Consider the following 144,179-nt stretch of genomic DNA (forward strand, 5'->3'; position numbering starts at 1 on the left):
TTAATCATACCAAATTTATTTCTAATTTTAGAATTTCCATGTCTCCCTTTCCTGAAGTTGGCTTGTTTGGTTTGTAATTGTAGAAACAGTTTTTTATTCTCAGAAAACTAAAAATTGAACACTATACCAAACAAAAAAAACTTTTCTTGATTCAATTTTTTGAAAACTATATTTTGAAAACTCAGTTATAAGATACTGCTTAGTTTGTAACTTTTAGAACAATTTTTTATTTTTAAAAAAATGAAAATAAAAAAACTGTAAAAAAAACTCTGCTTGATTCAGTTTTCTGAAAATTAGTTATAAAACTCATTTTTGGTTGATTATGAGTTTGTGTGATAATTATTTGGAAGTCAGTGGATGAGATCGTTGTCAGAATACACCTTGGAAATTAGTCAATTTTTGATCGATTCAGTATTCATAAAATGCATTAGTTTCCAAGTCTTTAAGAGGTTTAGCGAATATTATTGAAACAAACACAAGAAAAGTTAGAAATAGATCTACTAAAAATACTTGAACAAAAGTCAAAGAAAATTGATTGGTTTCAATATTTGGTGCTTCCTTTTTCTTTTCTTTGGTAGATTGGTTTTGCCTAATAGTTCTAATAATCATCTGTGATTATGTATTAGAATGAGAAGTGTTAAATAATCCAACCATCACCAACAACAGTGCTCTTAGAAATATAAAACTAATTTAATCATCCCAAATTTGTCTGTGTTTGGAATTTTCAAGTCTCTCTTTACTGAAGTTAAATTGCTACTTTCAGTGGTCACCTCTGCATCACACATTACACGACCAATATGAATTAATGGTGGGTGCACTGGAAGCAACCCTAAGGAACTTCCAAGATGAATTAATCCAAAGTTTAGTACTTAGCATTTTAGAAGAACGATTTTTACTTTTGGCAGCAAAAATTACACTCGAGAGGCTTCCTGAAGTTGAATGAGAAGTACCGAAGGAACACTTGAGAAAGATAGAGGGCAAGAATATCCACCATTATGATGTGGAAATGTTTCACTCTTTTTTTATCTCAAGCATGGTTTAGGACTTGGGTTGATTTTTAAAAAAGTGAACAATTCAGGATATTTTGTTTCACGTTTACAATTTTTCTGTCAAAGTTCAAATGGCTCTGTTAGTTCCAGGAAAACCATTTTCCGCTATAGAAGGATCACATTTTTTTGTAAGTTACCTCCCTAAAGAAGCAAGTTTAGAGTAGTGTTGAAGCATCTACAATTGGTTTCCTTTCCCCTCCAAATGGTATCATATAATCTTCACTGTTCATAAACACTTTTGCCAAGGTTCGGAAGGAAATGGTTAATAACTTTAGTTTAGCGAGAAAAGAAACATGTGTTTCATATAGTTTTGATTTTGGCATATGATGAAAGGCTTCAAAAGAAAGAGTTTTCAGAGTAAGACAACTTCCTTGGGATTCATTCAGCCCCAAGATATAAGTAGGACTAAATTATATGGATTGAAGCACCGATTATAGAAATCTAAATTCTACTGGGAAGAAAGTGAAGCAAATTCCAATTCCAATTCCAATTCTAATTTCTTAAAAAGTATGTCAGTTTCTCAAACTCTTGCAACTTAAGTTGTTTCCATACATGAAAATGAACGGATCTCAAAGACTAAGAAAAGTACAATGCAGTGGAGAAAACATAAGCCAATGACATTAACTGAGGATTTAAAACCAAACAACAATTATGCAATGGAAAGACAAAAGCCACCTCTAACTATTCCTTCAGGCTATGATGCATAAATGAAGAGCATATGTACTTTAACTGAATGCTGGAGTCCTAAAATATCCTCTTCCATTGTCTTCAGGACTTGGAACTCCTTAATAATGAGATGCTCCTGGCCTGAGAGGAAGCAGTGGTGCATGCTCTTGGCTGGAGGATGACTCGGTGAAGAGAATTGTATGCTCCTGGCTGTCAACCAACATTTGGAGAGATCGTGGGATTGGAGGCAGATTAACATCCAAAATCCCTTCAAGGATCTGAACTACCAGACCCATTGATGGCCTACGATTTTCATCATCTTGAATGCACCAACAAGCCACTCTACATATTCTTGATACCTCTTCTGCATCAGCATTTCCCTCCAACCTGGGGTCCAATAGCCTAAAAACAGCACCTTCGGCGATCACACTAGCAGCCCAAGCCGGGAAGAATTTGATCTTCCCGTCTTGAGATTGCTCAGAATTTCTCCTTCCCGATACAAATTCAAATAGCATCATACCATAGCTATAAACATCAGCTTTGGCTGTTATGGCTAAATCTGACATCCACTCTGGTGCAAGGTAGCCTCTTGTCCCTTTCATGGTTGTCAGAACCGTGCTGAATTCTCGCCCTAAAAGATTTGCCAGTCCAAAATCTGCCACTTTTGGACAGAAATCAGCATCTAAAAAAATGTTCTCTGGTTTTACGTCACAGTGGATGATGCAGTCCCAGCATTTCTCATGGAGATGATCTAACCCTCTGGCTGTCCCAAGTGCAATCTGGTACCTTGTTTTCCAGTCCAAAACCTTATAATTTGAATCCTTTTCATGGAAAAGATGGGAATCCAAGGAGCCATTCGGCATGTAATCATACACCAACAATCTCTTATCACCTTCAGAGCAGAACCCTCGAAGGCGAACTAGATTAACATGTCGGATAGCCCCGATTGTGCAGACTTCTGTTCGGAATTGCTTTTCTCCTTGGCTGGTACTTTCAAGCTTCTTCACTGCTATGACAGTAGAATCAGGCAATGTCCCTTTGGATAAAGAGCCAAAACCTCCTCCTCCAAGGTTCTCTGAGAAATTTTTTGTTGCAATCTGCAAATTTTTGTACCCAAATGCCACCAATGAACCCTCAACTATTTTTGCTGTTCCAACTGATCTCCTTTTCCGCCTCACAACCACGACAAAAACAATGCCTAAGACGATTAGTGCTGCCACTGAACCGACAACAGAACCAATAATAACTCCCTTGTTATTTTTCGGATTCGGAACCTCAGATGCAGCAAGTCTTACATAGAGAGTTCTTCCAGTGACATCATCAGCAGAGAGTTGTTGCAGATCTAAGAGTTCTCCAATCCAAATTGAGCACGCATTGCTTTCATAAGCATAAGCAGTGCAAGAGCAGTTATTCAAGCAGGCTGATTTACATTCTGCATCACTCCCAACAGGCACAGATTGAGGATTTTGAGGCAATCCCATGTGTGGATTTTCCCAGAATCTATCTACTTCCCCATTTGCAGCACTGGTATTCCCACACTGCAGTACAGTTCTTCTCTCACACCCGCTAGAATAATCACTCAAATTCCAATCATTCATGGACTTAATACTGAAACCATGCAAACAATTACAGAAGGATTGACTAATCTGATTGCAGGCACCAAATGCCCCACAATAAGCATTAACTTCACATTGTTGTCTTGGTTGAGACCAAAACAAATTCCATGACTTTGTAGTTTCCAACCAAGTGAGTTGTTTAATTTGCCCCGAAATATCCACAATAGTTCTAGAAATAATTGATGGATTATAAAGGGAATACGTAAAATAACTCTCGTTTTCATTGCTTTCATAACTAAAATTATAGATATAATTCAACCTCATTTCTGGTACTAAACTGAAAATATGACCATTCCAAGCCCCACTAGTCCAGTATTGGACAGACCTATTCCAACGAATAAGATACTGCCTACCATTTGGATCTGGCTCAAGAGAGAATAGCCCCGCTTTAGGATTCTCTGAATTCTTCCATGAAGTAAGAAGTTGATTTTTTTTAGTTAGTTTGTTAAATCCAATCTTACTACCTGGCAACCATGTATGGGCTGGATGATCAAAACTTTGCCAACTTGGTTGGGTTACATTAGGCCCATCCCCAAAAACAAGATTACCATCATCACGAAGAATTGCTACTAAAGAAGTTGAATTGGTAGAGCTTATGTTTGTGGACCAAATTGGGGTTTGGTACTCATTGACAAGCACTAAATTACCATCTAAAATTTTCAATTCCGATGAGTAAATGTCAGAGACTGGTGTATCTCTGTTTGCTACCCAAACTATAGTTTGTTCAGACATTTTATTGTACCACATGCCTATGTAGAAATTGGAAGAGTTACCTGCTTTGAAGAAACCCAGTTTAAAAGTTTCACCAGATGAGACGATTGTTCGGTCCCCAGAGAGAGATTGGTTTGCAGAGATGGTGTCAGCCCCAAAGAGGATATGGGTGTTGAGAGAGAAGCACAGGAGGAGCACAGAAAGTATGAAGCTTGGATTGCTTCTGGTACCCATAGCTGCACAGATATTCGAAGAGTAAAGATTAATGTGAGATAGATAGGGAAGAGAACTGGTCAGATCATTTGAGTGATACTTCAGTCGAAGACAAGTCTTTTGTAGAAAAGTCTTCTGCCTAAAATATACGGAGTATCATTTTCCACGAAGAAAACATGAGTCAAAGGCCAACAAAAGTCATGATCCAAGAAGTTGACGGTTACTTTTGCTTTCTGGACTGTTTTGCGCTTTAACCATTCTGAAACCTGAGGTATCCTATATCCAATTGTACTGGCCCGATATCGGAAATCAACATGGTTCGATTGGCTATGAAGAAAAATCTGAATTTCTTCTCTCCCTTCTTATTCTCGTTTAATTACGCCTACATATATATCTTCTTTTGTAGTAAATAAATACGGAGTACTACGTATAAGTTGATATAACTTGAGTTAAAAAAACAAAATCCTGAAATATATTTTATTTCCCAACAAACACTTCCCTATATTTCTTTACAGCGAATGAGAAAAGACCCATGTTAGCTGGGTTAACAGCCGTACGTTAAGGAATATTTTCCTTTCATGACAAGAGGGGGAGTCAGACAAGGATGGCACAATGTAAAAAATAAAAAATAAAATTCAAAGAAAATAAAAATTATAGATTCTTCAAATTGATAGATAAAAAAAAAAAAATACTATAAAATAATATCTCAATCAATAAGTAATATAAAATAAATGAATAGGAAGGAAAAATGAGAAAATTTTGAAAGAAAAACAATTAACGTTTGATTCAAAAACTGAAATTCAACCCCATTTTTAAAAAGAATTAAATTAAAGAGTAAAAGAGGCAAAAAAAAAAAAAATGAAAAAATTAAAGAAATAATTCTGGAGAGGTAGAAACAATTGGTATTTTAATAGAGTTAAATGGAACCTCAGTCAATTCTTAATAGAGCTCTCTCCAACCCCCAAGAGTTTGTGGAAGATTCTAAGCACGACAGCCTCGTGAAAGTTTCTTTTATCTGCTAATTCTCATTCTCTGCATCTTTGGACGACTTTAATTCAAGACGAATTCAGAATTGCCAAATGAATGGGCTAATATTTTTTAAAGTAGACTAATACTAGTAATATTATTTTTTATTTTTTATTTTTTTGATTGAGCTAAAATTTAATATAGTAATAAAATTTAAAAATAAATAAAATTTGGGCTAGGCTCCCTTAAATCTGCCAGTGCTCCAATGGCAGGAAGATTAAAGTTAAATTTGTCTTTTAATGGTTCTACTTTAGACGTAGGGGTAGTGTTATTCTTAGAGATTTATTCGTTAGGAAGGCACGTACGAGCGGCTACTCTTTTCCTGGGAGAGTCAATTGTGTTGAAGTTGCAAAAGCTATAGCTATGGTGTTGAGAGAAGCTCTTCTTTTGCTCACTCATTGGGGCTATTGCGATGTGGATGTGGATGTGGATGTGGAAGGTTATGAATCTCAGTCCTGGCATGGAAATGCAACAATTATCCTTTCCTTTTGAGGATGTTTCAAATGTGTTGGACAATCACAAAGGCCTCTCTCTTCGTTGGGCTCCTAGATCTTCTAACAAAGTTGCTCACAGCCTTTTAGTGGGCCGCAGGTCAAAGAACTATGAGTATTAGTGAAATGTTTGGCCCTCTTGGTTACTTAAATTCATAGAGTGTGGTTTTTGCATTATTTCTTAGGGCATTCCGTGTGCAGTTGTGGATTCTCTATTCAAATCTTTTTACCAATTGTGTCCCATTATGTGCAGTCCACTATCTTGGCTATCCATTTATTATTTTTACTTATTTATTTCACAAGGAGAGAGAATAAATTAAAGACAACAATTTAGCATTCTCCACTTCATTAATCGTATTCAGGGATGGATCTAGAAATTTATATGGAGGGCAAATTTATATAGAGGTATTTTTTCATAATTTTAGTGGAAACAATTTCAAATTTTTATGGGTATAAATATATAAAAAAAAAATACAAATTTAGGAATGTAAAACGCAATAACAAAAAAATTTAGTGGCAGCGGATGTCCCACTAAGCCCACAGTACATCCGTGTCTGATTGTATTGTACGTAGAGATTGTGATATAGAATAACCTAACCCACTGACAAGACACTCCTCTCCATATACACTTCAGCTGCAATGCTCTCCACTTTACATTCAAATTGGTTATTGAAACTTGTTCTCCAAATGACCTTAGTTTCTCTGTTTTAGTAACATGAAAATAGACCCTATTTTTTTGCCTTTTTAAATATCGGTCTCTTTCAATAATCTCCCTCGTTTATTGGGGAGTTTTTTTGAGAAAAAAATTCATAATGGGAATTTAATGCAAATCGATATAAAGTCAGTTTTTTTATTTTATATATGCAATTGGCCGTTTTTACTATTCAAGTTAAAGTTGTTTAAGATTAACCAGATTAGGAGAAAGCAGAGTAGTTGTGCTTTCATTGCAGGGGTTATGACTTATAAAAGAGACAGTGCCAATATCATTTAAGAAGGACCACGTTCTAGTTGGAGTATGAATTCTATTACTTATTATAGGATATTAATCTTCAAATATGCATGTATTCACCCAAAATGTATTACAGGATACTTTTTTTTTTTTTCTTTTCAAATATGCATGTATTCACCCAAAATGTATTTAATTTACTTGATGAATATGATTTATTTATTTGAAAGTATATTTCATACATTGGTAGAGTTATAATTTGCAAACGTTCAACTAAACAGTCTTAAAGGTAAACAAATTAAATTTTTTATTTTTTATTGGCAAAATGGGTCACCTTTATATAAAAAAGAAAATAGGAAGTGTACAGAGACTCTCTCAGAGAGTAAACAAAACCCAATGGCCTGAAGGTCACAAACATGAAACAACCAACCAAAGGCCCAAAGAGAACCAAACAAAGCCCAAAGAGGCTAAACCAAAAACATTCATGAAAAGGCAAAGACAAAGTGACGAAACCAAAGCCACAAAAGAGACAATGAAGGTCTCGAGACAGAAACCAGAAGAAGAGGCATCACAGTACTGTAACACATTTCATCTATGACTATGAGATACGATAGTTCATTTTTGGTTGATTCTGAGTTTGTGTAATTGTTATTTGGAAGTCTGTGAAATCCATCGTTGTAAAAGAATACACCTTGAAAATTACTCATCATTTGATTGATTCAGTATCGATTATATATGCATTAGTTTCCAAGTCTTTGAGAACTTTCCTGAAACAAATCAAAAAAAAGTTAGAAATTAAAAAGAATTACCTGTTTGGGAGCAGGTATGTTCCATGTGGCAGCCGTAGCAGAACCTCACACCACCGACCTCCAGCAGAACACTCGATCTGATGATGACGATGACTAACAGGTGCTGCTGCCATTCACGTAATGGACTGAGGGGTTTTTTAGGCATAAAGCGAATTAAACAAGAGCACGTGACAGGCACATGCTCACTGGGAAGTTCCAACGTCAATTTATGCAAACACTTTCTTGCTTTTAATTGGCAGCAAAAATTACACTCGAGAGGCTTCATATGGTAGATTAAATTCAACGGATTAAAGTGAGGATTATAGAAATCTAAAATGGCCGATCCCAATTCCAACTTACAAAAAAAATGTATGTCAGTTTCTCAAACTCTTGGAACTTAATTTGCTTCCATACACGAAAATGAACAAATATTAAAGACAAGAAAGTATAAGCCAATGACATTAACTGAAGATTCAAAACCAAGGTTTCAAACAGATATACAAACAACATGTAACTGGAAATACAAAAGCCACCACTAACTATTGCTTTAGGCTATGATGCGTGCATGAAGAAAATATATACTTTACTGAATGCTGACATCGCAAAAATATCCTCTTCTATCATCTTCAGGACTTGGAACTCCTTGGTGATGTGATGCTCTTGGCCTGAGAGGAAGCAGTGGAGGGATTGCTTTGTGCCTGTGAACTCTGGCTTGAGGATGACTCAGTGAAGAAAACTATATGCTCCTGGTTGTCAGCATACAATTGGAGAGACCGCGGGATTGGAGGCAGGTTCACTTCCGAAACCCCTTCAAGGATCTGAACTACCTGACCCATTGATGGCCTATAATTTTCATCATCTTGAATGCACCAACAAGCCACTCTACATATTCTCGTTACCTCTTCTGCATCACCATCTCCCTCCAACCTGGGGTCTAATAGGCTAAGAACATCACCTTCAACTATCACACTAGCAGCCCAAGTCGGGAAGAATTTGACCTTCCCATCTTGAGATTGCTCAGAATTTCTCCTCCCTGATACAACTTCAAAAAGCATCATACCATAGCTATAAACATCAGCTTTGGCCGTTATGGCTACACCTGATATCCACTCTGGTGCAAGGTAGCCTCTTGTCCCTCTCATCGTTGTCAGAACCCTGCTGAATTCTCGCCCTAAAAGCTTTGCCAGACCAAAATCTGCCACTTTTGGACATAAATCAGCATCTAAAAGAATGTTCTCTGGTTTTATATCACAGTGTATGATGCAGTCCCTGCACTTTTCATGGAGATAAACTAACCCTCTAGCTGTCCCAAGTGCAATCTGGTACCTGGTTTTCCAGTCCAAAACCTTGGAATCCTTTTCATGGAAAAGATGGGAATCCAAAGAGCCATTGGGCATGTAATCATACACCAACAACCTCTTATCACCTTCAGAGCAGAACCCACGAAGGCGAACAAGATTAACGTGTTGGATAGCCCCAATTGTGCTAACTTCTGTTCGGAATTGCTTTTCTCCTTGACTGACACTTGCGAGCTTCTTCACTGCTATAACAGTAGAATCAGGCAATGTCCCTTTGGATACAAAGCCAAAACCTCCTCCTCCCAGTTTCTCCGAGAAATTTTTTGTTGCAATCTGCAGATCTTTGTACCCAAATGCCACCAATGAACCCTCAACTGCGTTTGTAGTTCCGACTGATCTCCTTTGCCTCCTCAGAATGACAACAGCAACAAGGACTAAGCCAATTAGTGCAGCCACTGAACCCACAACAGAACCAATAATAACTCCCTTGTTATTTTTCTGATTCGGAACCTCAGATGCAGCAAGTCTTACATAGAGAGTTCTTCCAGTGACATCATCAGCAGAGAGTTGTTGCAGATCTAAGAGTTCTCCAATCCAAATTGAGCACGCATTGCTTTCATAAGCATAAGCAGTGCAAGAGCAGTTATTCAAGCAGGCTGATTTACATTCTGCATCACTCCCAACAGGCACAGATTGAGGATTTTGAGGCAATCCCATGTGTGGATTTTCCCGGAATCTATCTACTTCCCTATTTGCAGCACTGGTATTCCCACACTGCAGTACAGTTCTTCTCTCGCACCCGCTAGAATAATCACTCAAATTCCAATCATTCATGGACTTAATATTGAAACCATACAAACAATTACAGAAGGGTTGACTAATCTGATTGCAGGCACCAAATGCCCCACAATAAGCATTAACTTCACATTGTTCTCTTGGTTGAGACCAAAACAAATTCCATTGCTTTGAAGTTTCCAACCAAGTGACTTGTTTAATTTGCCCCGAAATATCCATAATAAATCTAGAAATAATTGAAGGACTATAAAGGGAATACGTAAAATAACTCTCATTTTCATTGGTAACATAACTAAAGTTATAGATATAATTCAACCTCATTTCTGGTACTAAACTGAAAATATGACCATTCCAAGCCCCACTAGTCCAGTATTGGACAGACCTATTCCACCGAATAAGATACTGACTACCATTTGGGTCTAGCTCAAGAGAGAATAATCCCGCTGTAGGATTCTCTGAATTCTTCCATGAGGTAAGAAGTTGATTTTTATTAGTGAGTTTGTTAAATCCAATCTTACTACCTGGCAACCATGTATGGGCTGGATGATCAAAACTTTGCCAACTTGGTTGGGTTACATTAGGCCCATCCCCAAAAACAAAATTACCATCATCACGAAGAATTGCTACTAAAGAAGTTGAATTGGTAGAGCTTATGTTTGTGGACCAAATTGGGGTTTGGTACTCATTGACAAGCACTAAATTACCATCTAAAATTTTCAATTCCGATGAGTAAATGTCAGAGACTGGTGTATCTCTGTTTGCTACCCAAACTATAGTTTGTTCAGACACTTTATTGTACCACATGCCTATGTAGAAATTGGAAGAGTTACCTGCTTTGAAGAAACCCAGTTTAAAAGTTTCACCAGATGAGACGATTGTTCGGTCCCCAGAGAGAGATTGGTTTGCAGAGATGGTGTCAGCCCCAAACAGGATATGGGTGTTGAGAGAGAAGCACAGGAGGAGCACAGAAAGTATGAAGCTTGGATTGCTTCTGGTACCCATAGCTGAACAGAGTTCGTGCAGACAAGGAAGATATTCGGAGGGTATAGACTTGGAGAGATAAGAGGATTGCTCATTTATTTGAAGAAAATGCAGGTCTTAAAGGGAAACAAACGTCGTGTAGAAAGAAGTTGAGGGCTACTTTTCTCCTCTGGACTGTTTTGCCCTTTAACCATTCTGAAACATGAGGTAATCGATGATGAATATGCTATTTACCCAAAATTTGATCACATACACGAACATATACAAGTTTAGATGATTAAAAAGAGAGAGACAAACATCATCCACATTCATAATAATGTCAAAAAATAATTATAATAAAAATAATAATGTCATAGGTTTCATAGCTGCAAAGACACGTAGCATTTAGTGTGTTTGAATTTATCATATATTGTCCCTTTGTGTTTTTTTGGGTATTGCTTCCTATTGATTCACTTCATTCCTACAAAAACACTCTTCTCGTCATTTCTTATTAGTCACAATTGCTAACTTATTCTTATTAATGTCACTTGTTCATAAATAAGTTATTTCCCTTCATACCAAAATAAATATTTTTTTTTTTTTTTGAGAACCGTAACTTGTGGGGAAGTTCAATTTTTAACTCACGAGTAGTCGAAAAATTACCTCCATAATTGTTTACTCAAATATTTTGTTTATATAAGTACATATTTACTTCATCCATAATGATATATATAGATAAAAAAACACCTTACTTTAATCCCTCTCCTTGGCTCAGATACAAAATCAATATGTTATAGAGGTATCTTCTGAAAAGATTCTTTATGAGCAACTCACCTCTTATTGATATGCCACTTTTTAAATTGACTGTATTTCTCTTTATTTTATTATTCTACGTAATAACAAATGGACTTTGTAATATTCATAAAATGAAATTACTAATAACAATTAAATATATTTGCATTTTCAAAAAATAAAATAAAAAACAAAAACAATTTCAATTCTTCTGTTCATTTATTATTATTATTAAATGATAGACGTTGGGATTTGAATCTTGACATCCATAACAATCCAAATTGACTTTAGTTATATAAATGTTTTAAAAATATATATAGGACTTATTTGATTTGTAATTGTAAAAATAATTTTTAAAAATTTAGAGAAAAAAATTGTTTTAGAAAATAATTTTTTGAAAACAGACTTTTTTATAATTAATTTTTCATTAAACTGAACCAAGCAAAGTTTTTTTTATATAATTTTTTATTTTCAATTTTTTGAAAATAAAAAACTATTCTTTGAATTAAAAATCAGACAGTCGCGTAATTTTAATATTCACCCGGAAAAAAAATAAAGAAAGATAGAAAGAATTTTTTTTTTTTTTTAAAAAAAAAGTACTCTGGGCATTTTGGACACTTTAGGGATTGGAGATACAGCTGGTCAGCTAACCAACCACGTGCGCTATAGGAGAAGAAAAGTCAAAAGAAAGACTTGAATGTGGTTGTCACCGGATTACGTCAATCCTAGAATGTGATTGGCTGAAATTAATTCAACGGCCGTGAAAAGTTTATCTAGTTAAGTCTTTTATTCTGTATATAACCGGGTTGTGACGTGTTATGTTTGACAGCCTGGGAGGTAACGGGTCATTATACATTTGAACAAGTCCACCCAGTTACCCATTTCATAAAAATAAATGGAAGCCAACCCAACGGTGGGTCCAATGACTCTTATCTTCCCCACTGGAGTCCACATCATAATGAAGTATGAGTGAGTGAGTGACTAAAGTATCAGTCAAGAAATATCATGAGTTTTTTCTTTTATGAAAAATAATATATTTATACTATGATTCGTTGTATTATTTAATTTTTGGATTCGTAAATATTTTTTAAGAATGATATTATTAAATATTTTATGAACTGATCGATTCGATTAGTTTATACCAATATTAGTCCGAATTTGTTATACAATTTTTATTTTTATTTGTCCTAAAATAATTGTCTTGTTTGACAAGTCAATCTATTATTTTTAATAATATTATCAATTTAACCTTCTTTCATTAAATTTATAAAAAAAAAAGTAAATTATTACATCATTATAAATTCACTAGAATAAATTTGATAATTCATTCCCTACTAATATAATCTTAAAAATCTAATTTTTTAAAAAAAGATACTTATTTTGTGACGGATTGAATATATAAACATAATTAAAATTTTAAGAAATTCCGAATCTACAATTAATGATATTGGGGTTCAGAAAACAAAACAAAACAAAACAAAATTGTCTAAAAATCCAAATTTCACCAATTCACTAATTTCAAAATAATTTGTGAGCCCACCGTGTTAGATATCACACACAAATCAATCTAATTTCACAAGTGGGGTTTGCGAGTTATAAGTTGACATGCCAAAACAAACAAGACCGCCAATTTATTGTCAAGTCTAAGTCTCAATCAACCAAGCGAATAGGTCTCACATTAAAGTCTAGTCTTGTGTGTGTAAGATAGAAAGTTCTACCTTGGACCACGTTATTCCAATCGTATGAAAACCGGTCGTTGCATCGTCCTCTTCATTTATGACTTCAGCATGGAATTTTATTTCTAAAACCAGTTGTATTGTGTAATATAGGAAATGTAATATCATATTGTTTATGATTCAAAAGTATTTCATAATCTGTTAAGCTCATATAATAATAAATAAATAAATAAAATTTCACAAAAAAATACATATATATAACTTTGTAAGATATATGGACAAATATAAACGAAAAGAAACAGAAAGTTAATCAAATATCTACTATTGAAATTGTGCTCAAAAGTCATTTAGAGAACAAAACTCTGTCTAGAATTAAATCCGAACTAAAATTCTCAACAAATCATTTTTTTTTTTTAAATTGACAGCGTACTAATGTGAAAGAAACATATCCTACATCTCTCTTCTTTTTGGTAAATAATTTCTACATCTTGTTACAAAGTTTTATTTTAACAATTTTATAATTGTAAAAGCCCTTTTGTACACAGCATTTCATTGCAAACTATTAAAATAAGTAACTTTTAAGATTGAACCTCTGGTAAGAAAAACTCCTGGTGAGAAACCAATAATAGTATTAAATGTGAAGTAGGTGATGAAAGCAACAATTGTATAGCAATCCTATAAAATTAAAGCCGCAATAATGCAAGTACAAAATATCATATGCAAATAAATTTTGGTTACAAAGGGTTTTTATAAAGGAAATTATTCAAAAGAAAGAAGAATAAATGGAAAACTTTCAAAGAAAGAGAGAAACTCCCAAGCTAGGATTTAAAGTGTATAAGAAGAAGAAGAGTTGTCGCTGGAGTTTAGATTCCGGTGTAAATTGAGAAACATGTAAGCGCTTGAGGCTTTTTTTTTAAAAAAAAAAACAGGGCCCATATTTTAAAAACTCAATTTTTCTTACTTATTTTGGGGGGTCATTTGTTAAAATTCATCTATACAAAGATCTACAGTATTATATATAATATTTAAAAAAATTTATGAGAAAGTAAAATTCTTAAATGATTACAACCCGATACTGAATTTATCAGCAGTATAATAGTTGACTCAATCATTTTACTATAACTAAAGCGTCATGAGACACGGCATGATTTTCTCTGTCGATAATTCTTTATAATCTTTTTTATTTTAATTGTTATTTTGGTACACGCAAATCATGACATTGACTTAATTTTTTTTTTTTTTTTTTTTGATAATTAAAATTGTATAAAAACGCTCAAAAGGGGAGTGAAACTCAAGTGAAATACACAAGACCACAAAAGCCTCTACGCCTTCAAAGAGACCGAAAAAATCTGGTGTTCACCAATTTTTTTTTGCCGTATTCCTACTTTAACTTGCCATTATAAATTTATTTTCACTTTATATAGCTTGCAGTACCATATACTATCTAGTATGAGTGAAAAGGGACCGTCCCAAGGGATTTTTGCAAGATACTATGGAATCAAAATTGGACTCCTCTAAAGATCTATGATCTTTTCCTAAAACCCAACAAAAAGAAGTGGAAAGAATAGAAAATTTAAGCATAGAAATCGACATCTCCTTCCCATCAAAATATCTCATATTCCTTTTAAGCCAAATACACCACCATACATAAAGAGACGTAGCCCTCCAAGCATCCTGAATGTGAGCCCCCACAAAGCAACCTCTCCGCGCCTCAATAAACTCTTTAACGGATCCAGACATAACCAAAGAAAACCATACAAGCCGATCATCAAATCCTGAGTTAAGATTTTTTATAATATTATCCATTTAACCTTCTTTCATTAAATTTATAAAAAGAAAATTATTACATCATTATAAATTCACTAAAATAAATTTGATAATTTATTCACCACTAATATAATCTTAAAAAACTAAATTTTTAAAAAGAGATACTTATTTTGTGACGAAAAAAATATATAAACATAATCAAAATTTTAAGAAATCTCCGATCTACAATTAATGATATTGGGGTTCAGAAAACCAAAAAACAAAATTTGTCTAAAAATCCAAATTTGACCAATTCGCTAATTTCAAAACGTTAATCCCATAACCCCCATAGAAATTAATTGCCCCTACTCCTAAGAGAATCAAAAAATTTGTGGGCCCACCGTGTCACATATCACGCCCAAATCAATCTAATTTCACAAGTGGGGTATAAAGTTGGGGTTTGCTAATTAGGTTCACAAGCCAAAACAAACTAGACCGCCAATTTATTGTCAGAAACGTATCAATCAAGTGAACAGGTCTCACATTAAAGTCTCGTATTGTGTGTGTAAGTTTGAAGGTTCCACCTAGGACCACGTTATTCCATCGTATGAAAACCGGCGAATGTCCGCCTCACATCGACGGTCGTTGCCTCGAACATCTTCATTTATGACTTCAGCATCGAATTTTATTTCTAAAACCAGTTGTATTGTGTAATATACGTTCCTTTATATAAAATGTAAATATCATACTGAGTATTGTTTATGATTTAAAAGTATTTCATAATCCGTTAAGCGCTCATATAAACATACCTAATTTCTTCGTAGATATATATATATATAAATAAATAAAATTTCACAAAAGAAAAAATAAATAATTTTGTCAGATATATGGACAAATATAAACGAAAAGAAACAGAAAATTAATCAAATATCTACTATTGAAATTGTGCTCAAATGTCTTTTAGAGAACAAAAATGGTCAAGAATTAAATCCGAACTAAAATTCTCGACAATTCATTTTTTAAAATTGACAACGTACTGATGTGAAAGAAACATATCCTACATCTCTTTTTTTTGGGTAAATAATTCTACATCTTGTTACAAAGTTTTATTTTAACAATTTTTATAACCGTAAACGCCCTTTTGGACACATCATTTCATTGCAAACTATTAAAATAACTTTTAAGATTGAACCTCTGGTAAGAAAAACTCCTGGTGAGAAACCAATAATGGTATTAAATGTGAAGGAGGTGGTGAAAGCAACAATTGTATAGCAATGCCATAAAATTAAAGCCGCAATAATGCAAGTACAAAATATCATATGCAAATAATTTTGGTTTCAAAGGGTTTTTATAAAAGATATTATTGAAAAGAAAGAAGAATAAATGGAAAACATTCAAAGAAAGAGAGAAATTCACAAGCTATGATTTAAAGTGGAAAAGAAGAAGAGTTGTCGCTAGAGTTTAGATTCCGACGTAAATTGAGAAACATGCAAGTGCTAACTAAAATGATTTTGAGTTTTTTTCTTCCCATATTTAAAAAACTCAATTTTTCTTATTTATTTTGGGGGGTCATTTGTTAAAATTCATCTATCTACAGTATTATATATAATTTTTTTAAATATACTCTTTCTGTTTCAAAATAGCTGGGTGCTTTGAAAACCGTACAAAGATTTACAGTATTATATATATAATTTTTAAAAATATACTCTTTTTATCCTCAAAGTACTGCAATTCTTTAAGTACCCAATTATTTTAGGACGAAGGGAATATATGAGAGAATAAAATTCTTAAATGATTATAACCCAATACTAAATTTATCAGCAGTACAATAGTTTGACTTAGTCATTTTACTATAACTAAAGCATCACGAGACACGGGCATGCTTTTCGCCATCGATAATTCTTTATAATTTTTGTTTTGATACATGCAAATCATGACATTGACCTAATCTATTCAACTAGCGTGTTTAATCAAAGTATAGAAAGACTACCAAGAAATATACGCCAAACAAATTTGAAACGAATGATTTAGACAGTTCTAGACTTCAAATATTTAAAAATAACCACTAAAAACTAAACTACCTTAAGGAAGTTTCGAAAAAATCTATGGGATAGTAAAATTCTTTATCATTAAAACCCAGTACTGAATTTATCAGTAGTATAATTGTTCGACTCGGTTATTTTACTAGAACTAAAGAGTCATGAGACGCAGCATGATTTTCTCCAATGCAATCACTTGATGGATTTAAGATCTCATCTAACGTGTTGCCCTACTGATAGGTAGATCCCATTAATTGAGCATGCATGAGTTTGGGCAAGGAATTAAAGATGTCATCACAAGGGCAAACCTAATAGTCAATGATAAAGTCTAAAATTACCTCGGTGCTTTGAAGAAGTCTCGTCTAAACTTTGGTCTTTTGCATATCCCGCGTGGTTCTGTCTTGACTTGCTTATATCCTGTAAAGAAAAGTACAACATAAATGAAAAATGATTGCAAAATAGAATACGTAATGAAGAAGTCTTACATGTCCCCTTCTATACGTAGGAACAAAAAGCTGAGTGAAACGGTTAGCTTAAAGTTAATTGACATGCTTACATTTATTATACAGTTTTAATTTTAAAAATACGTAGGCATCCCAAACTAAAGTGGAATAAATAATTGAGTAAGAGTTGCTTTCTCCTACGGATTCAACTACTATAAAATCCCCTCAAAAGAAGTCAGAAATTTTGGCTGGTTACTCGGCTCAAGTTCAAGGCCAGGAAGTCCAGAATACTAAATTGGAATTCGAAAAAGTTAGGCCCACAGAATCCAGAAGTTCCAAAATTTTGGATGACTTTGAAATTGAGGCTACACAGAGAGGGTGACCAATATATTTTTGAAAAATATATATTTCATGTGACTAATAAACCTTATATTAATATATCATGAGATAATTAACAATATATTAAAAAATTATTAATTAAATATACAACTCTATATTTAATTAAATATGCAAAATAAGCAATAAAATAATAATAATAAATAAAGAATCTGGACCCAGGTTAGTATTGAATACTATGTCCTTAAGACAGATTCGCCCCGCTATGGTGCTAACGGACTCAGTGGCGTCTATCTCCCAGGATATAACGGTCAAAATCCACCAGTAGCAGCACTACAAACTCGTAGATACGGCGAACCTCCTCCGTGTCATACTCTCTCTGACAAAAAAATGCATCTATACTATATAAATACTGAATTGGGTGTAATCCGAACCAAATGATTCGAACCAATCTTAATATGGCTCGATGAAATTGGATTAGGGTCTAAGTGGTTCGAACCACTTAACCTATGGTTTGAACCCATTTGGGTTGAGTTCAAGTCTAGAGAGGGAGATAGAAAAATATGAAATGAACGATTTGCAAATGATCCAAAGGGGGGTATTTATAGGCAACAAGGTGCCTTTTCGGATTGGGCGTGTCTTTTCATCTTTGGACACAACCATTTATATATGTCTTTTCATCATTGGACACATCCCTCTAATTGGTCACAATGGTTCACATGGTGTCTGTTCACCAATAGACACATCTACTCCAATAGGTTGCAATGGTTCACATAAATAGTTATGTCTGTTGGTTTTGAGTTGCAACCCTTTAGAAACAGATGCAACTCTTTAAAAAACAGATGCAACCCTTTAGAAATAGATGCAACCCTTTGGAAAAAAAACTAACTTTTAATTTAAATTCAAAAACTAACCACCAATTTAAATAAGCCCAGCCCAAAATTAAAGGCCTAATCCAAGATTCCATTTAGTAAAAAGAATAATTGGTTTTACAATTAGGCCCAAATCCAAGCCCAAGCCCAAATTTGGTTTATTTAAATTTCAATTAGTTTCAACATTTTTTTCCATGTGGGACAAACAGTTCCCACATTTTGCATACCCATTTAGGCTTATCAAAATACCACACTTTGGAGCTAATTTCTCATTTACCCGGAAACGGATTTGAGAAAGTAAATATACCACGTTCATCTTCTTGCAGAGAGAAACGCGGTCGTTTATAGATCCGTAAAAAATTATTAGCGAAATCTATTCCAAATCTCATCCAAAGTTTATGTTTTTAATGCCCCCGTTTCCAACAATCCCCTACATGAATGGAAATTTGCGTAAAATGCAAAAGATGATTATGCAGACACTAGAGAGAGTATAGTCAGAAAGTTACTGCATCAGGATAGGTAGCTTTTGGCTTTGAACCTTCCCTAGTGTATTGCTATCGGATTTACTAGCTAACCAGTGAACGCGATGTCTTAAACTGTTCAGCCGTTTGTGTAAACCAAGACAATAACAAACATACAGTATCTTTCCTCACAAAATTCGTTCTCATTGTTGTGTTCATTTTGGCCTTGAACAAGTCCTGGTATTCAATGAGTGCTCCAGAAAGCTTAGTCTTTATAGTTCTCATAAAAGCGGCCCCACTTCACACTCATATAGGTGACTTCTTATTAAGAGTATCCTACCATACCCTACTTGAATTTTCAAGGTATAAGAGTCATTAAAAGCGTAGCTTATCCTAATCCTCGCTGTAGGTAGCACTATCTCATCATAGAAATGGGCAGAAGATTTATATCTTTCCAGTGCTTCTCGTGAATCACTCAGAATTTCTGTTGTCCCTTTGAACCTAAATCTTGGATCTCCAGTCAGCTAGGTTATGTTTCCATTAAGGTGACTCGTTAGCTTTCGGCTTGAAATCCCATTCCTCTCGAAGATCTGTACAATTGCTCTCTAGTACAACCCTTAATTTTATATGTGGCCACATGGTTGTATATAGAAATATTATATTCTGCAGAGATTTCCCCAATTGAGAACAAATGTATACTTTGTGCCCTAAAATTGCTTATTATTGGCACAGGTGTAGACTTATTTTGAAATGTCCTATAAGTTAAGTCTTTTAACTTTTCTATTTGATTTATTCAAAGTTTTTAAGTTTGATTCTTTAAAAGAACACACAACTACACCTTTAATATTAAAGACATATCCACTCTTGGATTTGAAATCTTTAAAATCCCATATCCAAATTACATCACTGTTACATCTCCAATTTAGTTAGATACCTCGATCTATGTAATATTGGATTTAGAATGTATCTCAACTACCCAATTTATTGTTTTTCAGTGATCCGATCCTGAATTGAAAATGTGCAATTAAACACAGTTATTAAGATGTCTTGCAAACTCAACCAATTATATACTTTGATAAGTATTTATATTTGAGATTTACATCCACAAAAATTAGCTAGGCTTTTGTTATCATAACTAGTATTATCTCAATCTCACTCTATTGAGAATATACTATGTTATCAGATGTTAAATCTTTCATATCAAATATACTAATTAGTATATCATTAATTTTTTTAAGGCATACAATGACTTATACATCAGATTTATGTTATTGTCTTCGTACCAACTTTAATCCACTCAAGAACTTATAAGCTTGCACACTTTACTCTTCAACTAGAACAAATAACTCACCTCTTCAGCAGTAAAAAGAACTCTTTTAGTTGTTCCATAATATTTTCCTCGTAGGAAACAACATGCACTATTGTTATAATACTATAAATGATTTTTGGTTCTATCCAAAATCTCTTAAGATTAAGAACCCTACATTTATAAGTATTTCTTATCTGGTAAGGTAACTCATAGCAAATTTCATTTATGGACAATATCCCCCCATAACTTTGGAATAATCCTGAAATTTTATATATGGTACATTTCTTATGAATATTCAACTCTTAAAATACCATATATTAAATATTTCACATCATTTACCTTTTCAAGGTTCTATATTTGCTTCTTAATAAATATGTATAACAGTCTCTAGTGCATATGTATTCACTTTATCTCTAGCTTGCTCTTATAATATGTCACTGACGTTACTGTGAATTGATGCTAGAGATATTAATTACAATGGGCTTTAATTAATATTTGCTTCTACATCTCTTGTATTTATGAATTGAGTTATTCATGTTTAAGTTCATGTTAAATCAGTCATATTAACATGTCATAACCTTTCATGTGTCACACATCACATAACTCAACCATTTAAGCAAATAATTATCTTATTATTTAAGCTTTGGATACAATCACCACAGAGTATGCACTCACTTCTCAGCTATCAGTATCATTACTAGTTAAAAGTGAGTTCTTAGCTATCATTACTAGCTTAGATTAAGTACATTTTTCTCATATCTTACTACTAGGTTATGATGAGTACCCACTTTTCAGCTATTACTGCTAGCTTGAAGTTAAGTTTGTTTAGTTATCAATTCTAGTAGTTCATAACTTTAGTACACACTTATCTAAGTAGTCTACCTTACTAGTTGAGTAATTTATTTTTAAGAATATTCTTCAAAAACTACTACTTTACAAATAGTATTATTCCCTCCTACATGAGCAGATATGATGTATAGCTCAAATAGCTTATGGCTAAAATGGCTACTTATCACCCTCATGTTTTGTACTATCAAGTTGAGAGCTAAAACCAACTAACAGTGTTTCATCTTCCTCTTAGGTTCTGTACACCTCATTAATCATTTTAGCTTATAGCTAAGTTAACTAGTTTGCAACTCAGTAACATTTTAACTTTTAGCTAAATTGTACATTAGAGTTAACTAGCTTGATTTAGCTTGTCTCGGTGTACTTGCTTAGTGTATTCATAATATTTTCCATTAAGCTCTTTCGAGTTATTGGAAAATCTTCTCTTATTTAGCCCATTTAAAGCTATACGTGTCTTAAACATTAGTATAGATCTTTTTCCTTTGACTATTAGGAGAATTGACATAATTGGATTAGTCAATTTTTGTTTGTTGTATTACATATACAAACCCGTCATGAATTCATACAAATTCAATAATATCACATATTAAATAAATTATGTTATAAATTTGACTTACAATGCACATTAAGTAATTTAACTACATAATTCAATATTACAGTATCAAATAAAAGTAAACATTTATAAAAATAATATTGAACTTGCATAATAATATAGTTTCATATTATATCACATGATTAATTATATCACATAATTAATTTAAGAAAAAAGATTTGTGGCTCATTCTCCAATAAACATGTTAGAAAACTAGGACCAAAAGATTTAGACATTCTAACCCTCTTGCTACGTCTAAGCTCATCCTTATTTTCATTGTATGCACAAGAAAATGATATGCAATACTGTTATGAGCATAACCTATCAAATGTTTTATGTAACGATTCACTCCTCCACTTGATATGATATTATCCGTTTTGGGTTCGAGCCCTCATGATTTTATTCTTACGTTTTATCCCAGAAAGCCTCATACCAATTGGAGATAATACTACCACATAAAAGCACTTCACATTTTTCTTCCCTAAGTGATATGGGACTGTACACCTGTAGTTCGCCCAGTGTAATAGCCTGTCGGTGCCTCTTGCACTCGCCCACGGCACACCCACCCACAAGGTTGTCACATTTTAGGTCATATTTTAACTTCTTAGGAGTAGGAACTGCAACCTTAGCTAGACACCCCCACACTTCTAAAAATTTATAGGAAGGTTTTCGACCTTTCCATAATTCATATGGTGTCACATTAGTTTAAGGTATTTTATTGAGAACATAATTTGTGGAAAGCAAAACTTCCCCCACAAATGCTGAGTTAAACCAGAATTTATTAATATAGCATTCATCATGATATTATGTTCTGAACAAATATTAGCACAAGTGTTTTGGTTTTTTTGCTAAGTTGATTCTCAACCTCATTTTTGTAATGTTTAAAACATTTATAAGGTTTTATATTTGCTTCATAGTAAATATATATAACAGTATCTTGTGCAATCATTGAAAAAACTAACGAAATACCCTTTTCTACCTCTAACTGATACAAATTTAAGATAATATAATATACTACATCATATTATAAAATTAAAATAATTCAACCAATATTGAATTATATAAATAATTCAATATTCTACTTATATAATATGCTTCAATTTCATATAATATTGAACACAACAATATTTAGCATATTATCATATAATAATGTATATAACATTATTTTATTATATCTTAATTATTAGTACAATCTCTACTTGTTTATATCTTAAATAGAAGCATATAATAAAATCTACGCAAGGAATGGATTTGTTTTAAGATTGTTGGAAAATATATACTTCATGTGACATTTAAGATATAACAAACCTTATATTAATACGTCATGAGATAATTAACAATATGTTAAGAAATCATTAATTAAATATGCAACTCTATATTTAATTAAATATGCAAAATAAAGCAATAAAATAACAATAATAAATAAAGAACCTGGACTGAGGCTAGTATTGAATACAATGTCCTTAAGACAGATTCGCCCCGCTATGGTACTAATGGACTCAATGGCGTCTATCTCCCAAGATACAACGGTCTACATCCACCAGTAACAGCAATACAAACTCGTGGATACGGTGAACCTCCTCCATGTAATACTCTCTCTGACTAAAAAATACATCTATACTATATAAATGTTGAATTGGGTGTAAATCGAACCAAATGATTCGGACCAATCTTAATATGGCTCAATGAAATTAAATTAGGGTCTAAGTGATTCGGACCACTTAACCTGTGGTTTGAACCCATTTGGGTTGGGTTCAAGTCTAGAGAAGAAGATAAAAAAATATGAAATGAACGATTTGCAAATGATCCAAATGGGAGTATTTATAGACAACAATGTGCTTTTTCGGATTGGATGTGTCTTTTCATCATTGGACACAATCATTTATATGTGTCTTTTTATCATTGGACACATCCCTCTAATTGGTTGCAATGGTTCACATAGTGTCTGTTCACTAATAAACACATCCACTCCAATAGGTTGTAATGGTTCACATAAATAGTTATATCTGTTGGTTTTGAATTGCAACTCTTTAGAAATAAATGCAACCCTTTGGAAAAAAACTGACTTTTAATTTAAATTCAAAAATCAACCATCAATTTAAATAAGCCCAGCCCAAAATTAAAGGCCCAATCCAAGATTCCATTTAGTAAAAAAAATAATTAGATTTTCCAATTAAGCCCAAGCCCAAGCCCAAATTTAACTTACTTAAATTTCAATTGATTTCAACATTTTTTTTCATGTGGGACAAACACTTCTCACATTTTACATACCCATTTAAGCTTATCAAAACACCACACTTTAGAACTAATTTCTCATTCACCCGGAAATGAATTTGAGAAAGTAAATATACCACGTTCATCTCCTTACGGAGAGAAACGCACTTGTTTATAGATCCGTAAAAAATTATTAGCGAAATCTATTCCAAATCTCATCCAAAGTTTATATTTTTAATGCCCCCGTTTCCAACATATACTTGAGCATTCCAGAACAGTCACACCAACCGACTAGTACTAAAAAAAGGAAAAACACTGGTTGTAAAGTAATCATAATAAAAGAATTACTATTAGGTCAATCCTTGCAGGCATTTTCATTCACACTTTGAGACCTCAGGGTCCTCGAGCACGAAAGCAGCTCCAGAAATTTCTTCTATTGAAGAACTTCAAAGTTCAATCCATCAGAACTCCAAAAGTGGCCATAACTATGGTTTTTAGCTTCATTATTACTAAAATCTGCATTATCGTGTACAGTTGCACAAGACAAAAGAGGCTTTAGGTTCAAGACTAGCTTAATTTCACCAACATTTTCAGCACAATCAGTGAAATCTTATAGAATACATTGCATCAAGCGGTGCATTAGCATCAAGCAAGGCATTCTTTAGACCAGGTTAATATCATTATAAAGCTCACATCTTAATAAATAAATCAATCATACTACAGAGATAAATGTAACAAGAACCAAAATAAGTAAAGCGAGACCATAGTTTTACATACATTACCTTCAATTCTTCAACCACCGAGCTTCTTGGCACATTGGGTTATTGCCAATATCTTCCATTTCATCCAAGCAGGATCCAAATTCATCAGATTGATCACCAAAAAAACCCAACAAAAAGAAAACAAACATCATGTAAATAACAATAGAGTCCAGTCATTGTAAAATTTAAATTGGGGAAAAATATAGGACCAGCATGTAATACACAAAGCTATAACTATAACAAGATTGTTGTGTCGTGTAATAGCAGTGGAATACTAAGCCCCAAACATTTTCACAACTGAAGAGAAAGGCATTTCAAACAAGATACAAACCTCAAAGTCACCAACTAATTCTCAGTGCGAAGTATCAACCCTTGCAAAGAGCATACTTCATCTTGAAACAGGACTGTCCGTGGGGCAATTGAGCCTTAGTAGTGTGTTGGGGGGAGAAAAACAAATAATTCTTTGCACATTCAGTTTCAAGGGAGTTTTATAGATTTTATAGATATTACACGTATTCTAGATCCGAGAATCATATAGAACATCACTCGTACATTTGAAGCAATACCAACATGTAACCGATTAATCAATGTGGTCAATTTCCGCAATCTTTGCACCACGTCGTACTCGTCTCAATAAACTCACCCTCCTCACACGAACACCTAAATGATCAACTTGTGTTTTCTTTCTTTTCCTTTCTTCCTTGGCAGAATTAATGCTTCCAACAGAAAATTTCATTTCCACAGCTTCAACTCTTTCACCACTCTCCTTCCCAATCTTATCATTCACTATCCATGATGGTTGCTTTGCATCAGAAAGGTGGCCCAGATAATAAAGAGGGTCAACATATGAAGGCGACGAAGAGACAATGCCTTTCATGTTGGTTGGTTGGACAAGTTTAACGAACTCCTGTATCTCAGCAAAGCATGCATGATCAGAATATGGAACTGAATATATGTATTCATGATATCTTTCCACAGTTCTCAAGTTTCTATCTGGCTTATTTATATCCTTGCAGGTCCCAACATTTGTGTTGAATTTGCTTCCGTTAATGCGAGAAATTGGAGGAGAAGAACCAAAGAGATTGTCATTTCCTTTGAGGAATTTTCCCGTGAATAGAAGACCAGATGGCATAATTCCTATGGTTGCACGCATTGTATTTAGTCCCTCTAGTGTGTCAATGCTAAAACTGTAACGAGGAACAGCCCGCACTCTTGTTAGCGAAGTTTTGGTCGTAAAGATGTCGCGGAACCCAAGCAGATGCATGATTTGCAAACGTTCTGGCCACACCCAAATCTGTAAATAATAAAATGAAACAATATTATGAATTATTGGTTTGATAGAGCATAAAAAGTATAAAGAATAAATTATTTACTCTTTTATCATGCCCAACATCTTGGTATAGGCAAAATATGAATCATCGGAATATCCTCTCTAAATGATTAAATCTAAGACTCAAAGTGGTATAGCAAAAAGATATTAGGGTACTAGTAAATATAATTTATTTTCTCAAATAATTTGCTTTATTGTCTCCAAATGTTCAAACAAACATATATGCATCAAAATTGGTGTCAACACTTCTGGTCTCTGCATTTAATTACATTAATAATATGACATGGAGGGTGCCTTTTTGCTGCATATGCAGTGTGAAGTTAAATTTAAGAGATAACTGTAACTCAAGTTCTTCTGAAAAGGTGTGAATGGACCTTTGTTTTTAGCACATGTGAAATGTAGAGTAAAAGATCTTCCTTGCCCAAAGTGTCTATCCCAATAATGACATCATGTTCAGGATGGGAGGCAATAATATCGACAACCTGTTATTATCCATCAAAAAAGAAGCCATTAAGTCATTAAGACTCAGAATTCTTGATATATTACAGAATATGTAATCTTGAAATATAGTTTGATAATGGGGAAAACCCAAGATCCAGATTATCTCTTCTAGGAATGAGTTTGTTGAACTTCAAGGCATGAGAAACCAGCTTAAATTTTTTAACCAATGTGGCATATTCGACAAAGATGTAATCTGACATGCTAATCATTTAACTAAAAAAATTCTCATCAACACAACATTCAAAATATAGAGATCTCAAGTGACGTCATGCCCATCTTTTAGATACATTTAACATTTTTTACCATGGTTTGATGGAATCTTGACAAGAAGTTTAACTCAATAAATTCCATCCCTCCCACCTATATACGTAACAATAAACTAATTGATATTCAAGAGAATCCAAACTAGTTACCCACTTCAAGTCCATATTGCCTCCACTCCCTACTTTAGCCTTCTCCTTTCCTAGAAATACTCCTCCATAGTTTCAAAGCTTTCCATTTGAAGTATACCCAAAAATTACCATGGCTTGCTTACACAACTAATCCATGGCTTTCTCCTTTCAGCTTTTGTTGAAATCGTTGCCTCTTTTCTTTCCTCTTGAAGAAAACTATTATATTCCTCGCCAAAATTGCTCAACTAATTCCCATTTTTGTGCTTACCAAAAAGCCTAAATTTTCAAATACTCCTAAATGGCCCTCAACATTGTCCTCTGCTTTCCATATATGCTTTTCGACCTCTATCCATCTAGCCCTCAAATGTATCATCATATGTGCTTTGCATTCAATAATGAAGTACAATATTTTTTTAATTGACCACTGATGAACAAAACAGTAACTTCAAAGTCCAACCTCACAAGTCCTTGTCCAGTTCACTATTACCCTTTCCTTTTCCCAAACTATAAAAGAACTTAACATTAGGAATTTCGCCACATTATCTTCCCTGACTTTACTAATCACAAAAGGTTATAATATAATTTGAATAAAAAGTGCTATATTTTGTGTAAGCTTCAGTGCTGCTAACATCAACAATATGTTATACTAAGCTGGTTAAGCGGCATTGATCCAAATACTGATAAAATTTTAGTTACTTGAAACAGGTAAGACACTGCAGTAATCCCAATGAACGACATAAAACTAAGGGAATCTATACAACTTTCTGCAAGAAAAGGAAACACGCACCTGCTGAGCAGCAACTTCTCGAGAAGGAAAAGAGTATGACGGATTACAATAAGTATTATCCAAGTAAACGATGTCTACTTTATCATTCCCAATAGCATTACCAAGCATGGCCCTAGCAATATGTGCCCTCTTACTTCTTGTTTCCCAACGAAAATCCCCAGTGTAAAGCATGCAGCCAAACTCACCACGAAACAAAAACATAACTGCGCCTGTCGGATGAAAAAAATATGAGCACCCAAACAAGTAAATTGTTAAAGCATTATGACGCAACATTACTTGTTGATAGATAAGTTCTATCCATGGTTAGATTGACAAAGTAAAGCAGCCATTTTTTTTTTTTTTTTTTTATAAGTAAAAATGTAAAAATGTATTAAAAAGTAAAGCAGCCACATTACAACTGAAAAATGATAATGTTTAGAAATAAGCAACAAACGCTGCATTTAAGTCATTGTTTTAATTACAATGCCCCTAGTGGACTTGGTTTTAACTGCGGAAAAGAACAAATTCTAGTACAGCTTCTATAAAGCAATACTTCGAACAAAAGGGAATGGGAGTCTAGCTACATATATCTAGTTAGCACCTAGATTAAATATGTGAGACCCATCATAAATCCATATTAGAGAAGCAGTGTGTGAGAATGTAGTAATAGATTTGCTAATGATGTAAGTTGCTACTACTGAGTTAACGAGATGGACAACCAAATCAACAGAGAAGGCACTTCAGAAATCTCCAGTATGACCACTATTTTTAACTTCTGTGGCATGTTATAGTCGAATTTCAATTTGTATTTACTAAGACGTTAGAAACAAATTGCTCAAGATGTTTCATACATGAACAAATGGACTAGTATTTTAATAAACAAAATTTCAGTTGCCTATATATGTCTCTCTCTTTTTATATATGTTTTGAAATTCAGTTGATAGCTTTCATAAGTTTTAGTATCTCTATAAAAAAATTGACATTGGCATATAAACTAGTAAATTGTACTTTGGGATCTGGAAAACATGACCTGATTTTGAATAAGCTAATTATAACTATAGTGTTATGCATACTGATAGGGAAAAATATAAACATACCCTACCCTCGATAAGATTGATTAGGATAATGAAATCAAATCTGACGTGATTCAACAAGTAAGAATAATCCTACTATAACTGGAGGAGGTCAAAAGGATTAAATCATATCCCCGACAAATCTGGCAATAAATCTCCTATGATTTCGTACAAGCGGAAGATAAGATCGACCATCGACATCGGCAAAACGATTTTGATTCCAATCGACAGCCATAAATAGGGCACCAAGCCATTAAGGAAGGGACGACGAAAAAACTATCAGCAGGCACCACACCGGTGCTGTCAAGGTTTATTGATATTCACCTCTTTACCTTGCAGGTAAACGGTGTCGTATCGGACCGTGCGGATTTCACCCTCAACAATTGGCGCCGTCTGTGGGAACGACGATTCCCTTGAATCAATTAATTACTCGTTGGGTATATACGTTTGCAGTCCGGTATGGTTACCGAAGGAACACCGTCGCAGGGATCTGGTCAAAGGGTAGAGTCGGGTGAAAACCTGGACGTCCCAAACGACCAGGCATGGCTTGCAGCGTTGGAACTGCAGGTTCAAACTCTGAGTCAGGGTATGAACCAGTTGATCCAGCAAAATGCAACACTCTTGCAACACCTTGTTCCACCGGTTCAACAAAACTTTCTAGGACAAGATCTCTCAAGTCCAAACGAAGGTAATGGGAATCTTGAATAAAAGGATAATCGTCCCCCCCAAAATGAGACTGAAGTGGAACAAAGCCAGGTGGGAACCCGACATAGAGAGGTGGTTCACCCATCTCTCCCACGGAGTTCCCGACCTCCTGAAAGCATAGCCTTCTGTCTTAAGGAAAAGACAAAGAAAGTTACCCATCTCGACTTGCAGATCAAGGATCTCAAGGGGAAAATGGAAGATGTAATGCAGGCTATGAAAGGGAAAGGTCCTGCCGTCGTAGATGACCTGGTACAAAGGACCAACCTGTAAAGTTTTTGACTTTATCTATATATATAATTAGTATAATGACTTTTTCAATTGTGGGGCCCACCTGTGATATAAGGGTCATTACAGACCCATTTAGTTTCCAATTTGCTTTCTCTCTCGGACAGCTTAAGTCTCTCTCTCTCGCTGCTTCTGTCTTTTTCTTTTCTTTTTTCTTTTTCAACTTCAATCCTTGATTTCTCTCTCAATTCTTGGCGGATTTAGGTGCCGTTTGAGGCAAAACGACGAGCACGACGAGCTCTACGTGCTAGTACCAGAAATTCTAGCTTTTGGTCCTCTTTGGGAGCTCGAATTTAAGAACCCATTTCTAGGGATTTTGCTCATTTTGAGGTAGGGACACCTTAATCCACTACCTTCTTGTTCCATTGTGAGTTATAATCATTTGTTGTGCCAAGCATGCTTAATTAGAAGTTAATTGTATCAATGATTATTTTAAATGAATGCTGTCTAGAGAAATTCATGTGTATGAATGTGAGTTGTTTTATGTGTAAAGCATGCTTAAATGTATTTTGTTGTATCTTAATGTGTTAATAATTACTTGGGAGATGTTGAACATGTTAAATGTTTAATTTTATGGAGTAGAATTTTAAATGCCATGGCATTGAATGTATGGAACATATATACATGCACATACCATTGGGTTTGCATGAAATGGGAGAAATTGTTCTTGAAATAAATATGGGGAATTTCAGGGAAGTGTTTTTAATGAAATGGTTTTATGCGAAACCCAGTCGCCGCGGGATTACCAACGGGCCGGAGGTTAATATAGCCTAGAGGGGACTAGGGAGTCGCCCTAGCGTGGTTGAGCTAGCTGGGCCCTATAATGACGCTGCGGGGTTACCAAGGGTCAGGGACACTAGCCAATCCTCCTCTCGTGTCGCGGCGGGGCTACCAAAGGGCGGGTTGTATTAACAGTTTGGAAACGATGTTTTGGATTATGAAAATGGGGAGCGACACTAGCATGCATTGCATCTCATACCATTGCATTGGATATACTTGAGATTGAATCGTTATGCTGTATTATTTCCCGACATTGTATGATCACCATTTCCCATTGGCCTATGCTTCGTTTGGATTCACGAGGACACAAGATGTGTGTCTTAAGTGTCATCTGCTGAGCTTTATGCTCACCCTACTATTTATATTATTTTTTTTCAGGTCTTGGAAATGAACTGGTGGACGACAATCCACATCAAGCTTGAAAGTTGTTAGAAGGTTGTTTGCTATTTTGTATTTTGACCGTTCTATGTATATTCGTAGTTATGGAAATGTAACTAAGTTAGTATTCATGGCTTTGTAACTTAAGAACGAACTTATCTTTTGTTTGATGTAAATGAAACTAGTGGAATTATGGTATATGTTTCCATGCAATTGTATCATGTAACGTTGTAAGACAGGGACTTTAAATATTAATCATGTATTTTGGGACTGTAATTATGATAATTTAGATTAATTGGTATGTGGATGTTCCACCATGAGAGGAACTATGTTGAGGTATAATGAACGGATGAATGGGATGCTGGATGATTTTATGTGTTTTGTGTATTGGGACAGGTTGTTGAAGGCCCATTTTTAGGGGAGGTTATGCCGAATTTTTTTAAATTTTGGCATCAACTAGGGTCGTTACACAACCTGCCTTTCAGCCCCGCCGTTATGAAATGTCCACTACCTAGCAAGTTCAGGATACCCTCGTTCGAAAGCTTCGATGGGACCAAAGATCCCCTCGATCACCTGGAAACTTTTCAAGCTCTTATGCATTTACACGCTGTGCCAGATGAAATCATGTGCCGAGCTTTTCCCACTACACTTAAGGAATCAGCGAAAGTTTGGTTCAACAAGTTGAAGCCAGGAACCATCAACACCTTCGAAGAATTGAGTAAGCAGTTTGTGAGCCACTTCATTGCAGGTCAGAGGCATAGGAGGTCGGCTACCTACCTGTTTACCGTGAAGCAACAAAAGGAAGAGTCGATTCGGGAATACATCACCCGATTCAACGCAGAGATGTTACAGGTAAAAGAGGCGAACGACAAGGTAGCTTTGACAGCTTTCATAGGAGGACTCCAAACCTCCAGATTCTTGTTCTCCTTATCAAAAGAACCTCCCACCAGTATGATAGAGTTGCTGGTCAGAGCGCAAAAACACATCAACGCTGAAGACACCATGAGTGCACGGAAGGAAGGAGAGGACAAGAAGAGGCCAGCCCCTCTCGCCAGGGATGAAAATAATACCAAATATAAGAAATCGTTCTTCAACCAGAGCGACAGCACATATCATGAGAATGACTTAAATGAGTATACCGACTAGAAATTGTCTCACGGCTGGAATTAGCCTTATCAAGTCATTCACAATAAAGACTGGGGGCATCTTAGTTAATCATTTTAAATGGAGGGTAGCTCTATCACGTGTTATTTTTAATAAGCCTTGAGGCAATGATGGTCTTTAATATAATTCCTTTTAGTTTATACGTGCAGTATCCCCGTACTTTAAGGAATAGTAAATGAGTGTCCTGTATTACAAGGACCCGGGCTGAGTGAATCCCGTAATCCGTATCCCCAACTATAAGGGAATAGTAAATGAGTGTCCTGTATTACAAGGACCCGGGCTGAATGAATCCTGTCATCCATATCCCGGACTATAGGGGATAAGTATCCTATATTATCAGGACCCGGGTTGAATGAATCCCGTAATCCATATCCCCGTAATATAAGGAATAATAAATGAATGTCCTGTACTACAAGGACCCAGGCTGAATGAATCCCGTAATTAATATCCCCTTACAATAAGGGATAGTAAATAAATATCTTTTATTAAAGAGGTGCGCTGAGTAAAACTCGTAAAGTTCAATTCCCTTACTAAAGGAACGAGGTGAATAAAACTCGTAAAGTTCAATTCTCTTATTAAGGAGCAAAACTTATACAATTTATTCCCTTATCAAATGAAGAGTACTATTCCCTCGGGTGCAAAAAAAAAAAAATCCTGAGTTACTATTTACATGAATAGTACCCGCGGGTACTGTTCACAGGGTTGAGAAAAAAAAAAAAAAAAAACCTGAGTTACTATTTATGTGAATAGTACCCGCGGGTACTGTTCACAGGGGTTAGAAAAAAAAAAAATTTATTATTATTATTATTTATTACATTTCCAAACTAGACGTGCAAGCTTGGGAATGGGGGGCAACTGATAGGAAAAAATATAAACATACCCTACCCTCAATAAGATTGATTAGGATAATGAAATCAAATCTGACGTGGTTCAATAGGTAAGAATAATCGTACTATAACTGGAGGAGGTCAAAAGAATTAAATCATATCCCCGACAAATCTGGCAATAAATCCTATGATTTCGTACAAGCGGAAGATAAGATCGACCATCGACATCGGCGAAACGATTTTGATTCCAATCGACAGCCATAAATAAGGCACCAAGCCATTAAAGAATGGACGACAAAAAAACTATTATTAAATCCCTGCCTTCCTTTTTAAACCTCTGGTGACTAACTTGATCGTCGGAGAGTTCTGGGAAGGCACCACACCGGTGCTGTCAAGGTTCATTGATTTTCTCCTCTTTACCTTGCAGGTAAACGGTGTCGTATCGGACCGTGCAGATTTCACCCTCAACACATACTATTAATGATATAAATAGTAACAAGATGAGTGATTACACTACATTATTTCATTTTTCAAATAAAATTTGAAATGCGGCATTACATATAATACCTAGCTAATTAACAAGCAAACTATCAATATAACTACAATGGATGAAAAATAGTAATAATGTATATGTGATGACAAATGGTCAAGCTTATAATTCTTGTGCTTGTCAATAAACTGTAATCCCAACTATGAACTCATAACAAATTTCTTATTATATATATATAATAAATTTGAAAAGTAATTCAATTCATTTAGAATCTAAAACGAACAATTGACGAGCAATTTACCAGGGCAATGATGAGCATCGATGGCAATGACTTGGACTATTGTCTCTGATCCAGAGGTGGGAGAAACCAAAGAGATGGAATGCCAAGAACCAATCTCCAAGACTCGAAGCAGCGAGAGTTTGAAATCGGGAAATTTGAAGGGGAAGAGCTTGGCTGTGATTCGAGAGCAGAACAGTGGGCCTCTTTTCCATCTCGAAGACAAGCCCTTGGTGTGATCGGCGTGGAGATGCGTCAGGAAATACACCTGACTGCCTTCGGACCACTGGTCCACTGATATCATACCTCTCTCCATTCTCAATTTCTCCCTAGAAATTCGAGTTCCAATTGGTGGTCTTTCATGGAGTGAGAGAGATTAGGTTTTCAGAATCTAGGGTTTGAAACAAGAGCTGAGAGACAAAATGAAGAAAATGGGGAATGTACTGGCTTCGTTTGGCGGGGATTTGTGTTTTGAATTTCGAAGGCGCTGGATTTATGTAGTGTTCCACTCCTGAATAAGGAGAAGATATCCGCCTGTTAGGTTTTTTTCTTTTTTCTTTTTTCTTTTTTCCTTTTTCTTTTTTCTTTTTTCCCATACATACATACATTTATATATATATACACTCAAAAATTTTGAGTGTGGAACACTAATATGGCGCAGAGATAATATATATATAGCATAGAGGTTTTCATCTCGTGCACTTAGATAGTATGCGCCAATGAAGGTAAATTTACCTATATGATCTTAATGCATATAACCATTATTTAAAAGAAAATTTTGGAAGGAATTGGGTGAGGGTGACTTACTGTTTTATCCCTCCTCTTATATTCCCCTCATTTTTTATGGTATATTTGTCATTTTAGGTTTCAATAAATCATATTTACCCTAGATCATGTTTATTTATCACATTTCGATTGATCATTCTAAGGTTTACCTCTAATATTCGAAGCAATTTGTATCTTAAATGTTTTGTTTACTGTTTATAAATCGCTATTTTAGGGGGATTTTTTAATTTTATTTATACTTGTAGTTTGTGTTTTTTTATTTTTTTTTTATCACTATTTTATGGAGATAATATTGGTTTTTTTTATTTTGTGTTTTTCCTATTTGTCATGATTGTAAATATATCATTTTTGTTTTTTGTTCAGATCCGAGTAGGGTTACTTTAAATTTTTTTTTTTTATTATTACAATTGAAATGTAATATTGATGTTATGCTACATAGGGTTTTGCAACAATTTATTTTTATTTTTTTTATAATGCTCAAGTGAAAAATTCAATATAAAAGGATACTTTGAAAAGAAATAATAATATAGTGAGAGAGCCCTAACTGCTACTAAAAGAAATAATAATTAATTTTGAAAAATGAGTCATGTAATCTATTGTGATCCATTAGTAGACACGTACTTTTGCCATTTTGAAATGATGTAATTTTAATTCAATTAATAGACAATTTGGTCTTCTCACAGTAGCAAGGTTATTTTTGTCCAAAAATATAGTTACCATATATTGATTTGATACACTAATGAATAATGTAACGTGTTAGGTCAATGAAACAACAATAGTGGGTTGATCAATATGTGGTGCATACTTCTATCTAGATGCACGAGATAAAAATCTCCTAACTATTATTTGTAATTTGCCTATATATATATATATATATATATATATGTATATATATACTAATATATCATCCACTTTATATATATAAAAACTGCCAATGGTTTTTTCTTTTTTTTTTACATAAATAATTCCTACTCATGTTTTCCTCAACTATTAACAAATCTTGGTTTTCGATTTGCTTAATGATTATTCGTCTTAAATTAGGAATCACTTTACTAAAGATTAAAAAAATAAATAAAATTCAAAGTGAAGCTTAAAGAAATAATGGTCAATAAGAAGCATTGCTTTAATTATTAGGTCATTTGTAAAATAATGCTATTTAGACTTAATTGAGGGAAGGTTCACAAGTAGAAAATATTGGAGGAATTTTTTTTTTCTTTTTTTTAATTCGATAGCAGTGGTGTCAAAAGAGATTCCATGTCCCAACCCCAAGATGTGATGTTATTAGACTATGCCCTTAGGGTTAAAGGAAAGGACTTTTGATACATCTGCATCCTTACTTTTATAAATCCAAGCTTTTAACCATTAACACCAGAAAGATTTTAGAAAATAATTCAGAAATTCAAGCTTATTACAATCCAAACAAATGATTCCAGGTGAAAAAAAAAAATTATACAAAGGGTGGCTCTTAACAGTTTCTCAATCCACTTAAACTAGTTACAAATCCACTGCAAGAAAAGAAACGACATTTGCAATCTACTGCAATGAACGACCTTTACCAATCTTGCCCGCCGATGCAAGATGTTACACTGAGGACGGGCATTAATTTATGTTAAAACACAAAATCGCAATTGAAAACCCACAACCAGAACTAGAGTAGTATATAATTCATATGCAAAGCATGAGAATGAGCTCAAAGAGCTGCCAAAGTTCCCTCACTCCGACTCCTCCGAATAGAGAGATCAGGTCTGAAGCTCAGAAGTTTGCTGCCGATGTCATAAAACTGATGCCGATTGCTAGTTGTTGCTTTAGTCCCAAGAGGAGGCAGGCGCCCATGCTTGCCTTTGGACTGTTTTGCTGGATCCACGACTTGACTTCTACGACCATGGATTGATGAAGATAACATCGTCTTGTGAGCTGCAACACCATGGCTTGCCTTGCGCAAACTCTTGTGTTCTGATCGAAGGCCACGATCAGTCTGATGGGCAGACATACTTAATCGAGCTGATCGGTCTGCTGCATCTTTCAAAGTGCCGACTTTAATAGGCCGCCTGTTGAAATAAGCCAGATGGGGAAGAAGACCGAACAGATACTTCTTCAGTTGTTCATCTCCTACATTCTTCTGGGCTGGGTTTCCTTCCAGGCTGATGGCTTGTAACGAATTGTAATTAGCCGCAAGTTGGCCCAAACATTTGGCTGTCGAGATCTTGTTGAACCGCAGATCAAGGACATTCAGTTTTAGGAGCCGGTGAAGTCCTTCAACCTCACTAATTTTGTTTCCAGCCAAGTACAACTCTTTTAGAGAGGAACAAGAAGCTAGGCCTTCCAAATAAGTAATGGGAAGTACATCAGTGGCTGATCGAAAAGTAGACAGACCATAGATTGAGGCTGAAGGCTGACACATTATCATACTAATTTCAAAAGAAACAAGTATCTTCAATTATCATTCTTACAAAAATAAATTATGCATCTCCAATTACCCTCTTAACATATTAATAGATCACGGCTTTTTGATTAAGTTCAGAATTAGTTAAAGTTCCTAATAATTTCATTATCTAATATCCTGTCAAACTCCACTACATTTTTCCATAATTGACAACCCTGACAAAAAGGATGAAATGGATGAGGCAATTTTTGTTTTTCTTAGTTGATTGACTACCAGGGGGCATAAACAACTAATTATTTATTTTGGGGGGTGCAACAAGGGTCAAAAAAAAAACAGAACAATCATCAGAAACAAAAGGTTGGTATCCAGGAATGAAAAAGGGGAAGATGCAGGATGGCAGGACGACTTGTTTCAGAAGGCCACAACAAACTGAAAGCACCACCTAGCATTGAAGACCTCTTCCGTATAAGGTAGCAATCACACTATATTAACCACAACATTACAATAATAGCCTATCATCCAACAGTTGTATAACAAAAATTATAAACCTAAAAAAAGCATGGAGAAGAAAATAAAAAAACTGTAAAATTTGTACTTTTTTTTTTTTTTTCATAAGCACATAAAATTTGTACTTTAGCAAAACTCATACCATGTCCAATTCTGACTACCCGGTTGTAGCTCAGGTTGAGTATACGAAGTCGTGTAAGTTCACGCAAACCTTCAATGGTGGAGATATTGTTTTTTGACAGATTCAAAACATGGAGTCCTCGGGGAAGAGCACCAGCAGTTATCCTCACTACAAAAAGAGGGAGAGAGATCATCAGTAAAAAGGAAACATAAATAATTCAAATTCTCTTCCAGGAAAATACTATAATCAAGCCAGCAAAAAACCAGTGGTCATATATGCAAACCTATAGCATTTCCCGATAAATTAAGCTCCCTTAGGCTTACAAAAGCACTGAGAAATGGGATCACAACCAACCCATGATTTGCCAGCTGAGCAGCGGTGGCTGAGGCACTCAAAGAAGAGATATATTTCCTAACTGCTTCCATTCCTGGGATTATCTTACCATCTAACCTTGCAGCAGTCAGATGGTCCAAGACAGTGGCACCTCTCTGTACCTGATGATCGTTAGAAGTGGGTACTTCATCTGTCTCATCCAAAGGGCTGAAATGCTGAAGATCAATAACCCAATCCTCAATACGTTTGGTCTTGAAATCCTTGTTTGGCAATTCATTCCACTGGCGTGATGAAGATTCCCCCTGAAGGTTTTTCACCATGTTCTCTTCATCCATCACAGGTATTATCCAGTCCTTTGCTGAACCAACATAGTTACAAGAATCATAACCATCGTCAGCAGGGTTCTCACAATTATTTTTCTCATTATTTGATACGGAATAATCTTTTCCCTGGTCTTGTGTTACTTGTGCACCTATCTCATAAGCTGACATCTCTCTCCGCCTCGAGTCTAGAATCTGAAGATCCTCAGAAGATCTAGAGCGAGATGCCATGTACGTAGGAGGAGAAGAGCCGCCCAAAGAACCAATGTTGGGCAAAGAACTTGATTTTATGATAAGAGGGGGAGTACGAGGCATATGATATCTAGACTTATCGGCATTCTCACCAAAAAATTGGTTATCACAGTTTTCACTTCCTCCTTTTTCTGACTGTTGTGTCTCCCCGATTGAGAAGACGGACCCATTGTTCACCAACTCGGAACCTACTTGGAAAGAATCAGGGAGCAGAGCTTCTTGAAACTGATTGGGCAAGGTTATTTCCGGATCCTTGCCACAAAATGGCACCACCAACCCGCTGTGATCAGGGGAACCATCACAAGAAAATCTTTTATTTGCCTCATCATCTAAATCATTGCCAACAGAAACCCTCCCCTTTCTTTCCAGTCCACTTTCTAGAGAAAGGCTCTTTTTAATATGCCCATTCTGATGAACCCCTATGTTCCTCTCAGTGTCGTATTCGCCGTTGATTTCCTCTAATTTCCAGCCACGGTCAACGGAAGAGGAACTTGTAAGATCATTAGCACAAGTATTAAAGAGACCATCTTCTTGCTCCTTCAAATGTATTGGGTTTAGGTCTGAAGAAGAAAAGTCCTTCAGGTCCTGTTTTAAAGAACAATCTTGCAAGGTCTTCTGCATTGCTTCAACAGACAATTGAACTGTTTTCTGATCAATAGAGAGATACACAGAGTCAGTAAAAGCCATTTTCTACTACCCTAATAATCAAATGAAAAAATAACCTCAAAATGTTCTTTCACTCACTTTTGCTTTGTGGGAATTGATATGAGCATTGAAACATGAAAACCTAACCATTTAATTGAAATCAACCAAAGCTTCTTTCACAAGCCAACTACTCTTTTCGTAACATTAAAAGCTAACAATGATCAACAATCCTGCTCTGTTACTCAAGCCCAAAATATAGATCTGGTTTCTCTAAAATACAATCACATGCTACAATCAATCTTCCTGGAACTCAACCAAAATGGACCTTAGCCATAGTCAAGCGACAAACCCTCTGAAACTCGACACAACCTCCAGATGTGTGATGATCTTGATCTCCTCAAAACACAAAGTAAAATCACCCCCTCATTATTACCCCACACCCACTTAGAGGTGCGAGAAGAGTTCGATTTTGTTGCAGCGGCCAGAGTGAAAGAGAATCTTTAGCAACTATAAAAACCCAATCCTTAGCATGCTTCTGAGACGACGGCCTGAACATGGAAAAGGAAAAAAGAAAAAACAATGTTAGATGTAAAACAAATGCTTCAATCAGAATACAAAATCTGATCTACTTACTAAATTCGATTTCCATATTTGACACAATGGCGTGTTAGATTCAAGTTTCAAAAATGCATACTCAAAATTTTGGTTGATAAAAATGGTGAAAGTGTTCAAGAAAAACTGTTATTTGTTGTTTTTCTTTTTCTAAACAAGAGTTAAAAGATGGAAACATGCAAAAAGGCTTTAAAATTTTCTTCATACCATTTTTGAGAGAGTTTTATAAAAATATTTACTTGGAAATACAGTTACCCACATGTTTCCATTGGCACTTTTTGCTTTCAGAACTTTAAAAACAGTATACAATTCTCAACTATGTTACATGGAATCGGATAGTGTTTCAGGTGGTGCAGGTATGTATCCACGCGTCGGACGTGTCAAATTTTAAACAAAAGGAAACATGGACATTGCTAAATATTCAGATTATTTAATGTTTTTAATTTTATTTTCTCATGAAAATAATGTCTTTATGTAACAGAGTGTTCAATAGAGGCATTTCACTCATTTTGAAGCAATAATATAATAAAATTGAATTATTGGACATGTTTTTTTAGGGCACGTCCAACCAAAAGCATCGGAAACATATCTCATACCCATATCCAAACAATGTATGTCGGACATGAGTACTTCACCAACTTTTAAGGAGTCCATGTAATGTAACACAGGTTTTCACTCTTCTACTTCCAATTTCTATCTGAGCATTTTTCAACAATAACAAATCAATTCTCCAACTATTTCCAAGAATCAAAAGCAATATATGTTAAGCAATACACCAGGCACTACAACCCTGCATGCTATAAGACCCAAAAACTTTAAGTCCATAATTATAAAGTGTATAAGAAGATATTAACGAGGAACAACCATTAGTAACATACCAACTGTTAGTTATGAAATGTTTGGGAGCACCTTGGATTTGGAATTGGAAGAAATTTAGTTAAAACTTTCAACTATAATCTCCTGTAATCCCAAATCCAAAGTACCGATCCGGTACTGCCAAATGCAACCTCATTGTTATTCCTAGCGTGTATGCCTGAATTGTGTAAGTATTCAATTTCATAAGTTCTGGAATTCATATGTTTGTGCTATATATATGTATCCCAGCTGCCGAACATTCCAGGGTTTAAAAATCAAACACTTACCTTTTTAAAAAAAAAAACACACACACAAATCAAACAAGATATATACATAGAGATATATACAAATGCATATATATAGCACAAACATATGAATACCAGTTGCATAATCCTCAAAAAGAATATCAAATCATTGTTTTGGCACTGAGGTATGAATTTCCCAATTTGGATAGGTGAACCAAAATCAACCAAATTCCAGAAGAAATTAATATGGGGTAACAACGAAAATTTAATTACCAATAAGGGCTGTAGAACCCCAAAAAAAAAAAAAAAAAAAAGGAGATCTAACCTGTTTCTAGCCAGATTGCAATACAGCTTCTTCGCTTCTTAGAGATGGGCTTATTCCAATATGACTGCTATGCATGTATCTGAAAGTCACGGAATTAGAAGGAAACTATTTTCGTTTTCGTTTTTTATTGTGAATAAAAAGCGTGTGGAAAGCACAGCTTTGAACGCTAACCCTAAGGAGGGATTTAAAACGCTTGGCTGCAATTTTTTATAGGAAAAATCAACGGTGCTGATTTTTATATATTATTTTATTCGGATTTAGAATCTAATTGAGATTGAGAAACTAATTGGAGTAATTAAACTGGAATATATTCTAAATATTTTCTGATTCTGTTTATCTGTTATATAGTTAATAAAGAATGGACTGTATTTGTTGGCCAATAGCATATAAATGTAGAGAGAGAGAGAGAGAGAGAGGTGGTTTTTCTTGACCAAACGCGAGGCTCAAAAAGCAGTGTGAAAGCAGCGGATCTTTCGTGTGGCATAAATCGAATTATTGCAGATGGTAGCGTCTCTCTCCAGGCTCCAGCACTGCTGCTAAATTGACAGCTATTTTTCTTTTGAAGAGTATGACAAGCTATTCTTGACCGACCAATAATTATCGGTTTTTTTATGTAGTGTTAGAAATAAAAAATATATATATTTAAAAACTCTTATTCTGTGATTGGATAAAAATTCTAGATAGTACTCGTGGTGAGATGGAATAAAACTCTAATAGCTAGTGTTCAAAAGAGACTCTTTTAAATGGATAAAAATAAGATCTCTTCCTCTTAACACTAAAAAAAAATCTTATTAAAAATTATTTATTAGAGTCGGGTATTTATTCGAGTAAAAAAAACCTCTTTTGTTGTGATTATGGAAGGTTTGGACTTGTTGATTGAACGTATAAAGAAAGGCAAATGGTATTATTTTCTGAATGGAACCTTTTTTTTAAGAATTTATTTTTAGAAAATTGTTAATCTGTTCAGTTTGTTGTGTTATTCTCAATAAACTGAAATTTTTTTTATCATAAAACTGAGTCTAGCCAGTCCTAAATTTTATATAATAGTATTTTTTTACTTTATTTTTAGTTTTGATAATTCTTGAAATTTGTTCTTTTGAAAAGTTAACCAAAAACCATATATTTTTGCTATTTTTATTTATTATTTTGCATACAAATAATTTTCAATTTGTTTTGACCCACTCAGTAAAATTTTGATTGATGTTATGTGACTACTAAAAACCATGAAGGTGTAATTATACTTGTTTTAAGGACATATACATTCATTAACAAATAAGTGCATTTTTATTCAAATTCAATGCACATCGTGCATCACATAATGCATTGTCTAAGTATATTTATTTTGTACAAGAAAGAAAAAAAAAATTTATATTTGTTTCTATATTAAAAAAATTTTCTATAAAAAGTTATATTTGTTTCTAATCTTTTCCTTCAAGCCTAACATTCTCATTTTAAACACAATTTTCGTCTAGAGATTTTTTTTCCCTGTAGAAAAGTGATGGATTCTGTTGTTTTTGCACAAAGAATATCTTATTTACTCTTGAAAAAAAAATCATGTTTTAGAATTATAATTTCAAATCGCCAAATTAACTTGAATGAAGCTTTAAATTTGACGATATATAGGTTTTAATTTTAAGTTTGTAGTTAATTGGAGTCTGAGTTTATATAATTACAATGAAACAATTAGTGAGACTGCATGTGAGTACATTCCAGAAAGGTGGCTTGTGATATTCTTCCTTGTATGGAACTTTTCAAGAGTTGAGCCAATTAATTCATTTCATAAAAATAGCTAAAGAAAATTTCCACTTATCTCTCAATATGTTACATAAACTCTTTCTTAATTTCATAATTTCACTTGTCTTCCCTGAATTTGTGGTTTATGCTACAGATTTTTCTACCATTATTAGAGCACTAGATGGAAACAGAAAGAATTTGTTGATGCCAGCAGCATAAAATGAATAAATTATTAGTTTTAATGCCTGAAATGATAGTAAACATTTTATAGACAAAATAGTAAAATAACAGAGTTACGAAATTGGATGGCTTTCACATATACTATTTTTTGTCATTTTGATATACAGACTTACAAAATATTATCTTTGCTCTCCTTGTAATTATTAAAAAATTCACCATTGTTCCCTCACTTGAGTTTCTGAGTCCATCACTGGTCACATACACGTCAGTGTTCACAGACATAAAAAGTAAAATTATAAAACTAAGAAGAACACTATATAAAAGATAAGTGAAATTTATCTAAATAATGTAGGAATGGTCAAATTTGATTATCCTTGGAGAAGTTTTTTTTTGCAACGGCACTTCCAACCAAAATTTATTTGATAAGCTTGGGGTGGGAAAAAAATATTCCATGTGTTAAGAGAATAAATAAATTTTTAGAAAGCTATCGACTTTTTCATTTCTGCCCATTCAAATTATAAATTGTTTGTGCAATGCTTTGAACATACACTGCTGCTTTGGCACAGAATCGTGGATGTACTTTTTATTAATTATCGTTTATTCTCTCTCCACTAGTTTAGTATTTTAATGGTGATCACCCTCGTTGCTGTATTCCTCAAGGATTAGAAAATCATTCTAGGTTTCCTTCTAAACACAAATTATTAACCTCCTTTTTTTTTTTTTTTTTTTTTTTTTTTTTTTTGAGCATTTATGAATTGAAAGGTCAAAATTTTATGTGGAAACGTATTAAAATAGCGATTTTGTCTCTACAAAACTTTCTTTTACCAACTAGTAAAAAAATAAGAAAAATGGGGATTTAACTTATATCAAATCTCCTATTAGTTCAATAATAATGTGACACGTCATGGGTAAGGAAGTAGTTCTTTCTTTGTGCAGAGACCTACGCATTTTTCTTGTTAAAATAGATCACATGTTGTCATTCTTTTCTTTGATCAAGTTAATTTGATCATACTAAACAATAGAATATGATCTCATTTTGAAATATAGTTGGAACATTTTAGTATACGGTTATAGGATAAGTTGGTGCATGATTTGCTTTTGTTATAAAATATGATCGTGTGTGTTGGTAGAATCGTGTGTGTGGACAGATTTCAGTCCAGAAAGTATTCGAGTGATAATTTATTTTTATACATCAAGAGTTTCAAAGTTCTAAGGTTACGTTTGGTGTGCAGAAATGGAATGCAATGCAATGCAATGCAACTTGGAATAGAATGAGAGCATTTCCAATGGTAAAATGCTAAATTCGGATGCCAAATCTATTTTTTGACGGTGATACAGTGTCAAAATGTTACATTTTAGCAATTATGCTCCAATGATGCATTTTATGCAAAATGCCATTTTTTGACACAACCACTATTTTTTTTCAACTAGCATTCCCACCATTTATGCATCAGTAATATTAATATTAGGCACATTCCAAATTAAGTTGTAAACATTAGAAGGAAACTAAAATTAAACTTAATTAAAAAGAATCAAAAATCTAAAATATCTGGTCAAAAGAGAACCCAAATATATATATATGTGTGTGTGTGTATGTATAAATTTATATATTTGATTATATTATTATATAAATTTTTTTATATAATTATTTTTCTTTTTCGAAAATTTATATTATATTATATTATATTATATATTTAGGGCAAATCATTTCAGCCTCCCCAATCGCCTCCATCTCTATTCTCGTTCTCAACTCTGAAATTGCCCCCCCCCCCCTCTCTCTATCTCTCTGTGTGCAACTGCAAACTACAAAATCAACAAGAATCAGAAGTTCAAAACCCATATCTTTCAGTTTCCATCATCCGCTGTTCCAGTTCGGGTTCGCCGTTTGCAAGCTTCAGCCGCTGTCTCTCAACTTTCAAGCTTGCCTCCCCTCTCTCTGTGCAATTGCTAACTTGTACGTATGGGTTTTGTTTTAATTTTTTTTCTAAAGCAACTAATCAAGGTCTGTAATTCTTGTTTTGCAAACTAAATCATATTTGGTGAAATTTTTTATAATCTTTTTCAAATATATGTATATATATATATATATCTGAACCCACATCGGCATATCATTTTAGATTGTTCAAAAAATCAAAACCCATATCTTTCAGTTTCCATCCCCCCCTCCCCCCCCCCCTGTTTTTTCTGAAATAGCAGTAGCTATTTCTTGTGCTAGATTTGACACCAAAAGTGGCAAAGCCAAATTTTGATAGGTAATATAGCAGGTCATTGGAGACCACAATTTTAACCCACCTGCTATATTTTGAATTGGCAGCTCATATGGCAGGTGGGTTGGAGATGCTCTGAGAATGAGAATAGAATAGAATGAATATTACCATTCTAATGTTTGGTGTGAGTATAATTTTATCAAAAAACGGATTAAATATTTAACCTAAGAAGCTGATGTAAAGGCTAAAATATATATAGAGAGAGTGTGTGTGTGTGTACTGATTTCTAAATTACTCCGCACTTTCTATGGTGACCATTAAATTAAATCTAATGGTCAAATTCCAAATCCAACTATATGCTTTCCTTTTAATACAAAACCACTATCATTATTTCTAGTTTCTAAATTTAATATTTGCCAATGTAATTAATTATAACAATAAAAGATAAGTACTAAAAAAATAAAAATAATGATAGTATAATAATAGTTGTATTAAAGAAAATATTAAGAAAAACAACTAATTTTTAAAAGAAATCTGAAATTTAATAGAATAATAGCATGTTTTGTTGTGAATCTCCTCATTACGTCAATAAATTTTTATTATTATAGTAGAACTAAAAAAAATATATTGTGCGATTTATTATGACAGATGAGTAATTGGAATGTATTTATATCTAGTTAAAATTTATGACAGATGAGTAATTAGAATGTATTTACATCTAGTTAAAATTTATGACAGATGAGTAATTGGAATGTATTTATATCTAGTTAAAATTTGTGACAGAGAGTTAGAGAAAAATAGTTTGAATTTCTAATTTTTAAATAACATGCATTTAGGAAGGTATACAAAAATTTAAATTGTAATCTATTAATTTTTTTTTATGAGTGAAGTGTAGTGTAAATCATAGATTACATTAATTTTTTTTATTAATTTTTTTTTATGAAAGGGCATGTTTGGTTTTAGATTTAATTATATTCAGGTTTAGGTTATCTTTATTTTATACAATTTGAAGTTTATTTTATCCTTCTGCCAAACAAACCCTATTTTATACAAATTTGGACAAAATGGTAATTTTACATGGCCTGTATTTATAGTTATTAATTTATTCAACTAAAGTGAGGGTATTATCGTCATTTTACACCACCCAGGGACCTATTCGTACCAAATTGATAGTATATGAGGTTTTTTTACTACGCAAGGATTGATATGCACTATATCGATAATAGAGGGGTTTTTTTTGCACTTAACCCAAATATTTATGACAAGATGAAAGTTAAATTTGGTTTATAATAGTACCAATCATGATATATTATTTACTCGATCAGGGAAGTGAATATATATATATATATATATATATATGATTTACGGTCTCACTCGTACGAAGTCACACTCATAAGAAGTTCAGGTTCAAATAATTTTTCAATACTGAATGAAATGATTTGGATTGTAACTCAGAAAATAATTCTAAGAATTTAGAGAATATAAAATAATTTTTTAATTTTTTTAAGAAAATCAAACCACACATAATTTTTTTGTATAATTTTTTATTTTCAGCTTTCAAAAAACAGAAAAATTATTCTCAGCTATAAATTTCTCCCATACCTATGATAATAAAAAAAACACCTAACGTAGAAAAATAAAATAAAGGCACGGACAAACAGATTTATCAATTTATGGAATGAAATCATTGGTGCCAACTACTGGAACAGAGAGGAAATTATGTAGTGTTTGGCTGTAGGCCTGTAGTGCCAAAGTTAGCCTATTATTATTATTATTCCTTAATAAGTTGGCCTATTATTTTAAGTTACAACCACGTTGGGAAAATATATATATATATATATATATATATATATATATATATATATATAAAATTTTAAAATATATATTAGTAGTATGCCCATAATCCCTATGATAGGCACAGTGTTTACTTTTATCCCCCTGCTCTAGAGGTTGACGTATCGGCTGAGGAACTATGAATCTTGCCTTGTTCTCCTGAAATAATCGGGCCAGCGTTGTGCGGAGAGGGATAAGCCTTTTATCGGTCCTCTGCCTCTTATCTGGGAGTTGGATTACTGGTGCAGAGGCGTATTGGCTCTTATGATTCTTCGAACTCGAAGCTTTCTCTCGAGGCTTGTTTTCTACTGTAACAGGGTGGCATGTTGTGACCTGTTGGCTACATTCTCCTCAAGTAGGATGTAAACTTGAGCCCTGGCATTCAGAATCTGCATGTCCGAAGGAGAATATTTGACTATGGAGGTATGGAACTTAGACCCCTGAATCGTGTCAATCTTGAATGCTTCCACAGCTGTTTCAGGATGACAATCTGCTATCTCCGAAGCTTCCATGTTGTATCTGAATATGAAATCCTGTAATGTTTCTCCTCTCTTCTGCTTTATGGTGAAAAGACTAGCAATAGTCTTTTTCTGCTTCTTATTACCGCAATACTGTGCTAGAAACATGGTGCACAAATTTTTGTAATTCGGGATTGATTTATTTGGTTTATTTTTGAACCACTCTAGTACGGCTCCAGTCAAGCTCGTCGGGAAAACTTTACACATGAATGCATCGTTGTGGCTATTTAGAGCCATCTTTTGAGAGTAACGATCGAGGTGTTGGGACGGATCTCTCGTGCCATCGAACTGAGTAAAGGCCGGCATGGTGAATTTTTTAGGTCGTTCGACGTAGTATATCTGATCAGTGAGTGGAGTTTTCACCAGAGAGGCCTTATGCGCTCTATCCATCCCAGCAGGTGTCTGAATTCGCAATAGCTTCTTTACTTCAAAGAGCTCCTGAACAGCATCTTGAACGCCATTGGTCAATACCATGAGCTTCCTGTAATACCCCTAGTTTTCAAAAGGATAAAATGGGGATTTAATTTTGATTTTTATTGCATTTTTTTTTATTTTAATTATGTGACTTATGTGTTTTGTTTTCTTAATTGTTATATAGTGAATTGGTTTGTTTAATTGATTAAGTGTGAATTATTTGTTTTAGATTAATTGATTTATTTTAATTGTTTATTGGTTTTAAATTAATTGTTTAATTGAATTGGTGTTTTAAATTAATTATTTATTTATTTTAATTTAATTGGTTTTAACTGACGTGTCTTGTTTTATGGCTTATATGGTTTATATTTTAGGGTTATTTTAATTTAAGTTAAGGTTTCATTTATTCATGGTGTAGCCGACTTGTAAATTTAATTGAATTAAACATAGGTTAAATAATAGCCTATATATATAAAACTGTATGGTCTGCTAAGGTTGGAGAAACAAAAACAAAACCGTATTCACGGAATAGTATTTTGAGAGGAAAACAGAGAGGGTTCTTGAGAGAATCTGTGAGGCTAATGGAGGAAGGATAGAGGACGAGCAGAGGAGTTGCTCGTGGGTAAGTCAAGAAGCAACAGAGGAATAGGAGGTTTATCAAAGGAGGAAAACAATCTGGGGAATTCTGAAACGTAGAGACGGCGTAGAGGTTTTAATTCAAAATCTCATAGGCAAGTTTCATTCTATCTCCTTCCTGTAAACTTGTGTTCTGTGCATTCTAAATAGTCTCCAGGGGATTAATTAAAGTTTTAAAACTAATAATTGATGCATGTTTGCCGAACTGTAATTGAGGAACCTTTGAAATAACTGAAGCTTGTTTCTTTGCATAAACAGTGAGGATTATGTGTTAAACTCTTGTAAATTAATTCATAATGGAATGTGAGGAGTTGCTAGGATGGTTAATAAGTTAAGTAAACTTTAAAACAGATGTGTATGCATGACAAACTAAATTGTAATCTGTGTATAACTGTTTCGCGTTCTGTAACTGAAGTTGCTTCGTTTGTATAAACTGTTGTGAGCTGGAGTTAAACCTCTGTAAATTAATTTGGAATGGAATGTAAAGAGTTTCTAGGATGGTTAGGAAGTTAATTAAACTTTTAAAATGGATTGTATGCAGGTTAGAGTATTTCTGTAATTAGTTCTGCGTTTTTGAAATTGGAACTGTGGGTGTTTCTGCATAAACTGCCCTGTAATTGTTTGGATTTTTATAGAACAATTGGCAGTAGAATCAAGGGAGTTTATAGGAGTATTAGGGCTTAAATTGAACCTTTAAAAATCCTTAAAAAACTTAGGACAGACAGTTGGAACTTCTCCCGGAAGCAAAGACGAAGTAGTGAAGCAGAGAGGGGCTCTCAAGGGTGAGAGCCGGCTCCTAAATGGTGGGAGCCGGCTCCCATGAAGAGAGAGCCGGTTCTCCATGAGGGAGAGCCGGCTCTAGAAGCCTAGGAGCCGGCTCCAATAAAGGGGAGCCGGCTCCCATGGGAAAAAAACCCCTACGGGTGTTTTTTACAATTTTTCTGAAGTTCAAGGGCTTAAAAGTAATTACTGGAAAGTGATGGGGGGTTTTAAATGATTAAAATTAACTTGTTAAAGCCTTCAAATAGTTAGTTTATGCTAGGGTGCTAAACCTAAATGCATGTCATAAAACATAAGCTTATAATAGGCCTACTGTCAAGGAAGGAGGAATGCTTGTTTTGCTAAGTTGTTTTAACAACTTAATTTGGATTGACATTGTAATTATTGTTAGAATTTATATCAATGATATATTTAGCATAGTTCAGTTCCAGGAATATTGGTTATGACGTCATGTACTTGTATCCAATAAGTTGTATATTGTCGGGAGTAATGGAAGGTTAGTTGCTAGTTTCATGTTAGCAAATTAAATGAAACTGGAATAAAATACTTTTGAAGTTTCATATAATGTACTTAAACTTTGGAGTGTCATTATATCCGACACAGAATTTATAATGGGGAATTACATATATGCCATGAGATTTAATTATAAATTTGCATGCCGTAAAGGATTTGGGAGGATGTAAATGCTAGTCATCATTTTAACATTTAAAACAAACTAGTATGGATGTGTTGATTTGGAATTCTAGTATAATGTGCAGTTTAAAATTCTGATATTCATTATATTATGTTATGGAGGATAATTGCTGAACTGTCTAAATTTTGGTTCTGTCAATTACATGGAAATGGATGGTTTAAATTGTTTATTCTTATTTTAACAATTTTAAAAGGAGGATCTATGATTATAAACATATACTGGATGCATGATAGGATCTTATCAATATTTGATTTCTATTGTGTTGGTTTCCAGATGGATTTGATATTCAAACATGTGTGCATCATTGATGGATCATTTGCATTATATGTACCGGTATGGGACGGTGACATATTAGGAATGGATTAGATCAAAAAAAGCTAAGTCCTACCCCTTTCATACATATGGAATGGATTAACTCAAACAGTTAACTCCTACATGGATGCATGTCCTGTCAACTAAAACAGTTGAACGACATAATGGATGGTTGCTTTACTTTTCTGTATTAGGAAGAGATTTAAATATATACTTAAGTGCCGTGATACGAGCTTGAGTCTCCTGATCATGGTTAGGGTGCGTATATCGCCTAGGATTGATAACCAGGCCTGATGATGTTTCCTTGGTTGTTCTACTCGGGTTGAGACGGATTATGTGGGCTGGTGAACGTCCTATATTGTGTACTTATATCTATATGGACTATCTTAGCTATTGTTGAGCTATCTAGGATGTATCTGCGTATCGGGTTTATGTATGGATTGTAGTGGCATGGAACTTGCATGTGGGCCTGACCCACCCTTATTTTTCAGGTGATCGTCTATAACAGGTTTAGAGCTTGTTCGTGGTGATGCAGATACAGTCATTCACTCTTCCGACTAAATAGGATTTTTCTTTCTGGTTTTAGTTTTAGATTTTATTCTGTAAAGTTTTATCAGTTGAGATTATTAGGGGTCCACTAGTTAGATTCCCGAGTTGTACGGATTGGAAAGTTAATTTATATTAAAACTTTTATTTTTGGAGGTTTTACAATTAGAATTCTTTTCAGCATATCATTATTTTATTCTTAATTCAGTTTTATTCCTGCTTGTTTATATATTGATTGTCTGGTATCCTTCGGATCTGTACCCGGACTTGATCACCCGTGGTTCTAGAATCGAGGGGTATCACACTTCCAGCTGGATTCGGCTTGTTCATCCTGTGTGCGCTAAGGTTGGTTCTCTGAAGCTACTGCCTCAGTTCTTGTCCTTTGCTCCTGCCGATTCTCATTAACTTGAGCTTCATCTGCAGGAGGAATATTGTGGTTGAGGGGGACTCCCTCTGCATTGCCTGATTGTGCCGCTATCTGCTCTATGGCTGTCTAGAGAGTATCATTCTTTTGTTGTAGTAACGCAATCTGAGCCGTACTGGCCTCATTTGCTTGACGGAGAGTCTCAAATTGCTGTAGGAACTCCTCGCGCATCTTCTGTATTAGTTCTATCTATTGATCGGCTGCGGCTGCGGATCCTCTGATTGACATCCCGGATCGTAGTCGCATAAAAGATCTGTAATCACTCGTGGAGGTATATTTTTATACGTTTCCCACCGACGGTGCCAAAGTGTAGGTGCAAAAATTCGTTTAACTAAAAAGCTAAAAGAATAAATACAACTCACTCAAAATAAAAGAACAATTAATAAGAATAATTCAGAGAAAATCTTGTAATGCTCGATGGATCTTATTGGAGGTCTATGCCTCTATTTATATACAAAAAAAAAAGGTGAAATTATGGTAGGACTGCTATACTTGTCCTCTACGTTATTTCTATCTAACATTCATTCCATATACAATTTAAAGTTTCTTTCCTTCTTCAATTCTTTCCATGTAGAACTTCTTTCCATATAGGATTCTTCACCATGCAGGACTTCTTCCTATGCAGAGTTTCTTTACAGAAGGATCCTTTATTAAGTATAACTTGATTAATCCGAACCAATCTTGGATTATAAAGTGGGTGGGCCAAATGAGTATTTTAGCAGGCTAAGGGGTTAAAAATAAAGACCTTGAGTTGATATTGACTTTATTTGGGCTTGATCAAGATTGGGCTTTTGGTGGGCCAGATGGGGAATTATTGGGATAATATTTTATTTTAATGACGTGGCTGATTGTTATTGGAAGGGGGATTTTTCCTTCCACATTAAGTACTTTTTTTTTTGGGTGATTCTTTAGAACTTTTTTTTTAATTACTACTCTTTACTTCATCTCATCATTAAATGAGCATGTATGAATTGGAAGGTCAAGATTTTATATCCAAACATATTAAAATAATGATTTTAATTGCCTCTGCAAAACTTTTTTTACCAACTTTAAAAAAAACAAGAAAAGAAAAATGTTGATTTAACTGTATTATAGTTCAATAATACCGTGACACCTTATGTGTAAGGAAGTAGTTTTTTATATGTGTAGAGAGGTAAGCATTGTTCTTGTTAAAATAGATCACATGTTGTCATTCTTTTCTTCGCTCAAGTTAATTTGACCACACTAAACAATAGAATACGATCTCATTTGGAAATATAGTTGGAACATTTTAGTATACGGTGTTGAGATTCTATCTCTTATAGTACAGTTATATGATTGAATTATTTACTCCTTAATTTAGGACTAATTGGTAGGTAATTAGTTACCTGTTTTAGCTAATCATATTCTATAAAATTGGATGTAATACTCATCGAATAAATTATCGAATAGAGTTTTTAATGCTCATATTCTTCCTCTGAATTTCAAGATGGTATCAGAGTCATCATTGAACCGTAACTTTGAATCCCTTTGATTTTCTTTTTTTGAAGTTCACAAACCACACACAGACCAATACACATACAGACCCATACACAACCCAGAAATTACCAACCCTAAAATTCACCAATCTTCATCACAAGCTACACCCCTTGACTGCCGAACCGCGGTCGCATCACATTGTCGGTTCTTCGCCAAAACAAACTGCTGCCTGCTGGCAACGAATCGCTGCACTTCACCAGATCATCGCCGTTGCTGAATCTTCTTCGCTGACAGTCACCGTCGCACAAAGAGGAGAACCTCCAGCTGCTCTCATCCAGTTCAGTTGTTTCTGTTGCTTAACAGAGACTAATTGGGCTACTTGAATATATTTTGTTATATATATATATATATATATATATATATATATATTATAAATATATATATAATATTTATAAAAAAAAAAAAATATCAAAACCCTCTGTTTGGCCACAAGTGTACTTCTATTCCAGTTCTGGATTAGTTCAAAACTAAACCAGTTTTTGTAACCTCATTTGAAAACTGGTTTTGTGATAAACCAGTTCCAAAAAAAAAAAAAAAATGAGTGAAAAAAATGAATGAAAAAATAATTGAATCATCTGGAGCAGAAAAGTCTACCTACAAATGCACTCATTACAGCCAGACTGGTCATACCAAAAGTCGCTATTTCAAACTTGTGGGATATCCGAAATGATAAGATCTTCGCCGTTGGAAAAAGAATTCAACAAAGACCTCCATTGCAGTAGTTGTTAAGACAACAGATATTGGTAGTAAGAATTTCAATATTTATACACATGTTGCTAATAGTGTATGGATAATTGATTCTGGTGCCACAAATCATATGACATTTGATTCTTGACAGGTCTCATCTCTTATTTCATCTTCACACAAATTTATTTCTACTGCCAATGGGATTTCGACCCCAGTTATCGTGGAAAGATCTTTGACACTCACTGATAATCTGCATTTAGATTTTGTTTTAGTTGTTCCATTTTTATATTCTAATCTTTTGTCAGTTTCCCAAATAACCACAACTTTATCTTGTGTTGTCATTTTTTGGCCTGAATTTTGTGTATTTAAGGACATCCAAACAAAGCAGATGAATGGTTGTAGTATTCGGCGAGGGAAACTGTATTACTTGGACTTAATGTCCAAAAGTTCTAATAAGCTACGACAAGCATTGACAGTGGATGGTTCTGAGGAGGGAGGAAAAAATCTAAAATCTGGCTGTGGCATCGACGTTTAGGGCATGCTTCCTTTGGTTATCTGGAAAAATTATTTCCTAGTTTGTTTGTAAAATGTGATATTTCTAGTTTTCGCTGTGATGTTTGTGAACTAGCAAAGAGCCATCGTGTTTCGTATCCCTTATGTTTGCATAAAAGTCCACTTCCTTTTATAATTATATATTTTGATATTTGGGGTCCGTCCAAAGTCAATACTTTAGGTGGATTCCATTGGTTTGTTACTTTTATGGGATAATTTCACTGACACCCCCAGTAGTTTGGCCAAATATCAGTCTAAAATATCTTTCGAAAATAACTATCAGTTAGGTCCATTTTTGCTTTTCTGTCACAGTCTCCGTTAAAAGCATGGGAAAAGACAAATTTGCCCCTTTTTAAAATAACATTTAATTCAAAATATTAGATTAGTTAAAAGACAATTATACCCCCGACAATTATACCATAAATAAAATCCGTAACTTCATCATCTCTGGTGCTGGAGGCGATGAAGACGACAAGGGCTTGGAGGTTTCTCTGTAAACCCTTCCCATGCCCATACACAATCAACGAATCTAACGTTTTAAATTTTCCAGAATCGTCCACACCAATTTGGTATTAGAATTGGATGGCGCTTGGAATTGAATGAAAAAAAAATGTCTAAGCGAAATTGAATGAATTGGACTGGTTTGGACTTCGAATTAGGGCTTTGAGTGATGCTTTATCTAAGAAACGAAACGGCCGCCGTTCAGAGAAAATCAAGGGTTCCTGTTAACGAAGCTTCTGCAAATTCTGGAAGATGAAGCTTCAATGTGTTTGATTGAAACTAATTCTGGAAGTTGAAGCTTCAGGGTTACTGTTAACAAAGATTCAATGTGTTTGATTGAACCTAATTTTTTTTTTTTTTTTTCACTAATTGAAATCAGGGTTTGAATTGGGTGTGTTTGAGAGCACAGGAACTGATAGAAAAGCCCTCGTCGAGTCACCTTACAAACCAATGTCATCGGAAACTGAAACATCCACTGAGGAATAACGACTACGACTGATGAAGATTCCGGCGACGATGAAGGAGAGACCGACCCAAGCAACCAAATTCGGCAACCCCAAACAACCCAATCGGCAACCCCAAGTAACCCAACCTACCCGTGATTGCAACTCACAACCATAGTCGGCATAAAATGGTGAACACGACCCGCCGTCCCACACCGACAATCCACACATGACGGCCACGTAAACCGCCGGCGAGAAGACTGTTACCCGTGACGCATGACAGCGACCCACAGTCGACGGCGCAGCAACCTCTGGTTCGGCGTCTTCCTTCCCCCGAAACCACCACCGTCCGGCGACCCTCCCGCACTCTCTGGTTCAACCATCGCTGCAGTGCCCCACCGATCTCCCTTAGCCGCCATCGTCTCTGTGCCTAACCGGACGTCTCGGCCGCCGTCTTTTATGCGATTGTTACATATATATGGAGTATATATATATATATATGTGTCTCTGTGTATGTATGGAGTATATATATATGTCTCAGTGTGTGTATATATGGGTATATATATGTCTGTTTGTATATATAGTATAATTTGTAAATTTACAAATTTTTAAGGGGCCATATTGTCTATTAACAATGATATTTTGGAAAAAATTAAATTAAAAAATTGAGGGTGGACCAAAGTCAATGGTCCAATTAAAGTCAAAGGGTAAGAATGTCTTTTTACATGTAAAAAGTGGTCTGACATACCTGTAAACTAACTTTTGGGGTGTGAGTGAAAAACGGAGCAAACGATTGCAATGTGAGTGATAGTTATTTTCGAAAGATATTTTAAACTGATATTTGGCCAAACTACTGGGGGTGTCAGTGAAATTATCCCTACTTTTATTGATGACTGTACCAAGATGACCTGGTTGTGCTTGATGAAGTTCAAAGGTGAAGTGAACTTATAGTTTTAGAAGTTTCATAAAATGGTTGAAACTCAATACAATGCACATGTTCAGGTTCTCCGTAATGACAACGGTGGAGAATATCAAAATTTTGACCTTCAGCAATATTTGGAAGCACATGGAACTATTCATCAAACCACATGTTCCAATACACCCCAGCAGAACGGGGTTACAGAGCGAAAAAATCAACACTTGTTGGAGGTTGTTCGTGTTTCATTGATAGAAGCGCATATGCCATTATCGTATTGGGGAAAAGCACTTACCTCCGCAACATATCTCATCAATCGAGTACTTTCTAGCTCTATTGCCTTTCGGACACCATTACAGGTTCTCACTGACGCAGTTGTTGCCCCAACCGTTGCAAATCTTCCTTCTCATGTCTTTGGTTGTGTAGCATTTGTACACCTCCATAAGCATTAACGCAACAGGCTAACTCCTCGCGCATTGCGATGTGTTTTTCTCGGATATGCTACTCATCAAAAGGGGTATCGCTATTATCACCCTCCCACTCGACGAATGTTTATCACAATGGATGTTGTCTTCCATAAAGACTCGATGTATTTTTCCTCTGCGTCTGAACTTCAGGGGGAGTACCAGAATGAAATTCAGACTCTAGATTATGATTATCACATTTTTTAGGACGGTGATTCTAGTGTTAATGACTCACAAGTTGGACCAACCAATCAGAAATCAGGTGAATTGGATTCGAGTGGTAGTGTTAATGACTCACAAGTTGGACCAACCAATTAGGAATCTGGCGAATTGGATTCGAGAGGTATAAGTTTGGATCAAAGTGGTGATAAACGCCCAGAAATGGACAGTATGGTGCCAACCCCATCGTTGTTCGAGTTTGAGTCCCTCGCAACTGATATATCAAACTAATCGCCTGCTGAGGATGTTCCTGATTTAGTGCGTGAGCCACTCAGAAAACAATTACCACCGCGTCACACCAGAGGAATTCCTAAACCCACATATGAACTCGAACTTTCTAGTAAAGTTAAGTATCCCATGGGCAATTATGTGTCGAACCATCGTTTATCAGAATCAAATTTGTCATTTGTAAATCAATTATCTATTATATCTATTCTTAACAGTGTGCAGAAAGCCTTAGCTGACCCTAAGCGGAAAGCAGCTTTGAACGAGGAGATGAAATCTTTGCAGAAAAATGAAACTTGGGAATTTATTGATCCTCCACCAGGAAAGAAACCGGTTGGATGTCGATGGATTTACACTGTGAAGTATAAAGCAGATGGCGCAGTTGAACGCTGTAAAGCAAGATTGGTGGCAAAAGGTTACACCCAAACCTATGGAATCGATTACACAGAGACGTTCGCACCTGTAGCCAAAATAAACACAGTTCGTGTCTTGTTGTCTTTAGCTGCAAACTTGGATTGGCCATTGCAATAATTCGATGTGAAGAATGCCTTTCTGCATGGTGAATTATCTGAAGAAGTCTACATGGATCTCCCACCAGGATGTATGATACCTGAAAAGTATAGTTGAAAGGTCTGCAGATTAAAGAAATCATTATATGGGTTGAAACAATCTTCAAGAGCATGGTTTGGAAGATTCACAAAGTCTATGATAGCATTTGGTTACTGTCAGAGCAATTCAGACCACACATTATTTCTGAAGAAACAACAAGGTAAGATCACTACACTCATTGTATATGTAGATGACATGGTGGTTACAGGGAATGATCCTGAAGAAATGAAAGCTCTTAAGAAGTACTTGTCCAGAGAATTCGAAATGAAAGATCTAGGTCCTTTAAGATATTTTCTTGGGATTGAAGTATCTCGATCTAATAAAAGAATATTTCTATCTCAAAGAAAATATGCCTTAGATTTATTACAAGAGACTGGCATGACATCATGTCAACTAGCTGCAACACCAGTGGAAGAAGGACTGAAGTTATGTGTTGAGTCCAACCAAGTACCTGCTAATAAAGGAAGATACCAAAGACTTGTAGGGAGATTGATGTACTTAGCACACACTAGACCGGATCTGGCTTATGCATTGAACATTGTTTGCCAGTTTATGCGTGATCCTGGAGAGCAACATATGAATGCTGTTATGTGCATTTTGAGGTATTTGAAATCTGTTCCTGGAAAAGAAATTTTGTTCACTAAAAATGCTGGTTATCAAAACATAGCTGCATATACTGATGCTGACTAGGCTGGAGTTATAAATGATAGGCGATCTACTTCTGGTTACTTTACTTTTGTAGGAGGAAATCTTGTTACTTGGAGAAGCAAGAAACAATATGTTGTTGCTCGCTCAAGTGCAGAAGCTGAATTCAGAGGTATGGCGCTTGCACTTTGTGAAATATTGTGGTTAAGACTTCTATTGCGGGATTTGGGTTATCTACCTGGGCAACCTATTCGACTATATTGTGATAATAAAGCAGCATGTGATATTACCCATAATCCAGTTCAATATGATCGTACGAAAGCATGTTGAAATAGACAGATTCTTCATTAAGGAGAAGTTGGATGGGAAAATTATGGAGTTGCCTAAGATTCGATTTGAGGATTAACTAGCCGACATTCTCACCAAAGTAGTCTCAAATCAAGTGTTTTCAAAATTTTTAGACAAGTTGGGTATGTGTGACATCTATGCACCAACTTGAAGGGGAGTGTTGAGATTTTATCTCTTATAGTACAGTTGTAGGATTGAATTATTTACTCCTTGATTTAGGGCTAATTTGTAGGTAATTAGTTACCTATTTTAACTAATCATATTCTATAAATTGGATGTAATACTCATCGAATAAATTATCGAATAGAGTTTTTAATGTTCATATTCTTTCTCTAAATTTCAAGATACGGGTTATAGGATAAGAATCATAAGATGGTACATGATTTGCTTTTGTCTTTTTTTAGAAACTGTTGTGAGTCACAATTATCCAAAAGAGATATTTATATATTTTGGGACAAAGGGAGTAACTCATAGACTGTGCGACGTGAAGTTTGATCCAAGATTCATTCACTTAAGTCAACTTTTCAACTTTTACAAAATTTTACACTACAAGAAGTATGTTACCTCCATCCTTAACTGAACTTCAAACGTATTCATCAAGCAACGGACATGGATCATCTCCAGTATTTTTTCTCTTCAATTAAACATTTACAATTCCATGTCTAACTATTAGGAAAACACCACGTTAAACATTTTTTTTATTGAATTAATCTATTTATAAAACTATAACACAGTGGATAGTTACATAAGTGATCTCATGGATCATCTCCAATATTTTTCTCTTCAATTAAACATTTTCAATTCCATATCCAAATGCTAGGAAAACACCACTTTTATTTATTTATTTTTTTATTGAATTAAGTTGTTTATAAAACCATAACATAGTGGATAGTTACACAAGTGATGACGTGAACATTTTTTTATATAAAATTGGAGAGAAAAATGATTGGAGATGGTCCAAATCTCTAAAGAAAATTAAGCTATTACAATGGATTTTCAACATGCATATTTTGATCCATCAAACAAAAAGGAGATCACTAAATCAATTTACCCTTTTTTGAGTAAGATTCCACAATAAATTTTCAAAAGCAATTTTGAGAAGTAATTTCACAATGATCAGCTACATTACTATACATGCCGTAGGCCCAGGCCTCTAACAGTCGAGCCACACAATTGTGTGAACAAGCCCAAATTGAATCCAAATAATCGCCATTTCAACCACTTTGAAGCCCAATATGGATCCATATGTGAGAAGAGGATAGCAAAGCTGGAGTTGTTTTGGTGAGGCAAAAATGGCTTCTCCTCCTTCTACGAAGTTGCTTCTACTAAGAAGACTGTTACGAGTCCTGAAGCCTCCTTCATCTTCTTCTTCCTCCTCTTCCTATTCGATTCGCAGATCATGCCTCTATTCCTCTATGAACCTTCCAGAAGCTTCGAATTCTGCAGATAGACCTCCGATCTCAACCTCTTCTAGAAGCTTCTGCTCTCGTCCTTCCAATCTCAACGGCGAATCTGAAGGCCCAGCGCCTATCGATTACCGGTGCGTATTATCTCTCTCTACTTCTAAATTCATTTTGTACTCTTACCGCCCGTTTGGTTGCTAAGAAAACTGAGGGGAAAAAGAAAAAAACGAAAAAAGAATGTTCGGAAAGTGATTAGTCAAGTGTTGTTTCGGTATCTGAATAGTTTTTGTGTTATGCTCAATCTTAGATTCGTATCTTTAGTTTCTATTATTTTCTTTCAATTTCTCAACAATAACCAGACTAGTTATTAAGAGTTAATCATTACTTATTAGAAAAGGAGTTTATGAATGACGTGAATTTCTTCCGGGATTTTGTTATTGAGTCCTCCTATGCAATGCATATAATTTTCTGTTGTATTAGTTGGTATTGCTTAACTAACCTATAATGTGATTGAATTCTGACACCATTTTCATTTTCCGCTTAAGGCGTACTGTTATTGTTGCAGTATCACTTCATGTAAGAAGAAGGGAAAACAACAATTAATTTAGACTAGTTCTGAATATCGAGGCATGACCCAAGTCTTCTGTTTGTCCCTCCCTGCACTTCCAGTCAATTCAAACACTCTAAAACAAACAATTAGGTAATGTACACGGATTTCAACTCATGTTGCTTTGGTAGCAGTAGCACCGAATCTGCAACTTGGATTTGGAATTGTAGGAAATTTGGTTCAAACTTTAAACTAATTTATTTCCATTTCCAATCCAAGCTTCTGATTCGGTGCTCCCAAACATAGCATGAGTGAAATTAAAGATTGGTGGATGCAATTGTCAGTCCTCAAGAATTGGCTTGTGTACAGTAGGATTTGTTGCTATTCTTGGATGTTCCTCTGGGAGTACATTAACACTCCAAAGCCTTTTGTCCCATTATTGTTGCAGAGCAGAAGATTTTTAAAGGGATTTGTAAAGAAAGTGAGAGAGATAAGTGGAAGCTGGAGGGTGGACAATGAGAGAGAAAAATGTGGACCCTCCGGTGCTTTGACATAAGTTAGAAAAAAATTCATTGTATGTTAGAAATAAGATGAATAATAAAATTTTCATTTTGTATGATATAATTTTTGAATAATGAATACTACTGACTGCTAACATATGTCTACTGAGCCTTAATTGTTAAAATTATCCTTCCCTTAATTTTTTGTAGAAGTTCAATAATCTCTCTCTCCAGCTAAAAGGAAGACTGTAGTTTTTAAAAGAGGTTTTTTATCAATGGGGTTTGACATATGTGGATATTTCCCTTTTATGATTTCTGACTTGGAAAGTTGTTAGTTGCACTTTTAGTTAATACTGATGGTAGTTAGTGTGATGTTCTTCACAAATTGTCAAACAATGTTTAGTTTGAATAAAATAAGTAAAATATATTTCTAGGTAATAACATTAAATTCATTAATTGATACTAAAACAATTAGAAACATTCAAACATGACATTCTGGGATCGAAGTATGTGCATCATTGTTTTTCATGTTGTTTGCTAGAGATTAAAAATATTTCAAGGTTTTCGGTACTGATTCTCATTGCACCTTGACTGATAGTCCAGGACCATCACCTGCGACTGTTATAGTTATATTACCTGATTCCACAAATTTGAAACGGTGCTTGAATTTGAGCCTTTTGCAATCTATGAAGAAAATCACATTTATAAGGATATATATATATGTGTGTGTGTGTGTGTGTGTAGACATTTTTGGTTCTTTTATTCCTCTCAATATGCATATGTTTTATCAGTAAGATCCAAGATTTATTCGATAAAGTAATTTGTATAAAGTTCAATAAAATAGGAATACATGAGTTTGGAAATTTTAATAATGATGTGTGTTTCAAAAGATGAACTTCAAAACATCATTGGAGTGTGTTTAAATTTTCAGCTTTTTTATCCATGAGTGTTTCAAATATATTTTTAAATCGTCATTAGAGGCTTCAATACTTTATTGTCCTGAGTTGTAGTCCGTCATTTCCATAGTTGGTATAAATCTTAGGTGAGTTCAGTTGAAAATTTAAAATTCTTTGGGGCTTTGAGTATTAGTTATGAGAGTTTTGTTACTACATATGTTCTGTTATTAGTTTGTACGTAATGGGCTACAGTGAATTTGCTAATAATTAATATTTAAACAGATTTGTACTGCAGGAGGATGAATTTCACAGGCTGGCTGATTCCACAATACAAGATCTACTAGAGAAGTTAGAGGTAATATATTGATGCTCTCTCTGGAATTGTTAATGCGATTATTCTTACTGGTGAGGATTGGTGGTTGTTCTTGATGTTGATGGCAAGATTTGGTTTAATGATTTGTTTATGACATGAAAGTTAGCATCGGTGGTTAGAGCAATCATGCTGTGATCCCTGACATCAATTACTGACAGGCTTTTGAGACTCTTTCTATTTGTCAGTTTAAGGTCCTATAATGATGTATACAAAATAAAATATCTGAAGCAGATTATTATGATATATAGTTCTTACTTCTTAGTTTTGCAACCTTGATGACCTTATACTGTAGATGCAATAGGTATTAGCCCTCATTATGCAAGTTCTCCTTACCTCATTGTTTGTCCTCCCTCCTCTAGTTTTCACACCTGATCCAGGAAATGTTGTTACCCTCACTATCCAGTCTCCCCTAAAATTATCTGTTAAAATGAATTAAATTAATACTTTATTTTTATATTCCAAAATCAAAATTGGGTTGACGTATATCTTTTGAAGATTTCAGGTCGCAGATAAATTGACAAACTGATGTTTTGGCCATTTTGCATAATACATTTTGAAATGTGTAATCTATTTCCTATAGTAATTGACAGTCAGTATTACTCCGTTTTCAATTATCCTACTTTTCTTTGTGACCTGGCAGGAATATGGTGACTATATCGAGATTGATGGTTTTGACATAGACTATGGGGTGAGAATGATGGATTTCTGTTTAAGAGTGATGATTTCTTTTGATGTATGGCATTTCTTACAAGAAAACTGTGTTGTGCATTTGGCAGAACCAGGTATTAACCCTGAAGCTTGGGAGTTTGGGCACCTATGTGTTGAACAAACAAACACCAAATAGACAAATTTGGCTGTCTTCCCCTGTGAGGTGAAAAGCCCCCTTACATTTTGAGTTGTGGACTTTTGCCTGAGTATATTTGTTAAATGATATCTTTATGACTGTGTCATATAATGACTATCTTGGTTGTTCCCTAGAATTTTGCTTTCCACCTTGTTCTGGTTCTTTTTTTATTAATTACATATGAATTACATCACCGTCATCACTACTTTAGCATTGTAATAACCCAATATGCATTATAAAATAGTAACACTGATGTGAGATAGGTTTTGACTGGCATTAATATACTTTAACAAAAAAACAAATGTACATGGTAACAATTTGGTTGGCAAAGGTTGAAACTTTTGGACCAAACCAAAAATAAATAAAAAATGGCATGTATTGGAGAAAAGACATTGTAGGGAGGTATCTAGAATGGAACTGAAGTTGGGTAATGTAGGACTTATTTATTGGCAGTTAAAGAGTTCCGCATGTCGAAATGGATGGAGGGATGAGTTTTAAGTATTAAAGGTTCTATTCAGTTCTCTTTTTATTATTTGTTCTCTTTTTAGTTGGGGTATGGGGAGAGATTATACATCTGTTGATGAGATGATGGACTTTATGGGGTCTTTGGGTCCATAGGTCGTCCCCTTTTCCATTTTGTTTTCTGCCTTTTCGGTTCTTGTACAGCTCTTGGGATGCGTTCCCCTTTTGAACACTTTCTAATACATCTTACTTATTAAAAATAAAAAAAATAAAAAAAAAAGGTTCTATTCAGGTTCAACTTTTTTTTTTTGTGATAAGTTCTATTCAGGTTCAACATTCTTGTATGCTAAAATCCATCAAAGCTCACACAAAAGCATGGAAAGACCAAGAAAAATATAAAAGACACTTTGGAATAATTACTTGTGTAAACAAGTAAAATGCTACAACTTCTCTACATGCATTACTTCGCCAACCTATGGTAACATTTATATTAGATATATTAAAAGGTAATGTATGAAAACTTTTCTTGATTCATAATTTTGTAATGGTTTACGCCTTGTGCTCTCTCTTGGTTCATAAATTTCTGTCATATCCTTGTCTTTGTACTGCTTAGTACCTTCTACACTGTACACTTCTATGCATTGGCCATTTCATTGTATTTTCCTCCTTTTTTCAAAATTGAAAAGTATGTAGTGTTGTTTAATGCCTATGAAGGGGAGTCCGTTTTCTTAATTAGTAGAGCATTGTTATTAAGTAAAATTATGTATTACAAAAGATAACTGTGAATCTACGGTGTGCTAGTGAAAAAAATTAGAGATTGAATGTGTTTGCAAATACAATAAGAAGAAAAAAACAAAAAGAAAACTGCTAGGCTAAATCCCTAAATCGTTTTAAAATGTTTGATGTTTTAGTTTAAATTTGTGAAAAGAACCTAGGCTACCCTTTTTAGTACCATGAATATGTAGGTTGGAAGGGGAGCTTGTGTTACGGATCATATAGTCATTTTCATGTTAACAGACTTACTTTTCCAAATATTAGTGGCTGAAACATGTAGTGCATCTCAATCAATGACTTTGGGCTTCTGTAATCAACACCAATGCAATTAGAGTGATAATGAACTTCTTGTTTTATTAACTTGTTAACCTGAGATTAGAACCTGGGTTAATATCAGCAAAGCCTAAAGGATATAATGACTGCCCCTCAAGATCGTAGACACTACTAAAATTTCCAAGTGGTAATCAGACATGCATAGAATATATGTTGGAAGTGCATATTATGAGAGAAGTTTGATTCTTATCTTGTAAATGACTCCACTTTGGTATGTCTTATAATTACCTGGACATATGATGAGCCCACGGATTCTTCAAAATCATGATTATGGAGTAGGATTTCGTACTTTCTAGTTTCTATACTGAGTTTTTCTTCTGTATATTCCCTGGTGAAGCAATCCTTGTTGATTGGCTATGAATGTGGGGTCTAGTGCTTTTCTGTGGAGGCTGAGACCAACAGCTTTCTTTCTTTCTTTGTTTTGTGGTAGATTGTTGGAGTATGAGGTTTGCATCTTTTAAATTTGTGTTTTTGAAATATTCAACAGGCATTGTTTTCATATGATTGGCACCTGTTTAGATCACGTTAGCACAATTGTTAATAGCCCGGTGCAGTATGATATTTTTTTATTTTTTTGGTTCTTTTTTTTCCCTAAGGAGCAAAAAATGAGTTTAAAACTTCTTTATTCCATGAGCACTTTATGCTTTGTACTGAAACGAGTCACGAGGCGCACAGAAGGATGTCTGTGGTTCCTTGATAACTTCTGTTGAAGGTAGGAATTATAATTATGAGAAATAAAACATGACTATGCAGAGTCCCCAAAATTACTGTGGGATAATATATATAAATTTATATAGGCATATGTGTTTATAATGATATCTAAACTAATATGTACAAACATAAAAAAATAACTCTTGTTAAACTTCGTTGAAGGAATAGTATTAAGAATTTCCAATCAGAGATGCTGTTTTGGTGTTAGCAAACTGTTGAGCTGTGACAACAAAATAGTATGACCTAAGGTAAATAATGTACAGAATTGCCAGAGACCAATTTTGATTGGTTGTTGAACGATTTCAATTAAGCAAAGTTTTATTTCAATTATCTGAGGTTGAACTAGCATGGTTGAAGAATAAGACTGTTCTTTTTGCTTTTTTATTAAACCTACAAAAGCCTGTTCTTGAGCAGTTGTAATGCGGATGTATTTGAGGTAGAAAATTATAGACATGGATTCACATATGATCCTGTGTAATGTGAATCTTGATCAAACAAGTGCTTCGGTACTAGTCTACTAGATGTTCTTTGTGCTTTTTGTTGTGTCTCAGTGAAGGCTATTTGCATCTCTTTACCACCCCTTGTTTAATAATATAAAAATATTTGGCGATGACTAATGAGACTTTTGTGCTCTTATTCCTTTCTGAGACAATGTCTGAAGTTTTTATTTTTTCATCGTGTAGTGGTCCAGCTAGGTTTGATTGGGATGGAGATGCTCAAGCTTGGGTCTACAGGCGGAAACATGCAAATTTATCCGAACTTTTAGAAATCGAGTTGGAGCAACTATGTGGCGAACCCATCAGTCTTTCTTGAACCATTATGGGTGTGGTGTAACATGCTGTGGAGTGTCTTCATGAGTTCATGTTGATCATCATTAGCTTCGCATGTTTTTCTTCTTCACTGGGTTGCTTTTTTAACTTGCCCTTGTTCTGATTTTAAATGGAAACTTCATGGTTGTACTGATTTTGGGAGTTCCTGTTCACATTGGTGCTTATATGGTCTTTCTGGTAATGGAGTCCAAGCTTCCAACCTAAATATGCACACGTGCGATGGATCTTCGTAGCTGTCCAATGATGTTGTTACAGCACGATTCGAAATGTCACAATTACAACCACTAAAATATGGACACGGTGAATGGCTTTGTGTCGCTTTCAGGCATAATGAGATGACGCCGAGGGTGAGAATCCAAAGATGAACCGAAAGACAGCCCAAATAATATCTTCACGATGGTTAAGAATGACACAACACCAGCCACATACTCAATTCCTTTCCTCTCATAACATCGACAACTTTCCACCACAAGAAGTTAGTCTATGATTCCATTCCCTTCTCACCCAAAGCAATTATTTATTATTTCAACGTATGGTCCCTGATAAATTCTATCCCATAAACAACCCCACACTCAATTTATTATTGAAATAAGCAATTGAAACTAAATGATACAGTTGGAAGACCAATGAGCATTTGGGGATGATGATCGATGAGAAAGTCCCTCAACCACAACCTTCAAAGTCGTTTTAAGCTATGTATGCATTATTTTATATTTTCTGGTTAAGAATACAATAATTTCTACTGTTTCTTGTTTCAATAAAGTTGAAATCGCTGCTACCCCATTCGATGTGATGCCGGCCACATAATGTGGCTTAATTTCATTCAAAATATATGACAAGATTGAAGTTAAATTTGGTTTATAATAGTACTTATAGTGATAAAGAGAATCATCTACCTACTGGATATATAGTCACTAGATATTATTTACTCAGGAAAGTGAAATAAAAAAAAATTCAGTACTGAATGAAATGATATGAGTCTGAAATTCCACAATATAGGTCAAGGTGAGAGAAGAAAAGAAAACTATAAATTTCTCCCATACCTATGATAATAAAATAACACCCAACCGAGAAAAAATAAATAAATAAATAAAGACACGACAAACAGACCCATCAATTTCCGGAACGAAGTCAACCAACATTGGCGCCATCCCCCGGAACAGGAGAGGAAATTATGTAGTGTTTGGCTGTAGGCCAAAGTTAGCCTATTATTATTATTATTGTTCCTTAATAGGTTAGCCTATTATTTAAAGCTGCAGCCACGTTGGGAATATATATATATATAAAATAAAATAAAATCATTTGAAGCTGCAACCAGAGCCACCCATGAAGTCAATATTTGATAGGTTTCTTGTGATTTGTGTGGTAAACTATATCACTATGCACACAGGGAGGGAGAGAGTAGGGTAAAAGTAAAAGAATATTATGAGGCAGAAAAAGCATTAAAAAAAAAGCATCGCACACTTGGTTTGTATGCGAGGAAACACAAAAGCAGGCTGAAGAAACAAGTGATTTTGAAAGGAAGAATGGAATTGATGGGGCTTTCTTGCTTGCAGGTTCATGCATTTGTTTGTGAGGCTATGTAGAGTGACACGCCACAACCTGCTTAGCTAAAGTTGGAAACACACAGTCACACACTACATTAAAGCTCCACCACATTCTTCTCTTCTCCTCTCTTCGATCTAACCCCCGCACGGTGGTCCCACCTCCTCATATTCATTCATATTATGACCGCTTATGTTTACCCCCAACTTCCCACAAACCACCATTTTCTGTAATTGGTGGTGATCAAGAAACACCCTTACAACTTAGAAGGTTGCTTTGATAGTGTTTAGTGGCTTTTAATTATCAAATTAGTAAATATAATATGTATCTATATATTTAAAGTAATTACCAAAAAACATATAAGAATCTTATCATGTGTTGGAAGAGATGATGAGACTAAAAGTTGGATTGCTTAGGATGCCTTTGTTTGTGGAAATGCCAGTTTCTAATTCTATCTTGTATATGTCCCCACCCTTTTTATGGATTAGGATTGCATAAAATATATCTATGATGTTAATCTATAGTATAGTCTTTAATTAATTAATTTCAGTCTATCCATTAGAGAAAACAAAGAAAGATAACGAGTGACATTTTCTAACATTCCTAGATACAGTTTTGTTTGTATGAACTATTTTTTGGTTTGTTTTATTGTCTACACACTTTCTACCAAACTGACAAGTGTTCAATCATAATTTATATTTCTAGCAAAAGAAAATTTAACAAACACAACACCAAGTGCCCAAAATTATACAAAAACCCCAACACGGTAATTGATGACTTTTGTGATCTAATTCCAAATGAGAGAGATCAAATGAAATCTCTGTTTTAAAAATACATATATATGTGTACATATGAAGTTAAAGACACAATGGTTAAGCTAAATTAATCGATATCGTTGCTTTGTTTGTTAGCAAGCTAATAGAAGGTTAATTATGGATTAAACTACATCTGATCGGACGTTACGAAGACTCGGAATAATCGAAATCAACGGCTCTCGGACTCTTGCTAAGTTCACAGATACCAGCAATCGCAGCAGCGGGCACTTTGTCGCTGGAAGTCGCGTCTTGTTGACCGAATTTCTTGAGCGACTCCACGATCGCCGCCGTCGAACCCACCGATGCCTGCCCAACACGCCCCGACTCATTTTGCTCAATTCTTCGGCTTTTCATTGGCCTCGTTGTTTCGGCAAAAGCAGCCGCTCCTTCTCCTCCGGACACAGCTGCCTCCACCGCCGCCTCCGACGACGGACTATTACGTCGAGAAGATGAGCTGCCTTCATCATCGTCCTACAATAACACAAAATCGTCACCGTTAAGTCTCCAATGTGTTGTAGATTAAGATTAAAAAAAAGAAGAGACAGATTAAATCGTAATAATTGCGCATTTCAAGGCTTAAAATGCGATCGTTGAAACGGCTATGACTGAATGTAGAAAACGAAGAATTACAAGTCAAAATTCAAACATGTTTCAAATAAACCTAATTAAGCAGTTAGATCTGTTCGTACTACAGAAAAATGTCAAATCAAAGCAGAAAATGCAAGAGATTGAGAGAAAATTCTTACATTGGAGTGAAGATCTGAATCATTCTCGCGCATTCGTTTCGAAGAAACATCTCGATCGCCATTATTGAACCTGCAAGAGGACTCTTCGCTGCTCGAGCAACTCGCAGCCGGAGGCTGCATCGTAGACGACCACGGCACAACCTGATTCTCTCCGTCTTCCTCATCATCATCATCATCTTCTTCATCTTCATCTTCATCTTCGTATTCGTCTTCGGTATCAGTTTCATCAACATTATCTCCTTCGCTCTCTTCTTCCTCTCTCCTTCCTCCTCCATCAGCACAAGTCTCGCACACCGATATTGTTTTCCCGAGCTTGGAACCACACGCGGTCCAGGCGGTCGGAGATTGACAGACGTGGCAGAGAAGGCTCCTGGAATGCCTCGCCACCAGGAAGTTGGCGAAGTGAACCTTGGCGTCACAGTCCCAACACAAACTCGCCTGATCGGACTCGCAGTACAATCTCGCCGGAAACTTGCAGAGTTCACAGCTCTTCTTCATTTCTATTTCAAAGTCCCAATTTCCTTTCCCTTTGCTTTTCCTTTCTCTCTGAACGAGGAGAAGACGTAATTGAGAAAGGGCAACTTGCAATAGAATACGAAACCACCCTGCTTTGTCTAAAAACTACGAAATTACCTTCTACTATGGTACGGTTCTAAAGGGGTAGATTTGTCATTATATTGATTTATACGAATTGTCCAGACCTGGGGCTTTGTGTCCAAAGCAAGGTCCTAGCCTGTCGAATTTATTGCCAGGTGTTGGTTCGACAGGGAACAAGGGGTTGTGTGGTGTAGGTTCGTCGTCGGGGGATTTTGTTTCCTTGGTTCGTGCAGGATATTTTCTATGGATACGATTCGTGACCTGTCGTCCACATGGCGGTTAGATTCTGATTCGCTTATGTGGCGTGATATGGTTGATCAAGCCACGTGATTGCAACTGATCTGGCGAGAGTGGACGCGCAAAGTGGGGCCTCCGTGATTTTGGTGATGCCCAAGCGAACCGGAACCACCAGTTTTAAGGCCACTGAAAACCGTAAAAGATCCGGGTCCAAGTGTTGCTTGTTATTATTAAAAGTATAACATGTTTTATTTTGTTTTATTATTGTTTCTTTGCCGTAACTCAATTAGCCAGTGATTCTAAGTTCTAACAAGAAACAACTACTTTCAACTTTTGATACAATGATTTTTAATTCCGAAATACTTAAACTTATATCTATATAATAATTTTAATTATCTTTCACATTCCAAGTGAATATATATATATATATATCCTAATTTCATTTTGTTTTGGTTGGCTTTTTAAGAAAAAGATTATACTTGAGTTCGGCTTCGAAGAAAATTATCTCTAGTTGGATCCGTCAAATTTGTGATGTATTTTATAAAAATGTTGGGATATTTGCTATACATTTCAACTTTTTTATAATGTGAATCCCAAACTAGATTGGACATAAATTACTATTCCACCGAAAAAAATATTTGTTCGTGTTGACCTCTAATTATTAGATGAAGATTTGTGTTTACAAGTTTGTAACATGAAAATACAATGCTGATATGAGGTGTCTTGAGTTATCCTTTGAAGTTACTATATTTTGAATAGAAAAATAAACACAAATTACATCGTCATATAGCTAATATTAAAATGATTTCACAGAAAAAGAAAAAATAAAAATGAGAACAAAATAGTATAAAATAAAATTATATGAGATGGTTAAATATGATTGTTTAATTCGATAAAAAAAAGTAAATCTAAAATTTTGATTGATTTGTATAATTTATTGTAAATAAATTTTGATACAATATTTTTAAAGCAAAATTGTACCAATATTTTTACAGTCTCAATATTTATAAATAATCACGACAAAAACACAAGCACAACTTATAACAAATCTCATCTCATACAAAAAGTAATATATACTTATAAGGGAAATACTTATGTAACACTCACATATTATTGACCTTATTAGGAAAGGAAAGACGAGTTAATTTAGTCTTAATGTCCATGGCATCATTTATCAGACATTTAGTTATTTTGACTCTGGACAAACAAAGTTTGACCGCTTCCACCAATGGTGTTAAATTAGTCCGTGGGTCCTAGGTCCGGCCTAAATTTCTTTGGACAGACTCCAGACACGGCCCAATAAAGAAGGAGGCAGCGTATGAATCACCCTGGACCAGGTCTGGGCCTTGCCCTCGGATTCATGGCTTGTTTCTCAGCATGAACAACGATAAGGCCGAACTTTAGGCCTCCATATGGGCCCATCCAAAGGCCTCCATATGTCCGCCGGTAGTTGTGGGTTTAGGGGTACACCTTTTGCTGCTCAAACTGTAACAGGAAATGCTATTCAGTCGTGAATCAAGGTTTGAAGTTCAGGTACGCCTGAATGAAGAAGAAATTATTGGCTTTGAAACTGGATATGCCAAAAGGTATTTATGGCACACAAGCGCGTATCCATCCAAAGAAGTTCTGAAATCTAAAAAAACCAACAGAAATAAGAAAATAAAGAGAAGCAACAATCATCATCATAGCTTACCCATTCAACAAAAAAAAAAAAAAAAAAAAAAATCATCATCATCATAATTTTTTATTATTTTATTATTTATTTTTCAGCAACAATCTTATGACCACACTTACCCAAAGGAAAAAAAAAAATGCGTGGCTGAGGTTTCCCAAAAGTTTCATATACGTGTTAAAAAATATATTAAAAAAATTACTTTCAAATTTTGAACGTTTAAGAAATATAAGATGCAAGCATTTAAAAACTACACATAAACATGATATAGATATGTTCTTTGCGAGATTATTTGTGATTCATGATTTTTTTTCATATTTTGTTTGTGTGTGTATATATATAGTAGGATATTCTGCATAGTTGCAAGGCGAAATATAACACGAAGAACAATTCTATCAAATGTGAAGTGATCTTTACCTTTTTCATAAACACGATAATCCTCGTCATTTGCGATGAATTGCAAAAATGTTAATGTGAGTGTTTGGCCTGTAAAAATGGTTAGTTCCGATGGAACCGGATGGCCGTGCCTGGAACTGTTATAGTTCTAAAGAGAGATTCAAATAATATTCCAAAAGAAAGATTGCAAGACCAGGCGATTGCGATGAGATCTGAAATGAACACCTCAGGGTTCTTTTTGTCTTTGAAAAATGACTTCAGGACTGCTATTTGGCTAGTAAGGAAAGAACTACTTCTGCAAGTAATTGACTGAAATGTAAAATTATCTAGTGTAAAGTAAAGAATGGGGCTTAGGCTAAACATGTTGAAAGTACATTGTAATAAAAAGAGAATTTGTATTGAAAATTATGTTGTAATTTGTGTTGTGTGTTGAACAGGCCTTCTAAGTAACAATAGCATGCCTTATTTATAGAATTTAGTAATGGTAACTTGCATGTAAGTGCTCGCTTCCTAAACTGCCATATGTTCCATGACTTTCCACTTGAATATAACCACTCGCTTCCTAGGCTACCAAGTGTCTCATGACTTTCCACTTGCATGTAACCGCTTGTTTCCTTAGCTACCACGTGTTCCATGACTTTCCACTTACATGTAACCGTTTGCTTCCTAAACTGCCACGTGTCCTATGATTTTCCACTTGCATATAACCGCTTGTTTCCTTAGCTGCCACGTGTGCATATCAGCCTTTCATTGGAATCGGCCACAACAACTTTTCATTGGAAAGTGACCGATGATTATGGTGCAAATGGTTATAGTTGTGGTCCTTTTATCAAGTCACATGTCCACCTTGAATTGATTTTTAGCCAAAGTATTTAAAAGATAGTGATTTCCACTTAAACGTTGTAATACCTTTTCATTAGAATTGACCTGGGCAATCATTCCACAGAAAGTGGCTGATAATCATGGTATAAAAGAATTGATATATAGCAAGTCTTATGTAAAAATTTGCCACGTGTCAACTCAGACTTTGACAATCTCATACCTTTGCTTCCATGTGTTATAAGTATGACTTTAGGAACCACAACCGTCCATCGAAATTTCCCAGAAGAAAGCAATCTTTCTTCAGAAAGTTCTACTTTGCAGAATATCTTGTCTCCAATCCATAGCCATACTTTTCTTGATGGAGTGTTCTATAATTTTTATTGAATGTCATGAGGTACACGGTGTGACATTCATCTTTTTCCTTTGAAAAAAGAAAATCCTTTTAAATGCTGTCAATATTCAAGGTTTTTTTTTTTTTTAATTCCCAATTTAATATGCTCTGAACTTCGAGTCTAAACAATGACTATAATATATGATAATGTCTAAGGCTAGGTATTTTTCTGATTTGTCCTTTGAACAACATACGACATATATTTTGGATGGGTCCTAAATAATAAAGATTAAAAGTAGGGTTTACCATTCTAGAATAGTCCGAATGTGGTACAGAACTTGCATCTAATATGTCATAACATATCTTAGCAATTTTATTTTTTATTTTTTTATAATTTAGATTATTCTTCAAAGGATTGTGCATATGCCATACCATCAAATATTCTTGCTTTTGTTTCAAAGACCAATTTGTATAATCAATAATACTTTCAACAAATCCCTCACCAAAAATTTAAAAAATAATTGCGATTAGTAAAAAATAATACTAATGATAAAAGGAAAAAAAATTATTAATGTGATTTTATTTTATTTTTGATGATAATCAAACTTATTAAAATATTTCATAATTTATTATTGGATATATGCAATCTTCAATTTTATGTGCATCAAACATTTACCCAAAAAACAAATTTTTTTTAAAAATTAAAAACAATTCAATTAGTCAAATTTACAACCAATTTCATCCAAAATTCACATAGAACTTCAATAACTATCACAGAGAATCCAACTTCTTGGTGAGTCTTCCCACCACAAATCCGAGACTAGAAGGACCACAAAACCAAGCCAACAACAACGTTTCATACTATGTGAATTGAGTTTACATTTTGAAACCAATTTGCCGGCTGCTTTATAGACAAAGTCAAAGGATTGAGAATATGATAAAAACCAAAATAAAATGACCAAAATACCCCTGACAGTGTGACAGGGCCGCTTCTACGAAACACACAGGCAATTGCAGTCTGTAAGAACCAAAGCCGACCGTCATTATCTGTCTGTACATGGGTTGTCGTCAATTTGAGCTCCCCTAACTCCTATCCCCTTATATTAATCTCTCCTGTACCTCCCCCAAGACCATCCCCACCACCATCTCTCTCTCTAAAAAGATTATAATCTCAAGAAATGGCAGGGAGAAAGGGTACCGCTGGTGAGTTTGAAGATTTGCTGCCGATGATGGCCGATAAGTTGGGGGGAGAGGGTCTGATAAGAGAGCTGTGTAATGGGTTTCGATTGTTGATGGACAGAGACAAAGGACTGATCACTTTTGAGAGCTTGAAGAAGAACTCTGCTCTTCTTGGGTTGCAGGATTTGGGAGACGAAGAGCTGATGAGCATGGTGAGGGAAGGCGATACGGACGGTGACGGGGCGCTCAATCAGATGGAGTTTTGTGTTCTGATGTTCAGATTGAGTCCTGATCTGATGAAGGAGTCTGAGGCTTGGCTTCAACATGCTATGCAACAGGAACTCCATAGTTCTTGGTGTGACGGGAAATCATAGTCACAATGGTCGCACTAACTGTTACTAAGAAGGAATAGGAACGTTGTTTTTGATTTGGAAATTGATTTTTATCTTTTTGCACGTTGTTCCTTCTTCAATTGATTTGTTTTTGTTTTGGAAAATAACATTTTGAGTTTTATTGGTTTTGTTCATGTTGAAACAGAGACGAGAATATATGGTCATGTACTGAAATAAAATAAGTGGGTTTTTTAATTTCTCTTCTTCTCTCTTTGGGTGTGTGATTGTGTATTGATTTGGTTATCTTTGAATCCTCTCCCCTAATGATTTCGTTGTGTCCTTGTGGTTGATTAAATTTCACTTATTAATATACAATAAACTTGTAAAATTTTACCATTATGGTGGTGAAACGCCAAAAATTGTTATTGGAGTGGAGTGTGAGAAAGAAAAGTAAAATTGGCTGATATAAACACAAAATGTAGAGAATAAATCTGAGACATTATTAATGAGTGTCCTGTAATTGCATACACCAAATGACAAACATCAACGTTAAAGGGTTGGATACCCTTTTGGGCTTTCAGCCGTTCAAATGGTCTCCAAAATCGTCATCATCCCCAAGGTTGAAAATTTAGTTTGATCAAACAAATTTTGGGTCAAAATTGAGCCATTAAACTTTTGAGACGGGTCCATGTTGAAAGTTGAAACACACTCCATGAACTCAGTGATATTTAGGATTAATTTTATTGACAACTCCTCAAATTTGATCAAATATCACATTAAAATACTTTTAAAAAATTACTATCACTCAAATTATAAAAACAAACTTACTTTTCAGAATTATCAGATTACTTTTTGAATATAAAATGATATTGTTACCCATTTGACTTTGTCAAAACCTCTTTTATCCTAAATAAAATTATTTAAAAGACAAAAATACCCATGACAAACTTTGCATTTTTCACTTATTTGCTTCTCTTTTTCTCTATTTTGGCTTCAATGTAATTTTTTTAATAATATTTTGCTCAGTATGATCAAAGTATGTCTGGGAAAACAATCATTTATGCAAATTTAGATATTGGGTTTGTTGTAGATTTCCCAAATTTTAAGAAAAATGTTTCCTTATTGTCCTATGTTTGTTTTTGTTTTTGCTTTTTTTTTTTTTAAGAGATCGATACAAAAGTTTTTAGAAATGTTTGTTTGGAAAGATTAAACTATAAGAACAATTAATTTAGAGATTAAGCAAATTAATTAATTCACACCAGGCATACTTGCTTCATTTTTATTTTTAATTTTTTGTACTATAATGATTTTTTAACATCTGGACATGCATAATGCATTATATTTATATTAACCAAAAAAATTATCAATTATAATGCGTGAAAACTCTTGATTCTTGAACTTCAATAACGTATTTCATTTGCTTTATATAGTATTACGATCAAACGATTAAAACACATTACAAAAGCATACACCTAAATCACTACAAAAATAATACTTTTTTTTAAGCCACTTCAAAATTCAAACTGAATTGATGATATATATATATATATATATATATATATATATATATATATATATATATATATATTTGATAAATGAATTTTATTAAAGAGCACAATAAATCTGATGATAGAAAATTGGAGTAATTTATGCTTGTTTGTGTATATATTTATATAAAGGGTATATTTCTTTCATTTATTTGTGTGACTCTTTTTTTTATTATGAATTTCATTTGAAACAGATTATTGATAATGTTTTAAACTAGCAATGGTGGTGAGGTGGTGGGAGGTGGCCCAAGTATGAAGATAAAGAGAAAGTATGAGTGAGAGTGAGGGAGTTGTTGGATAATTAATTATTGGGGGTAATTTTGTCTTTTACAATTATGATATTTTAACATAATAGACTAAATGAGGGTAAAAATGTTATTATACATGGTGTCAATGATGGAAAAGTGACTTAGAGTGTAAGTAATAATAATTTTTAAAAGGTATATTTCATATGTGACCAAATCTAAATAGGTGTCAATGAAATTATCTTTTATATTTATTTGTTCAAAACCCTTTATAAAGGGTTGAGAAATTGAATCCAAATTAAAAAATTAATTTTGCTGGGGCTTGAGCTTTCAAAACCCAAATAGGTTCAGGTCAACAAAAGGCTCGAACAAGTATGGAAGGAAGTGGTGCAAGTAATGACTGTTTCCTATTTGTCATTTCACAAACTTCTTTCTAAGAAATTGTTTACGTTTAATAGAAGTTGAACTTTAAACCTATGTTCAGATGGAGTCCTGATTTAATGGAGTCTGAGGCTTGGCTTCAACATGCTCAACAACAGAAACTCCTTAGTTCTTGGTTTGATGGGATATCATAGTCACAATGGTCACACTAAACGTTGTTTTTTATTTGGGAATTAATTTTATCTTTTTGCACGTTGTTCCTTCTTCAATTGATTTGTTTTTATTTTGGAAAATAACATTTTGAGTTTTATTGGTATTGTTCATGTTGAAACAAAGACGAGAATATATTATATATTGTTGAAGATGGATTCTGCGCAACCCGGATCTGATCTGACTTCCTGAATAAAGAGAAGAAAAAGTGATCCTACAAACACCGGTGTGTTACCGGTGGAGTAGGCTCCGACGAACAAGTCAATGTGAATGATAATCTCTCTGGAGAAATCGAGATATTGAGTTAGGATTTTTTTGCCTACCTCCAAACGTCGATTAGCCCTCCCTATTTATAGGACTTGGGTCAGGATGTTACGTAGCGTCCACGTCGTCCTTAATCCTTATCATAATCTGTTAGCCTAATCCTTATCGTATTCTGCAATTCTTATCGTAATCTGTAACCCTTATCTTAGTCGTAGTCCTTATCTTAGTCTGTAGAGCCTATCTCAATCTTATGAGATAGCGCGTTACTTTAACGATCTTCCCCTATCCACGGGTAATTAAATTATAATCATCAGTTGCCCCCCTTTTCGGAAGATTGCTTGTCAAACCACCGGAACGTTAATTCCCAAATATGACATAATAACAAATAGCTGGAATTGTAGAACCGTTCACCCTGTATTTCTACAATAAGTTGGCTTGATTATGAAATAGTAGAGCCTTATCCATTAACTTGACTTAGTTTGCCACTTCGCGGATACAGTCGGGGGTCGAGCTGCCCGGTCAGCTCGCGGGGGGTCCAGGGGGCAGCGCCCCCAGGAAAAATTTTTTGTTTTCCTATTTTTTTTTAGAGGGCCGTAGTTGCCTTTGAAATATTTGTCGCAGTGCCTCATTGGCAGGACCGTAGTGCCACATTGACAGTTTGTATATATGGCAGGCTGCCATGCTGGCAGCCTACCTTTTGGCACATAGGTAACTCATGCAGGGCTGCGAGTGTGGTTGTCCTATTCGAACTCCAAATCCTATTCTACCTTGTAAAAGTAAAATAGCCCGCAAAATAGCCCGCTGAGAGCTGTTTGTCCCTCATGAAACAGATTTCTATTAGAATTCCACCAGAAATACTTTCCTTATCTGTTTACGTTCTTCTGCTATAAACCGAGATAGTTCGAGTAAAATTCATTCAAATTACTTTCATCATCCAGAAAGCCAGGTAGTGCCAGTCGTAGTGATGTGGTAAATTCCATGCCCTTGTTTTCTTCTTGCTTCTATTTAATTCGTTGTTGCTTTTTCCTCCAACTCAGTATACCAAGACCAAAGTTAGAAAATTTTATAAGTCACTGTGAAGTTAGGCTCTTGCATACAGTAGCGTGTGTTACTACCAGCATGTTTTACCCAGAATCTAACACTATGTCAGACGAGGAACACCGCCAGTCTGATTCGGCTCCGTCAGAGACACATCTGGTACAGGATATAACAGGCTCCCTTACCTCACAGGATCTGGATCGGATCAGGCAAACTTATTCAATTCCAGACAGTGTTGCTTTCAGACTTCCTTCACTTGATGATAGAGCGTCCTCCTTTTACCCAACTGAGATTTGTTTCTATGAGTCTGCTTTTATTGCCGGATTGCGTTTTCCAATCCCTCTTTTTATTAGGGAACTGTTGCGTCACCTTAATCTTGCTCCGACTCAACTCTCCCCGAATGCCTGGAAAACAATGATGGGTTGTTTAGTTCTGTGGCGAGCTTGTTGTAATACCTCGCTCACTATCCAAGAGTTTCTTCATTGCTACATTCCCAAAAGGGGTGACTGGCTGTACTTCTCCCCACGGGACAGAATTCTTATCTCTGAAATTCCCCTTAAGCACAAACCATGGAAAAGCAGTTTCTTTTTCGTTTCTGGTGATGGCAGGGAGTTCTTTCCTGAAGAAAGTGCTTTCCTACGAATAGGGACTTCCATTCCTCGTGCGTGGTGTAATCAGAATTCCACCGGTGAGTTGTCCATAATGATACCCTCTTATGTTTTAAAACTCAAAGTAAATTTTGTTTGAGTTATTAACAGAGTTGTTGTTCTATTAGGCGTTAAAGAGATTGTCGTTTCATTTGATGATCTCCAGTGAATAAAGGAAGCCTTTAACTACCCAGTGAGGGACTGGTTTTCACTCGTGACACCTCAGACTTTGTTTACCCATGGGATTGGTCCTCAGCCAGTTGGCAAGTCCTCTGTAACTATATCCCGAAAACTTAATAAGAGGCTTCTAGCTCAGTTCAAAGAAGGCTCAAGTGACTTCCCAACTACTTTCCCCGCCAAGAGGAAAAAAAAGAAGCCTATTATTACAGCACAAAGGGTCTTACCTGTTTCAGTTGTTTCTCCACACGAATCCGACTCGCAATTCCCTCATCAGCTTGTGGATGGGACTATGCCACTCCTTACTGAAGTAGCGGTACTCCCCTCAGATCCCTATTCTTCAGCAGCATCTGTTCTAGGCAATGCTCAACTTGTTTTTAAGAAGATAAGCGAGTCTTTGTCGAAGGAGGATATGATGTATCTGAATTCACGCCCACCAACTGAGATTGTAGACTGACTCATGCATGATCTCGCACGGGTTAACTCTCGCACCATCCTCTGTTTTTATTTAGCTTTTCTTTTCCTCTTCATTGTAACTTTTTATTCCCACGTGCGTACAGGTGAATACACACGCGTATTACTTGTCGTGTCTAGCTGTAAAAGGAAGAGAGCATTACACCAATATGTTGGCTTCTACTCGCTCCCAACACCAAGCTGATTTACAAGTGGAACGTGATAAACATGAGGTCGCTCTACAAGCAATGCGTGCTGAGTTAGAAACAGAACGAGCTTGTCATGCATCTTATGTGCAAAAACTCAACAAGGAGATGTCCCAGAAACTAATGGTGGAAAGAGCCAATGCAGTGGGTGAGTTTAAAGGCTCACCCACCTTCAAGGAGATTATGTCGAAGGCCTACTTTGACAGCTTCGAAGATTTTCGAAATCGTGCTGCTTTTAAATTTGCAGACCAAGATTTCTCTGTCATTCAACTAGATGAAGCGAGTGATTCCGAATAGGATAAATGTGTAGCCATTCATTTATTTGCTCCCATGTTTCTCTTTGTGCTTGAAACTTCTCTTTCTTTACAATCAGTTTCCATTTATATTTGTAGGGTTGATAAGTAGGAAGGACAATTATGTTTTGCCATTGCGACTGCCGCATTATGTTATTTTATTGACATCTTTGGTCGGCTTATCCCTTTGATAAGGAAAGTAGATTAAGACGAGTTTTTCTCAGCTCGTCTATGTAATGAGGTAAGTAGATGTATACGAGCTTCACTCAGCTCCCCCTTTAACAAGGGAAGTAGATTCCTATGAGCTTCACTCAGCTCACCCTTTAACAAGGGAAGTAGATTGCTATGAGGTTCACCCAGCTCACCCTTTAACAAGGGAAGTAGATTGCTATGAGCTTCACCCAGCTCACCCTTCAACAAAGGAAGTAGATTATTATAAGCTTCATCCAGTTCACCCTTTAACAAGGGAAGTAAATTGCTATGAGCTTCACCTAGCTCACCCTTTAACAAGGGAAGTAGATTATTATGAGCTTCACCCAGCTCACCCATTTAACATGAATATCTTAACATATCAAAATGATAATGAATTATTTGAAACAACTGATCCAAGTAAGGAATACTTTATTAAAGCCAAAGTTGATAACAAGGCTATTGAAGACATTCATTCGTAGAGAATGAAGTAATTATTGCAACTAGAAGTATTAGCAAAAATAAATAATAAATTGAGACTAAACTGAAATTGTTTACTAATAATATTTCTTTAGATGCTCAACATTCCATGGGTGAGGCAGTGGCTTTCCCTTTAAGTCCTCCAACCAGTATATTCCTGGTCGCTGACATCGCGTAACTTTGTAAGGCCCTTCCCATTTGGGACCTAGTTTCCCTATGGTTGAATCCTTAGTTGCCTGAGTAACTTTGCGGAGTACTAAATCTCCTACTGAGAACTTCCTAGGCTTGACCCGAGCATTGTAATACTTGGAAACCTTCTGTTGATAGGTAGCCATCCTAATCTGGGCTAGGTATCTCCTTTCTTCGATTAGGTCCAAGCTTACTTCCAACTCCCTTTCGTTCTGCTTGGGCTCGTAGTGCTCCGTCCTAAAGCTTGTTAGGCCAATCTCTACAGGTACTACTGCCTCACTTCCAAACGCTAAAAGAAAAGGGGTTTCCCCTGTGGGAGTCCTTGCAGTAGTACGGTAAGCCCACAGTACACTCAGCAGCTGCTCAGGCCACAATCCCTTTGCAGCATCAAGTCGAGTCTTGATCATCTGAAGGATTGTTCTATTAGTGACTTCGGCCTGTCCATTCGCCTGGGGATGTCCTGGCGATGAGAAATGAATTTGAATCCCGAGCTCGGAACAAAAATTTTTGAAGTCAGAGTTATCGAACTGTTTTGCATTGTCTGTGACAATCACTCTAGGAATCCCAAATCTGCAAACTATTGATTTCCATACGAACTTCCTTATATTGTTCTCTGTGATCTTGGCCAGAGGCTTAGCTTCTACCCATTTAGTGAAGTAATCAACCATAACAATGGCATACTTAGTTTGCCCTTTGCCTTTGACGAGAGGACCAATCAAGTCCATTCCTCATTGAGCAAATGGCCATGGTCCTGACATGGGAGTCATCTCCTCTGACGGTTGTCTCGGGATGTTGGCAAATCGTTGACATTTGTCACACTTTTTAACGAAGTCAAGTGCATCTTTCTGCATGGTGGGCCAATAGTATCCTTGTCGGATGGCCTTGTTTGCAAGTGACCTACCCCCAGCATGGTTTCCACAAACTCCTAGGTGGATCTCCCTCAAAATGTAGTCAGCTTCCTCGCTAGAAACACATCGTAAATACGGCATGGAGAAGCTTCTCTTGTAGAGCACCCCTTTGATAAGCGTATACCTAGCTGCCCGCATCTTGACCTTTCGAGCTTCTGCTCGGTCTGTTGGTAGCACCCCATCCTTGATATATCTGATGATAGGATCTGCCCATTCCACACTCAATATCGCTTGTTGCACTTCAATTTGTCTCTCCTGATATATAGATGGTTCATTCAAATATTCCAGTGGTATATTCTTATTGATCTCAGGTTCTAATGCAGTAGCTAGCCGGGCTAAAGCGTCTGCTTTCCCATTCTCTTCTCGTGGTATTTGATGAATTGAGAATCTTTGGAAGTGATTCTTTAATTCCTTCACATTTTGTAGATAACTCTTCATCTTCTCGTCTCGTGCCTCATATTCCGCTTGAACTTGTCCAGCGACCAGCTGGGAGTCGGTGTACACCTTTAATATCTCAACTCCTAGGGCATTTGCCACTTTTAATCCTGCTATCAAGGTTTCGTACTCTGCTTCGTTGTTGGTTGCTTTGAAACCAAACCGAAGTGCGTACTGTATATTTTCTCCCTCTGGGGAGACAAGAACAAGCCTGGCTCCGCTAGCCTGAGCAGTAGATGACCCATCCACGAACAAGTCCCAGACTACTTCTGGGCCCATCTGCTCACTTAAACTTGGTTCTGTCAAAAATTGGGGTTGTTTCTCCTCTTCTGGAGGGGTAAACTCAGCTAAGAAATCAGCCAACACCTGAGCCTTTACTGCTGTTCTTGGCTTATACTGAATGTCGAACTCCCCTAACTCTACTGACCACTTCATCAGTCGACCAGAGCTTTCTGGCTCATGTAGGACCTGTCGAAGGGGTTGATCTGTTAGGACCACTATCGTATGCGCTTGAAAGTATGGTCTCAGTTTCTTGGTGAACACAATTAAAGCAAAGGCCAACTGTTCCATTCTTGGATATCTTTCCTCCGCACCCCTAAGTGCTTTGCTCACGAAGTATACTGGCCTTTGGACCCCTTCTTCTTCTCGTATCAGAGCTGAACTGACAGCTGTCGTGGAGACTGCAAGGTATATGTATAGTTCCTCTCCCGGTATGGTTCGAGATAGTAGTGGGGGAGAACTAAGGTATTGCTTTAATACTTTGAATGCTTGCTCACGTTCTGGGGTTCATTCAAAAGCCTTCCTTAGCACACGAAAGAAAGGTAGATACCTGTCAGTTGACTGAGAGATTAGCCTACTCAAGGCAGCAATCTTCCCTGTTAGTCGTTGTAGATCCTTAGTTGATCTTGGCGATCTCATGTCAATGACTGCTCGGATCTTCTCTGGATTGGCCTCAATTTCTCTTTTGCTTACCATATATCCCAAGAACTTTCTTGAGGAAACCCCAAAGGCACATTTGCTGGGGTTGAGTTTCATCTTATGACTCCTAAGTACCTTGAAGGTCTCCTGCAGGTCAGTCAAATTGTCTTCAGCTTTTAAGCTTTTCACCAACATGTCATCAAAATATACCTCCATGTTTCTACCAATTTGATGCTTAAACATTGCATTCACTAGCCTCTGGTATGTTGCACCAGCGTTCTTGAGCCCAAACGGCATTACTTTGTAACAGTACAAACCTCTATCAGTGATGAATGCCGTTTTTTCTCTATCTGAGGTGTACATAGATATCTGGTTGTATCCAGAATATGCATCCATGAAACTTAATAGTTCGTGTCCAGCCGTTCCCTCAATGAGCATATCGATTCTTGGGAGAGGAAAGCTGTCCTTCGGGCAAGCTTTGTTAAGGTTGGTGAAATCCACACATAACCTCCATTTTCCATTTGCCTTCTTCATTAGGACCACATTTGCCAGCCAGTCGGGGTAGTACACCTCTTGAATAAAGTCGGCTTTTAAGAGCTTTTCCACCTCTTCTGATATAGTCTGATTTCTTTCTGGAGCAAAAGTCCTCCTCTTTTGTCTGACAGGTTTGAAGTCAGGATTTACATTTAGGCGGTGCTCCATGATAGTGGGGTCTATACCCGGCATGTCTTCATGTACGCATACAAATACGTCTTGATTCTTCCTGAGGAATTAAGTAAGTTCATCTTTGATACCTGGGGGGAGTAAAGACCCTATATTCACTTTTTTCTTGGGCTCACCAAGGATGACCTCTTCTAGCTCCTCTGTAGGTTCCGCTCTATGAAAGTCTGGTCTATCTTTCCCTTCCAGCCCTTCAATCGTAAATGCCTCTTGCGATTTTATTTTTCTGAGAGAGGCGACATAACATTCACGAGCCATTGTTTGGTCCCCTCTTATCTCTCCCATACCATATTCAGTTGGGAAACGCATCAGGAGATGGTAAGTGGACGTGATTGCTTTCATAGCATTCAATGTCGTTCTCCCCAGGATAATATTATATGATAATGGGCAGTCCACCACTATAAAGTCCACCATTACAGTGACCTGCTTTGGATTGGCTCCTGCAGTAACTGGAAGGGTAACTGCCCCCAGTGGATATACTTTGTCGCCTGAAAATCCCACCAGTGGTGACTTCATGGGTCGGAGCTTCTCTCGGCCAAATTTCAATTTCTCGTACGCCCTAAGAAATAGTATGTCAGCCGAGCTACCATTGTCTATTAGTATTCGTCGAACAGTGAAATTAGCAACGACCATGGAAACTACCAGAGGGTCATCATGGGGCTGGTGAGTTCCCTTGTCATCTTCTTCAGAAAAGGTTATGACCGGCTCCTCAACTCGAGGTAATTTGGTTGGAGGACTTGTCATTCCAACTTCATTCACCTCTGAAAAACTCCGAATTCTCCTAGCATGAGCCTTCCGAGCTGAACTCGTCTCACCACCACCAGCGAAGCCACCCGATATAACTTTGATCTCACCCATTGGTTGGTGTTGAGGAGGGCGATCATCTCGGCCCTCCCGGGCTGGGTTGGAGCCTCCTTTTCCATTTCTAGTTGTGAATTTGCGTAAATGACCTTTACGAACAAGGTTCTCAATCTGGTTTTTGAGGTCGAAACAATCCTCTGTGTTATGTCTATGGTCCCGGTGAAACCTACAGTATTTATCTCGAGACCTCTTTGTTGGATCAGCTTTTAGCTTTGGTGGCCATTTCAATGATGCGTCATCTTGAATCTGCAGAAAGACTTGCTCTACAGATGTATTTAGGGGGGTATAGTTATTATACCTGTCTGGGCTCGCTGGGCGGTGAAACGATCTGTCAGCCTGGTTGTTTGAGAATTTCTTGTACTTCAATTCCCTTTCCTCCCTAGTGCTAGGTGCTGGCCTCTTCTTATCCGACCTCTTATCTTCACCATCTTTGTTTTTTCGTGCATTCATAACATCGTCAGCGTTCATGTGCTTTCGCGCTCTAACCATTAACTCTGTCATGCTTGTAGGGGCTTCCTTTGATAAGGAAAATAGGAACTTAGAAGTCTGTAGTTCTCCCATAAAGGCTGTGAGGACAACCTTGTCGTCCACTTCTTCAACTTGCAGCATTTCAGTGCTAAAACGACTTATGTAATCACGAAGGGACTCTCCCTTCTGCTGCTTCACATTAAGTAAATGTGTTGCTGGTCTCCTGTGCTTCTGCCAAGCGATGAAGTGTCCTATGAATTGTTTGCTCAACTCTTCAAAGTTTTCAATGGAGCCTGGCTTTAATTTATTGAACCAGAGATGAGCCCAACCCTTGAGTGTGGTAGGGAAAGCCTTGCACATAATCTCGTCCGGTACAGCTTGCAAATACATAAGAGCTTTGTAGGTCTCCAAATGGTCGAGAGGGTCCCGCGTCCCATCGAAGCTCTCAAGAGTTGGCATCTTGAATTTGCTAGGTAGAGGACAACTCATAACAGCTGGGCTAAAAGCTAGGTTAGTCTTTTGTACCATATCGTTCATTACAGCCTGGCCCTTCCCTTTCATCGCTTGCATGACATCGTCAACCTTGGCTTTCAGATCCTGCAACTCTAGATCGAACTGAGTGGCGTCCTCAGTCTTGTCTCCAACATAACTAGAAGTATCTCCATGGAGCCTGGTGGTATTCCGTTCAGGGGACCGATGGTGATGGTTCCTCTGTTGACCCCATATTTGACTAAGCTCAACATCGTTGTTAACCCTACGGGAGTCATCGTTGGGTACTTCACTGTTTCTCTCCTCGTTGGGGGCGGCTAAGTGTTGCAGAATCATCGCATTTTGTTGGACTAACTGGTTCACCAGTTGTTCCAACGCTGCGACGCGTTCCTGATCATTTGGGACGACGGGGGGTTGCCCCGTTGAAGTCCCTGCATCAGAAGCCTGCAACCCTTCGCCCTCGCCAGCAGCCAGACCAGATCGCAATAGAACCATGCTTTGTTTAGAGAACAAAAATAAGTTCCCACAGACGGCGCCAACTGTTGAAGATGGATTCTGCGCAACCCAGATCTAATCTGACTTCCTGAATAAAGAGAAGAAAAAGTGATCCAACAAATACCGGTGTGTTATCGGTGGAGTAGGCTCCGACGAACAAGTCAGTGTGAATGATAATCTCTCTGGAGAAATCGAGATATTGAGTTAGGGTTTTTTTGCCTACCTCCAAACGTCGATTAGCCCTCCCTATTTATAGGACTTGGGTCAGGATGTTACGTAACGTCCATGTCGTCCTTAATCTTATCATAATCTGTTGGCCTAATCCTTATCGTATTCTGCAATTCTTATCGTAATCTATAACCCTTATCTTAGTCGTAGTCCTTATCTTAGTCTGTAAAGCATATCTCAATCTTATGAGATAGCGCGTTACTTTAACGATCTTCCCCTATCCACGGGTAATTAAATTATAATCATCATATATGGTCATGTATTGAAATAAAATAAGTGAATCTTTTATTTACTATCTTTTTTTTCTTTGGACGCGATTGCGTATTGATATGATCACGTATGTTAAAACTTGAAATGGTTTTTGTTTTGTTCTTGTCGTTGATAAAATTTCACTTGTGAATATTCACTAACATATAAAATTTAACTATTATGACTGTTTAACACCAAATGAGACAAATTAATTCTAGTCTCGATCTACAGACAGATTCTTTTTATTTTTTATTTTATTTATTTCTTATCTGGTCTGATTTATTAATTTAAGTTTTGCATACAGCATTCAAACATTATTTTGCTCACATCTACGTAAGAGAGGATTTTGATTTGTCTGATTACCTATTTATATATATGACGTAATAATTTTGTGGAGTCAGATATTAATAGCTTGATCATTCCTTTTGTCATGAATTTTCATAAAATAAAAATCTTTCGTCAAGGACCACTCTCTCTCCCTCCCGAAACGTGAGTCAAAAATAAAAATAAATAAAATAAAAATAAATTAAAAAACAGCCCTGTTTGATTGAGGTTAATGGAATGCATCCAATCTCGTGTTATGGGCTCTATAGTTGGGCCTAGGGCATTTTTTCGGTTTTTTTTTTGGTCTGGTCCACCGCCTTGCCTCAGTCAGGGATAACTCATGTATTGTTTTTATAGTTGGGCCTAGGCCCAGGACATCATATTCATTATAAAAATACTAATTCATTTTTATAACAGCTTAAGATTAAAGATTAACTTTCTTAAAGTGGAGAAACAAGTATATTAATTTAAATCTTTTCATTGCTAAAATGTATTTTGCAACAAACTTTGATACTTTTATCGACGAGCATATTTTTTTGCCAAACCTGTAGTGTTAGTTTCGAATTTAAATTTTTGGATGAAGGTCCATAGTTGTGACTATCAATAGCTTTTTTTGCAATAATAACCTCAAAAATTACAATAGTTATTTAAAAATTAAAAAAAAAGAAGTAATTCTTATATGGAACAAAACTTTCCCCATGTATAATGGACGTACATATGGAGGGATAGGGTGAAAATCTCTAAAGGGTATCAAAATAATTGATGGTTGTAGCAAAGAATGGGTACTTATCAAATTCGTCTCTAATGACCCTCATCCGTTTTGTCAAATCCAGGAAGCTACCTAGCTAGGTGGAAAAGGAAATTAATTTTAGCAAGCGTGGTGCTGTTGGGGGCCAAGGGGGCAAGACGAGCACCTCTAGCCACTTTGATTGCGTGAAGACAATCAAAGGGGCCAGATGTGCCAGGCTAGCCTATTCAGCAAGCACTCTAAACATCAAAATCATAGAGATAAATGCAGAAAGACATGTTACGCCACCTTTTAATGTAAAAAGGCGCGTTGCGTACACCACTTCTCCCTTATATTTACAAATATGAAGTATGAATCTATTGTATTATACAGTTTTTGATGTTTGTAGCTTATTAAATCGAGAATCAACACAATTATATCTAACATCATTATTTCAGAGAGGAAAATAAATGTGTTGCTGTCTCCATGACAACACAATAATCTAGAATCAACACAATTATTTCAAGGTCTGAAATAATTGAATTACATCCCGTCTTTTTTTTCTTTTTCTTTGTTTTTTTGGCGCGCACTTGTGGCACACTGCATCACCAAAAAAATAAATAATGAAACTTACAATACAAAGCCAGACCAGACTCTTATAAGTTCATTCCTTTACCTTGACATTGGGGTACGGGCACAGTTAGTCAATGAACTTATGTCCACAATCCAAATTGTACCCAACATTATCTAGACAAGTCCCAGCAATTCTTCCACACGAGTCTGGTCCACACCCTCTCCTATGTACTGTTTCTATTGGAAGCTTTGGTCATCTCTAATCCACATTCACAGAAACTCACCCATTTTTATAACCTGTTTGGCTATGTTAGTATCTCAACTCCTGCATCAATGTGTTTCCCACATTTGCTTGACCCCTACAGCTCTCTCCACCCTTGTTTGGAAAGATGGAAAAGAGAAAAGAAAAGGAAAACCTTTAGAGAAGTAATATCAAAGACGTTTGTCTCCTTGACATGACAACAATAATCTTGTAAAGGGTTGAGAGTACTTTGTGGTCGAGCTAGGATTGGCTAACTGTGGTCCAATGTGTAAGCCAAACAGGCTACATGAAAAGATGGGCATGCAGAATGATCTATCTGATACTACAGCCTCGGATCCATCTTTCAGGAACTACAGAGTTCATATCAAAAGAACTTAAAGATTTCTCAAGTTTTTTTTTTTTACGTTAGATCAATTAGGTTATGTTTTGCACTAGTGTGATATAGGATACATTGGGGTAATTTTGGAATATATATATATATATATATAGAGGATTGGGGCACTTGATTTTCAACTTTAGTGTCAATCATCCTTAGTAAACCACTAATTGATTTCAACATTTAATTTTAAATATATCAACTGGTTATTCAGTTAAGTGTGTTTAATAACATAAAAAAATTAATTTCACTTAACGTAAGAGTATATTTTAAGTACCAGTCACTTCAATTATTATCGAAAAAAAAAAATTACCACCTTATAATTTCTACTTAAAATTCAGCCATTTAAATTTATAAGTTACGTCAAACACAATTCAAGAGTTTTGTTAACAATGCCATTCTGCTCTAGTCTCTAGAATGTGTCGACACTCGTAGTTCTTTGGAATTTTTTGAAAAGTATTTGTAAACGTTTTAATATAAACAGTAGACAATTAAGTTGGTTATGAATTCTAAATTGATTACTTGGCCTATTGTGAAGCTGTGTTCGGTTGCATGAAATTAGAGTTTTAAAATTGGAATTTGTGGAATTGGAGAAAAATAACTCACAAAATTGAATTAAAATTTTTCTCCAATTTCACAAATTCCAATTTCAATACTCCAATTTCATGAAATTGAACACAACGGAAATTATTATTTCTTTATTCAATTATTGGTTAATTCTCAAACTTTGCTTTGTGGTTCTCAAAACTCAAGTCCTAAGACTTTCTAAAGTAACATTATTCTAGGTAATCTATCTCTGTTAGTTGGTTACTTATTGATATAAGTTAAACAGTTGTGGATTCTTTTTCCAAGTAAGGTTGATTAATTATAGAGGCATGAAGAGTGCCTTTAATGTGTTTCATGACAATTGACTTGTAAGGATTGACTAGTACCAATAACCATATCTATATTGGGGAGACAGGATGAAAAGTAAGATAACGAAAGAAAATGAGTCTTTATTTCTCTCAACTGGGTAAATATCTTTGTCCATTAAAAATGGAAGTAAGAAAATATATCCAAGCATCACATTGATCGAGAAGACAATGTCATCCACAATTCATTGTCCTGATAGTGGAGAAAGTAAGAATGTTAAATGACAAGATGTCCCTCAAATATATATATAAATGGATGCAGGGGCGGAGTTTTCTGTAGGCTAACCTGCACTATAGCTCAGGTTTAAATAATAATAAAAATAAAAATAATTAGTATTATTATTTTTTATTAGTCATAACCAGTTCAGTCCAGTCCAATCTATCCAATCCATAATAAAACATAGGGCAAAATACAGCTACACCTTCTGAGGTTTGGCAAAAGGACACTCATAAGAAACTTATATGTTTTTTAGACAAAGACACTCCTTGAATATTTAAAAATGAACAAAGACACCCTTTAAATGTTCAAAAATGGACAAAGATATCCCTTTTACAAGAGAAATTGACCAAATTACCCTTTGGCCGTTTAGGAGACTTTTTTAAACTTTATAATTTAATAAATTGGACCAATTTACCCTCATAAACAATTTATGCATAAATAAAAACTCTTTATATTGTTCACTTTTTTTTTTCTTTGTTATTTACTTTATAAATGTCCAACTTCTTAAAAATGTAGACGTCTAAAATAATTTTTTTGATCCAATACATATATTTCAAATAAATTATATTTTGTTATTACTTCTTTTCTTTTTCTTTTTAAATTAAGATGCTTAATTATTTCATCTAAAAAAATTAAACCAATTTCTTTTCTTTAAAAATAAAAAATATGATACCCGTAAAACTTTATGCATCTTAAATTATATATCAAATATTATGCATTTTCCAACATAAAAGAAACTACTATATCTCTTCTTATCTCCAATGCATTCTTGTGATTAAAATTATAAATTTTTCCTCATGCTTATGATTTTGATGCTTTGATCCACACCCAAAAAGTTGCAATGAATTAACTTTCACATATTAATTTTTTTCTATCCCTTGTAAAAAAAATAAAAAAAGTTATAGTTTTTATTTTTTACTTGGGATAGAAAAAAATCAAAATTATAATTTTTTATTTTTATTTCATTTTATTTTATTTTTTACTGGGGATAGAAAAAAAAAATTGGTATGTGAAAGTTAATTTTTTGTAACTTTTTGGATGTGGATCAAAGCATCAAAATCATAAGCATGAGGAAAAATTTATAATTTTAATCACGAGAATGCATTGGAGATGAGAAGAGATATAGTAGTTTCTTTTATGTTGGGAAATGCATAATATTTGATATATAATTTAAGATGCATAAAGTTATACGGGTACCATATTTTTTACTTTTAAGGAAAAGAGATTGGTTTAATTTTTTTAGATAAAAGAATTAATCATCCTAATTTAAAAAGAAAAAAGAAAAGAAATAATAACAAAATATAATTTATTTGAAATATATATATTGGATCAAAAAATTATTTTAGACGTCTACATTTTTAAGAAGTTGGAACATTTATAAAGTAAATAACAAAGAAAAAAAAGAGCGAACAATATAATAATTTTTTTTTTTAATGTATAAATTGTTCATGAGGGTAGATTGGTTTAAATTATTAAATTATAAAGTTAAAAAAGTCTCCTAAACGGTCAAAGAGTAATTTGGTCAATTTCTCATATAAAGGGGTGTCTTTGTTCATTTTTGAACCTTCAAGAGGTGTCTTTGTTCAAAAAACAGGTAAGTTTCCTTTGAGTGTCCTTTTGTCAAATTTCAGGGGGTGTGGCTGTACTTTACCCTAAAACATAAATGATAAATGGCCCAGTCCAGAAAATAAGATTACAAACAAATTAGAAATAGAAGATTGAAGAAGTCTTAGGGGCTGATTGACATGATGTGATATTATTTGTAGTGTTTTCATCTTATCTGCTTAAATTTTTTTTTTTTCCCCTTGAATTATTTCTTCAGCGCCACGTACTTTCAAATCTTGTCTCTGCCCCCTGAATGGATGGACACAAAACATGTACATGTGAAGAGAAGCACCACCATCTTTAATAAATATACGTAATTTATTATGCAATTAAATAAAAAATACAACCTCACACAATATTATTAAATTCAAGATTCAACAATAACAAAAATGTGTTGCAATCTCAATTATAAGGTGGTGTCGTTTTGCATAGTTGTTTGAATATATTAAGCCTTGTTAAACCGAAATTCAGGCCAGATGGAAGTCGAAAGGGAATGGATAACTACTTATCTTCCTGGTACCTCTTCTGAATTCATAAGAGACTATTGCCAACTACTCTCCTATTATCCGTCAACTCAAAAGCTAAAAAAATCCATACTTACCCGTTTAAGGTTTATGTTGGAATAAGAAAAATATTTTTAAACAGTAAAGAAACAATCCTAAACGGGATTATCGTTTAAGTATTAATTTGATCGTTGTAGTATATCCAAACGACATATGTAGATAGCCTAAGCGCAATTTTACAAAATAAAAACTTTTTTAAATAGTAGAGAAGCAATCCCAAACGGGATCATCGTTCAAGTACACCCAGGTGACATCTGTGGATATCCTAAAGGTAATTTTAAAAAATAAAAGTATTTTTAAACAATAGAGATCGTTGTAGTACACCCAGTCCACATCTATGAGTACCAAGTCGTCACTTCTTTTCCGTTTTTATAGGAATGGTGTTGGATTCCAGATAGTTGAGAATTTCGCATCAACATTCCCGGATACAGTGTATCCACTGCACCACAAAGAAATCTGAATCTACATGAAAAAAGAGAAGCAACAAATCATAGAAAGATCAGGATTTGCAACCATCTCATTAGTTTAGGGGTCGACAGAATGTGTTGTTACTCCTTACGTAAAAGAGATAAAAAGGTACTGTTGCAGTGTAAATTTGGCGGTGGCTGCACTGTTTTCACTTTTCACACATACATTTAAAAATAATGTTACTATTTATTAGTACTGGACCTATTGGTCTATGCCTAAAGATAAAGCTGAAGTAGAATCTAATTCCAGTAATGTTTTCAGATTCATGCACTGGAAAATGGTACAAATTTTGTACCAACAAGTTACATGATTAATGGGTGATCATTTCTACGTGGTTTTCTCCAATTATTTTGTACATGAACAAATATCTGCAGTCTCAATTAGACCTCTTAATATAGTGCATCAATTTAATGCTGTATGTTAAATATGAATTAAATATTTAATCCGATAATCTTTAAACTATACGAGTCTAATAATTCGTTAATCAAACAAATTTGATACAACAATCATTTGATAATTTTGAACCCACATACTCCTATACTATATAGTTTTATTTGTTATAACAAAGAGTCAAGTATCTAATATTATTCTCTCTTCTTCTTTATTTATTTATTTATTTTTATTTTATTTTATTCGTCTTCTCCTGATTTTTTTCTCCTTTTCATTCATAAATAATCAGTTGTTAGATTATTATTATTATTTTTTTGAAAGTTAGTTATCAGATTAAATTGAACTATAAAAGAATCTTACCTATTCGAATTTGATTGCCGGTTGCCCCTCAAATTTTTAAATAGTTTTCAATTTTGAAATATACTCTTAATTTTTTTCATCATCATCATTATTATTATTATTTTTTAGTAATTATTATCATAGTTGCTGAAACATTTAAGATCGCGATCTAACGAATTCAAACAAATATCAATATGAATCAATTGGTTCATAAAACATGGTTTGCATGCATGATTATGCATGACAACATCTATATTTGTAGCCCCAACTAGACACATCTGCATGCAATTAATTCAAGAACCATGTCCATGTGGACACCTGCTCATATTTTTTTGTTCACCGTGACGAGTAACACAAACTGGAGTCCACATCATCAGTTTCAAAATCTTCCCAAAAATGTATAACGCAATTGTGATATTGTGTCTCAAACTCCATTGTAATTTGAAAATCACAGATTTAAAATCAAAAATAATTTCTTTATGCAAAAGGTAAAAGTGCGTATATCTAATTTTTTTTAGATTCTTATTGGAATAAACCTCGTTCTAATTATCTTATATAAATGAAGTTTGCACTCTTAAAATTTATTTATGTATATAATCTAAAACCAATAAATCAGTGTCAAATTTTGACAAGTTAGACCAATAAGATAAGAAAAGCACCAATTGTAGCTACTTAAATTACCAACTACAATATGAATTAAAGGGTGATAAGAAAGATCTGATCAATATGTCATTGAAAAACCAAAGTTAGTTAGTCAATTACAAAAAGTATTTAATTTTAAAGGTTAGAAATTACTTTATACACGAGAGAAGCTCCACAAGCTAGTATCAACTATCAAAACAAAGGGGGAATCAACCCCCAAAATTGGAATTGAATGAATGTATTTGAAAAAGGATGATAGCGTCGCTATAATGGAAAAGTCCTCAAATTTTGAACTTGCTGAAGTGCTAGATTTTTAGCTCATTCAAGAGTTTCTAATTCTCACTCAACATCATCTTCATTTGATGAATTATGTGTCAATTGGAAAAGTCTTCAAAATTGTCTGTTATGTATGAATTTTGTTTGAATACATTTATAATTTTTTTTGTTAGACGTCCATTTCTTGATCTTGTGTAGATGTGGTCAGCTTCCAAGTTGCCGGCTAATTCACCTAACTCAATTATTTCTTCTCCAGTGTTTTCTAAAACAAAGCGTACCAAAAATGGTAAAGTGAACAAAATAAATAAAAATCAATGCAATATAAAAAAAATGTGTAAAAAATATTCGTTTTATTTAATATGTGCATATAAATTCGTATAATTTTAAGTCTGTATCTCTAACTCCTTATCTTTTGACCCTTTATTATATATAATTAATACCCTTTGAATTTCCACACCGCAAAATGTGTCGAGGGAGACGGGCAAGTAATAAAATAAGGATAATACAAGATCCAAGATGATTGAATTGTTTTTCACATTCTTCCTTTTCTTTTAATCAAACTGTTTTCTCCTCTCATCATTCTCTTTTTTGGCTTGAATAAATTTCTTTGCTAATTTTCTAATTGCCAATTTAACTTCAATATTTTCTGCAAATAACTTTTTCAATTGTTTTTCATCTATCTCATCCTCTTGAATCTGTTCATTACGAACTTCATTGTTTTTATCATCTGAAATGTCATAATCAGACAAAGTAACAATACGAGAGCCTTTATCAAGAAAAACAACAAAAGAAAAATCATTACAATCATCGTGAGAGAATTTATTATCATTAGAAGTAAAATTCTCAGAAACTGAAACTTTTATTACTTTTTATTTATTCCTATCATTTTGTTCTTTCTTAGGGATTGGACAAACATTTGAAGTATGATCTTTGTCACCACAATTCCAGCAAGTATGTTCGGTTTCTTTAAATTCTTTTCCTTTCTTTTCATTAATTTTAAAATTTGAACCCTTGTCAAAATTTCTAGGATTGACCATATTGTCGTTCCTTCTCCTTTGTTGTTTTTACAAAAACTGATTAAATTGCCTAGATATGAGAGCCACATCTTCATCAAAATTTTCATCAATAATGTTATCAACCTGAGTTGACTTTAAAGCAAGATTTTTTTCTTTCTGATTTTGACTAAAATTCTGCATTTCAAAATTTTTTAAAGAACCCACAACCTCATCTACTTTAGCACTAGACAAATTCCAATGTTCAGTGATAAGTTCTACCATTATTTGAAATCTCGTAGGTAAAGCCTTACAAGATTTTCTTACAAATTTTCTTATCACTAATATTTTTGCCTAAATGACGGAGTTCATAAATAATTTAAAAAAGATTAGAATAAAATTCAGAAAAAGTTTCATCCAAACTTATGAGAAAGCATTTGAATTCTGGATAACTTTACTTTCGAAGTCCCTTTATGAGTAACCTGCAAATTATCCCAAGCATCTTTAACAGTTTTACAATAAGAAATTCTAGCATATTCAGATGGAACAACAGAATTAATAATTACATATAAGGCTTTTCCATTATCATCATTACGCTCAGTTTCAAGTGCAGTGAAGGAGAAAGTATTTTTTAAAACCTACCATCCACAGTCTTTCCCTCAATAGGAGTTGTATAACCTATCTCAATAATAGCCCATACTTTACATCCTCAATTTTGCAAATAAGATTTTATCTTTGATTTCAAAAAATTATAATTGTTTCTTTCGAATAAAGGATCACGTTGATTAGGTCCACCCTCTTTCAAAACATAAGACATGATGAAAGAATTTTTGAAAATAATCAAAAACTTCTTACTAGGATCAACTTAATGTGTAGAGATATGATTGGCTCTGATACCAATTGTGAGTTGTGCAGTGAAATAAATTATGAAAAATTTAAGTTTTTATCTGGAGAGAATTAATCACGTGTCTTTTTATTCAATTAGATTTACTTAAATTAGTAAATAATTAAACATATGTAAAATAAAAGTAAGTAAAACAAATAAAGTTTGAGAAGTGATACATAAATTTTTAGCGAGAAAATCCCGATTGGCAGAAGAGACCAATCGTTGTGGGAAAAACTTTGTGGACAAACTTCGTGAATAGTGTAGTCCAGAGTAAAACGATCCACTATGTTTAAAACAAAGTATAATGAATTTTGACTCAACCTCACACCCTATCATTCTACAAAAAATTAACTGCTAATAATTTTCGACTTTGTGACGTCCTGTCCAACAGCTCTCGATTCCAAACTTACACTTGATCTCTGTAGAAGGATATCTGGTAGATCAAACAACACTTCTCGAATGCTTTGACCGTTTTAAAGTGTGATCGCTTCACCATTTTTTTTCAAGATTTGAATTTGATGTAGAAGAAATAGATCTGCTTTCTCTGGTCATTGTAGATGCAATATTCAATAAACTTTGAACGCGATCAGGATTTGAACGACACCGTAAAATCACTTTTGTGCTTATGTGTGTGTTCTAAAAATAAAATTAGAAAAATCAAATTGATTTGTTGAATAAAAATCTCTCAAAAAGGCTTTTAAAGAAATCAGAAATTTTAATGCAAAAAGTCACACAAACCTATATGAGAAAATATATTTATATAGACTTTCAAAAATCTAGATATGCTTAGAAAAGAAGTTAACTTCGTGCATAAATCTTTTGGAAAGAAATCTATATCAAATAGGAAGTTTAAACAAAGCAGGAAACAGAGTTATCATAAATTTCTACAAACCTTGAACCAGTTCAAGTTGGCCAGTGAATTAAAGAATTCGAAGTATGAATCTTGAACCGGTTCAAGTTGGCCAGACCCAAATCTAAAAATTCTGGAAATATGCAATTTTGAAAAACATAAATGTATGCAAGTGTCCTAATCTTCTAACTCAACGTCCTAAAGTATTATTCTTACCTTTTCGTAGACTTCAAGCTATCAAACATGAATAACTCTTTAATTCCGCAATCGGCCTCGATCTTGAATTTTAAACTTAAAAATACAACTCGATCAGACTTGTTTTGATATATAAAAAATTAACTAATTACAAAATATATATCATATGTGAGCACCTGCCCTTATTTAATTACCAGATTGACTAATTTTTTTATATATTTTATGTAATAAGCAAGCTCAATCTCTAGAAACATGTACAAACTAATTAAGTTAATTGTTTATTACGATTGACAATATAATTGTAACTCATGATTTAGAATTCACTTGAGATGCAACAAAGGTGCTATGTATTTAAGTACCCAAAATAAAACAAACAAACAAAGGAACTATTTGTTGCTGGTTTTAAACTTAATTTTCCAATTTTCACTACTAATTCCCATACCTAGAGATTTCTTCCATCGCGCTATATATATATCATAGAATCATATATATCTACTTTGCACGTAAGGATTTATATTTACACAATTATCAATCCAGCTAGTTAGGGAAGAGGTGGACCAACTTAGAGGCTATCATGCAAAATCTCCTTCACTATATATCTATCTACCACTGAGGTGTTAATTTGGACCATCCCAAAGACTATATGTTCAGGCAAATTAAAGTCAATTCATGCTTCAAAATTTTATAATATTTTACATATATATGTGTATATAGTGTATATATATATATGTATAGTGTAAGATTCGATGTATATATGGTGTCGGGGGAGGATGTTAAACGTGAAAGAGAAGGCAGCGAGAGTCCTTTTGCTTGTTGGTATTTTAAGAAGCAGCCGACCGCGGTTCATGCACGCATGCGACTTTACCGGATATTGCCCGTCAGATCCACCTTCTGTTTCGGTTGCACCCTCTTGAATTTGTCCTGCCAACCCAAGGGTAACAAACGCGCTTCCAGTTTTCCTTGTCACCCAAGCCAACAAACACGTGTACATATATAATACTGTATATATTACTGTATTATATAACTATATATATTGTAGATTCTAGTATTATATATATGGAGTATAACTTTAGGGTTTGTTAACTAAAAATAGTCGAACTGAAAAATAATTAAATAAATTTACCATTTTGCCCTTTAACATTTACTGTTTCTCTTTTCATGATTGAACTCTTTGTATTGTCAGTGGGTTACAGAAACCGCCATTTCCTCTATATATGCACATCCTCGCCGATACTTTCCTCCACATTACTTATCGTCTTAGACCTCTTTGCCATATCTTTTGTTTGCTCCTTGCAATACACACACACACACACATATATATATATATTGATCAAATTAACCATGCCAGAGGATCCAGAAAGCTCATTGAATAATATTGATAGTCATGCTGATCATGAGAAGAACAAGAGGGTGCTTCAATTCATTGAGGATGTCACTAATAATGCTGAGGAAGTCCAGAAGCGAGTTCTAAATGAAATTCTTTCGCGTAATGCTACCGTTGAGTACTTGCAACGCCATGGCCTTAATGGTCATACAGACCCTAAAACTTTCAAGAAGGTGATCCCTGTGGTCACCTATGAGGATGTACTGCCTGATGTTGACCGTATCGCCAATGGTGACTCTTCCCCCATCCTTTGCTCTCATCCCATTTCCGAGTTTCTCACAAGGTAAGTTCCACCGTACCCTTAACATTTCTATAGTCTTCTAAATTCTTTTATGCGATTTTACTTTCCTAACTTAATTGATTGGTGAAACATATGGTCACATGTGAGGTTCAATTTAATTGAAATTTAAAATGATATTTGAACCAGTAATTCAGGCCTAAAAGATAAGTCGAGGACTTATTTCCGTTAGATATGTTTAATCTCACTTAAACATATCTAACATGGCATAAAAGTCCTTCAGCGGATGTTTTAGACTTGAATTATCAGTTAGAGTAGCAGTGTTAATTCTTTGGATTTTGGTTGAATATTAATGTCTTTGTTTGATGTGTATGTAGCTCTGGAACATCCGGGGGAGAGAGAAAACTGATGCCGACGGAAGAAGAGGAGCTCGAGAGGAGATCATTGATTTACAGCCTTCTGATGCCTGTGATGAACCAGTATGTTCCTGATTTAGACAAAGGCAAAGGAATGTACTTTCTCTTTGTTAAATCAGAAGCTAAGACGCCTGGAGGGCTTGTGGCTCGTCCTGTTCTAACCAGTTACTACAAAAGCTCATATTTTAAGGACAGACCTTATGATCCATACACCAACTATACAAGCCCTAATGAAACCATTCTCTGTCCAGATTCTTACCAGAGTATGTACTCCCAATTGCTCTGTGGCCTATGTCAAAACAAAGAAGTTCTCCGAGTTGGAGCCGTCTTTGCTTCCGGCTTCATTCGTGCAATCCGGTTCCTTGAAAAGCATTGGGCTCTTCTTTGTCATGACATTAGAACAGGAACAGTTGACCCCCGAATCACTGACCAATCGGTGAGATTATCCGTCATGAAAATTCTCAAACCGAACCCTAATCTTGCAGAATTTATCGAGGGTGAGTGTAGTAGGGAGTCATGGAAAGGGATCATAACTAGGTTATGGCCTAACACTAAGTATATAGATGTTATAGTGACCGGAACAATGTCCCAATATATTCAAATTCTTGATTATTACAGCAATGGTCTGCCTCTCGTTTGCACCATGTATGCTTCTTCTGAGTGTTACTTTGGTGTAAACCTTACTCCTCTCTCCAAGCCAAGTGATGTCTCTTACACCCTCATTCCCACCATGGCCTATTTTGAGTTCTTGCCGGTGAATAGAGAAATTGGAGATGACAATTCACTCTCTGAATCAACACCCTTCAACCCAAATGAGAATCCAAAGTTAGTTGATCTTGTGGATGTCAAACTTGGACAAGAATATGAGCTTGTGGTCACCACATATGCTGGTAAGATACAATATTTTTCAAGCATTAAGCATTTGTTTCTTTAACTAATTATAATGGAATATAAAATAATATTGATATGCCTTTGGACTCCTATGGAATAGCTAACAAGTAACTTTTAAAACTTTGGATTAAAATTCTATAAATAGATATTTAAATTATGATTTGAGACTTGAGAGAATATAATAACCGATCCTTAAGCCTCTTTGTGTTTGAAAGTCTATTTGTACTTCAAACCCTTCGATAAGGTACGTTCTCGATGAACAGGGTTCGAGGTCTTATATTTTACTTGACAAGGCTTAAAGAGAATATAATAGTTGTAGCCTTAGAGAGAGTTGTCTCTCTTGTCTCTTATCATCAAATTATGTGCATATGCTTCTGCTGGCTCAACAATTTAATTTATAACCTCAAATTCCAGGTCTCTATCGTTATCGTGTTGGGGACATACTTCGAGTAGCTGGATTCAAGAACAAGGCGCCACAGTTCAACTTCATATGCCGAAAGAATGTTGTTCTCAGCATCGATTCTGACAAAACCAATGAAGTTGAGCTACACAATGCGGTGAAGAATGCAGCTAACCATCTTTTGCCGTTTGATGCAACTCTCATAGAATACACAAGCCATGCGGACACATCAAACATTCCAGGTCACTATGTCTTGTACTGGGAACTAGGTCTAAGTAGTATTGCAACTCCAATTCCTGCATCAGTTCTTGAGGATTGTTGCCTTGCCATTGAAGAGTCCCTCAATAGTGTTTATCGCCAAGGTCGAGCCTCAGACAAGTCAATTGGCCCTCTAGAGATAAAGATAGTGGAGAGTGAGACATTTGAAAAGCTTATGGACTATGCTCTCAGCAATGGTGCATCAATAAACCAGTACAAGGCACCTCGGTGCATCAAATATGGTCCCATTATCGAGCTTTTGAACTCGAGGGTTGTTTCAAATTATTTCAGTCCTAAATGTCCCACATGGGTTCCTGGTCACAAGAAATGGACCACCAAGAACTGAAGAAAGAGAGAGCTAGCTACTTGGAGCCTTTCCTACTCAATATCAAGTAGAAACATGAGTAAATGAAAAAAGAAAAAATGTTTTTGTGACTTTTTACTCTTACAACTAGTATTTTAAACCATCTGTTCTCCCATTTATTTGTCTAAAGCACATTCAATTCACATGCATCCACACCTAATTTAGGGGTGCACGAAGTTCAAATTGAACTGATTTAAAAATATTTTAAAAACAAATGGTTCATTCTTTCAAACAAAATTAGAACTAAATTAAACCCATCCACATCTATCGAGATTTGTAAGAAAAGCATGTAGATATAAGTTACGGAGAATATAATCCAATTATCCTCTAAATTTTCAAACTTGAACAACATCATCCTCAATCATAACATAATAAGAGTATATAATTGTCATTTGGCTTCGAAATTGACTCATTTAAATCATTAAATTATAAAATTAACTTTCATCAGTCCTTTAAATTGACCAAAATGACCGTTAAAAAAAAAACAACCAAACTCCACCGCTCTGGCAGCCAATGCCATATATCCACACACACACAAACACATAAATATATATATATATATATATACCTACATAATTCAACATCACCACTACCACCACACCGACAATAATACTGCCAAACCAAAACTTGTGATCGAACCGTGATTTCCCAACGACGGCGTCGACTAGTGTAAGCTGTGATGAAGGCTACCACCTGACCAGACCACGGTGACGGGTAGAGAAACTCTCGACTGCTACGCGATGTTGAGGCTTCGATAAGAAGAAAAACATATTTCACGATCCGAGGCTAGATTTTTCCGGTGACGCGATGTTGAGGCTCCTACGAGAACAAATTTTGCAATCCCAGGCTAAATTTGTCCAATGAAGCGATGGAGAGACTCCGACAAGAAGGACGATGCAATGTCCGACAGCGAAAACGACTCTGTCTTCGACAACGACGTCAATGCCTCGACCAGATCCGGGGGCTCGATCAATAGCGACAGCTTTCTTGGTGGTGATGGTGGCAGCGGCTGCAAGGGATTTAGGGGAAGAAGCTTAATTTGGGGATGGTTATGGATCTAGTTGTGGATGATGGTGGACCTAATGTGGGGGTGATTGTGGACGGTGGTGGTGGTGGTGAAGTTTAGTTTTTATTTAATTTTTTTTTTGCTGAGAGATATTTTGGTTAATTAAAAGGATTTATAAATTTTAATATTATAATTTAATGATTTAAATAAATTAATTTAAAAATTAAAAGATAATTATGTACTCTTATCATATAGAAAGTACTATTTGTTCAAGTTTGTCAATGCGAAGGGCCTGATGGCGATTGAATTGCATTTTTCTTAAATTGTATTTTAAGGGTCTTTATTATATACGTGAGGAATGTTAGTACAAATTACTTTTTATTATTTTTTTTTTTCTATTTTTACATTACATAAATACAATTTTTTAAAATCAAACATACACACTAGTACAATCTGAAAAAGCTCTCTCCAACTATTAAAGATAAAGCCATTCTATTTCTATAAGAACCAAACCATTTATAAATGATTTCATATTTTTAAAATTAAAATCAAATCAAATCAAATCATAAAAAAATCAACCAATCTACCTGATCGTTTTCACTCTATATATATGTTTTTTAAACCCTAACCGAGTAGAAACTAGGGGGGGTAGAACTAGAACCCTGGGTTATAATTGGTCAAAATGGGAATGGGAACTAATAAGTAAATGAGAAACACGGACAGGCGTTGTGCCTCCAATGGTTGTCAACTTGGTGACAAGACAAGCCACTTTATTTGTAGTACACACCTTTGGCCCTTTCTTCAATAATATCCAAGTCAATCAAATCAATATAACAAAAAAGCAAATTTCAAGGCATTTGATTCACTGTATATAGGAGGAGTACCAAACATGGTTTCTGATTCAAAAGTCCACAGTGCATGCGATATCTAATTGTCTCATATCTAAGTAGCATAGACGCGAGTGCACGCAACAAACCAATGCCAACCATGCATATAAAGCTTACACGTGCATTTCAAAAAGCAGGACTAGGACAAAGTGAGTATTAACAAAACACTAGTTATACTAGTAGTACATAATATGGATATATGCACACGTATATTATGTATGACAAATGTAACACAACAGTTTCCTAAAAATGTCAACATTTTTTTTAGCTTACATTTATTTTTTTCTTGGATTTTCTATCAAATTTATATACAAATCAGAAAGTCCCATTAACAAGTTAATGGTCAGATTTTCAAATGAAATACCCAATTTTCTTTTTGCACCATTTTAACATATGATTTCCCAAATTCTCCTATCATTCTCTATCTTAACTTATTTATTTATTTATCGTGTGGAACTTAATTTATTTTAATATGAATTTAATCAACTAAAATTGGTGTGATGTTAAATGGAGAAAGACAACAAAATACTAGTTATGTTTTGTCTGCCTTTCTATAAAGAGGAGACAATACAGATTCACATAATTGATCAGATGACTGTTCATCTTTTGCCTGCCTTCCAGTGAAGAAACACGTGCAATAAAACACTTCTGTTTTTATATTTTCAATGAAGTGGGAGCCCAGGGTGGTATGGATTCACCACTTCAATACTTATTGCTCACCACTGATCTGAAAAGGAAAGCAACATCGTGCTGAAAGATTTATGCTTGTTCGGCAGGAGGAAAAAAAATTGAATGAAAAGGAGAAAAGAAAGAATGACTGAAACATCTTTAAAGAAGAAATTAAGTGTTTTTCTTTTTGTGTTATGTTGGATTGAAGAAAATGAAAAAATTGACAATTTAATTTAATAAGTAAGATAAAAAGGAATGATAAATTTTAAGTTGTTTTTACCATTAAACACATTACTTACTTTATTTATAGAATTTATTAAATATTTATGAAGAGTAATATACGTATCATTCAAATCTTTACAAAGACAAATGACGGAGGAGTTTGAGTCTGGACATAGCCTCTTCGCCAGAAGTGTGCAAGTGTACTTTCCCATTTAAAAAAAAAAAAAAAAACCTCTTACATATGCAAAGGGTTACAGTATTTAAATCTTTAAGAATTAGGTAAAAATTTGGAATCACAATTATTGAATGAAGTGAAGGTGGATCCTTGATTTGACTCCCTTTTCTTGGATTCATGGAATCTTATTTTCGTATTAATTATCAAAATAGTACTGTTTTGATATACAGGCACGAAGTTAAAGATAGATATTATGTTGGATTCCGTGCAATTTCTTACTAGATTGCGCACTTGTGATGCACACAGCACACATACACAAAATCTCTTCACACACAAGAGGAGATCCAGGTCCCATATATGTTTAGTTGTGTATCATCAATTCATCAAGAATTATCTATCATATGAATAATGTTATCTTGTTAGTCAGAAGAGCATTTTCAAACAATTGTTATATTATTTGTACTGTTTTTTTTAATTTTAGATCAGTTATCACAAAGATTTCTCATTTTATTTAGAATCTTGAATTCAAGTTAGAAGAATAGGAATCATTAATACCTTCGTTTAGGGGTAGGAGAATTAAGAGATTATAAAAGAAAATTGAACAAATAAACAATTTTCATGTCCAGCTATTTACTTTCATAATCCAATAGTAAAAATGAAACAATAATAAAGTCAATAATCCACATACAACATAAAACTCTCCTATCTCAAAGTTTACAAAACAGAGTATAACAAAACAACTTGGTAGAAGCAATTAAGCAAATGATGTTATCCATCTCGGAATTTCCCACAATGCAGATGATATAGAGATCATTACCCAAGTCCTGCTTACAAAGGGTATTGGGAGGACAAATCCCGTGACAGACCTAATCTTTGACACGACCTACTTTCGTGCTCAAACTCGAAATTTTCGTGTCATTTCGATCTGGTGGAAAATTAAGGTGTTTTATACTTGGCCAAAATTAAAAGACATGTTATATTATTATACTTAATCTCAAAATAAAATCATACATTAGCAGAATAAAAAAAAAATTAAAAAAAACTCTCTTAAACATGAGAAGAGTCCACAATTCTCGCAATGTAACTTCATTTCTGGGAATGTACTTGTTAAATAGGTTTCCATCTTACATTGCCAATTACTTCAATAGCAACAATAGAGACTTAAACGAGCCTCACAATGCAACATCCCTCGTAACAATGTCAAACAGTTGTACTCATCCATAGGGATGACTAGAAATCTAAGCTGATATGAACCTTTTGAATACTAAGCTGAGGCTCGCTCATTGAAATGCAATTTTAGCATTAGAAGAAGCACGTGAAAATCCCATCATCTGTGACTTTATTTTTTCCCGCCTGAGCGAATATCTAGAATTGTAGTGTCCTGAGAAGACGGTCATTTCTTGCAAAACCCTTCCATGTTTGAGCAAAAACTTTGCCAGACTAATGTCATTCTCACATGCCAAAAAGCCATGGATTTTTACTACCTTTAGGTGATGCAGGAAGGACTTCAAGATTTGGCTTTGAGATTCCCAGTATCGTTCTTCCTCAGAGCTGGACAAGTCCCACAAGTCTCCATTCCATTGCTGAAATGAAAAGAAATTAGTGAACTCGTGCACTTAAGACACATCAACAGAAATTCAAGCATAGATATCAAAGTTTATTATGATGGCACTCACTCTCCTTTCGGTTTTGTAATCGTCAATGATCTTGATAATGAGTGTGTGTAGAGTAGGAGAGCTCCTGAATAGGCATGCTAGTCCTGGAATATTGTGTTTATTGAAACCGGTACGCAGCTCCAAGGTATTGAGATTATCAAAGGGATGCAGTAAAACACCTGCAAATTGCTTATTCTTGGACACAATCTGCACCCAATTAAGTAACAAAGTTGTATGAATCATGGACGAAAAACTACAAGCTCAAGGCATATACAAAAATCAGAATCTACTGGGTGTTTTCTAATGCAAAAATTTGACTTGTTGATGAGAAATTTAAGTACTCTACTCATAAAACTGAGAAGTCTTCACCTATAATTTGTCTCAGAACATGCCATGTTTAGATAGTTGAATTTGATCACATTGTATAGGTCATTTTTGGCTTCAACGATCATAATCAATATACTACGTAGTATTTTTTTTACAGCTCATCTTCCACCAAAGTAAATCTAACCTAATTGATTCAGAGTTTGAATTCGAATATGCAATATTAACTAGTTTTGTACAATATAATAAATCTATAATTCTACTAATATTTGGTAGTTTTCTCTTCTTGTTCCTCATAATCATTAGGCAAATAAAGATGGTTATAGTAATGATAGAAATTTGGCCACAAATAGACATTATCCATCAATTTATGCTTACCTAAAGCTTGAAATATCTTGACAAAACTTCATGGACACATTAAACATTTGTGAGGTTGATTGAATTCAACAGTGTGACAATATGATTATTGGCCCATATTAATAGTTAATTAATAATACGTAAAGTGTAAAAATACATAGGCATCCTTCATTGCACATACATATGCACACACACAAGTATACACACAGAGTCTGCATAACAAATATAAAGAGAGTGAGACTCAGAGAGAAGGAAAATACCTCAACACATTGGCTTTCAAGTGTCAAACACTGGGCATGAGAGAATCCAGATAGGAAATTGGAAACACTCTGAAGCTTTGCTGCACTCATGTCCTCATGAAGTACAAAGAACCCAATGGAGGCCTCATGCAGTGAAGTCAAGTTCTCCACACAACTGTTCTCAGTAATAGCATTATATTCCCAAACCACAATCTCGAGTCTCGGGGCATCAATTTTGATCCAACTACTCACACTATACGCATCAAAACAACTCGCCACTCGCAATCTCTCCATCTTCCCCCCAGAAATGTGCAAATCATTCAACTGAAAACAATTCTCTAGGGTTAATTCTTCGAGTCCTCGGCAACTAACATGGAGATGTTTCAACCCGAAACAAGCATCCAAATTCAGCTTCTTAAGTAGAGGGAACGATGGATCCGTAAACAGATCAAGAAGAGAGCGTTGTTGGTATAAAATGACAAGGGAAAGTGACAAAGTGTGGAGTGATTGAAAACCACTCTTCAAAATGATGGTTGGAGGCAATCTAAAGCCAGGATAACAAGACTTGAGCTTGAAAATCCTCAATGATTCGCAGGCTATAATGCAACGTGGGAAGTTAAAATAATCATGGGTGGAGACCTCAACATCAAGTTCTTGAACATTATGCCTCACAGCACGACGAATCAATCCATTTAATCGAGAAAAGCTCACCACTGCACGAAAACGGAGGATCCTTATATCGGAATGCTTGTCCCGGTGACCTAGGACTTGGCTGACGAAGTCCATGCCTTTAGCTATCGGAGAGTGTACTCTCTTTTGACCATTTGTATTGATTTTGATTTTTTTCGAAGAACTGATGACGGGTTCCATGGTGTTGAAGTCAAGATCAGGAAAGGAGGACCAGAGGTATCTCCATCGCTTCGATAACACACTGGTCTGAGCAATGGATTTGATGGGGAGAAGGAAGAGAATGTGATGAAGAATAACATCAGGAAGGTTACTGATTCGGTCTTCACTAATTCTCTGATGATCACCTTGATGATCATGTTCTGCATTGATGATCAAGAGTTTCTTTCTCTTAGCAGATCTTGTTTCCATTAGTTTTGGTGTTTGATCACTTTCTTGGTCACTCTTTGAGACTGGGTTATGAGGTGGTTTAGATACTTTGGATTAGGGTTTGAAAGTTTCAAATGATCGAGTGAAGCCAACGTATAACGATAAGATCGCTGGAGTTTGTTTTCAACTTGGAGGAGAGAATTAAACGGAAAATGATCTGGTGTGGTCGATGTTTTAGCTTGTTTTTGTAGATTCAATAGGTGGCAAAATAATATTCACACGATTATAAATTCAGTTGGGCTTTAAGAGTAACTAATGACTGCTTAGGAAAAGCTTGAGATTGGCTTAGTAGAGGATTAACTAATTGATCTAAACTCGCTCCGGTGACCCCAAATAGCTAATTCAAGTTTTAAATCCATCCCTTTGCATGCCAAAATCAGTAAGAGCATTCACATAAATTTGATCCAGGTGGCCCATAATTAAGGGGTCTCAAGAGGCGAGAGTACTCAGGCTCGGGTTTAAATGATACTCCCTCCGTCCTTATTTAGTTGTCCAGCTCCTCACAAATGTGAGTCACAATTTACGAGCTGGACAACTAAATAAGGACGGAGGGAGTATGTGTGGTTTGCAGGTGATTCATAAGTATAAAAAAAAAAAAAAAAAAGCATCGTTTGGTGTATTATGTTTTTTTAATCAGGGACTCCTCTCTTTAGACTCCTACTACAACACAACTAGGATCATAATTTTGGACATAAAGGTTGAAATTCACGGAGGTCTAATCTCTCTAAACGTCTAAAAGGTATACTGTAATGGTGCAGAGATATAATTGTAGCAAGATTCGGGTTTCAGAAAATTATTATATGAAAACTGAGATAAAATAAAACATATTTTAAGATAATACTCATTTTTATAGTTTAAAACTATTCTCTGCGTTTAGAAATTTTGAAAATTATATCAGATAACTTCGAGGTGATAAAAAATACACGTTTACCAGGGGACTAGTATAACAAGTCTCCAAAAGAGTTGAGACATCCCATCTGATAAAATAATCCTTGTTGTAATCCAAATTTTTAGTGAGATTTTTTTAATGATAATGTCACATATGAGGCACGAACAGACGGGACAATAATGAAAGAACATAAACCTAATTACATTGCAAAAATTTTCCAGTATAAAATGAACAATTTTTTGAGGGTGTCAGTTTTTATTCAGATGGACGAATTTTAGGGACAAAAGTTGTGGTAGTGGGTGTTTGGGAGTGCTTCTCTATTACTGAAAAGCACTTATATTTTAAAAAATTGTGCTAGAATTCCATAATCAAGTTTGAAATCACATGAAAATTTTCAACTACAAATGGGATGCGATTATTGTGTCGAAAATTTAAAAATAACTTACCAACATTCTTAATCTTTAGCTGCTTGCTGCTTCAAAATCCATGCATTGTGGACATGATCATCTTATGATCAGGCCAAAATTTTCTTAGAGGGATTGTAAATTTCCAAGGGCATAACTGGTTCAAGTTTAGTTAATACAACATTATCAATCTTCCTTGATATGCAACTGAACTGAACCAGACAACTTACAGTGAATGTCAAGAACCAGCTGCAGCTGTTACTGATGATCTTCACAGTATCAAAATCCACTCACGAAATGTGAAACTGGTTTGCAGCCCTAAAAAAGTAAATCAACAACCATTGCTGCAACTTGAGTTGTTATCCTTAGCTCACAGATGCACTTCCATATCTTCGTTACTCGAGTCATGCAAACACAAAATCTGTATCCAGAACAAATCCAGCCACCTTCAACCTCGTATCAAATTGCTCAAGCTCCTCAAATATATACAGCACTACGAGAATCAAGCAGACCAACATGCCAAAACCTATGGAGTTCAGATTTGGACATAACCATCACAGCTGATTAGGATAAGATTTTCATTAAGACAATTTGTGGTCTTTCATCCCCATAACCCTTTCAGGCTCAATTGAGTCAAAATTTATAGGCTTCCCTTATGCATCTGAAAATCTGAGTCCAACCAGAAATTGATGAATTTAAAAAACCAACCACCCATTACCAATAATCTCCACAAGAACAAAACCCATCCTTAAAATGATGAAACCGATTTGCATCCCTAACAACTATCTCCCTATCAACAATCTTGGAAATTAGCTTTGTTGCTGAATGACAGTTCACACATGCCCTCAGGTTCTTTTTTAGCCGAAGTGTAGTCCCAGGAGGAGTGCTGATAAGCCCATAAGCAATTGCCAATCTTTCACTATGATTACAGAGGCTCTCTACCTTGTCTTCGTAATTCAAGTCATGCAAAGCAGAATCCATATCTGGAATAAAACCTGCGTCGGTCAGCCTCCTCTCCAATCTTGAAAGCTCCGCAAATATCTCCTTCCACCTTGGATGTGACTTGTCTCCCATGCGGAAGGCCTGAAGCTTTCCATTTATCTCAATCATACTATACCCCAGGTCCTTAGTTAGCCCTCTCTCCCTCATCAATACCCGTACTTTTGCAACACGATCCCATAGGCGGGCTGAAGCATAGAGATTTGAGAGCTGCACATAATGCCCTGTATTTAATGGGTCTAATGAGAAAAGCCGTTTTGCAGCATATTCTCCCAGATTCACATGGTGGTAGATCTTGCATGCACTCAAAAGTGCTCCCCATACGCTAACAGCTGGTTCAATTGGCATGCTGATGATAAAATCACAAGCCTTTTGCAAATATCCTGCACGGCCAAGAAGATCAACCACACAGGCATAGTGTTGGTGGCGAGGCTCAATCCTGTAATCTCTCATGCTGTGGAAAATTTTCCATCCCTCTTCTACAAGACCTGAATGATTGCATGCCATAAGGAGCCCAATGAATGTGACATCGTTAGGGCACACCCCAGCTTGCTTCATTCTGTCGAAAAGATCAATAGCTTCTCTACCCCGACCATGCAATCCATATCCCACAATCATGGCACTCCACACAACAACATCTCTGGTTGGTGTTTGGTTAAATACTTTGCGAGCCAACTCCACACTTCCACACTTTGCATACATGTCTATAAGGGCTGTGTTGACATAGACATCATTTCTATGCTCGCTGTTATTGATATAGTCATGCATCTGTCTTGCTTGTTCAAGGGACCCAACTTGGGCACAAGCTAAGATTGTAGATCGTACCGTAACAGAATCAGGTCTAACATTCTTCAATGTCATCTTCTTGAAGAGCTCTACGGCTTCATCAGCATAACCATTTTTTGCATAACCCGATATCATGGCATTCCACAAAATCACATTTGATACCTCCATTTGATCAAATAATGATTTGGCAACCATCACCTGCCCACATTTTGCATACATGGCTGTGAGTGCAATGCGCAAGTCCGGTTCAAATTCAAGACCTGTTTTAATCACACAGGCATGAACTGATTTTCCTTGTTCCAAATCCTCTACATCAGTGTAAGCCCTGAGAACACTCACAAGAGAAATCCAATCCAGTTCCACATTCGACTTTCTCATTTGACTAAAAAATTTCAAAGCTTCCATGGGATGGCCATTCTGGGCATACCCAGAAATAAGTGAGGTCCACGAGACAATTGTCCTATCATATAACCGGTCAAAAACAATCTGAGCTTGCCTCATTTGACTGCATTTCGCATAAAAAGCCACAAGCCCATTCAGCACAAACCCATCCGATTCAAACCCGTGTCTAAATATTTGCCCATGTACTGCACGACCAATTTCCATTGCTGGCAGACCACTACAAGCTTTAAGCACATGAGGAAGAGTGAAGCAATCAGGAATGACACTCGCTGATTGCATTTTTACATACATTTCAATAGCATCACTGAACATATTGTGCCTAGAGTAACCCCGAATGATGGCATTCCACAAAAACACGTATGGGTCAGGAAATTCATCAAACACCTCACGGGCATAACGAATTTCTCCGAGATTTGAGCTCACATTGATAAGTTTGGTAACAATGTAACCATTGTATTGAAGTCCAGACACAACTAATTGGGCGTGAATCAGACTTAAATGCCCCTTATGGATGGATTTGTCAAGGAGAGAGGTGTAATACAAATCAGGGTCGAAGCCATTGCAGAGATTGTCATTGTCGTAGTAATAGTCTAGATTGAGTGGTAATGAAGAATAACGTTTGAGAAATCTGAATGGGGACGCGGGAAATTCACGTGAGGTTAACAATGTGGGATCCAACGGTCGAATTTTGCTGGAAAGAGGAGAGAGAGAAAGGAGACAAGGGTTTGGGAGTCTTCTGGAGAGAGAAAGACTTGGGGCCATGAATATGTATGGCTTGTTTTCTCAGTCTATTTCCATGGTATTCTTTGAATAGCAGTTCGGATTCAAGCATGTCGTACTATTCCAAAGCATGGTTTTTGAACTAAATTAGTTATTATTACAAGAGCGAGAGCTGAGATGAGACCTTCCAGAGCGTCGAAAATGCACATTCAAAATTAAAATATTTGCCCTTTTTATTTTTTTATTATTATTATTTTTTTTGGTGCAAATTACGTTATCCATCCTAAAAGTTCAATAAATTACACACCGTCTACTTATGTTATCTTTCCTAAGATTTAATAAATTACACGGTAATAACTAATTTCAATTCATAAGGGTCTTAAAGAATGTAGTCAATCCTACGACAATAATAATAGAGAGCCTTCAGGTTTCTTGGTTTTAACTTGGTTCAGTGATAAAATGGTAATAACTAATTTCAATCCATAGCAGGTCTTAGGGTTTTTTGGTTTTCACGTGATTCACTAATGAAACGGTAATAAATAATTTCAATTCATAAGGGTCTTGGGGAATGTAGTCAATCCTACATTTCTGTGGCAATAATAATAGAGTACCTTGGAGTTTCTTGGTTTTCATGTGGTTCACTGATGAAACGCTAATAACTAATTTTAATCCATAAGGGTTTTAGAGAATTTAGTCAATCCTAAATTCTTACAGCAATAATAATAGGGGGCCTTGGGGTTTCATGAATTCAGTGGCCTCTTTGTAGTATTGTTACATCCCACATTGTGAAAAAAAGTTATTGGAATTTATATGTATGGACATTTTCTAACTATGCAAACGTATTTTGAAAAAAATTGTAAGCACCGAGAGGAGAGTGCAAAACTGATAATATCTACATAGATAAGAGCAGATTATAACATATGATACCAGATTCAATCCCAATCAGTAGAGACGGACCCAGAAAATTATGTAAGAGGCCCCCTGTGATATAGGGCAATAGTATACTTTTTTTATAATTTTAGTAAAGGTAATTTTAAAATTTTATAAGTGTTTAATACAACAAGAAGAAAACAATTGTCAATAGGTATAAAATATTAAAAAAAATAAAAAATAAAAAAATTCAGTAAAGGCATAAGGTAGATACATGCCTACCAACCAGAAATGTGGGACGCGAACAAGCCCATTGTGTGTGGATGGATCACATAGTTGGATCAAGAATAACACGCAGACATTCATGATCAGACTAATGATTTTCGATAATTGTTTTTAAAAAGAACAAACCTTATCCAAGATATGTGACATAAGAATATAACAAAAAAGAAAAAGAAAATCAAGAACACACACAAAAGCACCATATTTATAAATTCATTCAAATTAAAAATACATATAGAGAAGTTGCCTTCGGGTAAAAATACATATAGGCATTGGAATGCAAAATCCACCTTCAAAATCTGGTTTCCAGATTATTTGGTTACTCAAAGCTCAACTTCGCAAAAATTGGTCTATTCTGGTCGAGTTTTAGTTGAGAAATCAATATTTGAGTAGGATTGATTAATAAAGAGTCGGTTCACAAACCATGAGCCCCATTGTTTACAAGTCTATTAACATATTCATCAACATGTTTAAGTGATTATCTTTTAAAACAGATAAAAATTAAATTGGAAAGAGCAATTTGATTTGACAATTTTTTCCCCTTAAAAAAATAAAATTAAAAATCGTGTTTGTTTAATCAGATAAAATTATAGTCTCAATTTTTCATGTTAGGGTAGGCATAGAACATAATCCAACTTCCAGACAATGCATAGAACAAATGCTGTAATTGGCAACAAAACATGAACCTCTGGGAAGACCAAAAAAAGAGTGAAGACAATGGACCAAATGCTATATAATAGGCGACAAAATAGATTCAATACGGTAGAGTTGAGCACACATGAGTAGTATCACATTCACATGTATATCAGGAAATAATAAATAAATAAATAACTAATTATTGATCAATCACTTTCATTTGTATAATCTCTTACATCTCAAAGAACAACGAATTAAGAAAAAACAGAGTATATATATATATATTTCTAATCTATTATTCACATTCTGCTTCTTTCATACACACATATATGTATGTATATGTATATGAGTAACATATGTAAAAACCCACTCTTGAGCAAACCATTGTGTTCAGATCAAAACTTAGTGAGACAGAGACTCAAAAGAGTGTTTTGAAAACAGAGAGCTTCAGTGCTTCTCAGCCTCCTTTCCTCTGGTGACTCTGATGTAGCAGTAAACAGCGGCGAAAATGGCGGTGACAAGCCCACCAATGATGACACCGCCACCAGCCACTGATTTATCTGACGAGTGGTGCTTTCCCAGCCGTCTGATCTCCGGAGGTTCGGCTGCACTAGACCCTTCATCGCCACCCTCTGACGACGACTCTGCACCACCTGATGATAGAGGCGGATCTGCTATACTATGATCCCATGTCTGAATCATCGTTATCTTTGGTGGTTTGATCAGATCGGAAGCGTCAGATCTGATAGCCATTGCATGAACCATCAAGATCTCAGCTAGCATCAGGCAAACCAAGATAGAGCGACCCATGATTAAAGTGAAATAGATACACTAATAGCTTCTCTTGTGCTTGGAAGTGGAAGAGATATTATGAATCTTTTGCTTACAAGTTGTGGGAGATTCTCATATAAATACTAGTATATTTGTAGAGAGAGAGGGGGGGAAGGTGGTGGTATCGTTGTCTGTGATGTGATTTTTTCCTGAATATAAAAGGGAAAAGAAAAAGAAAAAAGCGTGTGGTTTGAAAGTGAAAGTGAAGAGAAGGTTCAAATTTCACTAAATTTGGTTTTTAATAAGGAGGTGGTTTGGTGGTGAGAGTGTTGGGAGGTGGCAAAAAGCTAGCTGTTATGGGGTTGTAAGATGGTCAACATAGGCAGGTGAAAAACAGTGTGTATAACAACTGGGTTTTATTACAGAATCACAGGCTGTCTACCAACTGGATCGATTTTGATTCCCAATTCCCTTCTTTTTGGTTGTCATTTAACAAAGTATTACAGTACTTCTTTGTACTAAAGTAGAAGTACTATACAACCTCATTAAGAAACTTAACTAGGGCATTAGCTGGCTTCTCTTTAATTTATCTCGATAAAAATATATCTATCTATATATATATATATATTAAATAAGGGTCTATCTCGAACTCAAACTGATTTTTTACCTACCTGGGTAATTATTTTTATAATTAGGACTAAATTTAGGTTAAAAAAATATCAATCTAAAATGCCAGCAACCCAAATCCAATCCGAACCCAAATTTTAATATTATATATATATATATTTTTTATTATAAATATTATTATACATAATATTCAAATTATGATCAGCTTTTTCTTTTTAACTTTCTTTGTTTAAATCTTAATTTATTGTATATAAATATTTTGGAGAATTAATTTCTTAAGAAATTGTTTGTAATCTTTCAGAAATTTGTATTAAGTTTTATACATTTTTTTGTGCTCAGGATGGGTTTGACCCAAGTTTAAAAATGTAATGATGGATTGGGCTGTACGTATGAAGCACGGACACTGATACAGGATACGGGTACGACACAACACGGATACAGCGAAACAACAAATTTAAGAAAAAAAAAAAGACATGGACACGGCGGGGATACACCTATAAAATTATATATATATATATATATTTAAAATATAATTATTAGAACTTTGCACATTCATTTTCTTAATAACAAACAAGTATATATAAATACAAAATTGCAAATAAAACAATAACAAATAACATGACTAATTTCAATAATTACATCTTTGTTATAAGAAAAACATAGACAAGACAAAACAGACAATAAATGAAAAATAAAGTTGATCCAAATTCCAAATGAAGATGTGCAGAAGAGACATAGTTATAATGGGCTAAATATATATATGAATAAACATATATACTTTCAATCTTTCACAAAGTCTTGTTCATGTAACTTAAAAAAAAAAAAAAATGTTTTGTTAATGTACAGAGATAATTGAAGAATAGGAGAAACTATGAGAGGAAGTGAGAGAAAATAAATTTATTGTATGGTACTTTGTTGTCTGTAGTTGTTATTTTATTTTTTCAAAATTTTACTTTTAAACTTCTAAAAAATTACATTAGGTACCCCATTTATTTTTAAAAATAATTACAAAATATACCCCGCCGTGTCCAAGCCATATCCCCCACGTGTCCGAGTAGTGTCCAATAAAAAATAATTTTTGGACACTTCACAGAAGTGTCGGATACGCGTGTCCGTATTCGAAAAGTGTTCGACACTAGTATGAGACCCTTGGGAAGAGTGTCTGTGCTTCATAGAGATATACTTAAGTAGTTAAACTTTGAGATTGGGTTAGTACTATTGAACTTGAGTTGTACATATAATATGTCCTACCCACCTATAAGAGTGGGACTTGGGTGGGTTTAACCCGAGCAACCCAATTCTTGCCCGAAATTATTATGGGGGTGAGAAAGGTACTTAAGACTATGAAATGGGATTGAATTTGAATTCTGGGTGGAAGTTCGGCAAATGTTTTACTAACCCGAGGAACTCAAGAATTCAAACCATAAGGTTAATTTATACGTAGTAAGTTTTAAATAATATATTTTTAATATTATACATATTTATGTAAAATACAGTTAAAATCAAATTATTTATTGTATAATCTGTCATGGATTCATGGATATTCACCTAATTTTGACATGCTTATTTTAAAATTTTAACATTTTATTTTCTAGGTTATTAAAATTTAGAATGACATGAAAATTTTGAAAAATCCGTGTGATATGGCACAAGCTAAGATGTTCTGAATTTTTGGAGACACGAGCTTGGTGCGTGCTAAGACCCTAAAACCTTTAGTTTGACGGGGGCTAGTCCCTTCCCCACCTGAGTTCCAACCCAAGCCATTGATATCATAATTTATGCTTATATTATTCATTTCATGTCATTTTTTCACACCCTCTTGATTTATTCATTTTCATCTCTTTTAGTATTTAAAGTTAAAGTGAATAAATTTAAAAAGAAGCTTTATTAATAGATAAGGTATGAACTATGAAAGAAAAAGAGTGAGAATATATAGAAACAAAATTGATTGTTGCCTAAAATCAGTTACTTAATTCAATGAGTTCAAAAATTGAGTGGTCAATTTTCTTCTACAGTACAGTGGTCCCCTTCACTTAGGTGTTGGTAAGTATATTGACACGTGTAGATGTTGCAGGAGGATTTTAGAATTTAGATACAACGTTTTTGAGGAATGTATGCCTTTAAAATTAGGAAGTAATGTTGACCATAAGTTAGCCGGTGGGACGATGCCAGTTCACAAGTTCAAATCAGTGATTTAAGACCATGGCTTGTTATGTGGGGATCAGAGCAAGTCACTTTCAAAGTTTGAAGCTCCAGATAAGCATATTTTTATGTTACCATAGGTCAATCAAATAATAATTAGATATAGTTGCTGGATATGATGATACGATAGAAGGTGTAGGCTCCATGGAGTGCAGGGTTTAAGTTAAGGAGTTTAGATCCTCTGCAGCACAACAAGAATATTGTTCTATTTTGAATGATTCACAAGCTACATAATTTTAAAGATACATAATAAAAAATATAGTCTTAAGGTCAGATCAGGTTAAAATTCGTGTCTCACCTCGTGTTATACTGCATCACAACATGTCATGTTGTTCATAAATAATTAAGAAGATTGATCATTTTTTTCTCATAACATACAATTCAATTTGATTAAGACTATTAAAAAATCTCTCAATTGAATAATTAGTAGAAAGAGCAAGCAATTCTTGTCATAAGTGTGCTCTCTTAATAAGATTACTTATGGAGTTATTCTTGTGATGTTAACATATAAAAGGAAGGATTAGAGACGCACACGTGGAGACGTTTGCTTCTTTTATGCTAGAAAACTACGACGTTTCAACCAAATAATCTTTCACTTCCTTTGCTTCTTGTTGTTCCGTTGTTGTCACTGTTTAAGGGTAGAGTTGGCCTTACAGCTGGAATGTAACAGGTGCATATATATATATATAATTGGGGACCATTAATTTCAGTTCTATGTCATTTTCTGAATTTCAATGAAGCGATGTTGATCATTTTCTAAACTTCTGCCAAATTTTTGGTCATGAGAAAATTCAACCAAAACATCGTGTACAAAATTACAAATGATTTAGCAAGCGTTAAGGATTTATATTAATAACCTAAGTTATATAAAGTTGGTGTGATAGATAAAGTGTGAAAAGACAAAAACTTGTTTTCAGAAGGATAACAGCGTTGGTAAAAATTTATAATATAAGTTTTTTAAGTCACATTTTTAAATTGCACTTTTGACCTGAATGTGACCAATATACATACTTAAAAAAGAAAAAAAATAAGGAAAAAAAAACAAAAAAAATTTAATTTACACCACGCTGCACACCCATTTAAAAAAAAGCGTGTGACATTGTCAACAATAAGAGCATTTAGCCGTGTGTTAAAAGATTCTTTTGTATAAAATATTCATAATGTACAGAATTTTTTTTTTTATCTTTAATAATATGTTAAGATACATTGACACTACACCAATGTGCAAAATTGTTTATACAATCTTTTTAAAATAATCACATCGACATATTTTCTCTCTCCCTCTTTCTCATTTTATTAACGAATCAATCATATATTAAGTAAGTTTGTAACACGTGGTTGATTGAGATTGACATATAGATTTTTACACAAGCAGAATAAAATAATTAGTCCAAATTTTTTATATAAATCTACTATGAACTTACAATACAGAAAAATATAAACAACCATTCAAAATGTTCTAAGTGATTCATGGTTTCTTTTCTTTTCTTTTCTTTTTTGCCCATTAAATACAGTTTCTCTTCAATTTTATAGGACTATATTAAAAAAAAAAAATTAATTATAGATATCCTAGTGGGATTGATTATAAGAAAAAAAAAATTATGTTATTGTCATGTCACACGGTTCATCAGAATCCGATCATTTCAAAAATAGTTCACTTTCTTTTATTCAACTCCCTAATTCCCATTAGCATGCTTGGTGAGTCATAAAAATGCCATTATCATTACACTAGCAAGAAAGTGAAAGTAAACAAGATAGATTTCACTTATTTTATTTAGGACAAAGTACAAAAAGCCCTTCTCAACTTGTAATTTTTTTTTTCAGTAAATTCTCTTATTTAATTTTTTATCAAAGAATCCCTCTAAACTTGTAACCTTTTTCCAATAAATCTCCATTGTATAATTTTTTACCAAATAACCCCCCTCAACTATCTATGGAGGTAAAAGAGTTGATATTTAGATTAAAATGCCCTTTTACTTAAATCTTAATTTTTTCGAACTTTAAAAATTCATATCTCATAAACCGTACATCCAAATATTGCAAATAATATATGCACAGAAAGCTTATAAAACAAAGATTCTATAAATATAAGATTTGTTTAACAGAATATCATAACCAGAGAGAAATAGATAATCTCAAAATTTGCTGCAATAATCTTATTTTATTTTATTTTTTATAAAATACTCAGTTTTTTGCAAGACAATTTTCTGAATTATTCATTTTCCTATGAAGCATAACATATACAAAAAATTATCCCCAATAGAGACCGAATATTTATTTTTATTTTTTTTAAATGGGAGTCTATAAAAGAATAAAATACTTTGACACAAAATATGATATCTCATGAAATCAATCTCTGTTGGGGCTAATTATATATATATATTCGGCTCCATATGTAAATGAATAAATATATCAAGAATTTTATTTTTGGAGTAGATTTTTAGATTTCCTGTTTCTCTCTGTATTTCTGAAATCCTTATTTTATAAACTTTTCGTGCATATATTATTTGCAATTGTTAAATGTACGGTTTTTGAGATATGAATTTTTGAAATTCAGAAAAATTAAGATTTAAATAAAATGGCATTTTTATCTAAATATCAACTCCTTTACCCCCTTTAGATAGTTTAGGGGGGTTCATTGGTAAAAAATTAGATAAGGGAAATTTATTGGAAAAAAAAATTACAAGTAAAGGGGATTCTTTGATAAAAACAATAGACAAGTAGGATTTTTTGTCTAGGATTTACTGAAAAAAATTATAAGTCGAAGGGAGTTTTCTGTACTTTGTCATCTTATTTATTTATTTAAATAAACAATATTATTACTAACATGAACAATATGGATTCTTTTCTTGCATACGCTTCTAATAAACTTTTTTTCAAGTATCTTTTAACAAAGGAAAAAATAGATTATATAAGAAGTTAAATTATAAATTTCACAAGTAGATAAGTCGAATAAAATAGATTGATTATAGCGATCAATAAATAATTTACGATGGTTGCACACTTGCACTTGCCCATGATGTCATCTCATTTATATCTATTGATCCCTTTTGCTTTCGGTTTGTTTAGCCTGCTAAAATTTCCATCAAAAATGAAATTTCCATCTAATACTTTCAACTTGTCCTAAGGTCAAAATGAGGCTGAACTAAAATAAAAATATATAGATAAACTGAATGTGAAAAATATGCTCTGTTGACGATGGATTTTGCGCAACCCGGACCTGACCTGACTTCCTGAACAAAGAGAAAAAAAAGGTGATCCTAAGTGTTACTGGTGGAGTAGGTTCCGACGAACAAGTCAGTGTACAAAGTAATCTCTTTAGATTAATCAACAAACTGAGTTAGGATCTATTGCATACCTTAAAACGTGGATTAGCCCTTTTCTTTATAGGGCTTAGTTCATGTAACGTAGACTTACCGTCTTAATTCTTATCGTAATCTGTAAGCTTAATCCTATCGTAATCTGTAAGCTTAATCCTTATCGTAATTTATAAAGCTTATCTCAATCTTATGAGATAATACGTTAATTTAACAACTTTTTAATGTAATGTATTAATAATGGTACCATTTACGTGTACCTGATCCATATACATATGAGTAGGATGGTATGCTCAGTTCAATAATGTAATGTATTCATAATTGTACCATTTACGTGTATCGGATCTATATACATATATGTAGGATGATAATTTTATATGAAAGGTAAAGAAAACTAGGTCAAACGCCAAACCTCCCTAAAGGGACTTTTACGTAGGACGGTAGTTGACATAGTCTTGAGAACGAATATAATCCCTACCAGAAAGGTTTGACCAAATTAAATTAGTCAACTGGCTGAATTAATTAAATTATTTTCAACGTTGTTTTAGTAGGGTGTGTTTCATCTCAACGCTCACTGGACAACACTTAAGTAAATAAATGCCAGTGACACCAATATATTTAAATTATACTTGCCCCGTCTTTTAATGCTAATTAATGACTAACATTTATAGCTCCCGAATGATTCAACAGGCTATTTCCGTTTTGCGTTTCTATAATTAAAATAACATTTTTATTGTGTAGTGTGTTCACGATAAAGCATATTAATTGTTACAAGATTTTTAAAAATAAAAATATGAAAATATATTTAGTAAAAAAATATTGTAAAATTAAAAAATAATTGGGCAGTTAAAAAAGACCATTAACAGTTTTTTTTGGTAGTGTTAAGAAAGGTTTTTTCAATTTGGACCTGACACAAACACGATACTAATAAAATTTTATTGACTATTTTGTTGTTGTATAAGTACACTACAGCAAAAAAACACGAAGCCGTTGACGCCTAAAAGACCCTAATGCTTTGTTTGCCCGAAAGGAATGTTGAGTGGAGGAAAAATAGGAAGTAAAAAACAAATTTCATTTTGTTAGTAGAGGAGAGGCAAGGAAAGAAGATAAAAGAGGATTGATGTGTCATCTTTTCTCATTCAAAAATTTTAATCTCTTCAAATATGGATAGAAGATGCATAATTAACATTTTTTTTTTTTTTTTTAAACAAACAAAATAAGGTATTATGTTATTTTTTTTATATTCCATCCAATTAAACAAAAAAAGGAATGACACAATCTCTTCCCTAGAAATATCTCATTAATTTATTCTTCTTTCCATTCTTTCCAATTTTTTTTCCTTCCTACCAAACAGAACATAACTTAGTACTATCGCGGCAGTGTAATTACAGTACTTGGATCTTTTGAGCATTACAATAGTGCCTCCCAATCCAACAGTTATGATTGACTGCACCTAGCATTCCCCTAAATTCTACTACTTATATGAGTCGCCTAGTACAAAAATAAGTTGTGTGGTTGGCCAAGCCCCCAAAAATTTGAGGATTCAGGTCAGCGACCAGTAAATGATTCTACGAATTTGGGCTTTGGTAATTCTGTATCCGTTTGAGCCATGTCAGGACTGATCTATAAATAGCATGGATCTTCCTGCATTGGGCTGCCCATTTGATCAAAATGCAGATACTTTATTTGAGGGAGCATTTCTAGATGGGCTTTTTAATTGGGTCTAATTCTCATGCCATAGAAAATGCGTATTTTTATCATGTCCAAACATTTGACTCATTTTGCCGTGAAAAAAAAAACATTTGACTCAGAGACGAACAACTTGGTGTTTATGTCGTCACAATGCCCATTCTAATTAAATTAAAGTTGAAAATGTTGTAATATGACTTGAGAAATCATACTTCTATTCAGTTTTTTTTTTATTTATTTATTTATTTATTTATTTACTTATATCTCGTGTGACAGTTTGTATTGGCCAAGACTATGTAGTGTCAAATCATGTAATAATTTACTATCAAAACTTTTTCTTTGTCACATATCAAACAACAAATTTTTTATTTATTTATGAGAGGCATAGCCATATGTTGCCTAATTGCATGGAGATTATGCATGCAGGTGACATATGTACGCTAGGAGTGGTCTGCATTGCATGAGAAGAGTAGAGTATAATAGAGTTTCTAAGTGTCTTTCCGAATTATGTAGAGAATTGTAAAGTAACGTAAAGAGACTTGAAAGATTCTAAACTATTAAAAAATGTAGAGAAGTAAAAAATATTATTCTAGGGAGTTTAGTAGTATGGTAGCGGAAAGTTCAAGAAGTTAGAAGGATGCCTATAAATAGACCAGGAGGGTGATTTGTAATTAATAAGCTCTGTAGTGAAATAGCCTTGTATAACAATTGAGAGTAGTAATAGAAGAATTACTCGTCTTCCTAACAAAATGTAGGTGAACACACTGAAATTTAACATGCATAATGCATTACATTTTAGGATGGAATTGAATAACAGCGATTAGATCAAAATAATCCCACTTGATTTGGAATTGAATCACGGGATTACATCGACAATTAATTAATCACGGGATTACATCGACAATTAATCGGGTTTTGTTCTTCTAAGATGTGCTTGCATATAAAATACAAAATATTTAACTTTGATTGTTCCTAAATAGAAAGAAATATAAAGATAATCATAAATTTTGTTAACTTTGTAATTAAAAAACTAAAATAAAATAAAATAGGTGTTAACTCTTGTTTTTTAAATCTTTCCTGATTACTTGTGTTAATCTTTACGTTGCAAATTGTCACTTTTGACGGGGTCCCAAACTTTTTGAAACTTTTTATTATTACCCCCTAAATATTAATTAATTTATAAACATTACTCCTAAAAATCATTAAAAATTTTAATTGGCCCTCCAATTTTTTCAAAACAATTACATATTGACCCAAAATAGCGAGTTTGAAAATTAACCCCAAGATAGAGAGTTCGAAAATAAATTTAGTATGTGTCCTCTTGAAATAACCATTTTAACTATGCTTTTAAAAGCTCGAATATTGTGAAGAAGATCATTATTATTATAGTTGTTATTGTAACGCATTGTTAATTTATTTACATATACACATGTACAATATCTATAATATTAATTCAAGAGAAAAAAATAAAAAATAAAAATAAAAAAAATAAAAATTACTACTAATGTTCCATCATGTTTAATAAAAAAAGCTTCAATCATTTTTTGTCAGACATTTTTGTACAATGATGACTGCAAGAAAAATGTGTAGAATTATATAACAATCTTTATTGACATCTTGTTTAATTTAAAATTATTTTGTTTAGTTAAAATTCATTATTTTTTTTTTCTCTAATATTTCATTTAGTATACATCTTTCCCAAGTGAAATCAAAGTACTCGAAAATTTTCTTCCAAAAATTAAATTTTGAAAAATTGAAACAATTGATGAAGAAAAATTAATTCTCTAACAATACTCATTTCTGTACATCTTCTCTTTTAAATTGTAACTCATCGTTTTTTCTCTATATTTTTCTTTCTAATATAATTTTTTTTTTTTTTTTGTCTGTTTTTAAGTTTTATTTTTCTCATTTTTAAAATTTCTCATAGTATAGTATTTATAAAAAAAATTATATTATAATTGATTTATAAAATTTTCAAACTTTAATTACATAGTACAAATCCGGACCCCAACCTAAAATTTCTCTCCTAAGACTCGCATGGCGACAATAATGCATTTAAAACGAGTTTAAGTCCTCGGCGTATATAGATTTTTTTTGTTTTTGTTTTGTTTTTTCATGGCAAGAAAAATATATTAATCTAACAATAAACGCAGATCAATCACAACTGCGGTGTGTTTTTTCCATGTTCAAAAAAAAAAAAAAAAAAAAAAGAGGTATTTTTGGCGAGAAAGATTGAATCTCACCAATGTTGCGTTTGTTTTTGTTTTTCTTAATGGCCCTTTGTATGTACCATGTACTTTTTGGTAGCTTTGTTTGGGTCTAGCTTCATTAACACATTTTGCAAATGCTTTGATTATCCATTTGTAACAAAAGTAACGTATCAAGTGGAGTGAGGCATGAGATAGGTGCGTTGGAGGAAGAGGTAGCCCCTCCCTTGGAGGGTTTTCCATGTTAAAAAAATAAAATAAAAATAGTAATGTACAATATATACTTATATAAATATATGTATTTAATTCGAAATCTTGAATTTCATTCTACAAAATACAAACAACAATAAAATTTACTTTCTGAAGAAAAAAAAATGAAGATTTCAGAAATCTTTGTCTCTTCTGCCCTCTTACTCAAGGACCGTGAATGAGATTGGACTTGAACCAAAAGCCTAGTATCCACACACCCAATTTATACATGGCAAATTCCTTTTCACAAAAAGTCTAATTTGTTTAGACAAAGTCTACATTTTTCTTGATGTTGATTTATGCTTGCTATTACATCACTCAGTCCCTTCTATCCATTTCAACTCTATAAAACATAGATTGCTTCACCATCACGACCATTAATTTGGTCTTCTATGGATGTCCATATCTCACTTGTTTAGGACAAATTAAGGTATGGGAAATGTTTTTTTTTTTTTTTTTTTTTTTTAAAAAAAAGGAAAGTATGGAAAATGTTACCCAATGAAAATAGAAGAACCGGACCTCCAAGTCATAAAACAAAAGTAGGTAGGAGTCGGTTTGTTTTATTGTGACCTATTTATTTCTTCCCATCATCTGTTTTAATTTATTCACATGCAAGCTGAAATCTAAGTGCCATTGATTTGAAAAGGCTTACAAATACAATCAGTTTCAATATGAGAATTGACAATGGTCAAAATTTTATGTCCAGAATGCGTCTTTCAAAAAAATATTAGATTGACGCGATGTTGATCAATCAAAATTGTCGAACAACTAAATATGATAATTTTATTTACAAGATTTTTAATTTCGTCCATCAAATAATTTCTCGGACCGTACACACAGTCACACACACAAACAAAAGGGGGTTTGTTTTGGAATATTATAAAACAAAATGTTGCTGCAATAATTATTGTCTCTTGCTAGCTAATGGTTGGCTAAGAAGTAATGCAGCATGCTAGCTGGAGAAGATGAAGTGGGGGGGTCCTAATGAACAAGTTACTCTGCAACTTTGAACCTATATTTCAACAGTTGAAGAGGAAGAGGGTCCCTCTGTTTGTACCATTTGATTCTCAACTTCACACCTACCACACTTTCTTTTGCCATCCATCATTTGATGTGGTCCATATGCATCCCATTAACAAGATAAATATCTCCTCCTTGTTACCTTCCCCCTTCTCTCTCTCTCTCTCTCTCTCACACACACACACACACACACACACATTGGAGCTATGGATTGAATTATTGGTGTCAAAATTTTAAAAGCAGTAGAGCTCGTCCCATCCCAAGCGACTATACACTGAAGGAACACCATATATATGTATGTATGTCCAACTCAAAAGGAAAACTCCCAATGCATCATCAAGTATTAGGGTCCACCATGATGGGCATCTTCCTCTACCCAATTAATCATGCTAGTCAATATATAATTTCACTGTATGCATGCTCCAATATTTAATAATGGGATTACCATTAGAAAGAAAATTACTCAAATACTAGGTAAAAACTATTGGAGGAATGTTTTGATTGTCAATTGTCTTTCACTACACTTCGTCCAATAAATGAGATGCAGTTATCACGATAATGATACAGTTATCACAATAATTGAATTCGATAATGAATTTTTGTTCTTCACTAAATTAAAAGTTCAAGATTATAAAGACAATATATAGTTAAAATTTGCTCCTATTGAAACATGATAACATTTTATCCACATATAGCTATTACAATATGGTTTGAAATTACTTGCATTATTGTACCTACTACCTAGATTGGACGTATGAGCATGAAATATTAGCTATCATACTTTGGAGATCACTTATTAGTGTTTGTGGTCCAGAGAGTCTGTGTGAGTGGACTTGTGGCTATTTTAGTTGATGTGGTTATACTTAACACACACAACATCTCAATTTAGATAGTGATTTATAAATGATTCTTTGTTTGTCATCAGCTGCTTGAATACATTTTCTCCATGGAAAGTTGCTGCAATAATGATTGTCTTCTTCCAATAATTCAACACTAGATTCCCCATAATCATACTAAAATGGTTTATACTGGAAGTTTAGGCACTAGGGTACTTCTCTAATATAATTATAATCAATTAGTATAAGATATTTCGGGCATACCAATAAGTAGACTCTCTATTTTGATATTCTAGTCAGATGACTCGGACTTCTTAATAAATTGGTGTGATATGGATTAGGGGTTACGAGTTCGAAACTAAAAATAATTTTTTCATAAAGGTAAGATTAGGTGTATTCATTACTATATTTAGACTTTATGACGACGAAAATCTCGTGCACTGACGTAATTTTTTGTTTTTTTGTAAGAATGTGATAATTACATAATTAAAGTGGTAGAAAGATGGTGAGAAGTGGACGCAAAAGAGGAACCATCTATATAGACAAAAGGGGATGGATCTATATAGTCCTATACAGTACTGGTACGACAGTGGAAATTTGCACCGACGAAGAAGATGATGAATGTTGAGTGTGTGTAATCACGCACTATGCACAAAATTAATCTCAAACACTGCATTACTAGAAATGTGTGAAGCCCATCTTTTCCTACCAACATTCTAACCAATCAAACAGCATTAAATTATGATTTCTTTAATATATTTATATGCTTAGTGAAAGAAATTTTATGATTGTTGATGGGTTAATAACTTTATATAAAGTTCACCTTTTGCTAATTAATTTAATTAAACACCATGATTAGGCATCATTTTCATGTTTATCATGCATATATACTCAAATCAAGCTAATCATCTACATTGAAATAAAGTTATTGAGATTGGGATGTGTCTTAGAGAAGTGACTATCATATAAAAATAATGTCCGCATTTTTCAAGATACGCACCTAAAAAGGCTAATTTTTAGTTTAGCATTTTTAACAGTTGCATTGAAATGATGGAAAAGAAAAAAGAAGTCTAATGTTCTATTCTTACCTTGTGAAGTATTAGTACCACAAAGCCGCACAATTCTATTCTATATGGTTTAATTTTGTCACTGTTGTTAAAAAAACACTATTTTTAAATCTAATATTTCATAATTTCAACTAAAAAAATTAATAATATCAACCTACTTATTTTATCCAAGTCAAACTATCCCAAGTCCACCATCTTAATTGAACGACAAAATTTTCAAGATTTGTGTGTGCGTGATATATAATATATATCAAAACTCAAAAGTGAGCGACTAAACAATTTTCTTGAACTAGGGAAATGCAATGGATTACTGAGACCGATAACAAGTGCCTGACCTACAAAAGGGTTCTTTTCTTCAATGTCCATTACAAGAAAAGGGCCCACCCACATCCAACTTTTTCTTTGGGCTGCGTCATCATGGCCCACTTTATTCATGTCTCTTTACTTTTTGCTTGTACCCGTGAGTCGGCCCGTGAGCAGGCATTTGGACTGGCCCATTCAATTATTAATTATACTAGTATTGGTAGCACAAGTTACTTCACACAGATTCCACATTTTAAGCATGAGAGATATTTATATGACTATAATAACAGCATTGTTTCGAGAGGACCCCACAAAATTAACAACTCGATGCAAAAATTATAGAAATCGAAAATTAATTCACATTAATCATTCATACAACATGCGAAGGTACTTGAACCAAAAATATGTAACAAGGAGTTCACATCTATGGGGAGACTTTGATTTCCTTTTCCTTTTTCACTTTTTTTACAATGCGATTGAACCCCTTTCCCTTTCAGTGCCGGGCAACACCACTAGTGGTGGTGGTGGAGGCACTCCACCGGAGTCGACGGAAACCTCGTGGCATCAGTGCAGTAGTCGTAAATCATGTGATTAGCTCGAACCCATAACAGCTGGTGGCTCTGATGGAGGCTCAGCTCTGACATTGTGGGCTCATCCCACCAGTACCGCTTCTCGCTGCTGCTGCTGCACCGCCTCGCATTGTCGGTTGCCGCCACTGTCGCCGGGCACTCGCAGGCGTCAATGTGAAAGCCACGGTAGGAAGCGATAAAGGGTGCGTGGGACCAGTCGGTCTTGACCCGACCACCCTGTGTGGCCCAGTCGTCCGCATTCCATATTGAACTGTACACGCCCATTGGTTGGTCCCTTGGGAACGGTATTCCCTTGTTTTCCATGTTGGAATGTACTCGTATGGGTGTCTCGTCCACCAAAAATCTGAATCGAATGTCACATTTTTAGATTCAGATTTGATTAAACATTAATGTAACATTGATTATTACAAGTAAATAAAATTTTGGAATTAATTATAGGTGCAAAAGCTTGAAAATGGACTTGATTGTATGTCTGTGCGTATGATATAAACTAGTATATATATATATGTATAGAATACATACAATACATACATTTAGAGAGAGAGAGCTTACACAACTTGGCGCTGGTTCCAGAGGATGGAATAAGTGTGGAAGTCCTTAGTGGGATCGAACCAAAGGTTCAACCTTTGCTCTCTATTACCCACACCATTGACATACACATTGGTCTGGACCAGATAGGGCTCGCCGGTGGTGTTTCCCAGAAACTCAAAATCGAACTCGTTGTGATTTGAGCCGTCTGATGACATCTGCACACATCAAAACCAAAAAGAAAATATCAACATCAACAGCTCAAAAAAGAGTAAAGCAAAACTGGTCATCATCATCATCACTGTCACAGTCAATTACCAAAATTACCAATCAACATAAAGCAGAATGATAGTCTTCAAATTCTACAAGAAATAGAATTGACCCAATTAAATAAAAGATCCTAATTTTTTTTGGAAGGAAGTGAATGGTTCATGGACAAAATATTAGGTGGGTAGGCTTTAAATGTGAAAATAAATGGAATTTAATCCAATTCACGAGCTGAAAGGAACAGCCAGCTAAGACTACCCCAGTTCATGAATTTAAACGATGTCAAGTTTTCTATTTTCTGCAACTGAACACTTAAATTTAAACTCACATAGAAAGCAGTGACAGTCCCTGCAGAGTCACCCTCTACAAGCTTGATCTGAATATTGACTTTCCCAAACATATACTTGCTTTTGGATTGAAAACCAGCCCCTGAAATTGCATATATGTAATATAAATCAGATTTAAAAAAAGACCATCAAGAACAAAAAAATAAAAATAAAAACTATAGCAGAAAAATAAGTAAATGAAAACTAAAATTGAAAGACCCAATACATAACAAGTAAAATCATGAAGACCCAACACAGAAATTCATTTATTTACCAGAATAATTATCTAGTTTCATCTTAAGAAGCTCTCCTTCATAGGCGAAATGGTCCAGTGCCCAACTGGGCTGAAAAAGCTCATCAAACCTAGAAGGGCTAACAGAGCCAACCATAACAATGGCAAAAGAGAAAGCTAGCAAAACCCACATCATAGACATTGGAAGACCAAGAGAACAAGCCATCACTTAGAGAGAGAAAGAGCTGAGAGAGAGTTAGAGAGAGAGAGGGGAGCTCAGTGAAGCTTCTACTCTGCAAATGCTCTGTGAAGGCCAATGCTCAAGCAATGTGGTTTTTATAGCCAATTTTGTCTGGCTTCCGTGACAAGCCCCTCATCAAGATACGTGCCATGTCATCCGGCCACGTCAATCAATTTTCTGGGCACGTCATTGTCCACGTCGGTTTACCCCTTCGAAGATTGTGAAAATCAAATATTATAGCCGTTGGTACTGTGGCTTAGCTGGGCAAAGCTGTTCTTGTGAGGGGCACTCACTACGATATGTCACTGTTGGAAAAGTATGAGAAGCAGATCCTTCCCAATGGTTGTTCGACACGTTGACGACGACAGCTGTTCAATGTACTGTCCAGCTGTCACTTGCAGTGGGCTGTTAAAAAAGAGTCCTTCTTTGTCCGAAAGCGCCCGACACACACACCACACACACATTATCACATATTATCACATATTCCATACAATTCAAGGGCCCTAACCTGCCACCACTATACCATTACTCGCCCAGCTAAATCCACCCCTTTCTCTGTAATGCTAGTTTTGTTTGAAGGGTAAGAAGGGGAAGGTAATATATATATATATATATATATATATATATATATATATATTGATTGATTTCATTACTTTAACATGATAATTAACGCAATAACATAATTTATTTTAAATTTTTTTTAATTTACAATAAAAAAAGTGGTAAAATATTAGTGAATGCCGAGGATGAATATTTTTGTACACCAAAAAATATGAAGTTGGTAGAGGGTATTACTTATTATATTTTAATTTTTTATTTATACTTTATTAACAATCACGTCAATGGAATAGTACAAGTGCCCTGCACTGTATCATTCTTTACATATAGTATGTGATGTAATTGGAGAAAATATTATTTTTTTGAAGTATCGAAATGTGTGCCACATTATATATATATACACACACAATCAATATATATACTATATAGAGAGACACGAATGTTTGGGCCATGGGGGCAGGTGAAGGGGGATGAGAATTCGTACTGACATGTCCCATGGAATCCTGAAGAGAGAATGAAACAAATGGTGATACTTTGATTTTACAGAACTATCCATGCTTTTTTTATCTGATCTTAATCATATTTTAGTAAAAATGAAACTTGAGGATGGGTACTTTCGGTAATGGTCAATCATGCAATGGAGATGGAGAGATCAACATGTCCCGGAATATAAAACTTGTAGCCATATGTTTCTGGAAAAGTTCCTGACAGTCCAATTCTATACCTCCACATTATAAGGGATGAGTGTTCTAAAACTCTGAATTTGTGGGGTTTTGCTCAGGGTCTTGAATTTGATATTTTCTTTTTCAAAGTTTTATTTCAATGAACATAGCTTTTACAAGATATACTCAAAATGAAAATTAGTATTATTTTTTTCATTAATAGGGTCAATTTTTATTTTATTTTATTTTTAGCTCTTGTTAATTTTGTTAGAATAGAGTTTTACGATTATACCTATTTTTACATGTTTTTAAAATGCTTGATCATTTAATTTATACACTTAAATTTTAAGGGCTGCTGTAATTTAATTTTTATTGATAAAAGAAACTCACTTTATGAAATCAGATGAAACTTGACAATATCTAAATCTATGTGGTGCAATATAGTGAAATGATAGTTCCATAAGTTTTTGTGATCAATATTTGGAGAAATTTTTCTAGTTTTCAAGCATTATTCTTTTATTTTTCATAGAATTTAGAAAAAATAATTATTTTTGAAAGATTTTACCTATGTTTTTCACAAACAACCTAATTTATGCAACATCTGTAGTCTAGTCAAAGATTTTTGGACCTGCTTTGTTTTTTTTTAAAAAAAACAATTTAATTTAAAGGCTGAAATTGAACCTTCCAAAATAATTAAGTAAATCTCCTCATGAGTGATTCGGTTTGCTCATGTGCTGTGTCAGCACATGATTCTCTTGTTCATTGAGAATCTCTCTTCTGATATGATGTTGGAGGTTCTACCTGGTTGTATGTCTGAATTTTAATTAATAAATTTATTTATCTTTGTCAGGAATAAAAAAATTTACGTAAATCTTTTTTTTTTTTTTTTCTGTTTTTTTTTTTTTTTTTGTAATGCTACCTAATGTCACATTGTCTCAAAAAAAGAGGAAAGTGTAAAAAAAAAAATTAAATTAAATTACAAAAAAAAAGGAAAGAATAATGTATGTTAAGTTGACCAATTGAAAATTTGCAAACAAGGGAAGACATGGTCAGTTTTAGACCATGCCACATTGTCTCACAACATTTCGGTTTAAAAACATTGGCTCAGTTGGGAAAAGAGAGAAAAGTGATGAAACTCGTCGAGCAATATTACTTGGCTTGAGTTCTGTTTTGGTAATGTTCATGGATTAACTAAATTTTTTTTTTTTAAAACACTTAACTTTATTATTCTTTATTAATCAATAATTTAAAACTAAAACAACCTAATTTACTTTTAGATTTCATTTTCAAGACATCAAATTCAATACAACTAACATAATAATAGTAGTATTTCAGAATTCCCGTTAAAAGAAGAATTTTAAAGAAGAGTTGCGATCTAAATTTACTGTTGCAAAAGCAGTGGGCAAAGAAGACGTAGGGTTTGATTGGTTCGTAATTCAAAAAATAATTTTTTATAATTGGCTAAATACAGACATTTTTAAATTTGAAATTTTAATAAATTTTGTCTTTGTCATATTTTAAATGCCGATTTCAAAAACCATTATGAATTACAATTTTCGAAATTCACAGTGAGGGAGAGGGAGTAATTTTCAATAAACGCATAACTTTTGTACAATTTATAATGTTTTATTATGTTTTCATATTTACAATTGACAAGATGGAGTGACGTTTTCATTAAGGGAGTAGTCCATTATTACATTAAGATGGGTAGCTTGTGAAACTCAATTTTGATCCCTGGGATCTGGAGTGACGTAGGCCCATCATTGCCTCAACCTAGAACATAGGCTATGAGAGCCTATGCCAAAGGTATATTAAAGTCACAGGCCATTTCTTATAATTATCATTTATTCAAACAGGATTTGATGAATTCTGTAAATAGGTCTGTTCGATTTCGTCATGAACTGGTTGAACTATAACTGGACTGATTCGAAGGTTTGGCACTTCCAATGTTTGTGGAATAGTAGTGCTATAAGGGTAAAATTTTGCAATAATAAAAATAGAGCAACCCGCACTAATTCAACTCCACAAATGTATGTATATATCTCTAAGACATTTTTAATAGTCGAGGTGGAGTCAAAAAAAAAAAAAAAAAAAAAAATGCATATAGGACTAATTATTATTATTTTTTGTCAACATATAGGACTAATTGTAGCAAGTATTATTGAAGCAAGACTATGGGAAAATGAGGATTCAACCGTGTATCAGATATGATTAGGTGGAGAGTGGGGACCATGGATTTATTGTGAATACTTATGTGTGACAGGCGGTGGAGTGCACGCATATTGACGTGGAGGTTGTGTTATTGGAATTGACGCCTCTGTGATTCGATACAGTATACTGCTGCTGGTGGTGGTGGTGGTGGTGGCTGGCTTTAACAAATAAGTAGTACTACTATAATTAGCAAAGGTCCCATCACCTCTGTCTGATCAATCAAACCTTGGAAGTCACGTAGTCACCAATAAGAGTTGGCGCGTCCAATTCAATTTTCTACAGTACCATTACTCTACCACCCCATATCTATATCAACTTTCCGTTGGGTCATGTTATTTAATAAAAATCCAAACTACTCTTTTACCAAAAATCAAAATTAAAGATAAAAAATGAAATCCAGCTGCTAATTACCAGTTCAACACGGCTAATTATTACAGTGTCGGTTGCAGTGGAAAGAAATTAGAGATCACTCATTACTGAACCCTACACTGCTCCTCAAGTAACCCTTTTTTATTTTATTTTTTTTATTTTTTTAACCTAACTTCTCCCACGTTAAATAAGATTTTGAAGATAAACAACTTATCTATACTATTATTATAAGTGTAAAGAATTTTTAATATTATCAATATTTATTATTTAATAAAAAAAAAAGTTTTTAAAATTTTTTTTATAAAATTCTAACACAAATTGTCTATTTATTATGAATTTTCATTTTAAAATTAATATAAGATAAAATAGTCTTAATTTTGATAGTTTAAAAATATACCTATTAATAATTGAATTTCTATTGTAAAGTTTAATTAAAAATTATTATTTTTATCCCTTTTACCTTGTGTTAATTTTATATAATTCGTGAATATTAATTTTAAATTAAATTTTACTCACGTACAATTTTACTATTATTTGTACATATGTGTGAGCATTTATATCACAAATAAATACATAATTAAATGCATTTGGTATCCTAGGCTTGCAACTACTAGTAAATTACAAGGGTTGGCTCAAAGCGATTAAGTGTGAAGGCAAGATATTTTGCGACCTCATTTAAAAATTTAATTTATTCATTGGTACTAACACAACTCATATATACTTATTTTACAATTGAATTCCTTTGTGTCAGGGACAGATTTAGAAACTTACGAGGGAGGGACAAATTTATATAGAGGGTTTTTTTTTTTTTTCATAATTTTAGTGGGGGCAATTTTAATAATTTATTGGTTTAAGTGTAAAAAAAGTACAAACTTAGGGGTATAAAATCAAATAACAAAAATTTTCAGGAGGAGCAGAATGGCGGATGCCCTGACTGAGCCCACAGTAGATCCGTTCCTGATTGGCGTGGCACCAGATAAAAGACAGAGTTTGATTTTGATACCAATTGTAACAGACTGGGTGGGTGTTTTGCGATAAGACCAAAAAACTTAAGCTTTTAGGTAGTGAAATCACTCAACACGGTACCAAAGGACCAAATGGGCCAGTGGTATCACCCCTGAGAAGGTCGGAGGTTTCAACTTCGGTGGAGGTAAGGTGTATGTGTAATTGTTTTAACTTCCAAAAAAAAACCACTCAACGTGAGATAAGTCTCCATTTAATAATAAATCACTTGGCTTTGATGCCTTGAGAAGTATCAAGTCTAAGGTTCGATTCTTTTTTGGTACAAACTATTTTTTGAAAAAGGCCTAAATATTAACTAGGAAAAAAAAAAAATAGAGATCTAGTGCAGAAATTATTACACTTCCCTACCTAGAGTTGGCCAAATTATAATGTTCAACACCCTAATTCTCTCCAATTTTTATAAACCACAAACTCGTCTTTTATTTGTCTAAAATATTTTATAATATAAATGCATTATTAATTTTTTATATTCAAAATATTTTTTAGAATGTCAAAATAATAAATAATAAACAATAAACAATAAACAATTTACTTATATTTAATTTGCCCCAATTTCATAAAAAGGTCAGTGTAATTTACCTCAGGCAGGCCAAATTATTAGACTTGTCGGCCGCGTTATATTATGTACAAACTACCCGATCGATGGCGCAAGTGGCAGAGTTGGCATAGATATCGAGACGATAGGAAGTGATGGCTTTTGGAAAGAATACGTGTTAAAACAATAAACCAAACAGTCCCCAAAAAAAGGGTGTCACCACTTTACGTGATGTCTTTTTTATATATATTATTTTTTTCCAAAGCCAAATTATGGAATTAAGAAGGAATGTTTGTCTGTTTATATAAATTAGAAATATATGTGCTATTGTCTCACGGGGATCGCATGCAGACAAATAATTGTTCTTCCAAGACATAAGCAATAGTACTAACTAGGGACTAGTGCTTGCTTGGTGAAGAAGTTCGAAATTGTTCAATCCAACATGTGAAAGTTCAATTGCCCAATGCACGCAAGTGTTTGAAATGTGTGAAAATGAACTCAAACTAGACGTCATGTCGAAACAAATATATATACTCCTGTAAAGGAGCCAAAACATGGTGCATGATTGATATCAAAGCCATCATAATAGAGGAACTTTTGTCACGACATTCAACGTTGTTCTTATCATTTATTCAGTACACAAATAGTGTGATTTTTGGAGAAGCTACTCACCCTTCATAAATTAGAGTCTCATTCATTTCCATGACTTTTTTTTTTCTTTTTTTCTTTTTTTTTTTAATTTTTTTTTTTTTATATATATATATACACACATATATGTACAAATAGAAATGATCTCAAAGTGCACCGATGAACAAAAAATTTATCCACACAAAAAATAGTGACAGTTTAAAATGATTGTTATATATATATTATATAAAAAAATTTATTGCTCGTTGATAAATAAGAGATCATTTTTTTACTTTGTGCCTAAATTAAAGAAGACAGATAAAATGAAGGGAAAATTTGGGTGAAAATTCTAAGGACATAAGCAAAACTCTCACTTCACATTTTGAAAGTTGAAAATCTAAACTCATTAGAGTTACTCACAAGAAAATTTCAATAATAGTTTTGCACATAAAAAAGGATACTATTAACAGCATATGCCTAGTGATGACTTATAAATTGTTCTACTAACTTCTAAGAGGTTCAACACTTACTGTAAAGTAGCAACAGTTGTGTAGTTTAATGGTACTTTCTTATCTTCTAAGGCCGAGGGTTCAAGTCTGTAGGGGCATGTGGGTGTGTGGGTGTGTGAGTGTGTTTTCTTACCGTGAAAAAAAAAAAAAAAAAAAAACATAAACTAAAACATAATAATAAAATGGGGAACATGGGCTGGTGGAAGGTGAAACCATAAGGCCAAGTTTGCCAAAGGCCCACAAGAAGTCCCTTGAACCCATAGTGGAAGGTGAAACCAGAATAAGGCCCATAAAAAGTCCCTTGAACCCATAACCCGCTCTTTCTTGGGCTTGATCCATGCTTTGGACAGCCTATCATTAAAAAAAGTCCATTGAACCCAATCTCAAGCCATTTTTACTTGGGCTTGAGCCAATCTTTGGACAGACTATTTAAATAAAATCACTTGAACCCGTTCTTTCTTAATTGGGCTTGAGCCTAGCTTTGGACAGCCCCATTCTTTTTTTACTCATGGACATCAAAAACCATCTAAAGTTCTTTTCATTGTGTCAATTTTCAAAGACTTTTTTCCAAGCTCTTAGAAGGAATCGACATTCTATAGATGTAACAGTAAGAAAAAAAATACTAGCAATACATATGAACCCGGTTCAAGAAATAATGGGTCTAAAGAACAAAGACTGCACATGATGATCGACACTAAATCCCTTGTTGTCATCTCCATGCTGAAAAATTACTTGAGCAGTTCTTGAGAGGTTCAAAGAAGCTCGGATCATCGGTAAGGGCAATGCTTCTGGAGCTAACAGCTCCCCGTTGATCTCTTTCCATAAGCCGTGAATGAGTTGCCTTATATGTTTTCTTGCTTCACCATTCGACGAAATGTTGGACTCTCTCATGTAGCACTCTATGCTCGACGCAACATCTCCTCTTTCTTGCTCCTCCTGCCATCATAATTAATGTATGCCAATAATGATCACTAAGTGAATTAGCCAATTGGGTATCAGAGAATTTACCAATTTAATGTTGAATTAGTCATGAAGCTTATGAATTATATATCATGACAAGTTTACTAGTTTCTACTTTCAAATAAATTAAATGCAACCATGCAAGTATGGTTCTAACTTCTAATACATACTTTGGCTGTTCCCAAATCGTCCCAAAGCCGAAGAATCCTTCCTGTGCCGGAAAAGAGCTTGGGATATGGCTCCATCATCTTAATAGTTTCCTCTGTGACACCGTGCCCCATTAGAAAGAAAGAATGCACCAATGCCATGTATGTCCCTGCAGTGGTGACCCCATTCGCCAAATATTCCTCAACCGTAGGTACATATCCACTGTTACACCATTCGGCTTCGACTAGAAAGGCTTCAAACATGTCTATCCACTACAACAAAAACAAGCATAACTTTTAAGACTACATGAATTTCATTTTGCTATGTTCGGTATTTGAACTAAATTTTCTCCAATTTCAATTAAGTTTAAGCTGAAAATATATTACCGTCCTTTTCAGATGTGGAACAATACTGCATCCGTGTTCTTTGAGGACCCTGTAGCCAATATCATTGGTAGTATTGTATAGTGCCATATAACATATCTTCATGTATTGAGGAAGGTGTTCCATTGCACAAAGATCCCATCTGCAAAATCAATTCCAATATAAGAAGTTACTTCAACCCCAATTAAGCAAGAGAGAAAGTGAAGTATATAAACCTCTTAATTGCATTGGTGAAGAGAACAAGATCACTGAATGAGCCATAAGAGTCGAATATATCATCAATAACCAATAAAATTGCAATGGTTTTGGCTAGTTCGATTCGGCAGCTCGAGTGACATGGTTCTGGAAATATTCCCACAGTCCATAGGTAGCATTCTAATGGTCGATCTCGAGCAAAACTAAGCTTATCAACCAGTCCCAACTCTTTCCACCACCTAAAAAAAAAATGTTCATAAATTGTGCAACATATTTCGCAGCATGTTACAAACACATTTCAGTAACTCTAGGAGGGTCACCTGGTAATCTCAGCCAACTCAGTTTGGTGGATTGATTGAACCATGTTGAAATCTAGTTTTGCTAGTTCCAGAAGAGCCATGTTCGGGTTGCTTTCGCTGCTATATTCGTCAATATAATTTCTGGTTTCTAGCCTTGACATCCTAAAATGCCTTGGAAGCTCCAAAGCCTGAGCAATGGATCTGCTAAATTGGGGTGTCATACGGGGCATTGACTGCCGAAGATGAGTTGTTGTGAATTTCATGGCCTGTGTTAATATATCTTCCCCTTCTGCACCTAAGTAGGAGGCCTCATATAGACTCAGCATACCCCACATGTCGTCCCTTAAGGATTCCTTGAATTCCCCAGTTTCGTCCATGAACACCTTAAATATGTCTGTAACTCAAAAAAAAAAAAAAAAAAGCTTAAATTATATACAAAATTTGATTAAATAAACTTCAGTTTTCTACAAGAAGACAATATATAGTTAAATAGGAAAAAAAGAAAAGAAATGTTGATGATGTTAATGAAGCTAACTAACTGCCCACCAATGGTGAGTCCACCTTTCGGCAACCCCTGCTCAAAGAAGAAGTCACCACCACGTGCCGCTGCCTACCTCCTCTTCCTCTGCGGACACCGTCTTCCTCCACCTCTGCCGCTGCTGTGTTCCTCGACCTTTGCCTCTTGCTTCTAAACTTCTTGTTAGGTTTCTAAATTGGGTATCTTATTTCTCTTGGCAGAGAGCATTTACTCGTGCGTACGCTAAGAGAGAAAAGGGGCAAAGTCACCGACATTAGCCAACTTTATATAGCTGACTACCCATTCTCATTTGGTTCCATCATCCGGTATTCCGGTGGCTCAAGAGCTGAGCGTCAAGTAATTGATTGAATAGATTAAGGGTCGACCTCATCTTTCATTATACAATATTTGTTTAATCTTCAATTTGGGTTGTTTGGCTGTGGTGGTGTGGTTGGGACTTGGGAGTGGGTGATGGAAAAAAATAATAGTAATAATGTATTGTGATTTTTTTTAACAGATGTCTAAATTGATTGATGGTGTGATTAGGGGTGAGTGGTGAAAAAAAAAATGATTTGGTCAACTATATTTGAAATTCAAATTGAAGATTCAAATCTTTTTATTTTTCTTGTTTGAGAGAGAAGAAAGAGGGGTTGAATGTTTATAGGGTGTGACGAAATCTTTTAGATGCAAAAATGGACTCTTAAGATTAAGTTATAATTTTTTTGTTAAGGATAAATTATGGTGAATATGTGTAATAGGCACTTAGGAGAGAGAGATTGCCCAATCAAAAAAGTAATATATACATATTTGGCCTTTACAATGATATTTTTTTAAAAGAATTTAAAATTAAATTCAAATAGGGAAAAAGAGGAAAGTTGTTTTTGAAAAAAAAAAAAAAAAAGAGGAAGAAGAAAGGTTGACTCAAATAACCCGCCCGATTCGTAAATTTTTGAGTTGGGTCTCACGGGTTGAAGCCCAAATTTAAATTACATCGGGTTGGCCCAACCCGGCCAACCCAAAATCGGGTTGAGGTTGGGCCGGACTGGCCATGCCCAAGGTACACCGTATTGTGTCCTTGCTTCTTGATTTACGCCATTGTCACATTATCAACTTTTATATATAACAGCAAAATTGTACTTGCAATTGCACCCAATGAAAATTCAGCGTACCAATGGCCAAATAAGATTCCATCTTTTGTTTTTTTTATCCTGAAGTTAACGATCGACCACAAAAATAAGATTTCATCTTTTGTGTGAAATATGCTTTGGCATGTGATCGATCAGTACCTTTCACAGAAAATGACTTTTAAAAAAAAAAAAAAAAAGGACAGATCAGTGCAGAGAAAAAGAAAAAACTAATGGCAAGTAGTGGTCGGTACCAGAGCAAACAGGCCATCCATTGTGCCTAACCAGCCTGAAACGCAGTGCAGTAGCATAGAGATCATCTTCACCGTTGGCTTTCCAATCTGATAACTTTTGCAATGACACATTCATATCTTCTTCAAAATGGTACGCGATTCCCAACCGTTGAAGTGTGTCTATGAGCTTCATCTTAGTCGTTGGATGATCATCAACGCCTCTTCTCAATGCCTTTGAAGTTCTCTCCTGTAGTTCTTCTATCCTTTGACCACAGTGTTGATAATCATCTTCACATGGTAAAACCTAATGCATCACATTATAACAAGTTTATGTACATATAATCAATCATTTCGATCTCCCGAATGTCGAGAGTTCAAAGTAATATATATTGTGGACGTGTGCGCGTTTAGGGAAAAAAGAGAGTTAATAGTAGTGAATGGTTACCACATGACGGGGAGAGGTGGATTTGAGGAAGGAATTGTTGTGGTGTTGGACCAAGGAGCTGGTGGCACGTGATGAGGAGCATATAAACCTTGAACAAGCTTTCCGTGAGAGCCGGAGAACGCCAGCACCGATTGGTATGGCATTTGTAGGAATGGAAAAGCTCCAAAGGGAGGCCATCCCAAAATATAACTACAATGTAGCTTAAATTCTTGTGGTTTTGAGGAGCATGATACTAATGTGGTGGTGGTGGTGTGCGTGTCTATATATATATATATATATATATTGTAACTGTACCTAGAGTCTGCATTTTTGTCTTTCAAGCCCAATAAGTGGACTGAAGTCATGAAAATTATTGCAACTGCTAAGGCCATGGTTGGCTGTCGGCTGACGTAAGCATCCAAAAAAAGAAAAAAAAGAAACTCTTATTGGGCTTGAAAGACAAAAATGCAAACTCTAGGATGTAGGTGTGGTAATCCATTGTGAGACCTATACATCCATATGTAGGTGTCGTAGCGACAATTTTTGTTATGGTATATATGTAGTGGACTATTTGGATCACGCATACCTATATGTGGATCCAAATCACGTACACTTCTGAGTGATATGGACTCTTTCCTTCACCGTGAGGATTCAGATTCAAGCTGATGTGTCATGTATAAATTTTTTGGACCAGTAAATTCATGATATAGTTGGATCTAAGTATTTTTTTTTTTAATTAAATAAGAATAAATAAATAAATAATGACAAAAATATTTTACTTTTGGGATAACAATGATATTAGAACATCTCCAATGCTAAAACCTATTTTCGCATGCCAAATTTATATTTTGACAGGAGCTATAGTGCCAAAATGCTACATTTTAGCAATTCTGCTCCAACGGTACATTTCATGCAAAATGTTATTTTTTAACACAACCACTATTGTTTTTCAACTACCATTCCCACCATTCATATTTGCATCAGTAATATTAAAAATAGTCACATCCCAAGTTAAGTTGTAGACATTAGAAAGAAACTAAAATTAAACCTAATTAAAAAGAAATACAAATCAAAATTATCTGGTCAAAAAATGACAAAAAAGAAAAAAACAAATTTTTTATAATTTTTTTACCACTATTTGTGAATTAATTTTTTTATATAATTTTTTTTCGAAAATTTATATATATTATATATAATATATATATAGAGATGCGAGTGGGTGATGACTAGTGAGAAACGGCACCGTTTTGAGAAATGAGAGACTTGCCAAAAAAATTTGGCAGCTGTCATAAATGAGAAGAAATTTGAGAATTTCAAATTTTGAGAGTTCAAATAAGAGTCCATTGGAGAGGTCTTTTTTTTACCCAACTCTCATATTTTGAAGTTGAGAGATTCAAATGAGAGGGCATTGGAGTTACTCTTAAATATAATTGTGATGGATTCATATCATCACAAGCGCGTCACAAAATATTTTACTTTTGTTAACTATGTTATTAAATATAAACTATGATACACTCATAATAATAAGTCGACTGCATGGAGGAGATGTTCATGCCCATTAGCAGCCTATTTTGAAGTGACACATATTTCATATTTGAGGGCACAATGGGACACTCGTCTTCATTCAACATTCATTCATTAAGAATGTTTTAAAAGGTCAATTGGTTGAACCTTAATATTTTAGTATTGCTTCCATGCACGATTGTCATTAAACCATATTTGGCAAAAAGATTAAAATAAATGGCAACAAGTGGATACAAAACAAGAAAGAGTCAACGACTGCCGAAAAATGGTGGCAAAAGCACATTAATGGCATAACATATTCGAGGGTAATTTTGTTATTTAAAAATAAATATATCAGTGGCGGAATCAAGATTTGATTTCAAGGGTAATAGTGGGAATTTTATTTAAAAAAATAAGAATATAAAGAAGAAAAAGGAGAGAAAAATGAATTTTGAAAGAAACAAATTAGAACATGATTAAATAAGAGAAATTTAATCTTTTTAAAAAGGTAATTAAAGAAATTTAAAGAGTAAAAGAGAAAAAAAAAATTGGAAATTAATAATTTTAGGAGTATAATAGACAAATATATATATATATATATATATATATATATATATATAAAATAAAAACCATACATATGCATAGGACAAGACGAGGCCAGAGGCAACCTCACTTATGTTTTGGTCATAAAAAAATAATTAAAAATAATAATAAAAAAGTATACATCCCTTTATGCACTACAATGACATGCATCAATTTTTTTCGTCTATGAATATAAAAAGCTAGTAAATGTAATTTTCCAACGGGTTAAAAGTGGTGGTAGGCAACATATGCACATTTACTGCAGAATGGGACTTGGTCCTCCTTCAACGAAGGGTAAATTTACTCCCAGCTATTTCAGAGCCGCCACAATAATGCTTCTTTATTAGAAATCATATAGACTGAATCTTTTCTACCTTTTTATATGACCAAAATTGTCATATGTGCAGTGAGAACAGAGAATCTATTTTCAACAATTCGGTTCCAAAAAAATATATATATATTTAGAAATCTTATGTACAGATTAATGCTTCACAAAACTCAACGGACTTGTAATATTAGGGTGTTCTTTAACTTTCGCTACCACATAATTGAGTGAAAAGTATGGAATTCCATAACATTATCTATTGGGATATCATATCACATTTGTTTGTTTGATTTGTTTCTAGAGAATTCAAGGAAGCCTGCGGCGAAGTTGGCTGTTTCAGTTTAGGTCCTATCAAATCTATTAATAGTAGTTTTAATATAAGAAAAATACTTTGATTATTGAAGAATTCAATGCACCTCTACTACGGTACATGTTGTTTGATATGACTATATATATATATATTTGAACAATTCAACGTTGAATGTTGTTGTTAGG

At 34.5% G+C, this 144,179-nt stretch overlaps 14 protein-coding genes across 15 annotated transcripts; 4 read left to right on the forward strand and 10 right to left on the reverse strand.

Moving 5' to 3' along the window:
- Positions 1-1,520: 1,520 nt before the first annotated feature.
- LOC132307311 (G-type lectin S-receptor-like serine/threonine-protein kinase At2g19130) lies at positions 1,521-4,366 on the reverse strand. Its single transcript, XM_059805029.1, has one exon. It carries the CDS (start codon positions 4,274-4,276, stop codon positions 1,835-1,837), a length of 2,442 nt encoding a protein of 813 aa, XP_059661012.1. The 5' UTR covers positions 4,277-4,366; the 3' UTR covers positions 1,521-1,834.
- A 3,571-nt stretch (positions 4,367-7,937) lies between these two features.
- Positions 7,938-10,710, reverse strand: LOC132307312 (G-type lectin S-receptor-like serine/threonine-protein kinase At2g19130). The gene has a single exon (XM_059805030.1). The coding sequence runs from the start codon at positions 10,599-10,601 to the stop codon at positions 8,133-8,135; it is 2,469 nt and encodes an 822-aa protein (XP_059661013.1). The 5' UTR covers positions 10,602-10,710; the 3' UTR covers positions 7,938-8,132.
- Positions 10,711-24,617: 13,907 nt separating this feature from the next.
- LOC132307313 (uncharacterized) lies at positions 24,618-34,227 on the reverse strand. 2 transcript variants are annotated; one of them, XM_059805031.1, is made up of 5 exons: positions 33,639-34,226; positions 27,657-27,865; positions 26,351-26,458; positions 24,978-25,940; positions 24,618-24,719 (listed from the first exon to the last, which is right to left on the reverse strand). In XM_059805031.1, the coding sequence occupies exons 1-4, from the start codon at positions 33,928-33,930 to the stop codon at positions 25,227-25,229; spliced, it is 1,323 nt and encodes a 440-aa protein (XP_059661014.1). In that variant the 5' UTR covers positions 33,931-34,226; the 3' UTR covers positions 24,618-24,719; positions 24,978-25,226. The 2 variants fall into 2 exon arrangements, with proteins under 2 accessions (XP_059661014.1, XP_059661016.1); XM_059805033.1 differs by lacking the exon at positions 26,351-26,458 and having other exon boundaries at positions 33,639-34,227.
- Positions 34,228-35,776: 1,549 nt separating this feature from the next.
- Positions 35,777-41,215, reverse strand: LOC132307314 (uncharacterized). The gene is made up of 5 exons (XM_059805034.1): positions 40,999-41,215; positions 39,061-39,509; positions 37,695-38,964; positions 37,433-37,579; positions 35,777-36,719 (listed from the first exon to the last, which is right to left on the reverse strand). Exons 2-5 carry the CDS (start codon positions 39,109-39,111, stop codon positions 36,091-36,093), a joined length of 2,097 nt encoding a protein of 698 aa, XP_059661017.1. The 5' UTR covers positions 39,112-39,509; positions 40,999-41,215; the 3' UTR covers positions 35,777-36,090.
- A 16,291-nt stretch (positions 41,216-57,506) lies between these two features.
- Positions 57,507-58,100, forward strand: LOC132309604 (uncharacterized mitochondrial protein AtMg00810-like). Its single transcript, XM_059807897.1, has one exon. The coding sequence runs from the start codon at positions 57,507-57,509 to the stop codon at positions 58,098-58,100; it is 594 nt and encodes a 197-aa protein (XP_059663880.1).
- A 1,539-nt stretch (positions 58,101-59,639) lies between these two features.
- Positions 59,640-66,257, forward strand: LOC132307316 (frataxin, mitochondrial). Its single transcript, XM_059805036.1, has 5 exons — positions 59,640-59,943; positions 62,032-62,104; positions 62,763-62,810; positions 62,899-62,993; positions 65,930-66,257. Exons 1-5 carry the CDS (start codon positions 59,696-59,698, stop codon positions 66,057-66,059), a joined length of 594 nt encoding a protein of 197 aa, XP_059661019.1. The 5' UTR covers positions 59,640-59,695; the 3' UTR covers positions 66,060-66,257.
- A 2,109-nt stretch (positions 66,258-68,366) lies between these two features.
- LOC132307315 (uncharacterized) lies at positions 68,367-69,745 on the reverse strand. Its single transcript, XM_059805035.1, has 2 exons — positions 69,183-69,745; positions 68,367-68,907 (listed from the first exon to the last, which is right to left on the reverse strand). Exons 1-2 carry the CDS (start codon positions 69,678-69,680, stop codon positions 68,581-68,583), a joined length of 825 nt encoding a protein of 274 aa, XP_059661018.1. The 5' UTR covers positions 69,681-69,745; the 3' UTR covers positions 68,367-68,580.
- A 4,508-nt stretch (positions 69,746-74,253) lies between these two features.
- On the forward strand, positions 74,254-75,015 carry LOC132310292 (calcium-binding protein KRP1-like). Its single transcript, XM_059808479.1, has one exon. The coding sequence runs from the start codon at positions 74,416-74,418 to the stop codon at positions 74,788-74,790; it is 375 nt and encodes a 124-aa protein (XP_059664462.1). The 5' UTR covers positions 74,254-74,415; the 3' UTR covers positions 74,791-75,015.
- Positions 75,016-98,778: 23,763 nt separating this feature from the next.
- Positions 98,779-101,370, forward strand: LOC132310295 (indole-3-acetic acid-amido synthetase GH3.6-like). Its single transcript, XM_059808480.1, has 3 exons — positions 98,779-99,104; positions 99,437-100,365; positions 100,781-101,370. Exons 1-3 carry the CDS (start codon positions 98,779-98,781, stop codon positions 101,368-101,370), a joined length of 1,845 nt encoding a protein of 614 aa, XP_059664463.1.
- A 3,856-nt stretch (positions 101,371-105,226) lies between these two features.
- LOC132307318 (putative F-box/FBD/LRR-repeat protein At4g03220) lies at positions 105,227-109,351 on the reverse strand. The gene is made up of 3 exons (XM_059805038.1): positions 106,944-109,351; positions 106,024-106,209; positions 105,227-105,930 (listed from the first exon to the last, which is right to left on the reverse strand). The coding sequence occupies exons 1-3, from the start codon at positions 108,018-108,020 to the stop codon at positions 105,628-105,630; spliced, it is 1,566 nt and encodes a 521-aa protein (XP_059661021.1). The 5' UTR covers positions 108,021-109,351; the 3' UTR covers positions 105,227-105,627.
- A 101-nt stretch (positions 109,352-109,452) lies between these two features.
- LOC132307317 (pentatricopeptide repeat-containing protein At3g12770) lies at positions 109,453-112,481 on the reverse strand. Its single transcript, XM_059805037.1, has one exon. The coding sequence runs from the start codon at positions 112,278-112,280 to the stop codon at positions 110,046-110,048; it is 2,235 nt and encodes a 744-aa protein (XP_059661020.1). The 5' UTR covers positions 112,281-112,481; the 3' UTR covers positions 109,453-110,045.
- Positions 112,482-114,203: 1,722 nt separating this feature from the next.
- Positions 114,204-115,026, reverse strand: LOC132310296 (uncharacterized). Its single transcript, XM_059808481.1, has one exon. The coding sequence runs from the start codon at positions 114,834-114,836 to the stop codon at positions 114,474-114,476; it is 363 nt and encodes a 120-aa protein (XP_059664464.1). The 5' UTR covers positions 114,837-115,026; the 3' UTR covers positions 114,204-114,473.
- A 13,624-nt stretch (positions 115,027-128,650) lies between these two features.
- Positions 128,651-130,573, reverse strand: LOC132307319 (xyloglucan endotransglucosylase protein 6). Its single transcript, XM_059805039.1, has 4 exons — positions 130,300-130,573; positions 130,028-130,128; positions 129,457-129,650; positions 128,651-129,247 (listed from the first exon to the last, which is right to left on the reverse strand). The coding sequence occupies exons 1-4, from the start codon at positions 130,481-130,483 to the stop codon at positions 128,827-128,829; spliced, it is 900 nt and encodes a 299-aa protein (XP_059661022.1). The 5' UTR covers positions 130,484-130,573; the 3' UTR covers positions 128,651-128,826.
- A 6,934-nt stretch (positions 130,574-137,507) lies between these two features.
- Positions 137,508-141,539, reverse strand: LOC132307320 (probable terpene synthase 11). The gene is made up of 7 exons (XM_059805041.1): positions 141,296-141,539; positions 140,872-141,154; positions 138,998-139,370; positions 138,698-138,916; positions 138,486-138,624; positions 138,123-138,371; positions 137,508-137,928 (listed from the first exon to the last, which is right to left on the reverse strand). The coding sequence occupies exons 1-7, from the start codon at positions 141,470-141,472 to the stop codon at positions 137,638-137,640; spliced, it is 1,731 nt and encodes a 576-aa protein (XP_059661024.1). The 5' UTR covers positions 141,473-141,539; the 3' UTR covers positions 137,508-137,637.
- Between the last annotated feature and the right edge of the window lie 2,640 nt (positions 141,540-144,179).

Source organism: Cornus florida, unplaced genomic scaffold (genome assembly GCF_030987335.1).
Source record: "Cornus florida cultivar Cherokee Brave unplaced genomic scaffold, ASM3098733v1 CherokeeBrave_3.0.0_Hap2_Chr05, whole genome shotgun sequence".
NCBI lineage: Eukaryota > Viridiplantae > Streptophyta > Magnoliopsida > Cornales > Cornaceae > Cornus > Cornus florida.

Bases quoted from the DNA above. Each gene is read 5' to 3' on its own strand.
- LOC132307311 (XM_059805029.1), bottom strand. From the start codon at position 4,276: ATGGGTACCAGAAGCAATCCAAGCTTCATACTTTCTGTGCTCCTCCTG.
- LOC132307312 (XM_059805030.1), bottom strand. From the start codon at position 10,601: ATGGGTACCAGAAGCAATCCAAGCTTCATACTTTCTGTGCTCCTCCTG.
- LOC132307313 (XM_059805031.1), bottom strand. From the start codon at position 33,930: ATGGAGAGAGGTATGATATCAGTGGACCAGTGGTCCGAAGGCAGTCAG. The intron at 27,866-33,638 runs GTAAATTGCTCG...TTCATCCGACAG, and splicing joins CGATGCTCATCATTGCCCTG to GCGCAGTTATGTTTTTGTTT. The intron at 25,941-26,350 runs GTCCATTCACAC...TATTATTTACAG, and splicing joins CACATGTGCTAAAAACAAAG to ATTTGGGTGTGGCCAGAACG.
- LOC132307314 (XM_059805034.1), bottom strand. From the start codon at position 39,111: ATGGTTAGGTTTTCATGTTTCAATGCTCATATCAATTCCCACAAAGCA. The intron at 38,965-39,060 runs GTGAGTGAAAGA...TCTATTGATCAG, and splicing joins TCAATTCCCACAAAGCAAAA to AAAACAGTTCAATTGTCTGT. The intron at 37,580-37,694 runs GTTTGCATATAT...CTCTTTTTGTAG, and splicing joins TTTATCGGGAAATGCTATAG to TGAGGATAACTGCTGGTGCT.
- LOC132309604 (XM_059807897.1), top strand. From the start codon at position 57,507: ATGATAGCATTTGGTTACTGTCAGAGCAATTCAGACCACACATTATTT.
- LOC132307316 (XM_059805036.1), top strand. From the start codon at position 59,696: ATGGCTTCTCCTCCTTCTACGAAGTTGCTTCTACTAAGAAGACTGTTA. The intron at 59,944-62,031 runs GTGCGTATTATC...ATATTTAAACAG, and splicing joins CCAGCGCCTATCGATTACCG to ATTTGTACTGCAGGAGGATG. The intron at 62,105-62,762 runs GTAATATATTGA...GTGACCTGGCAG, and splicing joins ATCTACTAGAGAAGTTAGAG to GAATATGGTGACTATATCGA.
- LOC132307315 (XM_059805035.1), bottom strand. From the start codon at position 69,680: ATGAAGAAGAGCTGTGAACTCTGCAAGTTTCCGGCGAGATTGTACTGC. The intron at 68,908-69,182 runs GTAAGAATTTTC...GTGTTATTGTAG, and splicing joins ATTCAGATCTTCACTCCAAT to GACGATGATGAAGGCAGCTC.
- LOC132310292 (XM_059808479.1), top strand. From the start codon at position 74,416: ATGGCAGGGAGAAAGGGTACCGCTGGTGAGTTTGAAGATTTGCTGCCG.
- LOC132310295 (XM_059808480.1), top strand. From the start codon at position 98,779: ATGCCAGAGGATCCAGAAAGCTCATTGAATAATATTGATAGTCATGCT. The intron at 99,105-99,436 runs GTAAGTTCCACC...ATGTGTATGTAG, and splicing joins ATTTCCGAGTTTCTCACAAG to CTCTGGAACATCCGGGGGAG. The intron at 100,366-100,780 runs GTAAGATACAAT...CTCAAATTCCAG, and splicing joins TGTGGTCACCACATATGCTG to GTCTCTATCGTTATCGTGTT.
- LOC132307318 (XM_059805038.1), bottom strand. From the start codon at position 108,020: ATGGAAACAAGATCTGCTAAGAGAAAGAAACTCTTGATCATCAATGCA. The intron at 106,210-106,943 runs GTATTTTCCTTC...AATTGGGTGCAG, and splicing joins TTGAAAGCCAATGTGTTGAG to ATTGTGTCCAAGAATAAGCA. The intron at 105,931-106,023 runs GTGAGTGCCATC...TTTTCATTTCAG, and splicing joins ATTACAAAACCGAAAGGAGA to CAATGGAATGGAGACTTGTG.
- LOC132307317 (XM_059805037.1), bottom strand. From the start codon at position 112,280: ATGGCCCCAAGTCTTTCTCTCTCCAGAAGACTCCCAAACCCTTGTCTC.
- LOC132310296 (XM_059808481.1), bottom strand. From the start codon at position 114,836: ATGGGTCGCTCTATCTTGGTTTGCCTGATGCTAGCTGAGATCTTGATG.
- LOC132307319 (XM_059805039.1), bottom strand. From the start codon at position 130,483: ATGGCTTGTTCTCTTGGTCTTCCAATGTCTATGATGTGGGTTTTGCTA. The intron at 130,129-130,299 runs GTAAATAAATGA...ATGCAATTTCAG, and splicing joins GAAACTAGATAATTATTCTG to GGGCTGGTTTTCAATCCAAA. The intron at 129,248-129,456 runs GTAAGCTCTCTC...CATTCGATTCAG, and splicing joins TGGAACCAGCGCCAAGTTGT to ATTTTTGGTGGACGAGACAC.
- LOC132307320 (XM_059805041.1), bottom strand. From the start codon at position 141,472: ATGGCCTCCCTTTGGAGCTTTTCCATTCCTACAAATGCCATACCAATC. The intron at 141,155-141,295 runs GTAACCATTCAC...GTGATGCATTAG, and splicing joins CCACCTCTCCCCGTCATGTG to GTTTTACCATGTGAAGATGA. The intron at 138,372-138,485 runs GTAATATATTTT...TTTTTGTTGTAG, and splicing joins TTCCACATCTGAAAAGGACG to TGGATAGACATGTTTGAAGC.